The 121896-nt window shown below is 40.9% G+C and overlaps 1 long non-coding RNA gene across 1 annotated transcript; it reads left to right on the forward strand.

Moving 5' to 3' along the window:
• Positions 1-50575: 50575 nt before the first annotated feature.
• On the forward strand, positions 50576-120610 carry LOC137154143 (uncharacterized). Its single transcript, XR_010920105.1, has 5 exons — positions 50576-50683; positions 53870-54044; positions 79662-79721; positions 81153-81238; positions 120460-120610. It is a non-coding gene; the product is annotated as an uncharacterized lncRNA (long non-coding RNA).
• Positions 120611-121896: the final 1286 nt, after the last annotated feature.

Consider the following 121896-nt stretch of genomic DNA (forward strand, 5'->3'; position numbering starts at 1 on the left):
TCTCCCAGGATTTAGCCCAGCACAGGGTAGCCTCTTTTGGCTGCATACCATAGTGCATTGGGCCCACAAGAGGACAGCCAGTATGGCAGCTGGATCTCAGATGGGCAGCAAGGCCGAAGCAGTTTGCATCCAGAGGTTTGGCAGAAGAGGCATGCACTGGGATCAACTCATGACACTTCTGCACTCCCTGACAAGCAATAGGCACCCCACCTCACATCCTGGTTATTCACCAGAATGGTCTCCAGGACTTGCTTGAATTAAGGGACGGGATTCCCAGGGATGTTAGTTTAATTAGGCAATCATGAGGTGAGGCTAGTGTGGTCGGAATGCTCACAAGGCAGGTCTGGCAGGAAGCTTCAGACCCAGCTTGCGTTGACAAGGCTAGAAGGAAAGTGAATAGAGAGGTCACCAAAATTTTCCTGGACAGAGGGGGTTCAGTGACCAAGCTAGTCACTGACACCCCCTGGGACCAGTTTCCAGTGTAGTTAAGAGAACAAAATGAATGATTCACAAAGGTAAAAGAACTGGGATTTTAGTGATAGGCTCATGGGATAGATTTAGACCTTGTGGCCTTTTAGGGGCCCTGGTCAGACCTGACTGTCCTCATTTTGCTGCTGTGTTCACATCAACCTGTGTCCACAACTGATGCTGCTGAACTGCTGCAGGACGTGCTTTGCATTTGTCTCTCCTTACAGTTAAATCATGTTCTGAACCAGTTCATCCTGGCATCCCTTGTCTGTAACAAATTATTTCTGTAGCACAGACAAAGCTTAAAGATGGATCCCGCTTTAGGATACTCACAGCAACATATCACCTACATATCACCTGAAGCAGCCTATTTATTAATCAGTTCTGATGAGCAAGAAGGCTACCCAGTGTAGCAGTGGCTACTGTTTATGCTGGATTGCACAGAATTCATTCCCCCTCTCTTTATTTTCTCCTACCTGTGCAGAAGGAAATGGAGACATATTGGTGTCAGGTCGGAGTATCCCCATGCAGGAGATGCAGAACAGATATGTAGCAGACATCACGACTAGAGTTAAATCACCACTGAGCCTCACATAATTACACATACACAATTACCTCTGATGGCTGTCCCATGTCCAGGGTGTAACAAAAGAGCCTATACACAGACTTTTGTTTAACTACTTTGGGCTTTTTTTTTTTTTTTTGTCTTAGCAGCCTAAGCTGCGCTGTGGAGCATATGGGGGGAAGGAGTTGCACCATTCAAGCAATGGTGCCAGGAGGCATTTTAACTGCAGCAACCAGAAACAATGCTCTAGAAAAGACCAGCAGTCAGAGTTTTTCCTGAGATTTAATCTAAATCTGCTATGCGGTAGTTTGAACCAATTGCCTCTTGTCCTGCCCCCTGTGGCAAGAAAGAACAATTTTTCTCTATCTTTTTAATGGCAGCCTTTCAAGTATTTGAAGACTGCTATCATGTCCCTCCTTAATCTCCTGTTTTCCAAACTAAACATATCCAGTTCCTTCAGCTTTTGCTCATATGGCTTGCATTCCATCCCTTTCGTCATCTTTGTCACTCGCCTCTGGATCCTTTCCAGTTTCTCTACATCCTTTCTATACATTGTTGACCAAAATTGGACAGTACTCCAGCTGAGGCCTAACCATCGCCAACTGGAGTGGTACTATCATTTCCCATGACTTGAATGCTATGCCTCTGTTAATACAACCTAAAAATGCATTTGCTTGTTTTACTATAGCATCGCATTGTTGACTCACGTGAAGTTATGGACCACTACAACTCCCAGATCCTTCTCAGCAATGCAGTTGCCAAGCTAGTTATCCCCCATTCAGTATTTGTGCATTTGTTTTTTCTTCCCTAAATGATGTAGCACCTTATATTTGTCTTTGTTTAATTTCATTGTGTTTTCTATAGCCCATTTCTTCAATTTATTAAGATCCTTATCCTCCAAAGTCCTTGTGACCCCTCCAACTTTGTGTCATCTACAAATTTGATCAGTATACCCTCTATACCTACATCCAGATCATTAATAAAGATGTTAAATAACACCAGAGCCAAAAGAGATCCCTGTGGAACCCCACTCAAGACATCATTCCTATCTGACATCATTCCATTGATAATTACATGTTGTTTATTGTTGTTTAGTCAATTATGTATCCACTTAATAGTAGTTCCACTGAGCCCACATTTCTCCAACTTACTTATCGGAATGTCTTGCGGGACTGTGTCAAAAGCTTCGCTAAAGCTCAGGTATATTATGTCCACCGCATTCCCTCTATCCCCCCAAACCAGTTACCCTGTCAAAGAAGGAAGTCAAGCTGGTTTGGCATGATTTGTTCTTGGTAAATCCACGCTGGCTGCTAGTGATTATCCCTTCATCTTACAGGTATTCACAAATTGAATGTTTTATACATTGCTCTAGTATCTTCCCAGGTATCGAGGTTAGGCTGACTAGTCTATACTTCCCTGGCTCCTCTTTTCCTCCCTTTTTAAAGACAGACACTATGCTAGCCCTTCTCCATTCTTCTGGGGCCTCTCCTGTCATCCATGAATTCACAAATGTTTTTGCCGGTGGCTCTGAGATTCCTTCAGCTAATTCCTTCAGCACCCTGGGGTGATTAGCATCAGCGCCCACCCTAATTCATTCATATTAGTCAGAAGATCTTTAACATGTTCTTTACTTATCCTGATCTGCATCCCTTCCCCTTTATTGTCTATGATAACTTCCCTAGTCATCTGGTCACATGTTATTTTTTGTGAGAAGACTGAAACAAAGTAGGCATTGAGCAGCTCTGCCTTCCTATCACCCTCCGTTACCAGCTCACCTTCTCCGTTGAGCAGTGGACCTGATCTTCTAGCTGTTATGGTCTCTCTGTACCAGCTGAGCCATAGGGCAACAGTTTTTGGTTGTGTGTATTCTACAGCAGTAAGTTACCATGAAAACCAAACTGAAGGAAGGGTGAATCCATTCCCTCCACTGTTTCTTCTGTTTAGGATTGTTATTTCGTGATGCACAGGACACATGTATTCCTCAAGTCAGCTCTTAGGAGGAAGGGAAAGTGGAACAAATATTTTGTGTTAATTTATATTTACTTGCACGTTTTAAGTATGCACACATTTTTGTGATTGGCTTTGGAGTTTAGACCCTGACTCAGCAAAGAATTTAAACCATGCTTAACTTGAATCCCCCATATTAAGACCAGTAAATCTCATTGAAGTCAATGGGATTTAAGCATATGTTCAAAGTTAAGCACGTGCTTCAGTATATAGCTGAATCGGAGCCTTAAACAGTATTTTATATTAACTGATTTTTTTTAAAGAAAGCATTTTTCAATCCTGCATTTATTATTAATAATAATAATAATAGTTTCAAGTTAACTACCAAAAAGACACATCTTTTCAAGAAACAAACTGCATTATGAAAAGGAGGACTCAGATGGGATTACTTAGCCGCATCGTTTTCACTTTATCAGTAAAACACATGGTATTACTTTGAGAGAAGAGGTTTAAAGGAATATCCACACTTCAAGTGGCACTTGCCCTTTGTCCTTATGTTTCACAGTGCACCTGAGATACATAGTTATAATTTCATCGTGCATTATTGCTTCCTCTTTCATAATACTCTGAAATGAACTAGTGAGGCAGAAACAGAATTAGGGCTTCCATTTAGATGCATTAGTCATGCAGGAAGGTAGTCAGCTAGTTAGTAATGGTCTCATAAACCTGCTTCAGTGGAACATATTTACCTTTTTTCCAGCAGCCATCCTGTTAGAATGAAAGCTGCAGTGGTGGGGGGAATGATGATTAGCAGGCTTCTAAGTGTTTGTTTTTTAAATATTATGCAATTACTGTCTAGTTCAAATTACCTACATGATGATATTATTACAGTATTTACAGAAAAAAAGTCTAGTCTGAAGTGAAACAAACAAGCAACGATCAGATGAGACAAAAGCAGGAGAACATGAAGAAGGATGAAGTACTTTGTGGAATTGTATCATTAAAATAGAACCCAAGCACCTGTTAAACAAGAGAAAATATTTAATCCCCTATTTTAACTTGCCTGCCTTAATTCCTTCTGCCTTTGCAGGTAGATATAGTATTTTGTCCTAAACTGTTCAATATTGCTGTGTTAAACAGCTGCTGTTTTCTACCCTACAAGCAGCTGAATTTCAGTACTGGATGAAGTAATTCCTGTCACAATTTCAGGGCAGTTGCACCTATTTCCCCCCCTTGTGATCAACCACCGGCCCCCACTCTAGATTTCTGACTTCTCAGCCATCACCTCTCTTGGGTGGGCACCCCCTCTCCCTCCTGACTGGGGTTTTCTCAGGCTGAACAGTTCGCTGCCTACACTATGATATCCCCTGCAAGCCAAATCGCTGAAAAGGCAGCGTCTGTGCTTTGCTTTCTCTCCAGAGGTTAGCGCCAGTGTTTTACCCACAGTTCTAAGTTACCCCATGGCTCTGTCTAATCAAGTTCATTTTTAAGGTGAAAGCATTACAGGAAAAAAACATATTAAAAAACAATAAAAGAACCCAGACCCATGCCAAAAAGCTTACCAGAAGTCACCAGAAGTCACCCCAGTTGAAACTTCGGATTCTGGTAGGTCTCAGTCCTTCAAAACCCATAAGTGGGTTTTCTCTGTGGTTACAAGTTCACAACTATCTCAGATTCAGACCCAGACCTGCCATAAATGGTTCAGTCTTTCCTTTATACAGCTGGTGCCTTAGATCTTGGTCTTATGTAACAGGTGATCAGCAGCCGATGGCGCACTTCTGAAGGAGTAACTTCAAAAGGCTGGGTTTTGCATAATCAGAGGTGGGGAATTTGCATTTACCTTTCCCAAGATATTCCACAGGAAATCCACTTCACACTTATCTGGCACATAGTTCAATATAGTCCTTTGCTCCCCCAGGTCTCACATCTGTCATATCTCCCTTCTCGAGAGGTGACATATAATCCCGACCCACAGTGATACCTGAACCATTCATTTAATACAACAGACCCCAAAGATACTTAAACTTAATTCTCAACAAGGACATTGCAGAAAATTGCCATATCTGTCACAATTCCTTCCCCTTTCCTTTGTGGAGCAGAGGTGCAGAGGGTCAGAATTGGCTTCCCACCTGGCAGGCAGGCCATCTGGGCTGGGAATATTGCCCAGGAGAGTGGCTTTATTGATGATTTGTGCTCAACGGAGGCAACACAGAGTGGCTGCATGGCAACCATCCATCTGTGTCTCTGTTGCAGGAGAGCTAACATGATAGTGCTCACTGGCTTCATGGAGGAAAGGGTCGCAACTGTTACTGTCTGATGAACCTAGGGGTCGGCACACATGCTCATGTGAGATGCCCATGTTCTCCCCTACCTGCTGTCAGTTTCACATGGTCGGGGGGCCAGTGACTCGCTCTGATGGTCAGTGTGCTGGTGTGTACAAACATCAGGACAGAACACTGTTTTTTGTAAAGTGACAGGGGCATTCCTCCGTTTGTAGGGACATTTAATTACCCTGTTTGTTTAGAACAGATGAGACCCAGTTTTTCATTGAGAGTCAGGTAGGAGTTAGCAGAGAATTTTAAGGGGGATTGGTTACAAACCTTTTCTGGGTCTGGAAAAATTACAAAGGCCACTCCTGGAGAGCTGCCAAGATTCAAGCAGAAGATAGTCTGGATTCACACAGATAACTGTACATTAAGATCAATTAGCAGCTAAAAAGGGTGAGGCAATTAGTCGTTAATTCCAACTGGGAGAATAAAGCATAGATGACAATGGAGACGGCAGTTTGAAAGTATCCCGCCTCTGGGCAGAGAAAACATGAGACACGTTTATATAAAGACTGGAATTTAAACTACTTGTTGAAAATGTAAGGACATTCCATCCCCTGCCTTCTGCAGCAATAGAAAGGGCTGGTCATTCAATTAGAATTAACTTAGAGCAGTGGTTCCCAGCCTTTATGGCTTGAGGGCCATAGCTAACATGTTTATAACCCTGAAAGGCTACCAGTCTTGACCAGCAGCCCCCCGCCCTCCCTACTGCAGCCAGATGGAAAAATTTCAGCAAGGAGACTGCCTGAGGCCTCCCCGCTAAACTCCCATCCCCCTGACTGCAGCAGGGAAACCGCACATGTCCTGTAGCTTCATGCACTCCACCTGGGTCCCTAGGCAGTGGCTTCCTTCGGCAGCCAGAGAGATGAGAGATCAGTGCTCCCTTCCCTCAGGCTGCAGCAGGGACCCCAGCACCTATGGACCCAGGCAGAGCGCTTTGCCATGCTCCCTGCTACAGCCAGGGGGAGGGGAGCACTGATCTCCTGTCCCCTTGGGTGCAGCAAGGAGCCTGCACCAGTTTTGTAGCCCCACGGCAATGCATTCCATGTGGGTCCTTAGGCAGCAGCTCCCTTCTGCAGCCAGCGGGTGGGGAGCGGCAGGCCACTCTGAAAGACCCCATGGCCACTTTTGGCCCGTGGGCCACAGGTTGGGAACCACTGACTTAGTGTATCTCAATGCCTCATGGAATTTGTGAGCATCACAAATGGTTTTTGAGTTTGTAAAGTTAGCTCAAGTTTGCAAAATTCCTTTTAAGAAAATTCCTTTTAGAATAAAAATTCTAGTTAAAGGGAAGCCTGTGCTTTTTTCATGAATAGATGTTCCCACTACAAGCCTGCAGCCCTAGGCTAGTGTAAGTAGGTAAATGTGTGTGTGTATATATATATATATATATATATATATATATATATACTGTAGCCACCTTTTCTGCATTTGAATTCCTTTTTCCCTATAGTTGTTTTTCATGAAAAAGCAGTCCTAGCAATATCTTGCAAGGGGCTGGGAACAAAAGTGCTATTATTCCTGCAGGAAATTCTGGTCTTGATATTTGCAGCTCAGTAGTTAAGAATCAAAGGATAGTTTACCTAAACTTTGGATAAGCATCCGATTTTTTTGGATACTTATGTGAACCAATGTCAAACTATAAACTTTTTGACATGCAGAATAAACATGGCTGGCTTATGACTTAAACTTGTTTTACACATTTTTGTATGTTTGAAAATGTTTATCATACAGCAGCGGGATGAGGAACCCATGAGTATGGCATGGTGCAATGATTAAGTATTTTGTATCTTTCTGTGACTCCTTTTGTTGATGAAGTAGCTCTGAGGTACAGTAGCTATTTTGTAGTTAAGAGTACATGGCAGTACAGAATTCATTATAATACCTTGTTAAATTTATAATAAATACCTGTTCATATGAATATATTATATGACACGTTAACTAGACTTTGAATAATTTGGGCTGCTGAATTTTGGATTGCAAACATGTTTTGTTTTATTCTTTTGAAAGTTTCCTGGGAACACAGCTTTTATAACTTCCTTCTTACATGGCCCTCTAGACATTTGCACCATATAAAAAGGATTAAATCCCTATATTGATAAGTCTCTCTTCATTAGTAACTGCCAGAGCAACAAGTAGAAGGCTGGAGAATGTTTGAATAGTGAGGAAAAAAATCAAGTAAAGGGATTCGGAATGGTAAATGACTTCAAAAATAAATGCCAGTTCATCTAACACAACTGGGGATACTTCAGAATATCCTAGGGGGTATGTAAGAGGATCGGGGTGACTGACCCGGGCCCCACTCCAGACCTGGTGGGAGGCGGGCGGCTGCAGGCTGCGCCCCAGACTGGGTGGGAGGCGGGCAGTCACGTACCAAGGGGGCCAGGCCCCCAGGCGCTGGCCTGCAGGGGGCACAGGGCTGGCCCTTTATGATGTGCAGCTGGGAGCCTCCTGTACTCCCCTCCCCCCCTGTCCCTGCAGCGTGTCGTGAAGGACCGGCCTGGCTAACACCCCCCCCACCCCACCCCCGGCGTTGGGCAGCGGGAGAGCCAGGTGGGTAAGTGCAGGGGAAGGGGGGCAGCGGAGCCCAGCGCTATGCGTGGGGAGGGGGGACACCAGGTAAGTGTGGAGGGGTGTGTCCCATGCAGGAGGAGAAAAGCGGCACCCCCCCTCCCCCCCTCAGGCATACCCCTCCTGCCCAGACAGCTGGGGGACAGCGCTGTCTTGTGGGAGCCAGGGACCCCTCCTGCCCTGTGCCAGGGTGGGTACATGAGGCCTGGGGGGGCCAAAATGCAGGCTTGGCCCCTGGGTGCCAGAGACTCAGGGTATGGCACTGGAGCCGGGCGGGGGCCCATACAGTGTACCTTGCCCCAGGCCCCACACCCCCCTAGGAATGGCCCTGTGCAAGAGGACTCAGAAGACATCAGGTAGAATGAAAACTATGAAGGGGTACTTCAGGTGAAACCTTGAGTTCATAGAATCATAGAGTTGGAAGGGACCTCAGGAGGTCATCTAGTCCAACCCCCTGCTCAAAGCAGGACTAACCTCAGTTAAATAATCCCAGCGAGGGTTTTGTCAAGCCACAGCTTAAAACCTCTAAAGATGGAGATTCCACCACCTCCCTAGGTAACCCATTCCAGTGTTTCACCACCCTCCTAGTGAAAAACTTTTTCCTAATGTCCAACCTAGACCTTCCCCCCTGCAACTTGAGACCGTTGCTCCTTGTTCTGTCATCTGCCACCACTGAGAACAGCCTAGCTCCATCCTCCCTGGAACCCCCTTTCAGGTAGTTAAAGGCCACTATCAAATCCCCCTCATTCTTCTCTTTTGCAGACTAAACAAGCCCAGTTCCCTCAGCCTCTCCTCGTAAGTCCTGTGCTCCAGCCCCCTAATCATTTTGTTGCCCTCCGCTGGACTCTCTCCAACTTCTCCACATCCTTTTTGTAGTGGGGGGCCCAAAACTGGACACAATACTCCAAATGCCGCCTCACCAATGCCGAATTGGTGCACAGGGGCACAGTTTCTAAAAAAGGTTGAAAACCCCATATATAACAGGTTCACACAGGTTTATTTAGATTGCGGTTTCTTAAAGGTTTAGACCTTGCCATTTTATGTACCTGTAAAGCAGATACCATGGTGTTGGTGCTATACACTAAGGACCAGATTCTGGTGCTCATGTCACAGTTCAGGGCTAGCTGCACCTTTGATCCCTCCAACGTCTCCCTAAGTCACCCCCTCAGGTGATAGGTTCTGTGCCTTCACCTCTGTCAGGGTGGAATCCTGCTTTTCTCCCACCTCTCTCAGAATCTCTCATTACCTGTGTACCATCTTTGATTCCTCAGCCAGCCTGATTGGATCTGAGCCCTACCAGTCTTCCTTTCAGGAGCTGTGGCCAATGTATGAATACCATAAGCCAAAACAGCCTTTTCAAAGCCAAATATTGTTCAATCTCAGCAGTAAGAGCAAAGCATCACAAGAGCACAGGGTTTTTAACACCATAAATAGTCGACATGTCTATCAATCTTACCTAATGCTCTGGTAGGCTTTTCCAGATTACCCCCACTTCTGGGATGGGGTTCAGTCTGCTTGTCCACAGTCTCTGTCTCTTTTCTGTGCTTTAGGGGCTGCCAATTTATCAGTCCCAAAGCTCCTTGTCTCTCTGTATCCTTTGAATCTGGTGAATCTGGTTTGTGTGCCCATCAGGGGAGATTGGGGATAGACTTCTAAGCAGTTGGTTCTCTGCATTCAAATGGGTGTCTAACAGAAGTTTGCCTGCTTTCCTGTCTATGTGGAAACTCACCCATGCCTGAATTAACCCTTGAAATCATACAGCAAACAACACAAAAACAGCAAGTAAACAAAAGTATATATAACATACATAAAAATATTATGGGCAACTTCCAAGTTCTTACTCGTGTTGAGTAGTACTTTACTCTGGAAGCAGTTCCATTGAAAACAGTGCTTCTGCTAGCAGAATATGGTAGAGGAAAGCATATTCCCCCACTGTTAACTCTTTTGTTGCTTCTATGACTTTGTTATAATTTTCTCTTCTCCCCACCCCCTACAGTAACCGTTTTATAGCTGCCTGTGGGCTTTTGTCACCTGCCCACTTTGAACCTAATTTAAAGCCCGCCTCACTTATGCCATTTGCTCTATCATCATCTTCTCTCCTCCACATTAAAAATTAGTTACATTATGAAGGCAAATTTTACCTTTGCAATGACAAAATTATAACTGCAATCCCAAAGCATTACATTTACCTGAAGCCAGACTTCCCTAAACTACCATTTGCTTTGCAAGCAAAAATCTATTATACGCAAAGTCAAGGTGGGGAGCAAAGAGACTGGAACAAGAGAGGAAGAAGTTATTGATGTGACTTGGTGACACACAGACTACCGCTGTCCATTTGTCTTTATAACAGGAAATCATTTATCTGACCTAGGAAGTTTATTTTGCACACTGAGCAAGGGTGTCATCAGGTCTTGAAAGTCAGCAGCACACCTGCCTCTGAGCCACTTTGCATGCAGTGAAGAGAGAGAAAACCAAAATGCTTAGCTGAAATCCAATATTATATGCCCTGGCCTAAATGTATTATGCCATTCTTTTCCAATCAGTGAACAGTCTAGCCAAGTTACATAATTGTGGTAAATATTGATTAACTTGTATTACAGAATTCTCCATCAAGTTTATCTAAGTCCAGCAGATACTGTGTGAGTGATAAGAACCCTGAGCTTTGAAGCTGGATACTTCTGCCCCAAAGAAGAAAGATTCATCTCTCTCCAGAAAAGTATGCTACTGGGGGGAGGTGTGTGAAATTATTCTGACTGTCCTATCCCTTATATGAGCATGACTGCAGACTAGGGGTAATGTTTGCAAAAAACATCTAAGTACCTTAGGAACATAAGTCACATTCTCAGAAGCTGTTTAAGCGCTTAGGATCCTAAGGCTCAGTGAAAGTCAATGGGACTGAGAGCTTCTCTGGACAAACTGTAAGGCTCAGTTCCTCAAAGATATTTAGGTGCCTAACTCCTTTTGAAATTAATGGAATTAGACCCCCTAAATACCTTTGAGAATCTGGGCCTTAAGTATCTAAGTCATTTTTGAAAGTGGTGCTTAGGTTCCTAAATTACTTTAGAAAAGTTACCCCAAGATTTAATTCCGACCCTTTATTGCGTCCTGATTTGACAGCAAGACCAAGGCCTACTAAAGTTATAAGGCGTTCTCATGTTGAAGGGACACTCTGTGGTACTTTAGGCATCAATTTAAAAAAATTGGCTTAATTGATTTTTTTAAATTAAATGAATAGAAGATAATTATTTGTGTAGATGTTGCTGTTTTCCGAGATGTCACCAACATAAAATTTAGTAAGTTTTAAAAAATGAGCTAAAAGTAGTTTCCAGAATTGCATCAACCCCTGAGTTCCTACTATTGTTTATTGCTTTACAATCACACTTTCTGTGGGATTTTAAAGCACTCAGCACTGGCCTATTAAAACTAATGTTAAAACTCCCATTCCCTTAAATGCAAGCAGCATTGGACCCTGTGTCAGAATACTGTCATGCTTCCATTCCCCTATTTAGTAGATACAGCCGGGAAGTTTGTCAAGGCACTTTGAAAGAGAGCACTCATGGGCCTGAAAGAATGTCCAAGCTGGGGTTAAACTCTGAATGTGGGAACTTGACTGAAATAAATAGACAATGGAGAATAATGTTAGTTTAATTGTACAGAACATAGGCTCTGTTTGTTACCTGATGACACACCACAATGAAAGGGACATAAGAGAAAATGTCTCTTCTCCACCTGGCAGTTGGAAATGAGCCCCGGTGTAGAACACTCGGAAAGTTTGATGCTATTTGGAATCTGAACCTGGCTCCAGATCTAGATCTTACATCTGGTCCCTGTGTCATGGATTGAACCAAATGGATTGAACCAAAAAGTAGTCTCCAAACAACTCTGCACTTCGGGGTGTTTCAAATCTGGATCTGAAGTTTAGATCTCCAGTCTGTATCTAGGGGCAATATTTCCAGCCAGATCACCTATCTATATGTCTTTCCAAGAAAGCAATCCAAGTCATAGTAAACAGCCTCTCTCATGCTATTTGGAACCAAGAGAAATACCTGGGCTGCTGAGATATCATAGGTAAAATTAAACAATGTTGAATTAGTCAGGTTACTGAAGTAGTTGAAAACTTCTCCACATGTTACAAGGGGGAGTGACCTTCACCAAGCGGTGGTGGTGAGTGTGACGATGTCGAGAGCTTTCTGATACAGCTATGCTGGAGTGGTTAGAACTGCTCAGTAAATATTGCTTAATTGCATGACTTTCTGGCGGATTATATGATTATTCAAATACAAGAAAATTACTCCTCTTTGTTATATTTCTTGTATTTGTCTGGCATAATGAATGAGTATTTTCAAGGTGCTAAAAACGTGTTTTTCTGGTTTTGGTCAAAGAGGGCTATAAACTGAGCCATAACAGCTAGCATGCTAACAAACAGGCTGAGCATTGGCCTGTCCTGATGATGTATTTTAGTTGCATGAAAGGGCTAGAAGGCATAGTCCCAATGTCACTTTTACGTACCCTTTGGCCACTGGGTTTGGGTTTTTATTAGTGTTTTCTCTTATTTATCTAGGATTCTCACCTGTTTTATTCTCAGAGAAACAGTCCTGCTTTGTGTGTTTCCTTTCTCAATACCCCACTTATATAGAAAATGTACTGTAAAGCCACAGCAACATCACCTCTTGGAGATGATTTCTTTGAAGATGAACAAGAGGGTATGTGGCTGGGAAGGAGGATTTTTCCTGTTTTCTATCTTCATGCTGGTTATACTTTCTAGTGCCAGGCCTTATTTGCCCATCCCTTTCCCAGTCTATGCTACCATGGCACCACCCTCTCCCATTCCATCGCTGTGGCTTCCACATATTGTGGTGACACAATCTTTATCTTTTACATACCCTGGTACTAGTCCCCAGTGCTAGGTCTGTGTGTGGGGCCCTCCCTCACTGCGGCAGTTCTTGAAATATATATAATAAGCTGTGTCTATATATGTATAGAAATACACACACAGAGCTATTTTTTCCTCCCATCAGCAACCGCTTCCGTGGTAATAAAACAAATGATTAAACAAAAGTGAAGGAACCAAGGTGATGTGGTTCTGCAGTAACCACCTTCATACAGGAAGCTCAGCCATTATAGCTTCATCCTTCTTCTGACAAGCTCTTTCCTGAGTAGGTTTGGGAAATAAAGTGAGTCCTGCCCTGAACCAGAAAATGTTCCTTTATTAATGCTGAGAAAAAGACACTCACAATGGCCCTGATTCAGAATGCAGCAGTGTTCAGGACAAGGCTTAAGCCACTTGATTGGCTAAATAGTTTGTCTAACATGGTCACTAGAGATATAACATGGTGATTTTTAAAAAATAAATGTTGATTCATTTTAAATACTATTTTCTGGAAGGAGTGTCTGTAAATCGCTTCAGAATCCTCCTGGATCAAAGGACTAATGTGATGATGTACCCTGAAACCATCATTTTGACTGTGAAAGTCCTTCCCCTCCGAGTTTTACCATCCCCAAGGCAGCTGCCACATTGACACCCCGCCCCCGTCTCTCCATCCCTGCATAATATCTTTTAAAATACACAGGCATTCCCAAAAGACAGAAGCTTGAGCTCTTCCTGAGCTTTGAATTCAAAGCAAACACAGAGGCAATAATCCCTAAGACTTGAGGTGGTGCTAAGTATGGTACATAATGCAAAGAATTTCATCTCTTTGCTGCTCCTTCCATTTAGAAGCACCAAAACATTTTGCTCAAAGCAATAAATGCCATTTAAAGAATTATTAGGATTTTAGATGTTCTGTTTGGCAAAGAGGATTAATTCTTCTTCCTGCTCAGTTTCCCTCAGCCAATAAAGCAAGCGACATTAAGCAAGTTTTGCTCTTCACAGTTCAATTTAAAGGGAAGAAAACCTGTCTATTTTTTAAAATATGATTCCTAGATAATTCATGTAAAAATAACTTAAAACAATTATAAATTAAATAAGTGTCCTCATCATATAAATCAATATCACCCCTACTGGCTGTGAGGTCCAGGACCAAATGAGCATGGAGACGGAACTATTGTCTTACCACTGTACATGATCCTACTGGAGGCTTATTGGAAGGGCATGACTTCAGTCTTCAGGATTATGAGGGTCTGGATCTTTGAAACTACATCTTCCATTCCCAGGCAGGATATGGAGAAGCACGTGAAACGGAAAAATTAAAGGGCCAAAGGAATTGCAGAGGGAAGGAAGGTATCTCATCTTTCACAAATCTCAAAAATTATTCAGTTTGAGGTCAGTTCAAATTTTGAGACAGTGGTATATTAACTGTGTACTTGCTTATCCCTTCATTTTTCATGTATTGTGTCTTTAAATCTCTAAGACTTCTGCTGTCTGCAGACGCAGGCAGCCATTTTATGAAACTTAGAGTTGCTGTAACCTGTAGTGAGCGAACCCACACACTGTGTTCTCCCAGGGGGACTTTTCTCTTTTCTTTTTGTTTTCCTTAACAAATTTAATTCAGATTGAAAGTATATGGTTGACCTCTGGGTATGGAAAACAGAGGTTATATTAGCTCATGCAGTTCATCCATGCCTAGTTAAATTCAGTCCCTCTAAGAGGTTTTGCTAGTTTAATTTGTTTCTTATCCCAGCAGGACTTCCAAATAGAAAAATTCGAACAATATATCTTACCTGAGCCTTTCAAGTGAAATACTTTCCTTGTGAAATACTTTCATTTGCAATGTAATGGGAACTGGCAGGTATTGTTGTTAAGGCCTGCTTGAGTCTTAGGTGGACACCAAATCAAAGCTCTGAGTTTGAAGAATAGTATATTATACTCCATAGCATTTGTTCCTATATGAAGAACAGCCATTGAAATATTTTTTCTTCTTCTCCTTTTTTATTTAGCTAGGAAGATTGGTACTGGAGAGGCTCCTTTCATGAAACAAGTAATTCCTAAAGTGAAGGGTTAACAGAGCATATGTTTTAACATGACTATCAACAAAATTCTTTAGTTATCCATACTGCAATGAAGGTCTATTCAAGCAGTGCTAGAACTGCTGAAGTTCCCATCTGATCTTATTGAAGGTAGGCTATGCTGACTTCAGTGTACTAGCCAAATAAATTTAGACATTTTGCAGAGAAAATATATATGTCACTTAACCTCCCTGGGTCACATTTTCTCTTTCTGAAAATCAGGAAAATTAATATATTCATAGTTATATGTAGGTAGGGGACTCAGTAGTAGAATCCCTATTCAGCAGATTCAGAAACTAAGTCTCCAAAAGGTTAAATGACTTGGTAAGATAGTACTGGGAATCACGTATGGTGTACCAGACAGCTGACCGTGGCCCTAATCTTAGTTCTGATACTGCTTGGTGCAAAGCAGCGAGCAAGTCACTTAACCTCGCAGAGTCTTAATTTCCTTAACTGTAAAAAGGAGGTAACGATAATGATCTTGGTGGTGTGGCAGGGAGTGTTAATAATGGTTTCATTTAGTCACAGACTACACTGGGTCTGCAGTGTCCCTAACAATGGAAATACCACCCAAAGGAGAATTGTGGCAATAGAAGTCACCCATAACTCCTCAATACACCACGTAGCCCTTACCTAGCTAGCACTGCCACAAAAGTGGGTGGTAATGACCAAGAGGAGGGTATAGTCAGGGCACATGTAAGACACAAGTTGAAGTTACCCTCTCCTGGCAAAACGCCCCATTGGAATGTATCAATGAAAAATGTATCAATGTTTTTTCCCACAAATAATATCCCTTCAGATGCAGTCATCCTAGCTGTTACAAGAGGGTGCAAGTAAGGGGGTGAATTGAACCCAACATGTGAAAAGTCCTGTTTGAGGGCAAACGACTGTTAAAACCTCTCACTGGAAGAACTGAGTCTAGAACTCAGGACCCCTATTTATTATTAGACCCTTTGGCCTATGCTTATGTGACCTTATCACCAATCCTTCTTGGTCCTTTAGCAGATTTTTCAAAATTCTGAGATGCTTCCACCCTTCCCACCCCAGGAAGGTGGCACAATGATTTTTATCAGCTGTATTACTAGCAACAAAAATTTTTAAAATTAGGCCTGGGATTTCATAGAGTAATTTCAAAATGTAAAATTGCTCCAAATTCCACTTTTCACACTTGAAAGCAAACTGATTTTGCTGAAGAAAACTTTCATTATGGAAGTTTCACCCAGCTCTAACAATGCTGTGTACAAGTGCCCATTTGTTCATGATAACAATCTGTGAGTGCCCGTTATTATGTGCAAATGTTGGAGTTTTGTAGTGTGGTAGGTTCCTGTGCATCTTTAGCAGGCATATATGTTGATCCTAGCTTTAGAAACTATGCAGACCTCCATTTTTAGTACAAATATTGATTGGGTTTGAGGCCAATGGTAGTAAAAGGTAGTGTTAAATTAGTCCTTGAGATTGTGCTTCATTGTCCCAAACTAAAAATATTTAATTAACCCAGGCCACTGTTCTCTTAATGAAGCTTTAGCCTTATTCTAACGAGTGTCTGTCATTTGAGAAGAAGGGTTGCTTTGCTTTGATTCTTTGTACAAACAAATCTTCCATTATGAAACATTTTTGCAGTCCTGGAACTTTCAAAATTAAAATAGAACACAGAAGTTTCAGAGAGCCCTTTCGCCTCTTTGGATGTCCTTTGTCTCTGCTCCTGGCCCTATATAGTTGTACAGTGAGTGCTCCTTTAGCAAACTATTGCTGGGGGCCTTGTAAAATAACGAATATCCACTGCCAGGTATTGCACTGGAGTTGGTGTTTACAATTCTGCCAGTGATCAAATCATCTAATTCCCTTTAACGGAAAGGTCAAAAAATGGTAGCCTTTCTTGTCTATGGAGTCCATCATACAACCTGGCTTATTGTTTATATACAGCTTCTGATAGGTTTAAAATCAGCCTGTTACAGGGTACATAAACCCTGTCCCAATCTGAAAGAAGTTAATTTGCAGCCAGAGGCTAAGTTAGCACCTTCCTGGGAGCACCCATGCTGGGTGTGCAGAATTTTAAAAAGGAAGAAGATGAGCAGTTGAGAGGAGGAAGGGGAGAAGAACAGACAGGTTTTTCCAGGGGTGAGCTGAAGCCCGACTGGAGACATGGACCCTGTTGATCTACAGCCTGCCTGAACCCCTGAGTAAGAGGAAGTGTGTGCCAGCCCCTGGACAGTGGGATTGATTGAGGCACAGAAGCCTGTATTAGATAGGACAGTCTACAGTGGTGGAGGCATTGCTATGATGAGGTGGTGGCCAGATGAACCCAGCTGGACTGAGGGTTTGTCCTGTTTATACACTGCTGTTGGACTTGCGTAGAGAATTCTGTGGCCGTGGAAAGGGCTTGACTCTGTAAAGTGATCTGGATGGAGGGCCAGGTCATTCCTAAAGCTGGAATAGCCCAAAGACTGGGAGAAACTGAGGCAAAGTTGCGGCACAACTACATGTGACTCCAAACGGGTGTGATGGAGTGGCAACTCGACCACACAGGCTTTCCTCTGAGGCATTACTAATAAACTTTTGGGGGCTGCTTTTTAAAGCCTATGCCCCTTCATTTATATTCTAAAGGTATGGAGCATTTACCTGTTATCCTTGGAGGAGTGATACTCAGACCTCAGTGATTTAGGAGCCAAATTAGCAATCAACATTACCCAAAAGAGCTACAGAAGTGTGAATTCATTGTTTCATTTAATATAATATTATATATTCATATTTAAACAGTATGACGGGGAAATGTTTAATTAATAACTTAGTGCAAGTTAATAACATAATTGGTTAATAACATAGTAAAAGCATCTTGATGGTTAATAACTTAGATTGGTTAATGATTAAATCACACAGTGTTTTAATATCGGGTGTTGCAAAGAGCCTCAGGAGACATGTTAAAGAGCCTCAGTCTGAATATCACTTGTCTGGAGGTCTCCATTTTGTTCTGTCTAACCCATGTTTAAGGTGTACCTTGGCATCTTAACTAAATCTGTTGGAAAACTATTGTTAATTGATTGTAATGGGCTCATTAGCAGGGATCCTAGAAATCTGTTTGTCATGGAAAAATGAGGAATTTGTGTTTTTACAGAGATTCTGATGGGGATCTGACTGTCAGCTCCGGTAGTCAGATTTCATTTTAATAGGGAGAAAATGCTGATTTTATGGGTTTTTGTATCAGAGATTTTTGGGTTATTTTCTCACGGAAAACTAGGATACCTGTTCATTAGCAAAATCTTAACAACGAATGATGAGCAAACTGCTTTTTGAAATCTTGCTAAGCAGTTTATGAATCAGATTTCAAGGTATTTGAATCAAGTATCTGAAACTTATATCTAAATACTTACCCTGCCCATCAAGCTTGTGCTCATCGGGCTCATCTTTAAAAGGCTCATCCTCAATATTTATACTGAGGATAAACAATTAAATATTCATTGGACCAGAGAGAAGGTGAGGATTACTCAAAAGCCCAGAGGTTAGGGCACTTTTCTGGGAGGTGGGATCCACATTCCAGTCCCCCCTGTTCTAATTAATACTTGGATTATTTATACACCGGGGAACAGCTTTAACATAAAAGATTGAAACCCAGCCCAGAATACCCCACAGCTTGGTAATTAGGGCATTCTCCTGGGAGGTGAGAGACTTGGGTTCAAGTCCCTCTCCATATCAGGGAGAGTGGGGACTTTAACCTTCATCTCCCACATCCTGGATGAGTGCAATAGCCAATGGGCTGTTGGGCATAAGGAAGGCACCACCACCACCTGGGGACCACAGGCAAGGTAGGTGGACAGATGTCTAGTTTGTCGTGCATCCTGCTAGGCATGAATTAAGCACTGAGGTGCTGGGTGGTGTCAGGACACAGGCAGCTGTGCACCTTGGGGACTTTAATGGTGGAAACATAGGCACCTAGGTACATAAAGTCCCTACAGAGTGAGGTTGCAGCTGAGTGATGATTTTTGAATGCCAGAGGCACCTAATTGTTGGACTTATGTGTCTAAATCCACCTTGTAATATAGGCCAAGATCTCTGTCCTGGAGACATATTAAATGTTCTTTGTGTGTTTAATTACTTAGGCACTCTTTCATAGCCATCACTGTAGCAATTGGGTGTTTTCTTGAGAAAATCTTGCCATTAGTTTTAATATTCATTCAGACTCGCTTCTTCTCTCTTTTTCATTCTAGTGGTGTGTGTGTGTGTGTGTGTGTGTGTATGTATGTATCTTGGTAATTGGGTTGGTGAATGGGGATTCTCAGCTCCTCTGATTTCCAAAATTCACAATAAGTGATCCTTCTTGTGTAATGAATAAGTGCTTATCTCTCCTACCTTGTATTCTTCTCAGCCTGAGAATCAGCTCTGCTCTTTTGCCCATTCTTATAGCTCAGGCTATCATGAAAGCTTCTGTTTCTTCAAGCCTCATATCACTTGAAGTACCTTGGCTTAATCCCATTTCCCTACAGATTTAAGGGATTTTTCTTCTTGGATATGAAAAAATATTCTTTATTTAATAATAATTTGGCATTAATACCTTGCTAAAATTTTGCTGTTCTCCTCTAAAGCTGGGAGATAAGTGCTCACTCACTGAAAGAAAATAAGTACGCAAATAGCCTAGCGTTGCCATTTTGTTAAATGTGATTTAAATTGTTTTGTTTAACATTAAAATCTCAGGAAAACCAGAAGAATTATCTACAACTGAGCAAATAAGTCATTACAATGCATCTAATTAGTAACACTGAGGGTGAAAGGGAGTAAAGGTTAAAGACAGACAAATAAAAAAGCTGTCAAACAAATTAACCCAGAGGTCAAACAGGTTAATTACTAATAGATAATAATGTCAATTAGCCAATACTCATACAATGAATCCACATACATCTGTGTTTATAATACCTTATCCAGCTCTTTTGCCTGAAAATCAGTCTTGCTTTTTCAACACCTCCAGTTCAATTTTCCCCTTGAAGTCTGCAACTGTTTCTTCTATGGCTATTCTTTGCTGCACATGGAAATGGCTTTTAAAATGTAACAAGGATGGTATTGAACAGGGTTCTATAAAGATAATTCTAGAAAGCTGTGTAATTTAACAAGAATACTATCTTTCCATAAGTATTTTTAAACAGGCTATAACATTCTATAGCAGGTACATAATTGTCTATTAAATTCCACAAAATGGCTTAAAAAGTTTATACACAATTTTTCTGTTAAATTCTGTAGGACTTCTGTAAAGGTTCCTTTATATTTTACATCTATCTTCTCTTTAATTCCTATTTTATATAGAGAATTAGGTTTATATGCTGCTTCCACTTTGGGGTTTAACAATAAAATATTTCATCTATTTTGCACCGTATCATTTTAATGAGAAGGATAGGAAAATGCCTCATTTTTAGAGGTGCTGTTGAGCACCATTTACCGTCCATGAGAACTGAAAGAACTTAATCAGGCCCCAAAGGCTTTGATATTCCTTGCTAAAAAATAAATGGCACTTAGGCAGCAGCAACCATATAGCATAAACCAATAGACACAACCCAGGGTTTGTGAGCAGCTCTACATGGGCAGGCCAGAGGGCAGATGTATCAATGGATGAAAGTTTGCATGACCACGATCCTTCAAACACTTACACAAGTCTCATATGAGTACTCCCACTGACGTCCTAATGGTATTATATATGTTCTTAAAGTTACTCTGGTATGTAAACTTAAAGTTAAAAACATACATTTTTGCAGAGATCTGGGAGGAACCAGACTTCACTGTCAAGTTTCCAAGGAATTATAAAGAGTGAAGATTAAAAAAACATCATTTAACTGTTTACTATTGCTTAGAGGATGGTGCTAAGGGAAAATACTGGATAGATACAAATATGATATTTAAATAAAATCCCCCTAGTAAAAAGGCAATAAAGTAAATACTAAAATCTATAACAAAACCAGCAAAGTCAGTTAGCTACAAAAACTAAAATTTGTATGAGATTAAAAAAAACATTTATTTTTCACAGGCTGAATTTTGCAGAATTGCCCTTAAACACTGAAAACTAAAGAGGAAAATTCTAATAGATTGACTTTGGAAATATAGTGGTAGCTGATTTTATCTGCTCACACATAACTAGAATTATTATGGGTTTGATTTAAAAAAAAAAAAAAAAAGCTTGTTGCTGACCTGGTAAGCACCAAAGCCCTTATGAGAAAATATGCCCTTGCATATATTGAAATATCTGCAACTTTCCACTTTCTTCATTCTTGATTGCTTCATTTCTTCATTGCCTGTTCACTTGCTAAATATGGCACTGCTATTAATTCATCAATTTTTATGTCTTTTTGATATCATGGGTGATCCTTAAGGCCCTGGGACCAAATTCTGATTCATTGCATACATGGCTCTAATATTTTGTACCCATATTTTGACTGTCAGTGAAGCCTTCACCACAGTTCCCTGATATAAATTATTCCTAGCAACACAATCTTCAGGGCAGTGGCGTATTCTTTCCTGGATTCCATTACCCTGCTGAAGAAAGCTACTGTACAATTTCTGTTGTGAATGGGCTGGGTAGCAGCCTCTCTATGGGTATTAGGGGAGCCATAATTAGGGCAGAAAACTTCCGTTCCTCATTCTCGCTCTGCCTGTGAATTTTGAGGCAAACATCTATGTGTGTTGTCATCCAGAAATAGTGGTTAAAGTTTATCTGAATGCGGTGCTCATGGCAGAAAGTGAAGAGCTGATAGCACGCCAGTGCCAGAGCCAAGCAGTGCACTGTCAAGCATTGTACAAGTTTCTCTCACAGCTCTGCCAATGCATTTCAGTCATGATCTGCAATTCCCTTGCTAATGTGGGATGTAATCCTGCAAACTTCTAGTCACACAAAACCCATTGATTCCAACAGTCTATCACAATGTAATCTTATTTCTTCAGTAGATCAAACATGTGTAAACTTTCTTTTTTGGCTTTTGTCCCAAGAGAAAAGGCATCCAATATCCTATTTCTGACCAGTTAGACTTACAGCTGATGACTCAGCACCTGGTATGGTACAACTTCTTCCATAAGCTCTGTTAGATTCCATTCTTTATGGCTCATTTTGTCCCCTGGCAGCATTCCCTAGCATAGGCTGGCTTCACACATAGAAGAAGTGCTTTCCTGTTATATACACGTCCATCCCCAAAATATTCACGGGTTTCCCAGGCACCTGCTGTAATATAATCTGTTTTGTCAGCAGCCAGAAGCGTTCATGAACTCAGTGTTATTTAGCACACAACTGCAAACAGGTGTCAAAGTATAAAGAAGCATGTGTTCCATCAATCAGATCACACTTATATAGTTCCCTTCATGTGAATAACTCAGCACTCTACAAAACATAAAATTAAAATCAAAACACGTTGTGGAAAGGAAAAGCTGAACAAAGATGTGTAAGACTTGATTTAGCTCAGTTATTGAGACAGGGATGTATGTTTGGTATATAAGGGGGAGAAATAAATAATCTGTACTGAAGTTATGATATGACAGAAATCAGCACTCCCTCATCTAGTGTGAAGGAGAAGCCACAGGGAATATGAACACAGCAAATTTCATATATGTGATGGGGTAAGACCGCACTAAACTTTAAAATTGATCCACTACTATTTTACAAGCCAATTAACTTCTGTCTGCACAGCATATACACAGAGAGTCATATCTTGGAGATATTCCTAAAATTGTTGTGTGGCAGTTTTATAGTCTGTGTCCTCTGATCTTCAGAAGATAGTTCAGGGGCAGCTTTGATTCCAAGATAGTGAATTTTCAAAAGATTAGGAGAAAAAGAAAAAGCTACCTTCATAGGAAACAACCCAGTGAAGACAGAAAGGACATCAGAAGAGAAGTCTGTCCTCATTAATATTTCTCTCTTGTCAACATCTTCAATATCCTACCCTTACTATTAGGAAAGCTGGCATACATTTCAGCAATAGCCAGCACACAGACTCCAGGGATAGGCATGTCTCTGTGCTATTTGTGTACGGAGGAAAATAAAAATCATAGGAAAGCATTATACTGGTCAAAGGAAACATGTATTTGCAAGATAGAACACTGTGGTGACACACAGTAAATAAATCACTGGGAGAGCTACTGCAGGACTACACAGACTTACAATATCTAATAAATTGTTCTGTTTTGTACAGCGCCTAGCACAGTGGGGTCCTGGTCCATGACTACTAGAGTTCCTACACACTACAGTAATTAATACAAGTAATAAAATGCAGTGTGAAAAAGTATTAGCATAAGTCATCAAGGAAGTTCAAAGTAAATCTCACAGTTTTTGCAGGGAGCCACCCAATTAGCTAGTGATAATACTGTGGATTCCAGAGGATGTCAGGGTAGATTAGGGCGACTGAAGGAACTTGAGGTCCCAAAGCAATAAACTGCCTGTGTTAAGAAAGCTGGATTTTAAACCAAGACTGGCTTCTGCTATAAAATTCAACAGAGGAGTTTAATCACTGACAGAAAATTTAATAGTCACCTGTTTTAAACACCAAAAGAGCTGCACGGGAGAAAAGCAAACCTTAGTTTGCAGAATGCATTTCATTACCAAGCCCCACAATGACAGCCTCAGTGCTCTAAGTTAACCAAAAATCAGACTGCTGCAAGTATCTGTCACATAACTCATTAGAGTATAGGTGCTCTTCAGGAAGAGCTGGAACAACCTGGTTAACAACTTCTGATAGGTAAAGCGATGTTGGAGACAAATCAATGATTAGCAAGACAGAGTTGTATAAAATCAGGGCCAATTATGCCATCTTAAAGCAGGCTGCCAACAAATTTAGAGGGAATGAAATACTGATAATGTTACTAATACCAAAGCTTCAAGTGTCCAAATATACTCTAAAGCTCCCCAACCAATATGCCCTGATTCTGCAGACGCTTTGCATGTGAGTAGTTCCATTGAGTTCAATGGGATTACTCACAGACATAGAATTACTCACATGTGTAAGTGTTAGCTGTTCCTTCCATGAAAATAATAGGACATGCATATACAACAATGGCTGATAATTCAGGCACATGAGGGCATGTGGGGACAGCTGATCATCTTCTCCACAAGTATTCACTCGATTCTATGGACAAACCACATTAGTTCTCCACTATTTGTAGGATTTAAATGATAACCAAGGCAGGATGCTTCCTGGCCTTAGCAGAGTAAATAGACATTGCATTCTGTAAAACAAAGCTGGATCCTTGTCTAAATTTTTTGCAATTAGTCATTGATAAGGAAATTAAGAATACCTCCGCCCCCATCACTTTTATCTCTCTGAACTGTTTGATGTATTATAGACCTCGTGCACATGCTTCAGCGCTGGCACACAGGAGGAACCTACTGCAGAGGAAATGTTATTTGCTGTGTTTTGCTGGCTGGCCATATAAACACATCATTGCCAGCACTTGCGCTGTATGGCAAGAGTCCAAACAACTTGAGAGCAGTCACCATTCCATCCTGACAGATGGGGATGAATGTACACAGCTAAGAGCCCATGTACCGTACACGTATCATGAATGAGTATTTAAGACATGATTCCCAACAGGAATCATCTTAGCTGAGGTCCATACTGAGTTTCTGCTCCTATGATTAAGGGAATGTGTCCTCCCTAATCAAGCTGTAAATTGGATTAATATTAAAAGGGGGAAAAAAGCTTACAAACAAACATGAGTATGTGGCATGTTTGTAGCCTGAGGTAATAGTATGGAATGGTGTTCAGAGAAATAAATATAGCTGATTCTGTATCCAGGAAGAAAAATTCACCAGCTGGTGGAATAAGAACTCAAAGAGCTACAGTTCCTCTCTGACATTAAAGTCCAAAGTAACTGGGGTTCACTTCCTGTTTGCCAAATGCAGCTCTGAAGAGGCAAGTTAAGAACAACACTACATTTGCACTAATAAATAAATAGGCAGGACATGCTCAATTGGCAAAAATGTAATTTTCATTTTAACATTAACACACACACAAGATTCCACCCATTCCATAAATGTCTTTGTTTACAGTCTAAGCCACCTCCTCCATCCTAGTAAGTGTGGCCTAGTGGGAGTGGGATGCAAAAAGCACAAGGGAGGAGGGCAGGGGAGGAAGACATACAGGTAAACAAAGATAGGGACACAAACTCCTCATATTTGGCTTTCTACTCAAGCCTTCTTTCAAAACAAGTTCTTGTCATATGACCCATTTATGAGGAATGAACAAGGGCCTGTTCTCAAGGCCTGCAGATCCAGAACAATCAGTAGAAGCCTGAAAATATCCATGAGAAAGCCCTCTGCTCTCAGGGTCCTCCTTCACCTCCAGCTCCCACTTTCAGTGGAACTGTGTTATCAGGGACAACCCTTAGCCACTGCAACCTCAGGCCCCTTTAAAGAGGATTCCCAACCACAGAAAAAAACTGCAGGAAAGTCAAAACACCCCCAGGCAATATTATACTTCCTGGGGATTCTCTGTGTGGCTGGCAGGGGACAAGATATATTTCCTTGACTTGACCTCCACACAGTACAGGGTCACACATTCTCTACCCAGTCCTCACTCTTGTGGGACCTAGCCCAATGAAAGCCTCTCATGGTTCTGTGAAGGTAACTACCCTGCCTTACAACTGTGGCAGGTCCCGTTCGCCCATGGACTTTAGGAGCATGAGCTGGTTCATTGTAAGGCAAAACTAGAAGTGTAAGAGCAGATATTCTAGGTAGTGCACATAATACACAAGTTGTCATATTCAAAGCTATGCTTGGGCATTACATGCACGAATCCCATTGAAGGTTAATAAGACTGGTACCTTCCAAGACACTGTGACAATTGGGCAGCATGGCACAGCAAATCATTTACTTAAAGTCTCATGTGAAGTGTAAATAACATTGCTAAAACATTGTACAACTTAGATTTTAACTGTTGCTCACTTACTATGATAGCTTGAGGAGTTTTATACATAAATCAAACTTGCAGAGATAACATTTTTAGACACCATTAATGATTGCTTCTTGGAGCAACTAGTCCTGGAACCCACACAGAGAGAGGCAATTCTGGATTTAGTCCTAAATGGAGCAAAGGATTTGGTCCAAGAGATGAATATAGCTAAATTGCTTGGTAATAGTGACCATAATTTAATTAAATTTAACACCCTTATAGGGGAGAAAATGCCAAAGAAATCCACCAAATTAGTATTTAACCTCAAAGGGGAATTACATAAAAATGAAGAAGCTAGTTAAACAAATTAAAAGGGACAGTTGCAAAGGTGAAATGCTTACAGACTGCTTGGAAATTTTAAAAAACAGCATGACACAGGCTCAAACTAAAAGTATACCAAAATAAAAAAAAAAATAGTAAGAGAACCAAAAAAATGCCGCCATGGCTAAACAGCAGAGTAAAAGAAGCCGTTAGAGGCAGAAATGCATTCTTTAATTGGAAGTCAAATTCTACTGAGGAAAATAGAATGGAGCATAAATTCTGGCAAGTCAAGTGTAAAAGTATAATAAGGCAGGCCAAGAAGAAAATATGAAGAACAACTAGCTAAAGACACAAAAACACCAGCCAACTCTGGCAGAAGTTAGAACATCTGAAAAAGAAAATTCCTCAGGCTTTCATAGTTTTAGGGTTGTCTGTCTCAAGTTGTCAACTAGAACGTTTTCTGAAATTTTTGATTAAACTGATTAAATAGTAGTGATTACCCTTTTTAATTTTTTTACACAGTTTTATTGTGTTCTTCAATCTGCCCAGTACAATATTTGATACATAGGTAGACTTGGGTATTGTGTAAACTTTTCAAAAAGCACCCTGTGGGACTGTTTCATTGCTGTGTAGACTTCTGTGTAGACTCCAGCCGAGCTCAGAAGTCTACATAGCAATGAAACAGCCCTGCAGCTCGAGCCCCACAATCCTGAGTCATGTAGCATAGGCCATCCACAGGTTTTTCTTTGCTGTGTAAACATACCCTAAGTCTTTGATTGGCTTATGCAATAGGCAGTTTTCAAAGGAAAAAAATATTGTTTAATCACCATTATTTGAAAACAAGATGTGATTTTCCATTGAGAAAAGAAAAAATGACTTGAGAAAAGAGAAGGCACAAAAATGTAGGTCATGATCTTTGGTGCTTTGATTTTTGAATGCCCAAACGGAGTTACCTTCAAAGGGCCGGATTTTAGGAGAGTGGAGGCTCAGCACTTTCTGCATATTAGAATCTGGAAGGTGTCCCAGGCAGCTAAAAACTCAGGTCACATCTTAAAAACTTGGCCATATCCTTGAATGACCTCTGTCACAGGCAAATCACTTCAGTGAGCAAAGCCAAGATAGTGGTGTTGCGTATGGCTTTTTTTCAGGGCACTTGTATTGACAAGCGCTTTCCACAACCCTTACATGCACACTGGGTAGAGTTGGTTGGAAATTTCTGAGGGAACATTTAACTCAAAAGGCTGATTAGTCAAAGTGAAACGTTCCACAGGAACATGTTGATTTCAACGAAAATCTGACAGGTGTTGAATGGAAACCTGCCAGGTTGTCCACCTTCCCAATTCCCAGGCTCCTTGCCATTCCCCTGGATGGGCCAACAGGGAGCCTGGGCTCCCAAGCTTCCTGGCAGCCCACTAAGTAGGCTGTCACAGAGCTGGGGCTCTCAGGGTTTCCAGATTCCTGGCTCCTCTGCTGCTTGCCAGGTGGACTCCCAAGGAAACTGGAGCCTTCAAGCCCTAGGAGCCCCAGCTTTCTAGCTCCCTGACTTCCCCACAGCCCATCTCGCAGACTGCCACTGAGCTGGGAGTCCAGGGTCTCTGGTTCCTTGGGGAGCGCAGGGAGCATAGTTTGTTTCAAACAGTCCTACAGCACAGGACTGCAGAACTAGAATAATTTTTTTCCCAAAGCCTGGACATTTTTGGGGAAAGTTAAATACGATTTCCCAGCCAGCTCTAATACTGGGTGATGTATTGCTAGTAGACAAAGAATTTTTCCTCACAGACTAATTCCACAATAATGAAAAAGTTACTAGGGAAATATGGAGATTTTTAGCTTTGCCTGCACTGTGCACTTCTGTACTCCATTCCACGTATTTAAGTTTAAAATTTTCAAATTTGGAGAAAATCCAAAGTGAAAATTTGTTTAAAAAAAACCAGTTAAGTTTGCTAAGTGACTCCAAAATATTTACCTAATTCATCATTTACAAAACCCAGTCACTTAAAGGAGGAAAAAAATAGCTAAGGACATCGTAAATCTTGCACTCCCTTACTGTTATTTTTATCAAGCATAAATAAATAAATAAATAAATGCATAACAACACAATCGCCTTATTATTCTTTCACCAGTAATCTCAAAATTAAAACACAAAACAAAACCTTTTGGAAAAAGGAATCATAAAATCATAGAAATGTAGGGTTGGAAGGGACCTTGAGAGGTCAACTAGTCCAGTCCCCTGCACTGAGGCAGGACCAAGTCAACCACTCTGACAAGTATTTGTCTAACCTGTTTTAAAAACCTCCTATGATGGGAATGCCACAACCTCCCTTTGAAAGCCTATTCCAGTACTTAACTATCCTCATAATTAGAAAGCTTTTCTTAATATCTAAGATAAATCTCTGTGGCTGCAGATTAAGCCCATTGCTACGTGTTCTACCATCAGTGGACATAAATAATAATTGATCACCGTCCTCTTTATAACATATTTGAAGACGTTTATCAGGGCCCCCACTTCTGTCTTCTTTTCTAAACACTAAACATTACCTTTTTTTTTTTAACCCTTTCCTCATAGGTCAAGTTTTCTAAACCTTTTTAATTTTTTTGTTGCTGTCCTCTGGACTCTCTCCAATTTGTTCACATCTTTCTTAAAAAGTGTGGCACCCAGAATGGGACACAATGCTCCAACTGAGACCGCCCCAGTACCGAGTAGAATGGGAAAATTACCTATCCTGTCTTACATATGACACTCCTGTTAATACAACCTAGAATGATGTTAGTCTTTATGCAACTGCATCACATCGTTGACTCATAATCATTTTACGATCAACAATAATCCCCAGATTTTTTTCAGATGTTCTACTGCCTAGCCAGTTATTTCCATTTTGTAGTTATGCATTTGTTTTTTCCATCCTCATTGTAGTACTTTGCACTTTTCTTTATTGAATTCAGACCAACTCTCCAATTTGTCATTTTTAATTCTAATCCTGTCCTCCAAAGAGCTTGCAAACCTTCACAGGTTGATGTCATCCACAAATTTTATAAGCATACTCTCCACTCCATTAGACAAGTCATTAATACATCCTCCAGTTTGATAGCAAACCATTGATAACTATTCTTTGAGTATGGTCTTTCAACCAGTTTTTCACCCACTTTATAGTAATTTAATATAGACCACATTTCCTTAATTTGCCTATAAGAATGTCAAATAGAACTACCTCAAAAACTTTGCTAAAATCAAGATACATCAGTTCTTCTGCTTCTCCCCTATCCACTAGGCCAGTAATCCTGTCGAAAAAAGAAATGAGGTTGTTTTGGCATGATTCGTTCTTGACAAATCATTGTTGGCTATTACATATAACATTTACTTATAACTTATTATCTTCTACGTGCTTACAAATGGATTGTTTAAAGATTTGTAAGCACCTAGAGTTACCGTATACACACATTGATCACCCTGAACTGCAGGTCTGTGTATGTACCTAAGTTTGACATAAATTGATATTATGTATTTTCTTAAGCAACTAGTTATACAACATCATTCCTAAGAAATGAAATAATAATATGGGCCCTGACTATGAATTAGCAGAGTCATTTTGATGTATAATATAAAGTGGTTGCAATTAGGAAATCAGGTCCATTTTTATGTTCTTCTAAATACAGGAAAATACTGTTGTGTGTCAGATACTTACAGGTTAGGAATTCTTGCTAAATATTTCCCTTTCATTGGTAACCACTGTCTATCAAAAGAAACAGAAGGAGTCTGTGTATGATGGTAAAATAATAGCTAAAACAGGAGACAACTAAATAGAGTACTTCTCTGGATAATTAAGTTACCTGCACTGTAGTGTGTCTTTCCCATTGGCAGAACTTGGCCGCGGTCAGAATATGATGTCCTCGCCCTACAATGTCAAGAGCCTAGTTCAAGTACTCCTTCCAGTTTAAAAACTAATCCATTATGTGTGCAATGCTTTTGAATTGTAGTAAAGGTGAACTATTATTGCATTTTATAAAGTGAACTTAGTGCTTGTTTGAAGACATCCTTACAGACTCAAGCTTTCTCCTCACAGAGGAGATAGATACTGCTTGAGTAGTGACTGTGCTCTACCAATGGTTCTTAAACCTGACCTCAAGATACTGTGTATTTCTATCCTCATGCTCTTTTCAGTCTTACTAAGAAGGCTGCCAGTTAGCACTACGTGTGATGTATTTTTTAAATATAGACACATGTCCACTGGGACTACATAATTTGACTGAGTTCACCATTTCTTTTCAGATCACCATTTCTTTTCAGGTTATCGATCAGCAGGCAATGACTTTTGGGCACTGCCAACTTGGCCTGAATCTTATCCAGTGAGCTTCAGGTGAAACACTGTATGTCTCAGCCCCTGAAGCTATCCAGTCCTCTGAATCATTGTATTAAAATAGTTAGTCACTGTCATCCAGTGGTTTGTAACAGCCCTTTTTCAGCAGGTATTCTAATTATGGTGGTTAGCAGCTGTGCATTATTTATAACCTCTGTGGTGCACAGCTCCATTAGAGAGACATGCTAACAAACAGCAGTATACAGTATATTTGGAATTCATTGGGGTTGTTTAGAAATGGAAATTTTTTTATCATTTTATTTTATTAAAGATTATTCATTAGGACAAATACAAATGTTGCCATTCTCAAGTTTAAATTCAAATAAAAATATTTCTGTTATCAATACAAAGAAGGGTTATTTAACAGACTCTACATACCTAGCAGTGGACTTAGACTGGAAAGTCTAGAGAATCAATCCAAATTAGAATCCAAAACATTCAGATGCATACCCAAAGGATTTTTGCATGTAGAAAGCAAGCTAGAAATCCTTTAAGATCATGTATTTATGAGAGATGTCTTGTTTCAGTTGGATCAGAAATACAGCAGGGACAGCTTTTCTGACAATACTTCAGTACAGCTATTCCCAGCCAAAATCAGAAAGTGAAAAGACACTTAGAAATGGAAACAAAATGTACAAACTCAAAACTGTTAATTGAACTCTTTTGAGTTCCAGGCAGTCACCTTTCACAGCAAAATACTCAGTAACTACTTATGTGGTGAACTAACGGTGATAGAGGCAGATATTTACTGGGCTGTCTAGAGCAGCAGATCCAGTATTGCTATCCCTGGGACTGGGACTGGGCTTTGTGGAAGCTTCAGATTTGCTCTGATTTTATCAAAACCAGTTCACCCCTTTCTAACAGAATTAAGGCATTTGTTTTACATAGAGTATTTGGGGAGTTAGCTTTGTTTTAAGAGGACAATTTTGAAAAACACATACAAGAAGCTTGGCAGCGTAGGGTTGCTGTGAGGTATTCTGTATTATACGTTCTATGTCCTGTAAGTGATTCCTCAGAGGACAGACTCCTGCACCCAATGGAGCCCTCACCTCAGCAGAGCTCTGTGCAGGTGCACACAGAACTGGGTCCTTAGTTTGCAATGCAGTCATGCATGTTCTGTGAGGTCTGAAACTTATTTTGTAGAGAACACAGTGGAATGTCATGGCATTCAGCAAGCATGGTGGTGGATGCAGCATAACTACCTAAATAGACAGATGACAAACCAACACCTGGTAGCGCTGGTATCTGTCTCCAGGCTGGAAAAGATGTGATCTTGTAGGTTCATTCAGTGAAATCTTGAGGAATCTATGAGAACCTCTTAAACCATATATGTATATTACACACCATTCTTCTCAATGATGGGTGAATTTCAATGCCAAATTGGGAAATGTTAAATGCTAACATTATTGATCTCAGATTAATTTGTTTTTTCTCTCCCTCTTAAGAAAAAAGAAAGGAAATGAAGTGCCATAAACTGTTAATGAAACATTGAAGTGCAGAACTGAAATTAAAAACTGAAGGAGGGCACACAGTGAAGTTCCAAAGCAAGTATACCTTATCCACATATTAGACATCCTGCATATTCTGTTTACATTTAACATAAATAAAATATTGTGACCAAATGCATGCCTGTAGTCATACCCTATACACCTCTGTAATAATCTTTGTACAAAATATGCTATGACGCTAGCTGGATGGGGGTGGGGGGGCATTTATTATATTTTTTAACATCAGTACTTCAGAATCATAATAATTCATGTGAGATATGCCATGTCAGTTACTGTTAGAAAGGCTATAATGTTCTAAGATGATAATGTTTATGTTCATGTGTTAGGTGTGTAATGGAAGTTATGGATATGTTTGTATCTGAATTCATATTGTACTGTGTTTCTGGATGACATCCCAGACAGGATGGCTGCAGCACAAGTGCCTGTTTAATGGCCCATTAAGGAAACTCACAGGTACAATGGGCCAGGGGGAGAAGCCAGGGATATACCTGATGAGTCACCAGTCACTCATGGTCTCCATCTTATTCCTGCAAATTTCCACAAGCAGCATGGCAAAGGCCAAAGGACATAAAAGGCAGCTGTACCACATCCATTTGGTCTTCAGTCAGTCTTCACCTACCTCTGGATCAATTCATTTACAACTGAACTGAACTTAAGCTGCAAAACAAAGGACTGAGACCCATCCAGGTACTGGATGTACACCAGAGGGACTATACAAGCCTGCAAACTCCACAATTCTACTATAAATCTGATATATATGGACTTCCAAATCAATTGTATGTGTCTAATTGCTTTAATTATTTAACATTTCTCTTATACCTTGTTTCTTTCTTTTTATAATACACCTTTAGTTTCAGTTACTGAAGGATTGGCTGGCAGCGTGGTATTTTGGGTAAGATCTACACTTATATTGATCTGGTACTGTGGCTGACCCTTTGGGGTCAGGAGAAACCTTTTTGGTAAACAGCATAGAGTTTTAAATAACTGATCTCTTTATTGGACCTAGTAGCTGATTGGGAGCCAGAGACTGAAATGCAGTAAAGGGGGCTGTGTATATTTTTATTTTGGCTTCTTGATAACCAGTGTGGGGAATCAGAAGCACTGTTTGAGGCTGGTTGGGAAGTCTGACTTCAGTGTCACCCACCAGAGTTGGGAGAATCTGCTCTCCTTTTGCAGCCTGCCCTGACCTTGGCATTTTCAGGTGGCTACCCTAGGCACGGATGGGTCACCTAAGCCTTGTGAGGTATTATTTGAAAATTAATAACTTGCTGGTCAATAATATCATGGTTAAATGTGTGTAGCAACATTGTATGTAAAGTTATTAATTCCTCCTGAATGATGTTGGTGACACATGTTCAAACCCAAGTAGCTCTGATTATGCAGGACTGGTCAAACAGGACCTAAATAAAAGAATGTGTGTTTACCTCAATTTACATATGAGTTGTAAACAGGGTCCACAGACAGTGAGGGGATGAGGGAGAGATAGAAGACAAGGAAAATCTGCATTTCATAGAATATTAGGGTTGGGAGGGACCTCAGGAGGTCATCTAGTCCCATCCCCTGGTCAAAGCAGGACAAACCTCAGCTAAATCATCCCAGTCAGGGCTTTTGTCAAGCCGGGCCTTAAATACCTCTAAGGAAATACATAAATACCTCTTCTGCAAACAGTGGTGAGAAGAAACTGAGCGCATCTTCTATCACCACTAGACAACATGTTACCTTGTTTACTGTGTGAATGAACTTTAATTAGGGGTAACCTCAGGAAAATGCATTTCAAAAGGTAACAGAACAATAAAAGTGAGGGACAAAATTCTCCCTATCCCTTTCTCTCTTGTCACCTAAGAAGACAAAAAGAAACCACCATTGAGAGCAGATCCTGGTCTGACAATTTGGTCAGCAATATAACTGGATACCTGTGATAAGAACTTTCAAGTCTAGTTTGTTAAGTTTAGAAAGCATTTTCTCTTTATTTTTCTTGTAATAATTTTTTTCTGACTTTAATGCCTCATTACGTGTACTCATTTAAAACCTCTCTCTTTGTAGTTAAATAAACTTTTTATTCTTTAATTAAAAATACTCCAATGTTGTGAATTGTTTGAGTAACTTCATTTAAGGTTGTGTGTTGATCCCCTTTGCAAGGCAATGAACCAAATATATCCAGGAGAGGGCTGGACAGTGCAAAACCCATTTTTGTGGGAAAATCCAGGACTGGATGCGTGCTGGGGTCACCCTGCAAGTAGTAATCAAGACTACTGGAAACCCAAATGTGGTTGGTGTTTGCTAACAGGCTCCTGGGGTCAGAGTTGCTGAACCAGGGCTGTGGCTACACACAGACACTCAGGATGTGATCTGCATACTGTTTGGCTGTTTGTGAGGAGCTCAGGTTGGAAGCTACAGCTGCAAAGCACTGTGAGGTACCCCAGATTGCAGGACAAAGGTGGCACCCTGGAATATAATAAATACTAATATGGCTATTTAATAAAACAAAAATAGAAAATCCTAATTTATGTGCCACCTGGCCAAGTTAAAGTTGCTAAAGGAACCTTAACATTATAATGTCTTGAGTTTTAATAAAATATCACTTAACATTGAGTTAATATAACCTTGCATTTCTTTAAAGGACTAAAAATTCCTAGGAAAGAAAATCTATGTATGTATGAAAGCATCTCTGTCCTATTTAGAATATAAAGTGTCCTTGAAATGTTCCTGACACAAATTTTGCTGATTCAGTAAGTTCTGTGGTGTATCTCCCTAATTGGAATGAGGTCTCATTATCAGTACTTTCCACTCAATTACACGGATTCCTTCCCAGGACATACTGTTGTGTTGCTGCTGCTAAATGAAAGCACTAATAGGAGGCAGCAGCCAGTAAGAGAAATAACAAACTGCTCGAGATACTACCTAAAGTCTCCTCCTTTGAAATATGCATGTTGGAGTTGTTTTGTCTAAGGAAAGTCTATAAACTGGTAGATTTTCAACCTCATTTCAATAGCCCCTGAAAGAACAGTTTTGCTAAAAGAAAAAGTTTGTTCACGTGAAAAATATTTGTCTTCTATTTCTGAGCAAAACACACACAGGGGGACCCCACTTTCTATCCTTTGGAAATAAAAACACCTCAAAAACAAGTGGTTTCAACTCCCAAATTTCCTAGTCAAGTCAATGGTTTCTGTACCTTTGCAAATGGTGATAAATAGCTGCAGGAACCAAACTAACTGAACCTACTGAGATGTATATTGAAGGAATCCTGCCAACAACAGGAAAAAGTCAGGTCACAGGAAAAACTTTTACATTCGCAAATACATATCAGTGACTTGTGTTTTCTTGATACATCAAACGTTATTGTCATCATAGAAAATTCAGATTTTAACAGAAAATGAAACATTAAGGTTACCATTTCCAGATGCCCAAACATTAGGTGGCATCTCAGTCTGTTTTCATGCAGATAGAAATTACATTTTCAGTTGATATAAATAAGCACAGCCCCATTATCACCAGCTGAGGATCTGGTCCCATATCTCTCTTGCAGTCAACACCGCTTTTATATTTTAAATCTAACTCAGAACATCACAGCATGACTAACATTTCAGAGGGCTTGAACCAAATCCTTTTTAAGTCAATGGGAGTCTTTCCAATGACTTCAGTGGACTTTGAATGTGAGCCATAGACTAGATCTTTTTGACTAATTGGATTCTGTTGGGGCCTAATTCTACCCTGATTTTCACCTCACAGAATGTAACTCAGGACAAAATTTGGTCCATTCTTTAGGGAAGCATTAGGATATAATTAAAAAACAGTTTGTATTTCACACATGCTGTAAGCACATGGGTCAAAATGCATATAAGCATCATATTACTTAGAAGGCAGCCTAATTTATATGTTACTCAGTATTTGTATAAACTGGTATATGATCTGTTTCACTGTGAACTTTATATATTGCCTGAAGTGTGCAGTTAACACTGGATCATTTCTGGCATTTATGAACATCTGACATGAAACAAGATAAGTGCCAAAGGAATTCTAAAATTCTACCTGCAAAATATTAACAGCCAGATTCCGACACTCTTGCCGAGTAGTACCTTACTCTTCAAACCACTCCAGTGAAATGCAAGATGACTTTCAAAGTGAGATGTTACATAGTGTAAGTATGTCAGAAGTGGGCTAAACTGGTAATAAACTGGTAATAAACTGGTAATAAATTTTCAAAAATTGCTGCAGTACTTATTTCCTCCATTACATCATATTGAATTTCATTGATAGTATCAGAGTTAGATACATTTTTAAAATACATTCAGTTAAGAATCAAGGTGATTTTAGCTCGTACTTGGACAATGAACCGAGACTGATCTATTTCACTTTCTGATTGTAGCCATTTTTCCAATTTGCTCCTTTTACACTAGCAGAATGCTATCGAATTGGGATTTCCAAAATTGCAAATGACTGTTTAAAACCCATCCGAAACAGGTGTTTAATTTTTTGATGAAAGCATTTCCATTCACATTAGGCTTACTAAACACCTCTTTGTTTTTCTTTATAAAACATACATTTTTGGCAAATCGATTGACAAACATCTCTTTAAAATTGTCAGGCATGAGCATTGTATCTGACGAATCAAATGTTTTCCTTCAGACTTTCTGTATCTTGCTTCAACAATATATTGTAAATTGCCTCCACACCCCTTAGCTAACCTTAACTGTCATCTGACAAGGTTCACACAAAGAAATGTCAGACAGCTTGACTCCAGGGCAGGGGGAGTAACAAAAAAGAAGCTACTGCCACTCTTACGAGTCCCAGTCTTTGAGGTTCTGCAGCTACTTCACCAGCTAAAAGGACATGATATTACTTTCCCTATTGGGGCCGTCCAGAAATTAGGTAACACATTTTTTTGGTGAGTTTTTTGGTGAGTTTTAAGACCCAGCCACTCCCGCATAACACTTTGTAACAAACACACAAAATTAAGGACACCCCCCCACACCCACCAAATGTATTAGGTAATTTATGGACGCCCCCTGGCTCTGCTTCTACTTTTCTACACAGAGTCACTGGGGAAATGTCCATCAACATTACTCTTTAGAAATAAAGGCAGTCAATACTGGCTCTGGCTACCAAAGTGAAAAACAATCCTCTCATTCAGCAGAACCAGCTCAGTGAGCAGATGTCTTCATCTTCATCCTTTGCTATTGAACAAGATGTTTGCAAAGGAAGTCAAGATATGCCAGAAGTTATTTTAGTGAGAAAACTAGCTTCAACATAGAGTGTGTTATACTATTGCATGAGCAGCAGGAGCTTAGCTGAAAATTCAGGATTTCCAAAATATAATCTCCAATGTAAATCTCCAAAATATATTCCTAGTCCTGCCTCAACAAAGTAACTACAATGGTGTAGCTTGAATATGTTGCTGGTACTACAAAAGGATGGGGAAGATTTTTTTTAAAAAGTAAGCATAGCTGGTGGTAAACCAGAGGCAAAATATGCTTCTAGTTAATTTAAAAAACTACTTGAACCTTGTTTATGTTTTACCTGACCAGTGAATCCAAGTCTCTCGGTTTTTGCAATAAAACAAGAACAAATGTGAATATCATCTTGGCACATACATCTTTGCTCAACCCTAACACAGATACTTTGTCTACTCCAATATGCTCCTGCACTTTGTTTTTGAAAGTGTACATAGATTATTGGCAGCCATAGTAGCTACTAGGAGATGTAGGTCATTGGAATTGCATTTTGGGCACCTTGTCAGCCAGCAGGATGCCCTGGACAGCCTGCTTCCGGAAATAAAGGGGTAAGGTACAGTAAGATCAGCTGAATACTGAAGAATCATTATTTTTTGTCTCAGGTTGTCTTAGCGATCTGATCAGCTTGAGGTCTCTAACGCCAGCAGAGCCTATAGTGTTTTGACATCACAAAGAGGAGGGAAGTATTGTGACTTCTTAATTTAATCTCCAGCAAGAGAAGGCAAAATATTACAATAATAAGTTTTTTTGAACAAGGAAATTGTCAGAAATTCAGAGAAGGAATATGAGACATTTCTTCTGACGTCACTCTTTTTTTCTCCACAGCTTAGTCAAGTTTGTTTTCTCACTGACCTTTGAGCTCCTTCTGCTTCTTGTTCTCCTTTGTGCCATTGGTAGTGATTTTGAATGTTCCAGGCAGCCACTCTTCAGAAATCCTCTCATTCAGCAGAACCAGCTCAGTGAGCAGATGTCTTCATCTTCATCATTCGTTCCGAACACTTGACCTACAAAAGTAGGTAACTGGCTGTTTGATTTTTCACCCTCTAGCCTTCAAGTGTTTGTTTGCTCCGAAGGAGATGGTATAATTCAATACTTGACCAAATGTAGGAATAGTTCAGAGCTGACTATCATACAGACATGTGGGATATGCAGCGTGTATTCCAGGAACAGGACAGAAAAATTCTTGGTAGCCAATTCAAAACTGATTGACTGCATTTATCAGATGAGGGGGGCCTTCAAACCAACCCTACTGATTTTCAAATGAGCTTGTTGACTTACACAGTGCCTTAATAACATCACATGAGAGAGTTCACACAAACAGGAAGTGTCTTTTGCTTGAAGGCAGAGCTGAAAAAAATGCTTTAAAGGATATAAAAAATCTTAATTAGATAATCTGGGATAAATAAAATGTTTAGACTTCCTCTCCTACATTTTCTTTAATAAAAATAATCAAAAAGCATGAAAATGCTTTTAGAGCAGCTATTTTCTACTGCTATAGACCACAAGCATTCAGTATTTCCATGTAAAATGTCTAGATCCCTGTTTTCAAGAGTTTATAAATAGGCTCTAAAAATGCCTTTCATTACAAACCTGAAATACTGTCATGATAGGCCCGCAGAAGAGAGATTTAGTTTTAATTGTTATTTTAATGATCAAAAATTACAATTTGGATTAGATTCTAAAATATATTAATTGTTTTGATGATGTTACTAAAATTTCATAAATTGAGAGAATACATTTATTTTTACAGAAAGCTTTTCTGCAACCCATCTCAAGTGCACTAACTGCTGTTTTTCATTTCAAGAGAATGTATGATACTGTATATTCAGAGTTTTCTCATCTGAAATTTCCCATAAACTTTTAGCACACAATCATATTGCTCAGTTTGGCATTAGCATTGACCTAACAGATTGTCATGGCATTGATGAAGCCTCTTCCAGTGTGCTGGGTCAATGATACATTAACTTGAAAGATTGCAAGTATGTCATAAAATGACAATCCATTGCCATCAATCAAACACAGAATCTGCATTAAAACCCCTCCATAATTGTGCATGTGTTTATTTGGGTCAGCCAGTATCAGTGATTTGTAATTGTGTATTTACCTAGTCTTTCAAAATTCCAGCAGCCTTTTTAAAACCAGAATCCTAAGCCACAATGGGTAATAAAAGTACAAAATGAAAAATTCATAACATACATGTGAAAATACTCGTATGGAAAAAACCCCCAGAGAATAAAGGTACTACATTTAAGTAACATGCTGATGTAAACCCACAGCAGTACAAATCACTTGGCTTAATTTGCCCTGTTTTGCCAAGACACTAGCAAATAAGATTAGATAACAGTATATACAAATGACCTGGGATTTTCAAAGTTGCCTACAGGAGTTAGATACCCAAATCCCTTAGGCTTCTTTGACAATCCCAGCCATGATCTTAGAGAATGACAATACCAGTAAATGTCAACAGATGATACAATTTATCATGAGATAAAGTGAAGCAGTAATATATTACTGCAAATCATTTACAGTTTCCTTTTTTTCTCTTTACCTTCTCTTTAAAATCTCCTGGGCCAAAATGCCACTGACTTCAATGGGGGCAGAATTAAGTACAATATTTGGTTGTCTTGACTTGTTGGAAAAAGTGTTGCACCCTTGTATGCATACAGGTTTAATAAAAAAGCACTAATAGCACCATGAACAATCGTGGCCTGAGTCCCTTTTAAAAAAGTGTCAGTCACACGTTCAGGTTTGACTTTGAATTTCTTTGTTTTTGTGAGCATGTTTGTGCATGGCTGAATATGTTTAAAAAAAAGGATTTTGGCTATGTTCTTAGAATTGTAAACCACATATAAAATATCAATTATACTAATTGTTGCTTAAGGGATTTATTACCCAAATTAGCTATTCTGCTTGGGCATTCTGAATCTGAAAGTTGAGGCTGGTTAAGAACTGACAAATCTTGCTTGCATGTAAACCTCAAGGGTTCTGAAATCTTATTAAACAAGGAAGTGTTAGACACAGTTAAAGCCATGAACTTAACTAAGATGTTTCTAGTAAGACTTTTGGGAGACAGGTCTGTGCATATCAACAAGCCTTGGAATTTTCAATACTGAGTTATATGCTGAGTGATTACCATTTTATTTGTATTGCTTAGCCTCTTCAATGAACAAACACAAGTGCAATGAGATCCTGGAACAAATGCTTTTATCAAGATCCTGAGCAGACATATCATTTTCCAAATCACACTCAGTTTAAGACAGAAAAGCTATACCATATGTCAAGTCTCAAGACATCAACCAGGCTTTTCAGCAACCTGACAGTTTGGCTTTAGAAGCTTTTATAAATGTAAGTGAACACCTGTCAATTTGCAGGTCTGATATTCTGCTATTTTGTAACATGAACGGGGATAGCAGTGCTGGCAGCACTATCATCATGTGCATTTCTCTGTTTCACGACCAATGAAATCTATGTGATCACACTGAAAATCTGCACATCTTGGCAGGTCTGCTACTGGCATTCATCACACTGGGATTATTTTAGATTGGCTGCAATGAGTATGTTATTTTCCATTTGTTAACACAAGGGGACCCATAACTATCACAACTGAGAAAAATACATTCATTTATATATGTTGATTATTCTTGTTTTCTCAGTCATAATTTCAAAGCACTATTTCCCCCTCTTAGTCTCACCTTTCCACATTCTTAAAATTAGAAACAATTGCAGTACTAAATTTACTATTTTTAGCAGCAAGAAGGACAACTCAATATACTTTTCAACTATAGTTAATTCCAGATGTGATAGTCTATTTCCTTACAACAAAACTGAAAGCAGCCCAAGGCCAGCAAAGCACACTTTTTTTTTTTTTATTTCTCCTTTGGTCAGACACTCAATTATTTCAGTACTATTTTTGCTCAAATAGTTTTGTCAAATGATTTAATTAACTAATTCACATTTGGGTCACCAGGGGTTTTGTGCTACATCAAGCTATTCTGGTTACCTGGTACCATGCCAGGTGTACTACACACTTGAAAAACTAGTGCTTTAGGAGCCTCAGACGGTAGACTGTGTATGTCCCAAATCTCAGGCCTGGTGGGTTCCCATGAAATTGACACAGGTCTAACAATAAATAAGTTGCTAGAGCTAGCAGAATGACACTAAAATTAGAAGACAACCCTGTACATGTAGAGCACATCCTCAGGTAATGTAAATCAACATAGCTCCATTGATTGCATTTCCCAATAATTCCTAACTTGATATCTCCAAAGATAATCCAATAGTAGGGTCCGGAATAATCTTTCTCTAAAGAGCTTCTCAGGTCTAATATTTGAGATGTTGCTTCAGTTTATTCATTCAGAAGTGGACCTTACAACCATTAACCATACTTTTGTCACTTTTTGATGAGACTATTGCACTGTGCTCTTTATGGAGCTACACTTTACATTTAACTCTGAAATTTCAGCTGTTGCAGAACGTGACTGCCCAATCATCTTGCTTGCACAAAGCACAATGCACTCGTGCCAATTAGCATATGGGTGGAGTTTAAGGGGCTGTTTTGAGCTACTAAGCCCTAAAAGGTTTGGGTCCTGGTTCCATAAAAATTGGCTCTTTTTCCATGTGGTAACATGGCACTTATAATCTACAGAGGCACTTGAACTAGAACTCCTTCAATATCAGAAAATGGGCTGACGCTGAGCTATTTGTCAATTGGGACCCCAAACCCTGGAATTTTCTTTCCTCTTTGATCCAAAAGAGTTTGAATTTATTGACCTTCATGCCATGTTTCAAGGTTTATTTTCTTTCATTTGCTCCAAGGGCAGGCAGGAATGGATGACAGTTCTGTGGCAGATGACGGGAGGCATCATTTCTTAGATGTTTTTGTGGCTAAAACTTAATTTTTTCTTTTAGTACCTAAGATACTTGGAAGGCAAGACAATTTTGTTGTGCTTCATATGGGTCTTATTTTGACTCTGCTTCCGGAGTGCACAGTAAAATTCTGTTGTCTCACTGGAGTCCTCATTGTTGTTTCCTAGCTGGCTTAGTCTTACAGTTCTCTATTTAAGGGCCTCTCCTACAGTGGCAATAGCCAAGAAACCATGCTTTTTAACTGCCAATATGCCTGTTCTACTCCCTAGCATCCCCAAGTCTTATTCCCACTTCAGGCAGCTCTTTGGCAGCTACTCTCTTCTTCTACTCACACAATAGCCTGGCTATTCTTCTCTGGGCCTCGGAGTCTCTACTGCCTTGCACCTTCTGTCGTCATTTACACCTGTGCACTGGAGATGTGAAACACCATAAAATCAGGATGAAGATACAGGGTGCAATGCACTGAAGAATCAGGCCCCAGATTGGGATCTCTCTCACTGTCTATCAGCATATTTTTATGGTTTACAGCTCACTGCCCTGTGCTTGCTTGGATGTCCTGCACATCCACACATCCACTAGGTTGCCTCCCCTTGACCCAGTGTCAGCAAGTCGTCTGTGTTCCTTCTGGCTTCTAAGTAGCTGGGTTGCTTCTCCTATTCCCCAAGTTCTCATGTGCTGAAGTTGCCAACTGTAACTTTCACACACCATGTGCAAGCACATGTGCCACATTATGCGATTTCTTTCCTGCCTATTTAAGAGTTTGCTCTCCTGCCTACAGGGCTCAAGGGGAAAAAAATACTCAGAGCTGACTCTGTAAAAGTCCTGAGGGTTTTAAGGCTGGTCTGAGTCCTTTACCCCAGATGATACACCTGCCTGAGAGAAAGAAAAATATTAGGACACCTTTGGCTCACCACAAGTCATTCAGACATTTTTGTTGCTGGGCTTTATTAAGCCTACCTCTTATTGCATAGCCTTTAATCCCTCCTTACTGTCTTTCTTTCTCAGGACTTCATCCTGCTCAAATAAATAATGATCTTTACAATACTGCACATTTTCAAAGCACTGTGTGAACATTAACTATTCGATCTATTGGGAAGTATGACTATTACCCTCATTAAATGAGTTGCCAAGAAGTAGCACACAGTAAGTCGGTGACCAAGCTGGGCTATTACATAAGAATCCATTGTTCAGTCCATCAGACTCTGTTGCCTCTCTGGGGTGTGTGAGAGCATTGTATATAACTCCTTATTTCCTACAATTGGCAGCTGCTGTTGAGCACTCGGTGAGCAGAGTCAAGGCTTCACTGTGAGCCTTTTGAAATAAAATTTTAAATATTGCAAAAGCTGTTTGTGTCTTGTGCGATGGCCCCCCTCTTCCTACTGAGAAGTATTTTCAGTGCCACATGCCTCTCCTTCTCTGCTTTCTCTATTAGTCACACCAATCGCACAGAAGTCCACCCTTGGGCTTACACTACATACACACCAGAAATATTCCATTTAGCAGGATGTGTATAGTGGGCTTATTCAGAACTTTTAACGGTCATTTCAGCAGCTCTGGGCTTGTTCTGGGAGCAGTGTGAATTTCCTTTTGGCTTAGGGGTGTGATTTTTGGCCAGCATTGTGATAGCTTTATTTGCCATCACAAGCTAATGTGCACTTCTGAGCTCATAAGTGAGTGAGATGGGAGCTCACAAGCTGTGGTAGGCTTATTCTTGCACTGACTTACAGCTGGGAGCTCTCTCAAGCACTTGAGTGCAACTCTAATTTTTAGTTCCTCCTTTCATTACACCACTATGTGAAATGAATACCCTCTTCTTCCCCAGCCTAGTGATCTATGAGTACAAACATAAAAACAAAAGATAAGCGACTTTCTGTTCAAAGGTTGTACTTGTTAACTGCTGAAGGGAAAACCATTGCATGAGGATATATGTGGCCCATGTGGTCAAACACTTGCCCAATACAAATGTGTGTACAGTTGGCAACTTGTGTAACCTTGAAGTAGAAAGATATTTTATTTTAACCAACATAGCAAGATCTGTGCCAGGCAAAGATTGAAAGCAGGCACTGATCCTATAAATAGGACCTTGTTCAGCAGTGTTCAACGGCTGGGAAACTTAAGCAGAAGATAAATAGCTCAGCCAATGGAATTCAGCTGCTTCACATATCTGGATTTCTGTTTCTGTGAGACTATTCTGACTGCTCCTGGTCACGTTTTTGTTGCTGCTTGCTTGCCTCCCCTTGAAGTCCTGAATTTTGTTGTGTGTATGTTGAATTTCACATTATATCCTGATATTTTTACAGCTTGCAAATTAAAATGGTCACATCTTCACTTAATTCTGCTGTGTATATAGTTAGCACAAACAAATTTAGCCATCTGCTGGTTGCAGATCAAATCAGATCAGATCCTTCACTTAAGATGTTATCATCAACATTAATGTAACTAATCTTTAATGTAATTAATGTAACTGGTTCGTGCATAATTCTAAATAAATAAGTAGTTGTAGCTTGTATTTGATCTATAGAAATTCATTGGTGGTTTATTTAAACATAAGAACTGATAAGTTCTTGTAGGACTGAAATGTAAAAAGGGAAGCACTAGAAACCCTTCATTACACTAATGCATTATATGAATCTACATTGTAACCTGCTACAAAATTAACTCATAGAGGCAGTTGATAATGGCTTTCATTTCCATGTGAGAACAAGAGATAAAGCTTTAATAGACTGATTGTTAAATGGTTGTCTAAATCTGTGGTTATGTTAATACATAGTGATCGTGGGAAGCCACATGATTCAGCTATGTTAGAAAAAATATATCAGATCTGTTAAAATAGAACACAAAATTGCTTGTATTTAATTATGTCTATCATTCAGCTGCTACTTTAAATTTTGATATACACAAAAGAACATTTATTTGGGCATAAGCTTTCGTGGGCAGAAAACCACTTTGTCAGATGCACCTATGTGAAATGCATCTGACGAAGTGGGTTTCTGCCCACGAAAGCTTATGCCCAGATAACTTTGTTAGTCTTTAAGGTGCCACAGAACTCTGGTTGTTTTGCTGAAAAGAGGCTAACACGGCTACCCCCTTGGAACAAACGAAAATATGAGCGATGTAACTCTGGCTACAAATACAAGACAGAGCATAGATCTTAATGAATTCTACCAATTTTTACATTTTGAGTAAAGACCTAACAAGATCTAGATTAAAAAGTTGTGTGTTATTTGACTCATAATCTTTGTTAAAATAACGTTGTGATGGGGTGGATAAATCCCACACAGGTTAACCAAGGTTTAGCAGGAGCCTGAGCCTAATTGCACTTGCACCCAGAGAGTGTGTAAAGCATAACTAAGGCTCCTCCCGATGGGGAGGAGCTGGGTCTTCATAAATGAAGAAGCACAGGGCAGCAGGAAGGAAGGCTGAGGAGAGAGGTAGAAGGTATTTCCTCTCTTGGGGTAAAGACAGAGAGAAGCCTGGGAGGCCTGAAGCTAGAAGCAGAAGGCCCTCAGCCAGAAGGAAGCCTGAGGTATGGTGTGGGGGGAGTGAAGCCTGGGCCCAGAGGCAGGTTGTCCTGAGCCAGAAGGAAGATGGAGGCAGTAGCAGAGCTAATAGGGAGGCAGAGGGAGGTGATTTTAGGCTTTAGGTATATGTATGCCACCTCAACAATTTTCACACAGGGCTAGAGAGTGAGTCTCCTCCACACTCACCTGGCTGAGCCCGGCTACCCTCTTTGGGCACATGGAGTCACGTGGTTCTGCAACCTTGTGCTCCACCTACTCCAATTTGGCCCAACTGATGGAGGGGCTGCTGGGTCAAACCTGAATGGTGCTGTGATCCCATGCGCCAGGTTGCAACTCATGGAATGCAGATCTGGGCCCAGCCCCGGCGGATGAGAGCTGCCGCTGCTGGGTGAGTGTGAGGGGAAGAGGGGGATTCAGTCTCCAGCTCACCAACAGATTGACATTGGAAGCCTGATCTGTAATGTATGAGCTGGTGATGCTCTAGCTGCTGCTGCTCCTTCTGGGGGTGCTGCCACTGCTGAAGAGAAGAAAGAGGAAGAAAAGAAAGAAGAATCTGAGGAATCTGATGATAACATGGGTTTTGGTCTCTTTGACTAAACTGACTTTTTGTACCAGCTGTAATTAAAAAAAAAAAAAAGAGTGATCCATCACACCCATCCCAGTTACAAAACCTGGTTTTGCCAATGGCTGGGGGCAGTGATGCCCAAGAGGTAGTAAATTTAAGGCCTAAGGGACATTTGGACTGGGGTTTGAGAAGCTCCAGGGAGAGAAGGAAGACTCTGCAGTCGCACTCTGGGCACTAGAAAGTGCAAATGATCACAATGGTCCCTTCTCATTTTGAAATCTATGAGAAGAGGACCAAAGCAATTGTCAGCAGACTGAGCTAGACAAGAAAGAGCTACTATGCCACACCCAGGCACAAGGGGGCATGCCAACAGTGTGTCCACCCATCTACAAAGCTACAATCATAGTTTTACTTGTTTATACTGAAATGTTTGTGTAGCATGAATTGAAGTCAATTATAGCAGAGTACCACAAGAATATTACTCATCACGACACTTACTAATCCCAGTACAAAAATGGGACTAGTACCTGTCTACCTTGGCAAGTGCTGCAAAGATTATGTTTGCAATATCCTTCAAAGATTTATATTAACCCACTAGGTACGTGATAAGTATTATTAGTATTCATAGGACTTACATTAACCTTTATTTCAAAGTATGCACTCTCTGTCCTTCAGACTTTAATCACCAAGAATTTCATAAATTCCCCTTCTCCAAATGCCTTTACATTTTCAGATTGTGTCAGTAATCTGGTTTATCACATCAAATTTCAGACTGTTCCCAGGAACATAAAGATTTAAGAGATGAGATTACTGTGTGTCACGGGCTTGAATGTAATATCACCTAGGAAGAGGTCTGACAAGATATAACAAATTTGTCCAATTTTAATCTGACCTGGTGTGCTGGTTTTTATGATTCATGTGTTATCAAATAGACTCTTACCCAGAAACTTTGCTATACAAAAGAAGCTGAATGTGTGAGCTTTTCATTTATATTATAATGGACTTTTATAAAAAGTGGATTTTTAACAATACAAAAAACCCAGTTAACTAAAATGTATGCAAGATATTTTGTTTACAATGATTGTCGGGGTGTGCTGATCAAAAGGCATCAGATATTGATATAAATTAGAGTGAATTATTAGCGAGGATGTATCATAATCATATGTTATTATGGCTCTATAAGGAAAGAGGAAGTTTTACTCTTGTGTATTGTCCCTGACTTCAAAGGACAGGAAGACTTAATCAACCACTGTTATGGATTATACATTTTTGACTATTTTACATCCAAAGCAAGGAGCTCTGTGCACTCAGTTTGCTAAGCACACTTCACGTTCTTGCTGTATGTCACACTCACAAGTCCAACAGAGAGACAGCTTTAGGCTGTGAGAGAGCTAAGGCTTTTCTGTCATGTCATGGATCAGATAAAAAGCTACATATATTCTGTAATTTAATGGTGGGGATATTTTAGGAGCCTGTTCCCTTGTTTCTGTTTTAGGCATTTACTATAAAACATATTGTTCCCTGTCTTTCTACCCTTCTGTAAACTACCAGTAAAAACATTTGTTTACTCTGAACTGAACTGGGTTGAATCTGAGGTATTACTAACTAGAAAACATAAGAACAACCATATTGGGTCAGACCAGTGGTCCATCTAGCCCAGTATCCTGTCTTCTGACAGTGGCCAATGCCAGGTGTTTCTTCAGAGGGAATGATAGAACAGATAATCATCAAGTGATCCATCCCGTCAGCCATTCTCAGCCTCTGGCAAACAGTAATCCCTGCCTATCCTGGCTAATGGCCATTGATGGACCTATCCTTTATTAACTTATCTAGTTCTTTTTTTAACCCCGTTATAGTCTTGGCCTTCACAACATCCTCTAGCAAGGAGTTCCACAGGTTGACTGTGTATTGTGTGAAGAAATTCTTCCTTTCGTTTGTTTTAAACCTGCTGCCCATTAATTTCCTTTGGTGGCCCCTAGTTTTTGTGTTATAAGAAGGAGTAATTAACACTTCCTTATTTACTTTCTTCACACCAGTCATGATTTCATAGACCTCTATCATGTCTCCTCTTAATAGGCTCTTTTCCAAGCAGAAAAGTCCCAATCTTATTTATCTGCACTCAGAAAATACCATGTTGCCTCTTTAGAAATCCATGGTATGCCCACATCTTGAGTACTGTCTTATTATCTATCCTTTTCCTAATGATTCCCAACATTCTGTTAGCTTTTTTGGCAGCCGCTCCACATTGAGTGGGTGTTTTCAGAGAACTAGCCACAATGACTCCAAGATCTCTTTCTGGAGTGGTAACAGCTAATTTAGACCCCATCATTTTATATGTATAGTTGGGATTATGTTTCCCAATGTGCATTACTTTGCATTTATCAAGAATCTGATCTCTAATCTGTCTAGGAAGACAAAGCAAACGTGAGAGCCTGTGTGAATCAAAGGCAAGGAGAACATTGTGGCCTTCTCTCCAGAGCAGTGCAACACTAATGTGTATCCAAAAATGTCAAATGGCCTAGGAGTGCCAGGCTCCATCCCAGTCAGCTACCTAAAAATCAAACCATTATTTACCTGATAACCAGTGGAATAATTTCAGGTCTGGGGCAATTCATGCAAACTTTGTTTTTCCTCCAGTATACCTGCAGCAGCACTTTACACTTACTTACTATATGGAAAACTTCATTCGACAAACAGGTTATGTTATTATGTTACATTAGACAAAATTAGCAGCAATAAAGCTATTCATACCATTTATCAGATCGGAATGCAATAAAAGGAACAAAACCCAGCCATGTCCCTTAAAATATACTGAAGGACATTTTCCAGAGGGATTATATGTTTTTCTAAGGACAATGCATGACTTCCAGACTTCCTACCCAAGAGACACGGCAATTTGATTTCCATCAAAGAGAATTGCAGACCTATCTAATGGCTTTAAACAATATTTGGATGCAAGAAGCAATATCTTGGTCTTTTCTGAATTAAGTTTGTGCGTATTGACTGACATTCAAGATTTGAGACAAGTTGAAACTGCACTCTGCATGTCAGCTGAAATGGAAACATAGATTTGAGTATCTTACTAATAACAGAGGGACCTTAAAAAAGAGATCCTTAATAATGTTACCCACTGCCAACATTCTGATGTTTAGTAGAACAGAATCAAAGACCAAGCCCTGGATCGTAGCCCTTTGTACAGATGTTGAGTTAGAGTGATAATGCCTGCAGTTATAAACTGAGCTCTTTGAGAAATGTAAGATGTAAGCCATGGATCATGAATTGGATTGGCTGCCTTTTGGCTTCAGGATGGTGTTGAAAGTGTCATTTTTTACTTAGAAAGCCCTTAATGGATTTGGACCTGCGTATTTGAGAGACAGCCTCTCTCCTTGTTTGATGGGGCCATATGTGTGATCAACAAAGGCACTTGAGCTGGAGCTCCCTCAGTGTATGAGAAGGAGTTGTAGCACAGGATTGTCCATGAGGATCCCTTGACTTTGGAATTCACTCAATACCTCCTTTCAGCAGCTCTGGTGCAAAATCACCAGAATCTGGTGCCATTCCAGTTATATTGCAAAGCTCATCTTTGTAGGAGTGCAAGGAGGAGTGTAGGGACTGCAGAGATGTGTAGGATGGAGTAGGTTCTTGAGGAACTGAAGGGAGCTAGGCTCTCTGATGCTGTTTAGCTATTGTTTCCAGAGTTAAAGTCTGCATTTGTAGTGATTTTGTGAGGGTGCCTATACCTATACAATCTATCATTGCAATGAACCTTGCCTTTAACATCTTGGACCAAAACTGATCAAGTCTAGAATTAGGCTCCTAAACAAAAGGGGCCTGATTTACAGAGTTGCTGAAAAGCTAAGGTCCATTGGCTTCAGTCTGTGTTGCAGCACTTCTAAATAAAAGAAGGCTGATTTTCAGGATCTTAACTCCAGACTACCAGGTTTGAAAAGTTGATCTAAATGTTATGAGCACATCTAAATAACAAAGGAGGTTTTTCCAAAGAAGGCTTATCAGTTCTTTCTTTTTGGAGGAGCAACACATTTGACAAATTTTGAATATGTAGTAAACCATTTTATATACTTACAGCTACTGAATATGTTGTGTATCTCTCTTTGTCTCTGTATATAGTAGAATCAATATTTACCAACCATTCCTACATAGTTACCCCAGATATTTCTTATTCTAACAGTGTGGTGACTGTTGGCAAATGTTGACTTTCTAATAGTGACTACTGTAGTAACTTATAAAGGGCAAGTCACAGTAGAAATTAGGCACTAGAGGTATGGCTATGTGCACTATACTTCTCAGTCTCCCAGTTCAGCAGTAGGGAGCACAGTCCTCCAATATGTGGGCTTCTAATGGGTTGTGCACCACACACAGGCTCTGAAAGAGTTAATGTTGGTCTGACAGGCCACTAAGGGTACCAGCCTGCACCTGGAGAATGGGCCAGACCTAACGAGAGATGAAGCCCAGCTGGGGAGGAGCTGGGTGTGACTATAAAGGCAGGAAGTCTGAAGCAGAATGGGGCTGCAGGGAGGAGAGAAAGGAACTCTACAATCACTCTCTGGGATTAGATAGAAGAGGGATTAAGAGGAAGCCTAGGGGGAAAGTAAACCCTGTGATCCCTGCCTGACTAGAGAAGACTGGTAAGTGGTGAGGGAAGAAACAAAGCAACCACTGGGGTGGAGCAGGGTCTGCTGGTGCACTCTGAAAGAAAGGCAAAAACTGGACTTTCAGAAAGAGTGTCTTGGGAGATATTCAGCTGAGGAACAGAGCAGGGGAAACAAAGCAGAAAAGAAGAAGGAAAAGTCATGCCCAAGGAGGGCAGAAGTTGGTACTTTTAGCTTGTTGGGGGATTTTAGGGGAGAGCTCTGTGAGTTGAAAGTGAGGAAACCTAGAGAGATTGTGAAGAGAAGACCTGAGAAAGAGGCTATGGTTGGAGGAAGGCCAGGGCGGCTGCAGGGATGGGTTTGAATAGACAGACCTTGCCTGCTCACTACAGGATCACTGGGCTGGAATCCAGTGTAGGGGGCAGGCCTGGGTTCTCCTACCAGCCACCAGAGAAGGTGGTGTGAAGCCCTTGATATAAGGTGATAAGGACAATGGAGAGCCCTGAGAGAAGTATATGAGGACCACGGGGCCTGGAGTTGGGCTGAAGACATTTTTGTAAGGACACTTGGAGATTTATTTGGTAGACTTTGTTACCCAGGAAGAGGCACAACTAAACTGTGGTCTGGCCAGAGGACCAAGTCACACGAAGAGGTGGACTATTACAGGTCCAGAGAAACCATCACTAGACAACAGAGAGCAACTACACAATGCCCAGCCACGAGGAGGTGCTTCATCACTGAGTCCACTCTGCACAGGGAACCCTTAAACATGGAAACATTTCTATTTACATTTTTGCCTTATTCCCTTTCTTTCCTTGGTAGCAAACAGAAATTGGTAATTGGCAGCTGATCTAAACTTGTTTGCACCTACAAGGGAATATAAATAGCTATTTTAAAAGCTTTCATATATTGAAACTCCTCCAACCATATTCACTTAGGGCATTCAAAATTAATATTAAATCTGTTCTTTTAATAAAAGAAACTCTGTAGATTATCTTTAAAACATATGGTGAGCCCTAAACCTTTGTGACATTGCATCAAAGGTATCAGTGAAATCATGATGAATGTAAGTGCTCATAAAGAAAAATCGTAAATGTAAAAGAAAGATAGCTATTGAAAAGAAATTGTCTCCAAAAGAAATGCAGATCACAGAGAGAGATCGGAGTAAAGCAAGATCATGAAAAATCTTCCAGATTATGTCACAGAACTGAAAACAAGATAGTGGAGGCAGCAGGTGCAGCTAGTATAGCAGATACCAGAATCAAACCAATAGAAAAAACACAGAATATCTCTCACAGAATGGGAAAGAGTGAAGCCTAGTGTTCTACGTTCTGTAGGATAAGTTAATCAGATTGTCTTGCTAAATGGATCAGAATTTTTTTAACCAATTCAACCAGCTTGGAAGAGGTGATGTTGCACGTGAGTGAGGATTATTGCTACCTGAAAATGCTAGGCAAAAATGTCATGTAAAATGTGCTCAGTCTGTTCACAATCTAAATTAAAGAAAGAGCGTACCTGACTCAAAATGGGATAGACAAGCTCTATTCTCAGCTATCTGAAGAAGCCTCTCCTGTTACATAACTTTGACATTGCCATGCTGGTTAGACTCATGGAGTCTGTTTTCCATCAAACCATTGAGCATCTGCTGAATCTGTTTATTTTTATATTTTTGCTTTGATTTTATGTTTTTAAAGAAAAAGAAATAAAACTTTAAATAGATCCTTGCTGGCCCAAACAACATCTATCCAACATAGTCACAGTGACTTTAATGTGCAACAGATTGAGTCTTATTTCTCATCATTATCACCTGTTCTGCTCAGTCCACTGCAGGACAAAGGCTTCTGTCTCCATCCTGATCTTACCCTTTCAGGTCTTACAAGGGAGTAACTATCCAGCCTCCTGGTGTATTAACACATGCACTAAGTTCCCTCCCCACAAAAAAATTCTCACCAGTTAATGTTTTGTAAACTTTGTATCAGTTCAGCATATATTCTTTACTATAGCATGAGGATGCCACAGAAGGTGCAAAGAAGAGACAATTTATCCATAATATGTTTGTTGCTTGGGAAATCCTCAAAGCACCTAAAATCCTCCGGTTTCTGCCCCTTTTATTCATACACAAAGACCCTGAGTTACATTGATCTTTCCTCTGGGCTAAATGTGTTTTCCTCCAGAGTAATGGAAGGTCACTCCATCATTTTAGCCATCAAGGCACAAAATTTGAGACTCAGACCCCTCACTTCCATGCATCACCTAGCACTTAGTAAAGCACAGAGCCACAGTTATTAATTATATTTCAAGAATTTGTATATCCCCTTTCCTTCTGACTTTATGTTCACTCAGATATTTCCAAGGTGGACTTATTTTCTGCTTCACTCTTACTATCCTCTTCTGCAATAAAGGTCTCTTTGTTGCATGCATAAAGAAGAGTTTGATTTGCAAATCTCCACTGCACAAAGGAAATATACTGTCTGCTGCTTTATGTAATAATTCAGGATATCTCCCAATGGCATGAGTGATTAATTACATGTATGGAAGTTTCATAATAGCCAATAATATCCAAGGTTGGTAATAAACCATTTAATCTCCTAAAGTAAATATTGCTAGTGAAATGAGAAATATTTGGGAAATAACAATGTACCCTACCAGACATCTGGTTGATGAAAGATGTCCAGCAAATCTGAGGTAATGCTGAAAGCAAGATGCACAATAGTCTATAATGTAAAGGTATTGGACTCAATGATCTGAGGTAAGAAGCGGGCACACACTCAAACTCTATTTGCCAAGTATTTTATATAGAAATCCTAGTTTATTTTAAAAGTATTTCACTAGGATAGGTGGGGAGAAATGCCTTTTAAAATGTTGTTATTTCTTGTGATACCTTTCTATAAAGCATATCTTCTCAACCTGATGGGGTGGGGATCATGACTGACACCTACATTATCCATTATTTCATTTAGGGTCATCTTTAGGGGAGAGGGAAGGGTTTGAGAACTAAGGACTGAAGGTTGAAAAACTGCTGTCACAGATCTGAAACATGTAGTGAACAGCTAGTATTTCAATATTTTAGGTACCGGTGTCTGCATCATAACATTTACCCTGCTATATGCATAGGCAACCATCATTACACTCCACTGAGCATGACAGATTCATTGCTCGGATTCTCCATTCACCATTGAAGGAACAGGAGTCATAATACTTTTTTTTTTTTTTTTTAAACAGTAGGAGAAATGGCATCTCAGCCTGGAAGAGAATGAGAACCTCTATTCTTGGACATTCTGAATATTCCATCTGGCAGAACCAAAATTTCTGGCAAGTCATGCAGAAGGCTCAAAAGCAGAAGACTTCATGAGACCCCAAGCAAGAAACCTTGCAGTCAAAACTGGGTGTTTAGCAGGTATAGTCCAAGCTTAGTTATACTTTTATATATAATAATTCTTTCAGATGTCTTAAATGCTCATAAATTAAGCAGAGAATCTCAACTGAGAAGACCTTTTTATTTACAAAGAGCTCTACAAAGAAACCATTTGTAGTGCATCCTTCAGCAAAGTACAAGGGAGCCACATATTTCCACAAAAATAAAACAGGAAATCCACTCCTTTCTGATGAGGAGAGGAGGTTAAAACTGTGTATTGTGAGAATGGAGGTAATGTTGCTGAAGAATGGAATCCTCTGGATATCCACAGAGAAGATACTGCATCTTTTGTGGCTGTGCACGCTTTCCTCAATTCACCACTGTCTTATTCTGGAGGGACCATCCCTACCCCGAGGGTCATCTAATGCCATCAGTTTAAACAGCAAAGCTTCACTTGTGAACTCAAAATGTGCTTGTATCTTATGTTTGGACATGTAGTTAGTGTTGTCACACACATCTGGTATTTGCATACACAGATGGGCTTTTCTATCACAAAACATGTTAGCTGCAAATATAGGCCAGCAGTGGCATGCACTTTTTTGTGTTAATCTTTTAAAATAAAGTCTGCCCATTCAGACCTTGGACTCTCTTTTGAAGCAGTTCGTTGTCTTTTGTAGTAGTGTTTGCAGTTTTGGTTACCTGGACACTTCTCAGCTGATACCATTAAGAACCATTAGCTGGTAACAACTTTTGAACACTACTAACCTGGCTTGGATCTTCAGAACTGGCCAGCTGTAGATGAAAACTTCCATGTTCCATTAACAGTCTCTTCAAATATCCAGTCCTTCAAATGATACTCTTATATGTCTGTTAATTTTGTAATTTTTTCCGTTAAACAATGTGCAGAGAAAAAGCACTTTACTTTAGAATCCCAATTTTTCTTTTATTCCCACACAACTGTTGGCCTTGATACATTGCATTGAAGAAGGAAGCATAGTAAGGCATCTCAGGACTTTGTGACTGTATGGCTACAGCTCCTTACAGTGACAATGAATCCTGCTGTCATTTGGTATGATAGAGACCTTGCTGATCAACCCATTGACATCATATTTTATCCAGTGACAATGTGAAACTGTAAGGCCAGACTTGAACACGTCAGTGATTTTTCACAATACCATTTTTATTTATTTAAAAAAAAAAAGACTATTATGGTATCAGTATACAGGAGGTGAATATGTGTACAAAAATGAAAGCCTGACATGAATGACTACCTAAATATTGCAAACCACTGCTTAGGGACTGAATTGTAGAATTGCAACACACCCACACACACAAATAAAAATGTCTGTTGGGAATCCTTTACAGTGCTTACTAGAGAGCTGTAATACACATTTTAAATAGTGATTTTTATCATCACTGCCTTATCTTATATTTGGATTCCTCAACGTGGAGGAAAAGGGGACACAGCTCTACTGGACATCCTCAGTGAGACCCTCGTGTCCATTCAGATACCCATCTGCAACCCTTTGGACAATATTAACTTGTAAATATTGAGCCCACTCAATAGAACATTAAGATCATATGGAGTTTGGGTCCCTTGAATGCCCAGAGCCATAGTTGTTACATAAAAATACTACTTTTAATAAGGAATTGTGAGTCATTGGCTAGCCCAGTAGTTGTCAGTCTTTTTTCATATTATGGCTCACTTATGACAGAGATCATCTCATAGATTCCTTATGACCCTGCCTTGCTAACAAACATTTTCTGAATCATCTACAGTGCTTGGATATATGGAGAAGTAATCTTAGGATGATACTAAGGGCCCAAGATGCAAATAAACCTGTTTCAAAATTCTGGGTGCAGTTGCTCAGTAATGTCCTTTGATTTTCTTTATTCTCCCTGGGTGCTAGGCTACTACAGCATCCACTGCTCTAGTCTCTTCAGGTCATTTTACAGTGTGATTTTTGTCCACTTATGTTTATCACCTTTCCAACTGTGGTGTACACTGTACTTTCCAGAATGGCAATGAAAAACAAGGTTACTTACCAGTAGCTGATGTTCTTCAAGATGTGTTGCTTATGTGCATTCCACTATAGGTGTGTGCACACCTCCGTGCACGATTACCCAGAACTTTTTTCCCCTTAGCAGATCCCATAGGGCCTGCTCCGGTGCCCCCTGGAGTCCTGCACACATGCTGCGGTATATGAGGTGCTGCTGGCCCTACACCCCCTCAGTCCCTTCTTTCTGCCAACTCCGGCAGCAGGGACAGGGGGTGGGTTGTGGAATGGAAATGAGCAACACGTCTCGAAGAACATCAGTTACTGGTAAGTAACCTTGTTTTCTTCTTCAAGTGCTTGCTCATGTTCATACCACTATAGGTGACTAACAAACAATAACTTTGGAGGTGGAGGAACCTGACCGACATGGGATGGGAGAACAGCGATCTCCCCTCTAGCGGCTGATGGAAGGCCGAAATGGCCTCCAGGAGAACCTTCAACAAGGCCAGCGCCAGACCCTGGAGCTTTAGCTGGAGCAGGTACTCCAGGATTGCCTATATAAGCAAGAGGCTGGGCGGAATTCCCCAGGACTCCGCCCAACAGGTAAACCACCTCCACTTAGCCCAATACACGACCTGTGTGGAAGGTTTCCTGCTGCAAGCAGGACTTGCTGGACCTGCACCAAGCAGGCTCTCTCCCTCCGTCAGCCACAGAGCCTCCAGGCCGTGAGGTGCAGGGAGTGCAGGTCCAGGTGCAACAGGCGACCGTGGTCCTGGGATAGAAGTTCGTGCCACCTCGGGAGCTCCAGGGGTGGGGCATCGAAAGGTCCAGCAGCATGCTGAACCAGTGCTGTCTCGGCCAGGCAGGAGTGATGAGCATAATGTTTGCCTTCTCCCTCTTTATTTTCAGCAGGACCTTGAATAGGAGCAGAATGGGTGGAAACGCATACATGAAGGTCCCTGTCCAGTCCATGAGGAACGCCTTGGAAATCGACCCAGTCTCGACTCCACAGCGAGCAGAACCTTGGATACTTCGTGTTCCGGGCTGATGCAAATAGGTCCATTTGGGGAACACCCCACTTTTGGAAGATCACAACCACCACCTCTGGGTGCAATGACCAGTCGTGGAAGGGCAGAAACAACCTGCTGAGGTGATGCATCTTGTTGTTCCTCACTCCCAGGAGGTGAGAGGCAGTCAAGTGGAAATTGTGCCTCTTGGCAAAGTCCCACAGACGGATAGATTCCATGCAGAGGGCTGAGGAGCGCGCTCCCCCTGCCTGTTTATGTAAAGCATGGCTGCGGTGTTGTCGGTCAGCACTTGCACCACTTTGCCTGTCAGAATCGGAGGAACACCTTGCACTCAGCTCCTTCACGTTGATGTGCAGGAGTCTCTCCTCCCCAGACCAGAACCCCTGAGTGTCTAGGTTGGCGCTGATGTGGGTTCCCCATCCTACATCCAACACATCGGAAATTAGGGTGACTGATGGGACCGGTTCCCTGAATGGAACGTCTTTCATCACTGCCCTGGGCGTCTGCCACCAGTTTAGGGAGGCTAGGACAGGATGGGAAACTGTGACCACCCTGTCCAAGTGGTGTCTGCTCGTCACATATACCAAGGCCAACCATGCCTGAAGCGGTCTGAGTCTAAGGCGAGCTAGTCTCACTACGTACATGCAAGCCGCCATGTGGCCTAACATCTGTAGGCAGTGCCTGGCTGTTGTCATGGGGCATCAGTGCAACTGGGAGATGATAGAGACCATCGCCTCGAAACGTGGCTGAGGCAGGAAGGCTTTGGCCTGGGAAGCGTCCAGGGTGGTCCCAATGAATTCTATGTGTTGCACTAGGGTTAGTGTGGACTTCTGCTCGTTTATGAGCAGTCCCAGCCTGCTGCACATGGAGCAAGTGAAGGTCACGCTCTCCTGCACTTGGGACCTGGACCTGCCCCTGATTACCCAATTGTCCAGGAATGGAAAAATTTGCACATCCTTTCGTCTCAGGTGGACAGCCACTATCGCCATGCACTTGGTGAACACCCTTGGAGCCGAAGACAGGCCTAAGGGCAGGGCTGTGAACTGGTAGTGGGAGCCAGCCACCGTGAAACAGAGAAAATTCCTGTGGCTGGGGAGGATAGACACATGAAAGTATGCATCCTTGAGATTGAGGGCGACATACCAGTCTCCTGGATCCAGGGAAGGGATTATGGAGACTAGGGAGATCATGCGAAACCTGAGTTGTTTAACATATTTGTTTAGACGACGCAGGTCTAATATGGGTCTCAGACCCTCCTTCACCTTGGAGATGAGGAAGTACTCAAATAGAACTCCTTCCCCCTTCTGCCTTGAGGGACCATTTCCACCGCTCCTACGTTGAGGAGGGTGTCCACTTCCTGCAAGAGGAGTTGCTCATGAGAGGGCTCCATGAAGAGGAACGTAAGGGGAGGGTTGTTGGGGGGAGAGGGGGTTGTAAACTGTAGGGCATAGCCCCCTGAGACTATCCGAAGGACCCAACGGTCCGATGTGATCTTTGCCCATTCAGGATAGAAGGGCCTTAACCTGTTTAGGAAGGGGTGGGGCGGATCCAGGAGAGCAGTCAGAGTGCCACCCTCGGGCGCACCATCAAAATTGTCTCTTCTGGTTGCCCAACCTCCTGGGGGGCCCCTGCTGGGGAGCTGAGGATGAGCTGGGGGATTGGTTTCTCCTTCTAAACCCCCTATTCCTATCTCTATTTCTATAGGGTTGGAAAGGTCTGGGCAGAGGCCTTAGCTGCTGCTGCGCCTGGGGCCGTTACTGACGCCTGGAAAACTGGGGTGTGACGCTTTGTGGGGGCATCGGCTCTCCCAACAACTGTCCCCCCTGGGAGACCCCAAGTCACTGGATCGGCAGTGCCTGTATGTCCTCGGTCCCGGATGCCCTTCCGGAGTCTTCCGGAGAAGACTCAATGGGCCGGGTCCAGTGCATCTCCGTACTCGATCCTGCCCGTACCGACGGCACAGGGGAGTGTCCGCACTACACATGCTGCTGCTGCTTCTTCGGTGCCAGCGATGTTGCAGGTGCCGAGTCAAGGCCAGTGCCGGCAGTGCACTCTGTACCAAGGTCACGCTTGGTGCCGAGATGGAGCGGGCTGGCTTGGACACCGGGTGGAATGCTGCCTCCAACAGGGCTTTCAACCAGATCTCTCGGTCCTTTTGAGTCCTGCAGATCTTGCACTTCTCTTTTCTGTGGGCTTCCCCCAAGCACTTAAGGAAGCGGTCGCGGAGGTCGCTGAGTGGAAAGGCCTTCCCGCAGGAGGCACACAGCTTGAATCCCGGCAACTGGGGCATAGCCCGGCCGCTCGAAGTGCCCACAAGGACTTGCCTTATTTCTAACTACTCCTAACAACAGTTAATAACTACTTATCTAACTAACTCTAACTTAGAATATCAAACAAGTCCAAACAAGGGGAATAATACTTGCTGAGTGCAAAGCTAGTTCCAGCAACCATCACGGGTGGAAAGAAGGGACTGAGGGGGCATAGGGCTGGCAGTGCCTCATATACCGTGGCATGTGCGTGGGGCGCCGGAGCCGGCCCTACGGGATCAGCTAAGGGGAAAAAAGTTCTGGGTAACCGTGCACAGAGGCATGCACACACCTATAGTGGAATGGACATGAGCAAGCACTCGAAGAAGAACTCCATAATCCCGTAACAGCAAGCAGAATAAAACAAATACTTAAACTACGGATTTTCCCTCAACACCACCTTTCAAAACATGGCAAAAATAAAAAATAGAGATGTTTCCAGTTCTGATGGTTGCCCCATGTCCTCTAAGTCTAAACTTCTTTAATATGTGCATGCTTATCCCTAGATCGTTCATTTACAAAGTTTGCCTTCAATATGAAGTTTTGTAGATGCCACCAGTAAACGTAATTTTATTAAGGGAATAGAAAGATAGTTTAGGGGAGAAATAAAAGGAGGACATTTTATTTACATGCACTGTAAAATATACTATGCTGAATACCATGTTGTTTGGTATGTTTTATTTAACAACACTTTGGAACAACTCAATACTTGTGATTGCCAGATAATTTATCTCTCTGTCAAGAAAACACCTGTACTGTGTGCTGTACAGATTTTACAAAGTAGAAATATTAGGAAATTAAACTGAATGAATGAAGTGTCAGAACTGCTCAGGAGAGTGATCATCTCACTCTGTAAACCCCCAGAGGATTCATATCCTAATAAAGAGATTCTTATCTCTCTGCATGGTAAAGTCATGTGGTTTTGGAGCAGAAGATTCCAAGTTCTAACCCTGTTTACAGCTGTGAAGTCCAAACGGTCACACCAAACTGAGTATTGGAGCTGATAACCAAATCACTGAATAGTTAAATAGTGATAAGAAATAAGATGGCTTCAGAGACTTCCATGAGTATCTGTTATAAGGAATTAATTTACCATAAAATAAATTTACGCAAGCTTTGTTCCTGTGGCCAAGGACAGATTCATTCCTAATCCTTCTTTGAATGTTATTAACTTCTTGAATATCATTGAATGTATAGTATGGATGAGGAGATTAGATGTACCACTGCAATATAGTGCCTTATCTAAATACCGTGTACCAGGGTGTGCTAGTTCTTCAAAGCAGACCACAGGCCCGAATAGTTTTGTTACCTAATTCAGAGTCCTTCTGGAGCTAGTAGATTCCGGAGAGCATGGGAACAGGACTATCAGTAGCCTTCCTTTTTCCAGTGTGAGAGAGACCAGGGAGGAAGAAAGATCTGTTGTGGGTCTCACTGCTGAGATATTCTGGAAAGGTACAGGCTGCTTTAGAGATTGAGAGAAATCCTGGGGAGAAGTAGGCTGTCAGGCCCCTCTCTGGAGAGGAAACACTTGGAAAGGTAAGGAGCTCTGAATCTCTCCATAGGTGCCTGGGAGAAAACCTAAGAGGTGCAAGAGGAACATAGGAGACAGCCTGTAAAAAAAGAAGGCTTGAGCAGAGGTCTCAGTGATGTTAAAAGGTCATAGCAAGAGGTATAGGAAGCTGGCAACAGGCAGTCTTCATGGGGTGTCTGAAGAGAGGTTGAGCTTAGTAAGTGAAGTGGAAAAATTTAAGGATGGATCAAGGGGCTGCTTCACCATTAGAGTCTCAGAGCTGGACCTCCACCAAAGAGGAGACCTGAAAGGGGCTGTCAAGTGAAGTGTTGCTGTCATGCCCTGGAAAAAGGAAGAATACTGAGAGCCTCAAAGGAAGGCAAAGCCCCTAAGAGACGCTGGGTAAAGATGAAAAGAACCTTTCATTTCCCTCCTCCTAGGAAGAAAGACTTCATTCACAAACAGATGATCTGTGACCCAATATGAGGGAGTTGGGATGGATTGATACAGAGAGGCCAGACATGAAGAGGAGCTGGGTGAAGAATAGTTATTGCAACAACTCGTTTTTTAGATTTTTCATTACGCCAAAAGATGTTGAATTTTTGTTTTGGCCAGAGGCAGAAACTACTGTACCAGAGGGGTTTCACCACAGATAGCAGCTGCATCTGAAGGCAACAAGTAAGCAAACTTCCTCACACCCTGTAATATCTCCAGGCCCTGAAATATACACTATGAAAGTACAGTGGAATCATTTCCCAGTGAAATCTTTTTCTTTTATTTTTTCCAAAGAATTTCAGTATCAGCAGAGATTCCCTATAGGCTGACTTTGAATTCAGACTTCAATTCATTGAAACAATTTGGGACTTTTAGGCTACTTAAACAGCTGTCTACTTATAACATATCCTCAATCGCTGTAATATCTGAAAGCCTTCTGAGAGCTTTCCAAGCACATAAAATTTGACATAACAATTTATGTCCTCTTTCCCAAACAAGACAAATAGATTATATCATTTGTAGGTTTTTTTAACCTGTTCTTGTTTGCTTTGGTCTTGTGTGTTTGTTTTGTGATGAATGTGTTTGAAGAAATTATCAAGGGAAAGCTGAACTGAAAGAATAGGTTTTGTATTTGGTTCTGAAGAAAATGAAGAGCCCTGTGGTTGTTTACATCTCTTGTAGGTTCTGTAGTCTAAGCCCACCTGCTGACTCCAGCAGAGCTGGGCAGAGAACAGTAATTCAGTTTCCTGGAGGATTTCAAGATTTGTTTTTGTTCTGATTTAGAATAAAGAGTCGGGGATCTCGGGAGATCCCTGACTTTGGGGCAGCCCGCCAGGCAGACTGCCTCAGAGTCAAGGGTCTCTGAAGCCTTGAGTCCCCAGAAGTCCACCAGGCAAGCTGCTTAGCAACCAGGTAGGTGAACTGGCAGGAAAACTGGCAGGTTTCCCATCAAAGCACGGATTCCACTGGAGATGTGTTGAAATCTCACCAACTCCGTGAAACACTTTGATTTTGATGAATTGGCAAATTTTGATGGAAAACATTTTTTGTCCAAATTTTTCCGACCAGCTGTAGTGTCTGGAACTCACGAACCTCTCTGTGCTGGCCAACAGTTTTGTTTTGTCCTCTATCGTGAGTGATCCTGGTCGTGAAGGGAGACAGGATCCCAGTCCTGTGGACAGCTTTGAGTGTTGGGACAGTGTTAGAACTTGAACTGGATTCTGCATTCAATGTAGAGCCAGGCGAAAGAGCAGAACACCGGAGTGAAGAGATCACTGTAACCTGTGTTGCTTAGCAAGATGATCTTCTGCATGGAATATGATCTGGAGCTTTTTTAAGTGTCTGTGGCTTCATACTTAAATATCAGGTGCCATGGCAGTGTCCACAGATAGAAGTTAGTGGGTTGGTTGATTTCTTTGTTTGTGTGTTTGTTTTTTTGCTGCAGTGGCTACCAATAGAGTATCCCTGTATCTGAACTCAATGATAATGTTTCACTATATGTCCTAATTCACAAAAAACCAGAGGTCGCCGGGACGCTTCATAGGAAGTTTCTCCTTTTTGTATTTGAAAAGGTTCAGAGCTCTAGTTTTTGATATGACACCTTCCCTCTCCTGTCCAGAACTTAAAGGTGTGTGGGGGAGGGGGTGGGGAGGAAAAAGAGCCACCTTCCATAGTGTTTGGAAAAGACATTACATAGATCATGAAATCTGTTACATAGAAGAAAAATTATTTAATGTAATTTCTTTGTGTGCAAGAAAAAAAAACACATGCAAGTTATTATCGGCAAGTAATATGCTATATGACACAGTGTGCTGCTGTGACAGTGCACTGACTGGCAAATTGAAATGCTTAACATGATTAGGGGCCATTTGTTGCAATTCCAGGGGCTCCCAATTGAGCTATTCTGATTGACAGCAACTGAGGATCTGGCCCCAGGTAACCTATTATTGAAATATAGTATTCAAGAAGTTAAAAGATGATTGAGATTTAGCTGAGTTAGGTTACCTGGCTCCTTTAAATCCTGAATTGCCAACCTACAGCCTTAAGCTCAGTCAGCTAGCTTCTTAGAAAGAAGATTGAGAATGAGTATGAGCAAAGGGTAAAATTCTCTCTCTGACCTTTTGGAATACCCAAGAGAGATGGAAAGAATTGACTGCAAAGGGAAGGATTTAAGTTGACATGACAATTTTAAGGTTAACCAGCTGCTTGCTGACATTTTTGGTAAGTGTTATACTGCATCATCTGCAATTCATTTTTCTGAATTGAGTCCCTCTGCTCTGTTGCTTGATAACACAACATTCAGATACCCTACATGCAATACTTTATATATATTAAAAAAGAGAGAATTTTTTTTTACATTCCTATTTGCTGCTGTTTTAGTGCTGCTGCTGGATTAGTGAAATTCCTGTCTTGTATAAATAGGACTATAAAAGCAAGAGGGATAAAGAAGTGCTGAGGTTATTTTTTAATTTGTTGTGGTGTGTAATACACCAATATTAACTACAGAAAGAAATGAAAATTACAGTATTGAAGCAATGCTACATAGGATGTTACTTTTTTAAAAGTGTGCGATAAAGCTGACCTGACCCAGTCACTTGCACCTCCCATTGCATTTTGTGTGCGTGTGTGTGTGTGTTTGATATTTAATAACCTGCTATGACATGAGTTTTCCTCAGGCTGTTCTTATAATGGTTTTTCTTATAAACAATGAATGCTTAGATTGTTCTTTTGGACCTCCTAAGAGGCTTGGAAGGGGGACATGTAGGCATCACACTTACCCATGGAGTTGGAGAAAATCAGGGGAGGCAAATACTTGGGAGACAATGTGTGTCACCCCAATCAGTCGTGCAGGGATTTCACAACAAAATGAAAAGTGACACAGACTCTTCAAGATCAGTGGGAGTACTTGTGCTTAAAGTTAGGCATTTGCTCAAGTACCTTGCTGGATCACAGCCCTGGTCCATATTCACTTGCCTCCCCTCCTTCTAACTGTGGATTCCATGTTCCCAATAAGTGTTTAGCAATGCAACTCAGTGCAAATTAATTGTGCGTGTTCAGAGTATTACTCTGGTCAGGTCTTATTTTGGACAATCAAACAATTTGCATCCCAGCATTCAAAGGCATTTCTCCTCACTGAGGATGGATTTCCAATCCAGACTTCAGCTTTCCATTCCCAGCTGTTGCAGTACTAGAGCTGTTTAGTGTGGGGCGGGGAGAGGGGGTTGATTTGTTTTTTCTTTTGTTTGTTGTTTTGGGAGAGGAAGCAGGGGAGTCAGAAGAATTTGTTTATAATAGGGAAAGAGTTCATTTCCACTATTTTGTACTTTAAAATGGCTAAAATGTGGTCAAATAATATTTTTTTAATTTCACTTTCATGAAATACCAATTCTGAAAAAAATTACCCCAAAAGCTGATTCTCTTGGTCATCATTTTAAAAAGGGTTAGAATGGAAATGTTTATATAACCTTAACTGTCATAGTTACATCCATTCCTTCAGTAATTATGTGTGAAGACTCATTATGTGGCTAATAATTGGAAAACAATAATCTTTATTGATCTCTCCATGAAAGTTATTTATAGGGAAAATTCATCCAAGGTACTTATTAGCTTCAGGTCCTTAAGTTCTATGCAAGCAAGCTGACAGGTTTGATTCAGGTGAGTAATACCAAAATGCATTCAATAATTTTGAAACTCACTAGATCTCCAAAAACCTTTTGCATGTTTCAAAAAGCTTGGGGAGACAGTGTTCTAGTAGTAATATCAATACTCAGTGAATCAGAAAGTGAATTATATTTCCAACTCTGCCTCAGTTTCCCCATCCGTAGAATATGCTTTACTTTTGTAAAAACAGTTTGAAATCTTCAAGGTATTAAAATAGGCAATTAGCAGAGTTAACGAGAAACGTATGTTGTTAGTCAATACAAGTGACTGCCAGAAAGACAGGTTATTTGGCAACTGTTTCATAGGAAACCTATCTACAGCATACCAGGTTTCAAACATGCTATATAGTATGTGACATAAGGGAGAGACCACAGTTTACAGGCTGAGTCAAAGCGAGAACAGGGTAGTCATGACAGCAATGGACAACGTGATCAACAACGTGACAGAACCTAAAACACAAGTTGTGCATCTCTGGCACATGCGCTGGGATGTGGGCAGACAGTTATATCCTTTCTATTACAACCGTCCATTCTGTCTTTTTTTTTCTTTTACAGATCTAATGTAATATATAATTAGACATAGTAAGTGGGTGTCAGGGCTTGGATTAAAACTTGGGAGTTCCTGGCTTTCATTTTGATGCCCATGTTACTAGTGTCACTGGGAAAGTTTTCAAAAGCATCTAAGTGACTTAGGTACTTAAGATCTAATTTTAAAGTCAATTAGGAGCTGACGAGCATAAATCTCATTGAAAGTCAATGGTTCAATGCCTATGTCACTTTAGAAAATGGGATTCAGGCTCTTCACTTCTGAAACCTTCACCCATTGCATCCAAAAGATACTAACTGGCCACTATTACACTGTGACTGAGGGGTTTTATCTTCATACCTGTGAAACCAAATAAATTATTTTTAGTAGAGAGGTTATTTTACTTTGCATTTGGAACTGGTGCAACTGTTGCAGAATACTGTGTCCAGTATCCACAATTCAAGAAATAAATTGGAAAGGGATCATAGAAGAGGCACAAGAATGATGAAAGGAGTAAAAAAAAACATGCCTTATAGTGATAAACTCAAGGAGCTCAATCTGTTTATCTTAACAAAGAGAAGGTTAAGGGGGGTGACTTGATTAGTCTGTAAGGACCCACAAAAGGAACAAATATTTGCTAATAGGCTCTTTAGTCTAGCAAAGAAAGGTATAGGATGATCCAATGGCTGGAAGTTGCATCTAGACAAATTTAGTCTGGAAATAAGATGTACATTTTTAAGTCAGAATATTTAACCATTAGAACAATTTACCAAAGATCGTGGTGGATTCTCCGTCACTGACAATTTTAAGATCAGGATTGGATGTTTTTCTAAAAAAAAATATATGCTTTAGGAATTATTTTGGGGAAATCCCATGGCCTGAGTTATACAGAAGTTCAGATTACATGATCACAATGGTCCCGTCTAGTCCTGGAATCTATGAATGTAATACATCTTGTGCTTATTAGCTCAAAGAATCCAAGAAAATAATCACCTAGGAAATAACTTATTTAATGCTAGAACTCAAGAGGTCTCGAGGGGTGAGCCCTACTTCAAACTTCTCCAGAGTCTCAGAGGGTTTGCTCACTGGAGACTGAAGGCCAGTTTATCTGCTGGTGTAAATGGGTGCAGTTTGACTTTCATGTGTGTCTCTGAAATGTGCACACAGTTGAGCTGCACACATCTGAGAGAAAACAGGGAGGAGGAGCTAATAGATGAAAGTCCTCAGCCAGGAAAAAAAACTAGAGCTGGTTGAGAATCTTTAGGCTAATAGGTTTTTTTCTTCAAAAAATGCAAATTCCTCACAACTGAAACTGTCTGTGAAACAGGGTTGGGTTCAGCTAATTTCATAACTCAGAAATATGTTGATAAAAATGTTTCCAATTGATCAAAAATAAAAACCACGTTGACATTTTCTAAATGGACAAATTCCAGGTTTGTGATTCTAGATGACTTTTCATTTAAAAAAAAAAATAATAATAATTAGACTGAAAAAATAAAGAAAAAGGTCAAAATTGAAACAAAATGCTTTAATTGACCTAAAACAACACTTTTTTTGGTTTGTAGATATTTTCATCCCAATTTGGTGAAGAGGGAGAGAATTTTGAACTCTCAAATGTTTGTGGAATGGGAAAAGTGTTTCCCTCCCAGCTCTAAGTAGGACAGCTCTGGCCTGTGTGAGTGAACATGGTGGTGCCATTGCTTATAACAGCGGCTCCCTAGTTTTCCTCAGCTATTCAGGATGGCCCATCTTGTAAAAACAGTACAAATTAGTGTAAAATTCTATTATAAGCTAAGAACTGACCCCCACTAATTTCAAGACCTTTCTCAACCTACAGTGCTTGTCTCATCAACTTTCACTTTGTAACCCCATCTTTCCATGTCGCCTCTTCACATCCCTTGGACTTCTCCCCCCTTGCTATGTAATGTCTGATTTAGATTGTAAGCATGTCAAGGCAGGGACCTATCACTCTTTAATTGTCTGTAAATAGAGGTGGTTGGGAATATTCCATTGAAAATGTTTTTCTGACTGGAAATGCAGTGTCTGCAAAATTGGAATTTTCCTTGCAGAGAATCTTAATATTTGTGAAATATTTGACTCTTTCAAATTGAGATGTTTAATGTCAGCTCATGTCAGAATAGCTCATCTTGTTGAACTGACCTGAAACATTTCATTTTGAATCAGTTCAAAAAAACATTACACTATATTTCCCAGTCATGCATTGTCTTATGGGAGTTGTAGTGTAGATTTCCATTCTATCCTGTGAGCCAAACTTTCTTCATGACTACATCTTGCATAATGCTATGCAGATTTCCTCTGAGCAAGCTCTGTGTGGTGCATTATGAAAGTCATGTGATTCTGCATGCATCATGGGAGATTTAATCCAGCCAGGATGCCTGGCTCAGAGTGGAGAATGAAGGGCATCAGACTCCCAAACGACAACTTCTATGAGGCAATAGAAAAATACAATTTAACGTTGAACTTACCGGAAACGAAGCATTTCAGGTCACTTCAATAAACCAAAATGAAAGGTATTGATTTCAGAAATGTCAAAACTTTTCAGTCAAAAATGGTGAAGAAAAATGTTTAGACATTTCTGAAATTGAAACTTCAGAAATTCTGTGTTGTGAAAACAATTGAAATCTCAATTTTTTGTTCCAATTTGGGACAAACAAATGTTGAGTTGTTGGAATTTCTCAAGGGATGGAAATTCTGAATTGCACTCAATTTTATCTGTAATGGATCATGCACACCTATCGTACTATGTTAATAATAAATATAAATAATTTGCCACTTCACCCTATTACAAATGACTTTCTTCTATAGTTGTTTCATAGTCTACAGGAGTAGTTTAGGGTTTTTTTTCTCATTATTCTATATTTAATTCGTCTATCAAATTGCTATAGTACAGCGACAATTGTAAATATAACTGACCATATTCAGATACTTTACACTTTGATTGCTTTTAACTAATAGCTTTTTATTTGTAAACAATCCTTTAATACTTTTCTATACATACTAAAGGTACTTCATCCAACCTTACATCATTTGAGCAACCAAACTTTTAAAAAGGGGCCATTAGAGTCAGTGCAATTACCCCTGATATTTTATAGAAACCGAGAAACACAGAGTGTAGAAAACTACTTTTTTATATACATGCTGGTAGCTGTCATAGTTTGGGAGCCACAGCTGTTTAAAATTGCAGGTTTTCAATGGCAAGCCTCAGCTATCACTATAATTATTATTATTTTATCAAACAGAATCCTAGGGAGTATTTTAGGCTGACAAAAGACTTCTAACTCTTTGTTTATTCATTGCTCCCTGTACAGTGCCCTCCATACCTGCTGATTTAAAGTACCATTCCTCCCCTCTTTAATACCTACTACACCAGGAAGCAAAGGTCTTTGATAGAGACACACTAGTGTCTGGATGAAGAAAACAGCAGATCTTTTGATCTAAATATAAATGAAGCAACATGAGGAACTTTAAGCAACAGTCTTCTGGCAAAAATACCCAGACCTCAAAATATGGAGCATTTCAATATCAGCTATGCAGAAATAACACCCTGATGATCCAGGAAAATATAATCCTATCTCTATCTATAGAATAGCTATAGTAGGGCAGCAGCAGTGCAAGCAATGGGTTTTATCCTTGTGCTGGCAGGACCTGCTCAAAGTAAAGGCAGCTATTTGAGTCTCCGTGAGTATTCATTCACTGGCCTCTTTGCTTGTAATCTCAGATGCCAATGCTGTCAATTGCAGTGATTTTTTTTTATATGGACACTTCACCGGGCATTTGAAATAGGACACCAAATTTTCATCAGATGGTCAATTTTTGGCCACTAACAACCTAGGCAATAGTCAAGACAGTGATCGCACCTTTATCCACTGCACATCCTAAACATAATTTTAAAGGAATTGCAAATAAGCAGCTTCAAAACTGCAAATCTCTAGGGAAAGATCCATACCTGAAGTAATGTAATAGGTCTGATATGTAACTCCTGTATTACTGATAGAATGAACACATGTAACTTCTCTGCCTAATCAGTAGGTGCAATCAGGTGCTATGTTTTGTTATAAATATCACCATATGCCAACTCAGTTTCAGGTGCAGTTGTATGTGGATGCAAAATTATGTCCAACATTGGAGGCTGAGTTGATGAGGCCTTTACAAAAATCATTCCCTTTTGTGTAGAACTTTGTTTAAACTTAGTGGTTTCATTATTAAATAATGACAAAAAAGAGCTAGACTGAATTCTGATTATTTTCTGTGGCTTTTCTATTGTTTTAGATATCTAAAACTAAGCAATAATTTTATTTAGCTGAAAAGTCATTGTTTAGCTGGTACTATCATTAATTATTAGGGACAGACAATTAAAAATGAAGATGAAATACCGTACACAGTAAAATATAGTAATTATTTCTTTAGATGTTATGCTGAAGTTGGAATTATGTAACATACATTTGTCTCACAAAATAGCAAATTGATCTGTTTACAATATAGTTGGGATGAAAAAAATCAGTGATTACTTAACAATCTATAATAATGGAATTGTTCAAATGGTGTAATATGGCATTAGCAGCCTCTTTTAAAACAAATGTGGCTCATTAATTTATGAGCTTATTGATCCCAATAGATTTAGAACCTTCCAAATATACTCTGCAGAGATATGCTAGCTTTGGCTAGGTAAATATGTCCTATTCAATTGCTACATCACGAAATACCAGGCCAGCTTTGAAAAGACATATTGTGGTCCTGAACATGCCGAAAAAAGAGTCAGAAAAGAGCTTTTTTTTTTTTTTTTTTAAACTACATTGCTTTAAATTATAGCAGCAGAGGAGTCATGGGGCTGGACCTTGAGAGTCATGGGACCTTGAGAGGTCATCTAGTCCAGTCCCCTGCACTCATGGCAGGACAAAGTAATATCTAGACCATCCCTGACAGATGTTTGTCTAACCTGCTCTTAAAAAATCTCCAATGATGGAGATTCAACAACCTCCTTAGGCAATTTATTCCAGTGATTAACCACCCTGACAGTTAGGAGTTTTTCCTAATGTCCAACCTAAACCTTCCTTGTTGCACTTTAAGCCCCTTGCTTCTTGTTCTCTCCTAAAGTTTAAGAAGAACAATTTTTCTCTCTCCTCCTTGTAACAACCTTTTATGTACTTGAAAGCTGTTATAGAATCATAGAATCATAGAATATTAGAGTTGGAAGGGACCTCAGGCGGTCATCTAGTCCAACCCCCTGCTCAAAGCAGGACTAACCTCAGCTATATCATCCCAACCAGGGTTTTGTCAAGCCTCACCTTAAAAACCTCTAAGGATGGAGATTCCACCACCTCCCTAGGTAACCCATTCCAGTGCTTCACCACCCTCCTAGTAAAAAACTTTTTCCTAATGTCCAACTTAGACCTCCCGCCCTGCAACTTGAGACCGTTGCTCCTTGTTCGGTCATCTGCCACCACCGAGAACAGCCTAGCCCCATCCTCCCTGGAACCCCCTTTCAGGTAGTTAAAGGCCGCTATCAAATCCCCCTCACTCTTCTCTTTTGCAGACTAAACAAGCCCAGTTCCCTCAGCCTCTCCTCATAAGTCCTGTGCTCCAGCCCCTAATCATTTTGGTTGCCCTCCGCTGCACTCTCTCCAACTTGTCCACATCCTTTTTGTAGTGGGGGGCCCAAAACTGGACACAATATTCTAAATGCGGCCTCACCAATGCCGAATAGAGGGGAATAATCACTTCCCGTGACCTGCTGGCAATGCCCCTCCTAATGCAGCCCAATATGCCATTAGCCTTCTTGACAACCAGGGCACACTTATGTCCCCTCTCAGTCTTCTCTTCTCCAGGCTAAACAAACCCAGTTCTTTCAGTCTTGCCTCATAGATCATGTTTTCTAGACCTTTAATCATTCTTGTTGCTCTTCTCTGGACTCTCTCCAATTTGTCCACATCTTTCCTGAAATGTGCCCAGAACTGGACACAATACTCCAGCTGAGGCCTAATCAGCACAGAGTAGAGCAGTGAATAAGAAATGGGAAAGCCCTGTTAGATCATATTGTCATTTCTCCTGCCAGTACAGGACTGTGGATTTCTCTGAGTGTTACTAGTACCTATTTCTTCCTTAGCAATATTGTAGTTGAAGGAATTTTGTTATCTGTGAGTGTAGATATTGATTATTTTTTATACAAATCTTGACATAATTGCAAAAGATAATATCAGCACTTGTAATATGTGATAAAATGAAATACAGTACTCTAGGCTGATTGCGTAGATCATGGTCTGACACACAATGAACTGGTTTGTGTATACTAGTGCCACCTACTGTATAGAATCTAAAGAAAAACTGCTCTACTGTATGCCATTGGTTTGATGCAGATTTGACTTAAAATCTCCTTTAGGTCAAGAGATAAGAGCCTAGATTATTTTAGAGAAGGAGATTCTGACTAGTTCCCCAATACCACCGAGAAATTCTGAATGGCCATTGTGCAGAATGATGACAATCATGAAATCCTAGGTGGTTATTGATGTGTAGCAAAACATTCAGGTGCTCAAAATATATGGGAGGTTGTGGTCATGGAAAAATTAACACGCCAATTACGTACTCAGCAAAATAGACAGAGGACAAACAGATATTTAGGTATTTGGTTATCTATTTCAGTAGTCAGAGAAAGTACATTCACCTGCAAAAAACAAACAAAAAAAAATCCCAGCATACCTGTCCAATTTTTAAAAAATATTAACATTTGATAGACATACCTGGTCTGTAAAATGTGTATGTAGAGATTTCATTCAACTGAATCAAATCATTAGAAATGACATAAGTGGTAGAATGTAATACGGTATCACCCTGATAAATAGAAAGTTTGATGACTATATTACTGTCTAATGTCTCTTTAAACAAAAGTTATCTGTTGGAATGATTGTTTTGTTTCTGATATTTACATGGCAAGGATTTGTTAACTTATTAAAACTTCCTAAATAAATAGTTTAAAAAAATGAAAGGCAATGTTTGTTCTTAATTCCTGCAAGGATCTTCTCTTGCAGCCTCTCCTTTAGTACCTTAAAAACTATTTTTAAGTTATAATTTGTACTTCTATTTTTGTCAGGTAATTTTCTAAATGTGAGTATCAGTCTGACTCACTTGGTATCCTCATAAAAGCATTTTTCCACTAAATGAAATGCTAAATGCTTCTCCTAGTTCCAGAGTTCTAATAGAATTAATTAATCTGTACATGGATCTATTAAAACTGTAATTAGCTTCTTACAGGTATTGTGGGTCACTTACATTTCTGATTATGGCACTTTCTTGTGTGTCTTTTGAACTTTTGTGATTCCTTAATTGCTTGGCTAAATAGCTAGGGCAAAGAGCCCAATCATGTTTTCATTATGCATCCAAAACTCTCATTGACTTCATTAAGAGATCTGAGTGCACAAGGAATGGAGGATCAGGCTTCAAATAGAGCAGCTTTCTTCCAAATACTTGAAGAGTGAATACTCCAGGAAGAAGAGGAATTATCTATGGTGTTCCAGTTATAATACTTGTCCAATATTTTGTATAATGTAATATAATACTTGTCCAATATTTTGTAAAAGAAAATAGGCTGAATATCAGAAAAAAATGTCATAGCAGTGAAGTCTTCCTTCCAAGGAAAGTCAAACAGGGCTAGAGTTTGAAATAGAACCTGGGACTCCTGGCTATCAATCACCTGGTCTAACTATTGGAACACACTCCTAAGCTTGAGACAGCAAACATTAAAGGATTATCAAAAACAAATGTATCAGGTTGATGAAGTGTTTAATTGGAGTTGTTAATATGCAGCACATAGCTGGTGAATGCCAAATTCTTCATGTAAACACTACAGGAGATATTATGTTGTACTACAGCGAGTGATATTAAAGATCCTCTTTATGTGAAAATTATATTTATGCTAGGTTTTTATAAACTTTCAAGTGACGTCCTTATCATACATAAATGCTTCTGTGGCTTCAAACAGAAAAGCACAATATGCAAACAGAAAAGAAACAAATATTCATTTTCTATGGATCCATTCACCCCTCAGAAGATGTTCTCTCAGTGGTTGCAATGAGGGTCTTGATTATACAACTTAGATCTGCATGACATCTATTTGGTCTAAGCTGCTCTGTTATGTGAAAATTCAACCATGTCTTTCTTTTATGTCTATTTTTTTTTATTCCTTTTCCATTAAACTGGATTCCTTTAGTATTTCTGCAGATATTTGTTTCAGATGAATGTCTAAATAAATTCAGTAGGTGTTCCTGTTGGTGGACAGCCAGCATGCTTTCTGACTGTTTTAATTTACAATATCTGATATAGGATTCATGACCTTGTATGTTTCCACAGTGCCTTTCCATTATAGAGCAAATTCCCTCCCCACATTTTGTAAGAAGTTTTGGATTTTTTTTAAAGTGCAATCATAGATCTTTCAGTTCTGGCTAGTGAGAGACAACAGCCATCTTAGTAATTATTTGGCTGGTGTAATTAGTAAAAAATCACAAATAACTCTTGCCTTCGAACTGTTAGGATTGCAGAAAATATTAAGAAAATATTTCATGTGTCTGTGCACTCAATGTAATTTGCTATGAATACACTACTTCATAATATATTATACATGACATTTCACTTCAGGGATGGCTATTACAGAACAATAACTGGGCTGCAACAACTAGAGCACTTGCACCTCTGCATGTTCCGAACATCTGTCTAGCCTTTGTTCCAGTTGGTCCCAAGGCATGGATCTAACTCAGAACTCTGACTTGCTTCAGCTGCTGGGACTGTTAATACAACACCCATTTGTACAACTGGAAGTAGAGGGCATTTTAGCAGTGGTTTGTCACTCTGAGAAGGCTGCAGTGTGCCTGGATGAGGAGATCATGCAGGTATGGTGGAGTAGAGACAGCTGATGCAGGTTCTGATAGCTGTGAAGTCTCCCTTTGCTGACCAGTGCTGCTGGAGCAGGACCTCAGGATGACCAGCAATGGGTCCAAACTTCCAACTGAGGAAGCAAACCTTCATAGAGCTGTGTGAGGAGCTTGCCTTGTTTCTCCAGTACCAGCAGATGAGGAAGGCCAGACCGGTCCAGAAGCGGCTTGCAACTGCCATCTGGAAGCTGGCTACCTCAGACTGCTACAGGTCCATAGCTAACTAGTTTAGTGATGGCAAGTCAAGTGCTGATGCTGTTATGGTTGAGGTCTGTGAGATGAGTATTGCTGTGACTTATCCACAGGTAGTGATCATTGCTAATGTCCCCAAAATAATAGCTGCCTTTGAGAGAATGAGATTGCCCAGCTGTGCTGTTGATGACACACATGTGCCCATGGTCTGCCCCTCTCCCATGGTGCATGTGAATGTCAACCAGAAAGGATACTATTCATTATGATTAATGATAGAGGCAGGTTCATTAATCATGAAGTGTACCAGCTGTGTATGATACCTGGGTATTCTGGAGATCTGGTTTGCTTATTTGGACAAGAAGGGACTTCATTCCTTCCCACTAATCCAGTATTAATGGGGTATCTGTGCCTGCTGTTCATTAGAGGGCCCAGCCTATCTTCTATTGCCCTGAGTCATGAAGCTGTCCCCTGATGTAAGAGCCCCTGGTAGAAGAAGGTTTAATGAAACACGGAGCAGTTGTAGCATGGTGGCAGAATGTGCATTACTCAGGCTGAAGGCATGATGGCACTTCCTAAAGATGCTTTTGGATGCCAGTGTGCCCAGTGCCATTCATGCTGTTAGGGGGTGTGACACACTGGGTGAGGATAAGGATAAGGTGAAGAGCTTTTGGCAGATGAGGGCTAAAGACAGTGCTGATTTACAGGCTCAGTACAGGCCATCAGAAAGTGTGCCTCTGGTAACTAAAGCAGTGTCCAGGAGCACAAGGGTTGTAAGGAACGCCCTGTGTGTCTCCACATCTTGGCTCTGCACAGGGAAATGCGATTATGCGGAGTAATGTGATTTGCCTGTACTATACATATCAATTTATTTATTGTTACTTCGATTGTGCACTCTTTTGAGTTTGGGACTGTCGTTTTGTTCTGATTGTACAGCACCTAACACATTGGGGTCCTGGTCCATGACTAGGGCTTCTAGGTGCTATGGCAATACTATTACTAATATTGTTATGACAGTCTAACAAAGGCTTTGGTTTAAACTTCCTGCCTCGCTCTTGTTGCACTGGGGTAGAGTGAACAAGGTACATCTGCCCATGCACACTTCCATTCCAAGAGTACATCAATCGGCTCAGTCCCCACCCTACCCCAAAACTGTCCAGTGGCTGCACAGCATGCTAGCATGGAGGAGAGCTGACTGTTGATAACTGCACCAGGGAGACCCATGTTGGGGGCTGAGTCTGCTGCCTGCTGGCCATCAGGCGAAGCAGCTACAGTTCCCTCTGTTGCTGTTGGGTGTCCCTCATCACCCTGTTGTGCTCAGAGTACTCAAAAATCATTCTGTCCTTGTCCTGCTACAGCGTTTCCATTTGCACTTCTAGCTGCCGGTCTGACCTGTGGCCAAAGTCCTTCTGCATGTCCCTGCCCTTCTCAATTTCCCCCTGCAGGTTCAAGGTCATCTCCTCAAGAGGCCTGGCTATATCTTTTTGCCAAGAGAAAGAGAAAACGTTTCTCACCTCTAACATTCTTAATCACACCAAGGACACTAGTTGCACCTTCTGCCTCCTTGATTTGCCTTTATTCCATCTCTCTGAAGTTGCCTGCTCAAAAGCAGCAGCATCCCATGTCACCAGCCCACTGGTGAATGGTAAATACTCCATATTTTATTTTTAAAAATTCAAAAAGTTTGGGAAGGAGGGGTAGTGGGATCTCTTACCAGTGATGGCATTAACATTATTTCAAGCAGTGGCAGCATTAAAAGAGGTTAATATGTTGGCAATTTGTGACTGGAAGAGAGAGCAATTTTCCCAGACCATCCATTTATGGCAGGGAAACAGTTCATCTGGTGACTGATTAGCAAACTGATGACTGGAAACAGCTAATAAGTTGGTGGGCAGGGGTGAAATTTTGTGGATCATCATCAGTTTCTCCTGTATGAACAGTTCCTGAGCGTAATCGCTCAAATTTTCACCCATTCTTAGTAGAATACACAAACCGGATGCTGAATTAGGATGCAGAAGCTTCCTGACAACAGACATGATTTTCAACCCACTGGACAGAATATCAAGTACTGACAGTACCGGGAGACATTTTAAAGTACTCTGCACTTAATACATCCACAAATCATACAGTGAGATTTATAATCTAGGCTGCCTCTGGCAATACTTTAATACTAGTGCCAGTATAAGAAAGTGCCGAGTGTGTAGCCACAGATATGCTTATGCTGTATTTATCCCAGCGTCCGTAGGCACTGCAGTCATTGTCAGTCAAAATCTCAGTTTTGAAAGCCTGCAACAGTGCATGCTAGAATAAATCAGTAGCTGAATGTTTAATGTTTTTCCTGTTTGGAATCCATCCTGGATTGCACATGTCCAGGAGGCAGAGCAGTAGAAGGGGAAAGAGCCAAGGAAATGGCATGGCTTCTGCCCTCCACTGAAGTAAAGGCCACCCCACAGCATGTAATATCCCCCATAACGATAGTTCCATCGGTCATAACCCGGCAAACCCCTCCCACTTATGCTGTAATTTCCTCGTATCAATAACAAGGATGGTGGCAGGCTCTTACCCAGTTGTGGCTCTGATGTCACTTCCTCTCCATTTCATTCTCCAGCCCCTTCCCAAAACAGTCCAGTCGACTCCAAGCAGAGGATATCCTCCAGTCCCCCTGCCTGTGTGGTCTGCTCCCCCACTGGAGTCTGTTCCATCTACTCTGTTCCATCTGTTGTCAGAGTCTGTTCCAGCTCTTCAGGTTCCTCTGGCCCCATTCCAAGAATAACTCCATTTGGTCTTCAAGAGCCTGTCCAGAACAATACCAAGCTCTGAGCAGGGTCAAGCACCCAGTCAATATCTCTGTAGGAGGTGCAGGTAGGTTGATGATTTTTTCTAGACTTGCCATTGACGTCTCTTGTCTTGAGGTCACAACCTTCAGCTTTTTTCCCTCTCTCTGCACTCAATTGCAGTCTTGATGTTCTCCTTTGCCTCCATTCTTGGAGGCGTTATTGTACAGGTGAAGATTTTGGCTACATCTCTCCAGAACCTTGTTGTGAGCCAGTTAGTAGAATGCTGGGATGAGGCTGTCCTAGATGGTATCTCTGTTCCAGCGCTTTGTAGAAGTGAAGAAGGTTACAGGGAATGTGGGGTTTAAATGGCAACAAAGTTTATATAAACTGATAGGTGAGTTCTGGTGCAGAGGAAGTGAAAAGGACAGGAAAACACAGTCCATAGAGAATTCTGAAATGGTATTGGAGGCCTATCAGAACCAGAGTTCTGTAACCCATGTTTCAGTCTGTTTCCACACTGCAAAGTATAGGTTAGGGCCCACATTAAAGTGGGATCTGGACTGTAACCTATACCTCCATCAGGGTGAGCAAGCTGAGGTTCAGAGTACATATAAACTTGGGTCTAGGGGTTTTGTGTGTGGAGAGCAAGGGAGGGTTGGGATAAAACCCAGGTATGAGCCTGAGTTAACTCTGCAATGAAAACATGTCCCTGAATGTGCAAATTCATTCATTCATTTCATACAAATACTTTACACTTGTTTTTGGAGGAGGATATAATTATAGGTCCTTGGTGGTCATTGAACAGCTTGTATTTGTATTTTAGAGGTAGGTACAGGACCATTAATTAGATCAGATAAGCTATTTCCTTTCTGCATTATTGGCTACAGTAGTTCAGGTCAATCATTTATTATCCAACCTTTTAATGCTTAGTTTTTGGAGTGATATTCTTAATGTTTAAACAGAGAGATGGCATACCTTTGAGTTGATTATATTTCCTAGTTATATTTGTGCTTCAGTCATTGAATTTTTCTTTGCAGAGTATTATTGATCTGGTCTAGGTTAGTCTCTATATTATCTCCAATTATTATTTAAGCAATGGTTAAGTATCTGATTTTTATTCCAGTTTTCTGTTTCAATATTGATAAACATTGTGTTCTAAATAATCTTTTTAAATGGATGGATATCGAGCTGTTTCCACACAACTTCCTCTGTCAAATTTAACACAAAACACCTGGACATCATACCACATAATTTTCTTTAAAAAAAAAAAAAAAAAAAAAAAAAAAAAGTTTGGTAATTATCTTTGTGCTCTGTTAAGTGTCAAAGATTTGATTAAACAAGGCCTGATAAATCAAACAAGACAAGCACAGAACAGCATGCCAGTAACTTGGAAAAACCATTAGGTCATCTGGAGACATCAATACCTGAATTTATATAAGCAGAGGTGTTAGAAAAAACCTGTATGCCTTTGAATACTAATAAAGCTGGCCAGTAATAAGTATATTAAAATAAAATTGAAGTGCACATTGACAAAGTAAACAACCGTAACCAGGATTACAGGGAACTATTTCCTTAAAATCTTTCATGAGGAGTAAAATCATTCAGATATCAGAAAGCTTAAGACTTCTGGGGGATTACTCGTGTGCTTAATTTTAAGTCCATGCTTAAATATTTTGCTGGGTCAGCATCTACAAGCCACACACAGGACATAAAAAAAAAAAAAACAGACATTAAATGCTGGCTCATTAGCCCCACCTCTGGCCTGTAAACCAAGCATAACACTTAATCATCCTGTATTCATTAAGTTTAACTGATGAATGAAAACAAAGCTGAAGTCAAACTGACAGAAAAGCATAATTTATCTAAAAGAAAATATAAAATTCAGAATTGATCATTTATAAAATTCACCACAGACCTTATTTCTCATTTTAAAATCAGTATCAGTATGCACATTGTTTTATTATGATTTTGTTTTATTTATGGTAACACCTAGTAATCCCAGCTGAGATTGGGCCCACATTGTGCCACACATTGAGAGTCCCTGCCCTGAGGAGTTGAAATTCCAAATAATTCTGTTGATTAAATTATTCCTGATATCCATTTATTACTAAGGCAAGAAAATTAAATCACATTGGATTTCTTCAACTCTAGTTTATTTTAAGACTCTGTATAGTCATGCTCTGAATACAGGAGTCCATGAACTAAAAATGAAGTAACCATTTTTTTTCTGCAGACAGATATGGCATTACATTGTTATCACCTTTTCTGCCTTTCCATGTATTTGTGAGAAATGGTAAGTGTCTTTCCTTATCAGATATGTATTGTTCCCAACCACATGCTGATATCTGATTAGAACTCAAACTCTGCAGTTGATGTGAGCTTTAGTATATACCCATTATTAACCCACAGAATCCAGTAATGTTGTGGGGTCACTGACCTAAAGGCATTTTACCTGTCCAAACCTTAGCTCAGGGTTCTGTGTTTATCCTGCAACAGGTGATGGTATATCACTGACACCTAAAACATAGCAAGAAGCGATTTGCATTACATTTTAACTGTATATCTAACAATTTTATACTTGTACACACGCTTCATCAACCCTTGTCTGCAGTGCATGTAACCATGCTCTCCCAAAACGGCCAGTTATTGTACACACTATGCTGTTGATTAAGTTGTGTATCGGTTCATTGGACATATCTAGCAGTGCACTGATACAGGCCTGATGAACAAACTAATGCTACCCCAAGCAAACTAAGGGCCCAATCCTGCAAGCTTTAGTGATGAAAGAGTGGCAGCTGATTGCAGAGTCTAGCATTAAAACTGTATACATCCAACGTGTCTGCCAGCACTCACCTTTGCATTGCTTCACTTATTTTGGTTTAAGTCCTCCAGAGCCTATACCAGGCTACAGGTACTTCAAATTATTGAAAAGAGTTCAATAAAAAGCCTAAAAAATTATCAGTTCTTCATGGACTGTCCAGTGATAGCAGAAACTGGTCCACAATTTCCCAAGCCAGAAATCCACACCAAAATTCCACCACAACCTCAACCACCTTCACCTCAATGTTTATGAAAAATTGTATAGGCTTTACTCAAAAGCTAACAAATAAATTCTGGCAGACCAAGGAGGTGAGCAGATTCAATGTCATGAAAAAGGGCCTGCCAGGAGCCCTAATGCCGTGCTCTTCACTGTAGCTGCTACCTTCTGGACATTCAAAAGCATCCCATGATCCAACAAACTCCACAATGACAAACTTGTGCTGCAGATGGTCAGCTCCCGCTTCTGTCTACTGTAACCTGTACCAGTTCTTCCATTTCCTTCCCTGCCTCTCACCATCCTCTCGCTCTTTCTTGTATTGAGACACAGCCAGTTAGCCCTCATCCACTCCCAAATTTCATATAGACTTTGAATAACCCATGCCACTGCACCAGCCAAGTCAGACTTGATAGAGATGTAGAGCTGAAGCTGATGGTTGAGATTAGACATAGCAGTGGAAGCACAAAACTCTGATCAAGCTTTGTTAAGCAGAGAGGCATCAGTTTTCAACAATTTTGCTTTGAAATTTATGTATTTGTGCTATCTAAATCTACTTACTCTTGGGGATGAACAAACTGGCCAGATGACAAGCTGAACTAAAATCAAACCCTAGTTGTAATTCACACAACTCAATTAATTTTTCCCCCTTCATAATTATCTATTTATTTTATTTTGCCACACTGCTAGCTTCAGCGAGGACCTAAAGACAAACTGATGAAGTCTCTGGGGAACCTTTCAGCTCATCTTCCGCTGCAATGTCTCCATCAGAACAGGTGAGATTTTTTTCCTCGACCCACTGTTTTGAGTAAAAGCAGTGGTTGATGCAAAACAAGACTGTGAGACTCTCCTCGACCCCTGCACAAGCACAGGAATTATACCTGAGTCTCCAACATGACAACACAAACAATTACCACTAAGCTAGGAGGCTGACCCCATTTGTCTCTTTTCTGTAAGATTTCTGTATGACAGCAGCTTGTTTTTTACTTGGCATCTGTTTTCTGCTATTGATAGAAATGTGCTATGTTATCAGCAAAATCACCAAGTAAGTGGCATTTTCTTTACTTCTACATTTGTTGTTCACCTGCACTTGTCAGATTACACTTGTCCCGCTAGGCTAATCCTTTGCCAAAAACAAGGAGTGAGAAAATACTTCTTTCTGCCTGCCTCACTCTTCTCTCCTTTCAACTGCCTAACCCTTTGTCTTCTGGAACAAAACCTGTTGCCTGCTATAGATCCACTGTAAGCCAGGTAAGCTTTTCTGTGATGCCTAACACACTCCTGATGTCAGAGAAATCCTAGTGAATGTTATCAAATGAAGTTTTGATCATTTATTAAGTTCAGAGTAACTTGTATATGTCCCTGCATTGCTTGTTGCGAGTTAAAATTGAGGAAGGAGATGTGTATTTTAAAATACTGTTTTTCTCCTGGTAAACATAAAATATTGTTTGAGCAACCCATGTGAATATTACTGAAAAACAAATATGTTTGCCATTTGCAACCTTGTGTCTACTAAAGCATCATGTGATGGGGGTGTTGCCATAACTAGGAAATCTTGTACTAAAACGATTTTTATTGTTCTTTGCATAGCAATCTATGCACATTGCTATGTAACATCTTGAACCTAGTAGTGAAGGGGTCTTCTGCACCAGTCACTGTCTTGGTAAACCCCAGACAGTTGGGTTCAAAATAACCTTAGGGTTATTTGCCGCCGTCAGATCGATTTATCTGGATCGATTGAGTGGCAGTAAAGACCTGCTCATTTGATCGGGAAGTCGATTCAATTAAACCACCTCCTCAAAAGGCACAGCGTAGTGGAAACGGCGCGCAGAAGAGGATTTAGGAAGTCGACATAAATTACGCAAACTACTCTGTGTAGCTTGTGTAACTCCAGTCAACTGCCACTGAATTTCCCCATGAGTATAGACCAAGCCTTACAGTCTGACTTAAACCTTCAGTTCTGAGTTAACCTGTTAATGATTCCCAGGTATTCCAGGATGAATGCACCTGTTATGCTGCTGGATATAACAATTTCACTGCTTCCAATGGAGTAGTAATATCGAACACCAGCACAGTAGGTATAGTGAAGGACTGGCAGTGAGGAAGTCCTTAACCCTTGAAATACTGACAATTTCTAGACTTTCAGACTACTTAATAAAACTTAGGAGAACTAAACCTTTGGAGACTCTTCTGCTGTGCCCAGATAGTGAACACAAGTTTCACAAAATCAGCTATTGTGTAAAGACTGACATCCGGATACTGCCAGATAAAATAAGAATGGATTTCCTGCTTGGAATCTGAATTCACTTGCTTTTGTAGGTTTCTCAGACTCATAAGAATATACTTTTAAATGCAGTATGTGAGGATTTCACTGGCTGATGCCCACTGAAGTCTATGCAAATGGCACAGCTATCACCTGGGCTGTAAAATCACCTTTTAATGGAAGAGATTAAGGCAAATTATATAACTGCCTTCATTTTTTAAAGATAGGCCTAGAACAGTAAAAAACTTGTTCTTTTGCTAATTTCATCCCTAAACTACAAAGATCTGGTCCCCTCAGATTGGGGACCAGATCTACTCTTTCTTTCAACCATCCATTTAAACAGTTAATGTCCCTTTCTGCCAAAGCAGGAGTTTATGTTTCAGTTTGAAATTCTGCTAATTCTGAGTTTCATACTTACCATGGTCACTTTCAGGCAGTGTCAGTCGGTTTACTCCTCTACAAGGAATGTCATACAGATATATAGAGGTTTCTCAAATTAATATTTTACATGGAGACCATATCTTTGGAGCTTCAGCATCATGATTTCGATTCTAGGTAGTGCAATAGAGTGTATAAACCCCACACAGATCAACAAAGGGTTAAAGAGAGCCTGAGAGCCTCATTATCCCACTTTATTGTATCTGGAGGGCATGTCAGACTCAACATAGTATCAGATTCAGCTGGGGAGGAGCTTGGGTGATTGTCATTAACAAAGGAGTTCAGAGTAGTAGGAGGAGATGCAGGGGGGAGGAGGTCCTGTGTTCTTACCTAAGGAGAGGGCCCAGGGGAATGGTGGATGGATCTCTTCTCCTGGGTGGCATGGCTGAAGAAGGACCCAGCTGTGAGCTGATATTATCATTTTACTTTGTCAATCAGTGAAATGAGTAGAACTGAACTAAGACCTACGGAAGGGCAAAATCCTTTTTTTGGTTTGCTAGATGTGTTTTAATATGGCTGAAGGAGTGTAAAAGCATGGGCTGTCTCCAAGTGCCTCAGTATGGTGCTGTGAATATACCTCCCCTTTAATTTTCCCTAATTGGGGTAGGAATAATTTCATTTTAGCAGCCCAGGGCAAGGAGAAGCCAACAAACACAAGTGAAATAGTGTGTCCTTGTAGCACGGGGTCCAGTCCAGCCCTGCGGTTGTGGCCTTCCTTGGGCCCAGGCCCTTGGTATGAGTCTGGGGCCCCGGTCCTGAGGCAGGGCAGGCGAGCAAGCAGTCTGGGGCCCCGGCCCTGAGGCAGGGTGGGCGAGCAAGCAGTCCGGGGCCCCGGCCCTGAGGCAGGAGAGCAGGGGACAGTAATCACTCCCTGGGTGGCAAGGACAAGGGTGGAGGGGAGGAGGACACAGGCCCACCCGACTCCACCTCATCCCAGCCCAGGGCCCTAGCCACTGAGTCGGCGGGGCCACTGAGTCGGCGGGGCTCCCGCCGCAACACGCCGACGGGGTTGCCCCTGTCTCAGCCACAGCTATGGCTGTCCCTGGGCCACTTCCTCCCCATATCCCCAAGTACCTGTGTCCACCAGGTCCTCTGGGTCACTGGGGTACATGATCCGGGGTAAGCCCGCCAATCGTCCTCGTCCACAGGTGGCAAGGCGGGGAGCTCCTCCGCAAGGGGAAGCTCCTCCAGGTCACAGGGCTCAGCGGATGGCTCGGCCTCCAGCAGCTCCTCCAGGTCCTGTCCCGTCTCTGGGGGCTCGGCATCAGGCAGTTCTTCCAGGTCAGGTCCAACCTCGGTGGACGGGGTCTCCCAGCCCTCAGGCTCAGGGGACTCAGTCCAGTCACTGGGGCCCAGAGGCCTGGCCCAGTCCTTGGGGCCTGTAGACCTAGGCCACTCTAGGGGGCCCAGAGGCCCTATCCAACTGTTAGGGGTTGGCCACTTGGGCCGTTCCCGGGGCTTCTGCTCCAGGAGGTGTTCACTTGGGGCAGTGGCCCCGGCCCGGTTCAGGCCGTTGCTTCAGCCAGCAGGACAGCACATCTGCCTCCTCCAGCAGCAGCTCTCTCCCTACTGAGCTGTGGGGGTCTGCTTTTTATATGCACAGCCCTGCCTGAGGCTCCGCCCCTCTGCTGCTGGATTAGCCAGTCGGCAGGACCTATCGCTGGCCGGTTGCCAGGCAGACTGGATGGCCGGTCATTTTACTGCCCAGCCCCGCGGTTGTGGCCCTTCCTCAGGCCCAGGCTCAGAGGAAGGCCACTGCACCTTCCTACAGTCCTCTTTTAATAAGGTTTCAGAGAAGAAGCAATCACAATAAACAGTTCATAAGGTCCTCATCTCAGGACCCTGGTTCAGAGCTCCCAACCAGAAGTCCACAAAGCAAAGCCCTGGTTAGGCTGATCTCCTAGAGCATGAGCAGAAAAACACCTACTGCAGGCCTTTATGGCTTCTACTTCCCTCTCTCTCTCTTTCTCAGCTTCCTGTTCAAATAACCCAGTCATAGAATCATAGAAAATTAGGGTTGGAAGGGACCTCTGGAGGTCATCTAATCCAACCCCCTACTCAAAGCAGGACCAACCCCAACTAAATCATGCCAACCAGGGCTTTGTCAAGCCACACTTTAAAAACTTCTAAGGATGGAGATTCCATCACCTCCCTATGTAATCCATTCCTGTGCTTCACCACCCTCCTAGTGAAAAAGGTTTTCCTAATATCCAACCTAGACCTTCCCCACTGCATCTTGAGACCATTGTTCCTAGTTCTGCCATCCACTACCACTGAAAACAGCCTAGTTCCATCCTTCCTGGACCCCCCCTTTCAGATAGTTAAAGGCTGCTATCAAATCCCACCTCATTCTTCTCTTCTGCAGACTAAACAAGCCTAATTCCCTCAGCCTCTCCTTGTAAGTTATATGCTCCAGCCCCCTAATCATTTTTGTTGCCCTCCGCTGGACTCTCCAATTTGTCCACATCCTTTCTGTAGTGGGGGTGGCAAAAACTGGACAGATACTCCAAATGAGGCTCCCCCAGTGCCGAATAGAGGGGGATAATCACTTCCCTCGATCTGCTGGCAATGCTCCTACTAATGCAGCCCAATATACTGTTAGCCTTATTGGCAATAAGGGCACACTGTTGACTCATGTCCAGCTTCTTGTCCACTGTAACCCCCAGGTTCTTTTCTGCAGAACTGCTGCTTAGCCAGTCGGTCCCCAGTCTATAGAGTGCATGGGAGTCTTCTGTCCTAAGTGCAGGACTCTGCACTTGTCCTTGTTGAACCTCATCAGATTTCTTTTGGCCCAATCTTCTAATTTGTCTAGGTCACTCTGTATCCTATCCCTACCCTTCAGTGCATCTATCACTCCCCCCAGCTTAGTGTCATCTGCAAACTTGCTGAGGGTGCAATCCACCCCATCCTCCAGATCATGAATGGAGTGCAATGGAGCTGCGGTTTCTTGATTATACTCTCAGACTGTGCTGGCTGTAGGCTCCAGCCTGTCCCTTATAGAGGATGTTATTTAGGACATTGGTGCCCTGGAAGAGGTGGGACTGTAGGGGGATCTGGCTGGAAGGACAAGTACTCCACTACATGAGATGGATGTCAACACCACAAGAGTACTGTAGAATAATGAGTGACAACAACAACATGTAGGCTGCTCTTGGACTATAAAACCATTCCAGTGGTGCTAAAGAAAAAATGCCATATTCTGTGGTACTTCATCTAGCGAGACCGCTATTAAAATCTGAAGGACTTTTGCCAGATGAAGAACTGCAGAACTTGGCCCAAAATCTTTAATAGCTTTTTAGTGTTGTGTGATCAGTTTCTGTCTCTTTTCTCTCCTTTATGTATATTAGTGAACCTAGAACAACCAAGAGCAATTACTGGTTGAACGGTCATGAATTTTTGTCAGAAAATGCTGATGTGCCAAACCTGAAACTTTTCCCACAAAAGGGGCAGTTTTGGTTAAACTTTTTTGGGAAGGTTTCTTATGTCCATGGAGTTTCCGCAGAGAAAGAGAGAGTGCATGCTTCTGTTGGAGCTATTCCACTTTATATAAATGATTAAATATTCATTGTGCCAGAAGGAGCAGGACTGACTCTATAGCCCAATGGTTATGGCACTCACCTGGAATGCTGGAGACTCAGATTTGATTACCTGCTCTGAATCAGGCAGATCAGGGACTTGAACCTGGTTCTTCTATGTCTCCTACATCCCAAGTGAGTGCCTGGGCTACTGATTATTTGGTGGTGGGTGGTTCTCCTGTTTTTCATGAAAAATTGTGACAGGGTTCAGATTCATTCCAGGGCAAAACAGGATTTTTTTTTTTTTTAAATCTCAGTTTTTGTGGGACTGGAAAACTGTTTCTCACCCATCTCTAAGCACTAGCTTTTCCTTTTAAATATGGGGAGAATTTTATCTCTGCCTTTTTTTAGGAAATTTAGTATAAATACAGTAAGCAGATTTTCCTGCATAACAGTAAGGAAGCACACATTCCTTTGGAAAATACGTCTGTCTACAATGCAACTGGCTGATTGAATCCTAACACTTGAAAACTGGTTAGTTGGTGACCCACGTGTTTTACCTGCTTGTTAATGTTTCTCTTTCCCATGTCAGGGAATGTTCTTTTCTATCAATTACCTTAAGGGCTTATTAGCTGTAGATAGATTTGCCAAAAAGTTTATCATCTCCACAAATGCAGTAGATTTGCTTTACATTGTGGAGAAGCATGTCCTCTATTTCCTGTCTTATTTGAATCTGCACTCATCCTATGTTTGTTCTACTTATATCTAATATAGACATTGTGTTAGACCTACTCTAGACATCTTAAAATTCAGCATTCTGTTTTGCTGTCTGCAAAACCAGGAAGGTCTTTCCCTGTTTTCAGGGTCCCTAACCCAAATGTAAACATCAAGCATTGTAACTTCATTAGTTTTGAATCCTTCAAAGAGCAGTGCAATATTTAAACTTTAAAAAAAAAACAAAAATGTTAGGATAGCACCTACAGTTTTCAACCAGGTCATGGCCGTGTCATACGAGGAACTATATAGACACCTAGCAAGATAGCCCTCACCCCAAAAAGCTGAACATCTTAGTTTAATACAAGATGTAATGGGGGAAGGGCGTGAAGCAAACGAACAGGGACGGGGGGAGAGAAGATGGCATGCTTAGCTTTATATAGTGCATTACTCACACAGATCTCAAAGTAAAGCAAAGATCATTTTCCCTATTTTTTAGATGGAGAAGCTAGGAGCACAGGAAGGTGCCAAGACTTGCTTCAGGTCACACACAGCAAAGTGGTAGGTCAGAGTGGTCAGACAGGTGGCAAAGGGATGGATAGAACCTAGTTTTCCTGTTGTCCCATTGTGAGCATTATCCTTTGCACCAGGCTGGCTACCTCACCACATATAAGGGCTCTGAAATATCTCAGGAGCAGAAGAGCAAATGGCATTTAAATTGTATATCCAGCTGCTTGCACTTAAATTTATAATATCCAAATGGTATATTAAAAGTCACTAGCTTGGAGCTTGACTCATCTAATTTTACATGCTAAAATGCATGTCCTACCTCTAGTGCTGGGAATATTTTTGCTTCTGAGAGCTTAGCTGCTGCTTCTTCAACAATTTTTATTGTATAATGTTCACATTTTATGGCTTTAGTTAAATCGTGTGGATAAATACATATACCTACTTCATCTGTTTTTTCAATTATCACCATAGAATTTAAACAGTGTGTAGATTGTTCTACCCATTCAGTAAATCCCATTTTTCCTTTGATTATAAAATTTTCGGGGCAGGAACTGTGGCTACATTTGTGTTTTGTATAATGACTAGCAAAATGGAGACCCAGTCTTGCTGGCAACCTCTGGGAACTACTGAAATATAAATATTAAATGATAATGACAATTTTCTATATGGGAAAGTCCAGATTTGAAAGTATTTTTAGGGCAAAAGGAATTTTTCTTGATTGTTAAACAAGTGGAATTACTGATGTGTCTAGCCAATGTGCTACTTTCTTTCCAGACAACCTAGCTTGGAGAGGTTATCTGAGAGTTCTAGTGTAAGCTCTGTGGCCTGAAGCCTTAAAGAGTAAAAAGCTCTCCATTGTCATCTGTTGGTGAAATGGGACAAGAGCAGCCAAGGGCTGATTAAGAATTGCAGATGGATGGAGGCTCCATTGGGGAGGAAATGCTCTGCTGGCATCTGTTGGAGACCAAAGGAATTTGACTGAATGCACCTCACCTGCATTTTATTGCTGTGATAGTTTGGGTATTTTGGTTACAGCACAGTTAAATTTTTAATTTGGGTGCCACAAAATGTTATTAACCTTACTGGGAAAAACAAGGACAAGACATCGACTTCAAATATGGCTAGGGGCTCTGTGTCACCCATCTCCTCGAAACTGCTGGTATTCTTTGTGCCACCCATCACCTCAAAGCCACCCTCAGCTCTGAGCCCTCTTCTATTCTGCAGCAGTCTCAACTCAGCTCTTTAAAAAGGGATCAGTGGTATTTAGGACCCTTTAGAGAATCCTCACCACCAGAGAGGCACATCCATCAGAAGACAAGGTTCTTTCCCACCCCCTTTTCCCCCCACTCTGTCTAAACTCCCTTACCCAACTGTGCCCGACAGCACTCTGTCAAGGTGGCTGCTGTCAATGCTTGGCAAAAGGGTTTCAGTAGTATGCTGTTAGTATTCTCTGTAATTCTAGTACACTTACAAAATGGATCAATTCTTGCCCTGCCGTGTGTGTATATATAACTCCCATTGGAAATTGCTTATTGTAGCCGGGAAGTGTGGACTCCCTCAGAGATTGACAATGAGGGAGAGCCAAACCCCCCCACTCGGGGGTGGGAGCATGGGAGTACACCACCTGACCAGAAGAAGGTAGGTGGGGCTAGGCCTCAGTCAGGCCTCAGTGGCCAAGGGAGAAGGACGCCTCTCCCTTGGTTCCTGAGTATAGGGCCACACTCAATCGCTCCATGGAGGAGAAGCTACCAGATCTTCCCACGGCCTGGGGTCCTGAGGACCTAGAGGAGCAACCCGAGCTGCCAACCCCAGTGAGCCAGAAGGGACACACAGACCATGGGACCTAGAGGAACTGTCCTCTGCAGATGACCCAGTTCCTGGACCTGCCGTCAAGTGACGAGGAACCGGGGTACGGCTCAGGAGACCAGGTACTCTGGGGAGAGGGTGGGAGGAAGTAGCCCAGGGAAGCTGACTGTAGTCCAGTTGAGCTTGCGCTCACTCTGAGTCAGCATGTTTCGGCTGGAGCCCCACTGACCCAGTGACAGGACACCCCATCACTGACAGGGCCCTGGGCTGGGACGCAGTGGAGATGGGTGGGCCTGCATCCCCCTCCTCCCTTCCAACCCCAAACTAGGGGTAAATGCCCGTTGAGGGGCAGAGCCTGTCCCTTGCTGGCTGCCATACCCTGCTGAAGGGCTGAGTATGGACTAGCTACTCGCCCTGCTGAGGGCTAGAGACTGCTTCCCTTCTGCCTGCCCCGCCCTGCCTAAGGACCGGGCTTTGTATCATTTCCTTGCCCCTCTGGGGTTAGGGACTGTTCTTCCCCATTGCCAGCCTGCCCTGCCAGAGGGCTAGGCCTGAGACTATTGCCTCGCCCTGCTGAGGGCTGAAGGCTGTTTCCCGCTGCCTGCCCATCCCTGCTGAGGGCCGGGCCATAGATTGTTTGCTCGCCCAGTGAGGGCTAGAGACTATTACCCCTAAGGAGCAACCTGGAACCAAGGTTCGCCCTACTAAGGGCCGAAGGCAGCCCCTTTATCTTGGACTCCCCACAAGGTGTAGGCGCTGGGAAGTGTGGCCTCCCTCAGAGATTGACAACGAGGGAGAGCCACCAGCGCTGCCCCCAACAGGAGATCTTCTACACTCATTCATGGGAAGAATCAAGCCAACCTTTCTTTAACTGTATGGCTAAGCAGGCTTCAGTCCTAGTTCAGGTCTTCTTATGTATAGCTTTTGATGGCATCAACAATGCTAAAGCTGTTGGGTAAGTAATGTAGCCACTCCATCAGTAGCAGCATCCAGAGACATCAAGTGCATCCATCCACCATCTGGATGATAAAGAGGGCTGTCCATAACTAGATGGCATGCCGTTTATTTTTGAGCTCCACAGGAGAAGGATTGGGAGCTCAAGAAGTCTACTGGTTAAAAATGTGAGTTAAACTGCCCGTTAGCACAGCATATCCTGTTGTAACAGAAGGATCTTTCAGTTCTATGGTTGTTCTGAGGGGCATGCGAGAGCTGGTCCAGAGAAACTAGGGGTCACCAATGTGAGTTGTCTATCTGCCAAGATATGTGCCATCAATCCATAATATAATGACACACCATCTGTTGCCACTGTTCCTTAGAAAAGTCGTGTCTGATGTAGTTTGAGAAGCTCAACTATTTTAGGAAAGGGACATCTTGACTTTAACCAGCATTTTTTTATGTGATTTGAGATGAAATTGTTAAGTAAGCTGTCTTGATAGTTGCCTGCACACAGTAATATGGCCAGGGCCCTACCTTCACATCTAATCATCAAGGGAGCAATGCCAGCCAGGACTGGAAGGTTGGAGACTGGAGTTGTCTGGATAGCATCAGTGATGATATGAAGGGCAGAGTTGATTGTTGAGTCCACAATGACAACTGGTGCCCCATGCTGCCATACTGTATTTGGCAAATGCAATAATTAGGACATTGGTAGATGTCCATAAGGTTGCAGAGCTAGTGCCCCAGGAGTTGCTGACAAGCCTGCAGAGGAGGGCAACTCTTGACTGGATTTTAGCATGTCTTCTCAATGTGGTGTTGACAGGGGGATCAGATGGCAAATGTGAAAAATCAGGATGGGGTGGGAGGTAATAGGCTTCTATATAAGACAAAGCCCCAAATATCAGGACTGTTCCAATAAAATTGGGACATCTGGTCACCCTAGGTGTTGAAAGGACGAAGAGTGGTCAAGCTTTATCCCCAAATAAGTAGGGTATGGTTCAAGAACAATTAGTTGATTGTTCAGAAGGATCCACAACTGTCGATTAACTAACCAGCTGGCAAAATGGAAACAAGATGACACTGTCTTTAGTGTGTTTAGTTTAAGTCACCACTTTGCAAAGTATTTGGCCAAAGTGTCAGGGTCAGATGACAGGCAAGACTCCAGCTTCTCAAAGCTCCTTCTGGCTATTTAGCATATGTCATGAGCGTACATGAACTTAATTGCATGTGTGTGTGTGTGAGTGAGAGAGAGACAGACAGACAGAAGGAGCATGCAGGTGATGCATTCTCTATCTGGAAAGTTATTAAATGATACTAGTTGTTAAGACAAGTTTCTTACTCTTGGATTATATGCTATGTCCTTATTACAAAACTGTTTTTGCTATAGATTTCTGTGCAGCTTCCTTAATTACAACATAGTATGTGTTCTGGTATCCAGGTTAAGCAGTACATGTATCTTCTTCTTTCATATGGCTGGTGTAAGCAGCAAGTACAATTTCACCTGAAGTTGATCGAGCCAGATGGCTACATCAGAAATGGCAGAATTTATTGCAGTGATACCTCCTTCATATTTATAAATTAGGCAATATATGGTGATATGTATGATGGTCTGTTGTGGGGAATCCCACTGGCACTCCAAGGTGTCCTTGATTTTCCATTTGGGCATTAAATGTCCGCATCTACCATGGTTGATTCAGATTCAGTTCAGAGTTGACAAAGACGTCTGTGGGAGGACGAACCCAAAAACCATCTGTGTGGGATCTGGCACAAGGTGTTTATTTTTTAAGACTTGTTAGCCCAACCTGTTTTCCAAGCCTCCTCCTGAGCATAGCCTGATTGCATGAGGCTAAGTGAATATTCCCAGAAAGGCTTATGGGACTTAAGACATTGGGGGTGGGTTGTCGAGGTCTTGGTGGGTAGGAAGATATCTGTTTTCCTGGATTTGCTACACTTTGCCGTTAATGTTCAGTCATATTTATCAATTTGAAGCAGTTTGAACTGCAGCTACTGTACCTTCAAAATGCTCTGATTCATTGCTTTCTGTTCTCCAAGAATGTGGACACGTTTGGCTTTTAACTATGAAACATATCTAGGAAGATGATTTTTTTCCATTGCATTAATTGACAAGTGGTTAAGGATACATAGCAGTTACTTGCATGCTTGTAACATATGCTAATGCAACCCTCTGGTCAATAGGTGGGACCGAGTAATTTTCAGTGCCTATGAGAGGCACCTTAAAGAGACTTGACTTTTGGAAAGTGCAGAGTATCCACCTTCTGCAAATCAGATCTCTGGAAGGCATCTCAAGTTGGGCATGGAAAAATGGAAGCATCCAAAAACACTAGTGCCTAGAAGATTCCAGAAGCCTATACAGTCTTCTCTCCAAACAACCTGCCTCTTATCTGCTTCCCAGGCATCACAGCTCTTGCCCTAAAATCTGGTGCAAGGTGAAAACTTGAAGCCATCTGGGTGATCTGGTTATTTTAGATACAAACTCCTGAGAATAAGTGTTTAAGATGAAATGCTAAAGCAGTCCCTTAATTATAGAGACACACATTCTGAGTGCTTCAGTGAATTCTCCTGACTAGCAGGAATAGAATCATGAATCTTAAGAACATTGTGCTTCATCTCAGCCATTTCTCTATAACGGTGTGTGTAAGAGTCATATGTGGATTTGGAGTGTGGCTTGACACCTACTTCACAACTCCAGCTAGCTCTTGACACACACACACATGACATGAATGATAACCTGATACAATCTTTTTGATTTTACCATCAATTTTATCATTTTGCACCTTTTAATAATATTGTAGCCGGGAGGGATGGTTCCCCTCTGAGAGGGACCCAGAGGGAGAACCAAACCCACCCTGGCTGCTAGAGGCCAGAAGAAGATCACCTGACCGGAAGCAGGGAGGCGGGGCCAAGCCTTTAAAACCCCGGCCTGCGAGCTCAGTCAGGTGGGGACGGCCAAGGGAGAAGGATGCCTCTCCCTGGAGGCTCCACACTAGAGCCAGGCCCGAGGCCCACACTGAAGGGGAAAGGCCCATCTTAACCCCAGACTGGGGACTGATGGAGAACCTACCTGAGTCCCCCGTTGCTGGGAGTCGGAAGGGAGCCCACCTGAGTCGCCCGCTATCTGGGAGCCAGAGGAGGGCCCGCCCAGGCTACCCGCTGCCAGGGAACCAGAGGAGGATAGACCCGAGCAGTACCGAGCCTGGGACCCGGAGAACCTACCGGCCCTACCAGCGGCCTGGGGGCTGGAGGACCTGGAGGAGCTCCCTTCCGAGGAAGAGCCCATGGAGTTGCCGGAGCTGCCACCGGTGGACGAGGAGGGCCTGATGGGACTACCACATCCCGGCGACCCGGAGGAATCAGGTACCTGTTGGTACGGGGAGGAAGGAGCCCAGGGGCAGCCCTGAACGGAGGCTGAGTACGGGGCAACCTGGTTGGCGTGTTGCGGCCGGAGCCCCGCCAATGCAGTGGCAAGCAACCCTGCCGCTGCTAGGGCCCTGGGCTGGGACGCAGTGGAGACGGGTGGACCTGCGTCCCCCTCCCCCCTTCCCGAGCCACCCCTGGAGAAACTTACCCTCCTTACCACCCCAGACGCTAGACTGTTTGTTGCCTGACCAGCCCTGCCTACGGGCCGGGCGCTAGACTGTTTGGCTCGCCCGCCCTGCCGAGGGCCAGGGCGAAAGACTATTGGCTCGCCCGCCCTGCCGAGGGCCGGGGCGAAAGACTGTTGGCTCACCCGCCCTGCCTAGGGCCAGGGCGAAGGACTGGGCGACCTCCCGGTAGGGGAGAGCCAGGAAGACCGGTCCTCCTCTAGGAAGGACTCAGAGGGGAACTCCGACGCTGCCCCCAGAAGGGCACGTTTACAAATATGAAGAAATGAAACTGGTCTGGTCTTTTCACTATCACTTGTATCTTGGCTATAAACATTGTTGCTACTTTTTTCAAAACTATTCAGATAAAAAGGCAACAGTTTCCACTTCAAGATTTGCTGTAGCTGTGATACTAATTGATGAACACATAATAAAGATTGATGTAGACTGGCAGTGCAGGGTTGAAGATGTGTGAACAAGTTTAAGGCTAGCATCAATCTACCATGATCTTTAAAATCTTACTACTAAAAAATAACTGCTGTGTAAACTAGCCATACAGGTATAACATTTCCTCACTACCATGTTACCCACTTCTCTCACATGAATTATATGAAATACATATTAGCACTTTTATTGCTGAAATGTTTGATAGATACTAACTAAAAACAATGATATATGTGTTATCCCCATTTTACAGCTGAGGAAACTGACACACAGTGATTAAGTGACATGTACAAATCACACCAAGTAAGTAGCAATGCTGGAACTAGAACTCTAGCCCCTATTCCCATTCCTTCTCTAATAGATAAGTGCAATGAAAAGGAAGGATGATCGAAGGGATAGAGTGTTAGTTTGGACACAGAAGATCTGAATTTGATTCCTTGCTCTCCCATAGACTTCTTGTGCGGCCTTGGGTAGGTCACTGGGTCTGTCTGTGCCTCAGTTCCCCATCTGCAAAATGAGGATAGTAGTACGTCCCTGCATCACAGAATGTTGTGACGATAAATACACAAGATACTAGAGTAATGGGGCCTTGTCATGGTTCATGGGATACCAAGGACCGTGAGTCACTTGTTACCCCCTGCCTCCAGCGTGCTTGTGGTAAGTGGCTGTTAACTCCTTAACAGTACCAGCTTTTCAAGCACTCTCCTCCAGACTATGCCAGCCCTGTCTTTTCTTGCAGTTTAACAGAGATGCCCCCAAGTCCCCTTGAAGCATCCCTCTGTGATATCCAGCCCCTAACACTGGCTACTCACAGAAATCTGCCCTCAAAGAAATAGTATGCCCCAAATTATCAATTTGACCTTAAACCACCACTCCAGTATAACACATATAACACAGAGCAGAGGTAAGTTAAATCATCAACAAACCTAGCAACTTTTCAATCAAGATTGGATGTTTTTCTAGTTAAAACAGAAATTATGTGGGGGAAGTTCTAGTCTGTATTATGCTGGAGGTTAGACTAAGATGATCACAATGATCCCTTTTGGCCTTAGAATCTATGAAATCTGCATAACAGTTCTTCCATTACTTTCAGTTTGCAAGATCAAGCCCTGATACATTTTAAGCTGCTTGGGGTAGGGCTAGTATCACTGTTTTGTTCTGTACAGGTCTGAGTGCACTATCGGTCTGTGCTCAGCAACTGAAATTATCATAATGGCAACACTTCATTTCCCCCATTTGATTCTAATGAGGAAATTGGCAAATTCTACTTTTGCCTCAAGGCAGATAGAAAACTTTAAAACGTCCAGTACAAAGGTTAAGTAAAACTATAATAATTAAGTGGTCATTCACATAGTAACTAGTTTAGGGGGTATATTCTCCACTTATTCCATGTATGATTATTCCTGTTGACATTAATGGGAATTCTGTGCATGCAATGAAGAGAGAATATGACCATTAGTAGTAATGCAAATTGAACCAGATGTCCAAAATACAGCTTTTAAGGAAAAGGCCATTCATTCAACTCTTTGCTCTAATGTATAACATATGTGATTGATGGCAAACTGATCCTTTTGCATTATAGTTATATGGTATGGAAATATAATATACTGTATCTAAATAAAGATAAATGAAGAAGCTGGATAAATAATTAAAAATTGCCATTAGTAAAGCAGCAAAGATTTGAAAGCAGATATAAAATACAATGAGCTTTGTTACAGATTAGCAGCCCATGAGAGTGAGCTGAGAAGAAAAAACTTCAGTGTAATTTGGAAAACACACTCACAAATATGAAAAATGATTGAAAAATTGATAAAAATATTGTGGTTAGTCACTGGCAGATACATGATAGCATGTTGAGTTGGAGACAAATTATGAGCACACTGAGGCCTGAATGATCTCTTAACAGCAGAAATAAACCCCTCACTGCTATGTCATCACAGTGGAGCTGGACTTGCTGTAGCAAATGCAATTTGCAAAAGATTGTGTATGGATTCTCAAATATGGCTGAGCTCATCTTCACTCTGCTGACCTCTCAACACAATTCATTTTACACACACACACACAAACACACACCCTTACTTAAGCATCCTCTTTCATTTCTTCCTCCCACATACACCCTGCTCCTGGAGCCCTCTCCCTCTCTTTGTTGATACTCTCCTCCTTCAAATCACAGCTTTAATACTTATTTCTTCTATAAGGCCAATCTTCCCCCTTCATGAAGAGATGAGACAATGGAGGAGAAGACACAACCCACTGCCAACCCCCATAAAACAACAAGACAGACAGTGAGCATCACTTTTATTGCTACCCTTGAAACCCCTGTTATCTCTTTAGACAATACGATTTATTTCATACACAACCTCACAAGTTGCGCTCTGTATACACCTATACAATGGAAAACTAATTATACTATATTAGGCCTTGTCTAGATTAGAGTTTCTGGTCTTGTTGTACCTGGAATTAACTGACAGAGGGAAATAAAGTCAATGACCTCAACACAAGATCATGCTCACGCATGAGCCATGACCAGCCAACCAGGATTATGAACATGTATCTGAACTCCCCCAAAGCCGTAATCACTTCATACTGGCATTTAAAAGGCAAGGTGACATTGAGTCAGTAGAGGATAGGTAGCCAGCAAAGCTGTGTGGGATACAGAGGGAGGACTTGGCAGATGCACAATATTTGCCATAGAACAGGGGTGCATCCACACCTGTCCTTTAATGAAACCTGCAATGATTGAATACAATTAAGGCTGGTTGTTTGTCATGGTAAAATATCAAAATACTTGTTGTTTCTCACAACAAAAAATGCAAAGAGTCTTTTTTTAAAATTAAGATACAGACACCCACAGGGTGCAATCCTGGCCCCGTAGAAGTAAGTAAGTATGAGTACACTTAGTAGTATGACAAGCCACATTACAGGGCTTTCACTGCACTGTAGCACAGCGGTTCCCAGACTGTGGTTTGCGTACCACCATGGTATGCAGGCCACCTCCCAATGGTATGCAGCCACCTGCTGCTGGGGGGCTGGCCAGGAGCCACTCCAGCTCCAGCTCTGCCCCCAAGCAGCACAGCGGCCCGGCCAGTCTGCCCCCTTCCTCCCAGATACACAGCAGCTGACCAGGAGCCATTCCAGCACTGGCCCCGCTCCCAAGCCGCGCAGCAGCCCATCCATTCTGCCCCTCTCCCACATCCTAGAGACAAAGCTCCTGGCCAGGAATCACTCCAGCATCAGCCACACCCCCCAAGCAGCATGGCAGCCCAGCCATTCTGTCCTCCTCCCCCCCAGACACAAAGCAGCTGGCCAGGAGCTTCTTCAGCACCAGCACTAGCCCCACCCCCAAGTAGTGCGGCAGTCACTCCCCCTCCCAGCCCCATCCCTTCCTCCTGCTTCTACAGGTGGTGATACTACAGGTGGTGGCATTTTATGTTGATGGTACGCAACGTGGTAGAGTTTGGGAACCGTTGCTGTAGCAGTATCCGCATGGGATGTTTCTACACAGTAAGCTGAGGCTCTGTAGATTTACACCCTGGCTTGCCACGTAGTAATTTGCTGTGTAGACAAGAGCTGGGTCTCACTGAAGTAATTGGAATAAAAGTTTGCAAGATAAAGGCCTGGTGTTTAAATACATATTTACTAAGGGTGACATTCTGCAATTCTGACTCATGTTGACTATTTGTGAAGTACTGCTCAAAATAAGTGAGGGTGGAAGAATTGGGACCTAATAAAAATATACTTTTCTATATATGTAAATTTTTTAAATAATTTTAGGACCTTCCTGTTTCAGTATCATTCAGTGAATGAAATTAATGTCCCTTTCAACAAGGCCTCCCATCTTGGGTCTTGATTCTGCAAACCTTTACTACCTCACCAAGGCCTGAATGATAAACATGCACATATTGTCAGTTGAAACACTGATGCAGTATTAACAGGTGCTATTATTAACTTGGCCAACTCACCACTCATTCCTTCAGTTTAATACTCTGGAGTCAATTCTGTTATTAATAACATTTAAAACTGCATATCAATTTACCTACAAAAAAACTGAAAAATGTAAGGAGCGGGAAATAAAAACCCGGTAAATTCCCACACCAGAAAATTTAGTTTAAAAATCATAACTCATCATTTTCTTCTTTTAGTGCTCGGATTTTGAGAATGATGTGATATGTGGTTACACTTTGCAACCTTAACTGTTTTTTTTAGCAAAGTTTTTGTTTGTTTGTTTGTTTTTACATATTATAAATGCTGCCAGACAACACTTGACATCATGATTGCTCACAGTAACACATTCAATATATCTTTTTCTTGGCAATAAAAGCGTGCCTAGAGAAGGTAGTTTAATAAGGCTAAGTGTAGTGCTCTCTGTAGTTGTAATCATACTAAAACAAAATCTTAAGCCAATCAAGAATATATAGAACTTTGACCATCAAATGTCAACCTAGCCTCCAGAAATGACAAAGTTTTTCAAACTGAGTAGAGGCAAATACTTTGCTTTTTTAAAGGGTTCTCCCTGGAACTCAGAATCCTGGTTTGTTTCCTCCAACAAGGGTCTTTTTTGATCACCACAAATCGCTGTTTACTTTAGCGGCTTCACCCGAGTTTTAAGTGTAACGACAGTGATGAAGTATTATATATTGTTATCCTTTTGCCTAGCAATAAAGGTACAGGAAAAGTCATATAAGTAAGGCTTTAAAAATGTGACTAACAAATTTCTCCTTAAATTATTTTTGGGTCTTAGTATTGGTATTAAGATTTTGCAGGCTTTCAGGTGAAATTCAGCTGTGTCTGAATTCCAAACTCCCTAACCTTAAATCAAATTCTTGCAGTGTGCTTCAGCAAGAAGACTCTGGTGTATGTGTGTTCTGAGTGTGAATATTTGTCTTCCTTCATTGCTATTTGTATAGCTTCTTCTGAACTTTTTTTAACAATGACAGTGTTTACATTTGGTCTATTTGGGCTATTAGATTCTTATTACGCCCCATGATTGACTCTTTCCTATGGTGCCATGTAAGAGGCTATAAGTCTGTTAGTTGTGTTGTTTAAATATTTGATTTCCTCCAGTAGTTCACCTTCATTCCCTGTTTCTCTTCTTTGGGAGCTTACAGCAGTAACTTGAAATATCTTAAAGCTCTACAACCTTCTGGATAGCTGATGGAACCGACATGGCTACAACTACACAGCATGGAACAAACAACTGGTATCTAGGGAGAAGCGAACAGAGTCATGTTACAGGTCTCAGTCAGTCAGCCATAATGGTGCTAAGGTAAAAGCAAAAACCTGGAAAGAGTCAAGAGATCCCTGCCAATCACATGGTTGGATGAAGTATTCAAAGGAGAGGAAACTGGGTGGATGGTCCTTTTCCCATAACTGGTTGAGGCAAGGAGTCTTTTGGGGATTCTGAACCATGTTTTTGGTTGAGTTTTATTTTGTTTTATTTGTGACCATTGCCGTGAACTATAAACAGCACCCTGAGAAAAGGACTTGAGCATGAAGTTGTTTCCCTTTCCCAACTAGTACAACAGCTGACCAGCACACACTGACCTTCTCTCTTACCACATCAGTCCCATCTTCTCAATGCCACCAGTAATGCCAGCCATGATGCTTCATTTGTCCATTTTCCTCATAAGTGTTTCCATGCTTTTTCCATGTTAATTCCTGCATATGGAAGGTCTTCTTTAATTTGGTCTGCCAATCCACTATCCTTTTCTCATTTAAATCCCTTCTGAAAGTCCATTCCTCAAAACCTACAGGAAGTGACTCACTAAGGTCAGAACAGAATGCAAATCCCAGCTGTCCGATGAACTCACTTCCAGAATGCTCATTCCTTCAGGTGCCTCATGGCAACTAACCTGCCCCAAGTTACTCCCTCAATAGTTCCCACCATTGACTCGTAGTGCAATCACACACCCAATTTACACGCATACATCTTAATGGTTCAGTAAAAATATTCTGCTTTGTTTGAATTAATGAAGGTAAAATAGTGACTAGTATTGAAAATGGAAAGCTTCAACAGACTTTCTTGCGGCATTTAATATTTGGGAAAGTTCTGTGGCCTGTATTCTACAGGAGGTCAGACAAGATGATCACAATGCTCCCTTCTGGCCTTGGAATCTACAACTCTATAAATATAATAGTTGCAATACAGTTTGAGCGATGTTAATTACAATAGGGCGCCAGTTATTCAAGAAAGTCTGTTGTGTCCAACTGCTCGCACGTAGGGAGAGAAGCCTGACTGGAGCCAGGAACAGAGTTGGACTGTGGCTGGTCAGATCCTTCCTGGAAGGAATGCAGGCCTGACACCAGACTGTCTGGGTTTCTCAGGCATCTGCCAATGGTGGTTGAGTTAGACATGGCAGGGAATGCAGCAGGGAAGGGGTCTGAGAGCTGATCCCAGAAAGCCTGAGACTTTGGATCCTGCTACCTCAGAAGAGGGGACTAAACATTTATTATGACCTGGCCAAATGGCTGGTCCATAAGCCACCAGAGCTGACTGAACCCCCTATTGGGGAAAGCAAGGTAGTGCAGCTGCAGCACAGTGCTCTGTCATGAGGAAGCGCAGAGGAGGTAAGGCCCTGATGACACCAAGTTACAAAATTTCTCAAAGTTCAGTGTTTGGATGCTCTAGTTACACGTTTCTGAATCGCAAACAGGCCACATCATACACTTGGGGTTTTTGTTTGTTTTTAATTCAAATAGCTGTGTAATGCTGAATGATAGACACTGATGAATCAAAACGTGTTGTCTAGCAAAACTTAAAGAAAATATATGGCTGGATGGCGAAATTATACTTTCATGTGACTAGGCAATTGAACATGAGAAGTGTAGCTAGAAGTCAAAATAGGATATTTTCCCCAAGTGATTAAGCATAAATTTTTCACGCTGCCATAACGTTTCTCTGAGTTCATTCAGGCATCTGATAATCTGATTGGATCACAGCCAGAAGCTAGCTCAAAAAGCTTGGTGTGTGTTAGCAATGAACAAATTATTGCTGAAATGTGAAATTTCAAGAAAAAAGTCTGTTTTTTTTTTTAAAAAAAACCCACAAATGATTGAAATCTCATTAAAAAGCAAACTCACAAGGCAGCATTCAACAATAAAAGGGAGGTGCAACCATGAATACCCAGCATTTCTGCATGTACTAGAATCTGCACTATAAAGATAAAGTAGTATAAGTGCTCACGTATGCTTTTATGGACAAGAAAATAACCAGAAATACTCCATCCAATACAGACCAGGGAAAACCCACCTTTCCTCTCATCTAAGGTGGATTTCAAAGTCTAGCAAACCTAGACTGAAACCTGCTGTACTATCCAGGGCTGTACACATTGTATGATATGTAGATCTAACATGTAGAAGTTAAATTTTCATTTAAAAAAACATGATGACTGAAGAAAACCTTTGAAAACATGAGCAGAATGGAAACTGATACAATGTTGTCTTATTGAGCCTACAGATAGCCTTGAATAGGTCTGATGCATGTGAATTGTCCCATTCATTTCAAAGTCTGAAACATAAAGATGACAATTTAAAAGTCAACAACTTTATTATTCACTACTAATTATTTTAGCAGAAACATCCAGCTAACAAGCCTGTCCCCCAACCCAGTCTGCCTCCTACAATCATCATAATTTTCATCCATAGATCTCCAGGTGCCTAAACCCTATCTGCCCAAAGTCCAGCAGGCAAAACCTTCCGTTTTCTTCCAATCAACATTTCTGACAAAGTTATGTGATGTTAATATGAAAATTTTGATCTAATATTGACATATTGATATTGCTGATTCTTCTCCTTATTTCTTCTCTGCTAAATTGAATTAGTCAATTACAAGTACACTAATGTCTTCCTAATATTACTTTTCCAAGTAAGCAATAGCTGTAGTTACCATACAGATATTATACAATAACGATGGGGGGCAGGTTTTCCACTTGGTCTCATGGATCAAATGCCCTCCCATTAAAGATCATCTCTAATAACATTTAGACAATGCCATTTAAAAAAAATTTGATCCCCTTGGGCTTGAGAGTTTCACCTCTACTGATGAGCTGAGTTTTCTGAGTTGCTAGGTAATCCCATGAATGATTCACCTGCTGAGTTGTTAGGCTGTGGAATTTATTTAAGGTTCAGTATCTTGCTTTTATTCTTACCCTGTCTCTTCTGCGTATGGCATCTTCCTCTACATTTTCAGAGGAAACAGGAACTGTCCTGGTTAACATAGGTTTTTTTCATCCAGGTTTCAGCAGTTACCTTTTAATACATGCCAGGTTTCACAAGTATCAGACTCCAGTTGTTGAGGATTTTTCCCCACTCTTCAAGAACTGGATTTTCATGCCACAAGCAGCAGTTTTTATTTTTTAACAAATACATTCTGCTGAGAATAAGGACGCTAATTTCAAAGTGTTATCACACTTGCAGCATTTGTACAGGGAGCATCTCTGCTTTTTAGCCATTTATTCAATGAAGGTGAGCACTGGGAATTTAGAAGTAGAATAGAACTTGTATATCAAAGGCTTTTCATCTAGGAAGCAGCTGCACTTTGGTCAATGATATTCAGCGGTTACCATGAATGTCTCAAAATTATCCACGTATCCGTATTGATTGCGGTCTCAACCCTGTGCTGCATATTTTGCATACCTTTTATTTCGGTACTTTGAGGGAAATGGATTTATGAAAGCTTCAGATTTGGAGGGTTCTTAGATTTCTGAATTTGAAGACAGGAAATTAATTTTGTCCTATGAGCTCAAAGCTTATATATTTAAGATGTTTGCTGAGCAGAGGATCACACTGTGAGCCAGAATCTCAGCCCTTCTAAAGGTCATTTAGTGCTGTCAGAATGGCGTAAAATGAGCTGAAAGTTGCCCTAATGAAGCCATTGAACGACCCCTGTCTGCACTAGCCAGCTTTATGCCAGCCCCTGCAGTTGCCCCTGCCTGGGGTGTGGCTGTGTTGAGGACAGGTCATTCTGGAGGCCAAAAGTGGAGGAGTTGGAGCCAGCAGAACGGTCCAGCACGCTTGCCGATTCTCAGCCAGAAGAATGGGCTCTAGGGAAGCACTGTAGCAAGTTCAAGTTAGAGAGGCTTCTCTGTGGCCATCCCCAGAAATGGAGAAGGATAAAGATGTCCTAGAGTTCCGCTGAGGATTGTGCTGTCCATCCTGTCTATGTGCATTAATTTTCTTCCCCAAAAGTCTATCATTCAAGTTCAACCTGTAGCAGGTTGGTCTAATAGCCAGCTGCCTAGTGGTCAGCAATGGCTTTTCAATTCACTTCAGTCTGAAGGCCTGTCTCTCCTGTGTGTCCCCTCTTCCCTCACTTCATGGTTGTGTCACAAAGGAAAGAGGGAGCTGGGAACGGAGACCCAGGCCTTCCCACTCCACCAGGCCCCAATCTAGATCCCCTAAAGGGGTGTTGCAGTGTCTGGACCACTCATTGCTCCACCCCAAGTTATACTCCTCTCCCTGTGGTCACTTCCTACTGGACTGGGACACCTCCTTTAGGGTATGGTATTAGTCTTAGTAGTATCTGCTGGTGGGGACAATGTCCTATTCTTTGGGGCCTCTCATGGGTTCTTGACTCCAAAATAGGGAGAAAACAGGGATCACTGCTCCTGGAATGGCTTTGCCAAAACTGCAGCCACTTTGCACACACCTCCAAAAAATCAGACTTCCTAGTGCAGCCCGTAACTCCTTCCCCCCACCACTCGGCTCCCAGTGACCTTTTAAAATTGTCCCTTCACCCAGATCATGCCCCACCTTTTTAAAGGGTGGTGGAGCCTTCTTGCCCCACTACTGCTACATGTCTTACTCTGGTTTAGTATGGGGTCTGCAAACCCCATTACACTCCTACATGCCCCTTTCCTCAGATATGTCCTTCACCATGGATTTAATCCTTCATTTCACAAATGCATATCTTGTATCAGAGCATGGACAAAATAACTTCACTCTTTTCTTTCTCATAAGTTGTCTCTTTCCCATCTTTGAGCTAGTTATAGCTTTAATTTAAATTCATCTGAAACTTCTTTGTCTCCTAAAGTGCCTACTTCCAAGTGGCTGATCTTCATCTACATGCAGGATTCCTTAAATACAAACTATTAGAAAACATTAATGCTATTGTTTTTTCTTACTGTTTATTCATTATGTTAATTCTATGCTCTAAATAGTATTTAAAATATCTGAAATCTTCATTTAGGTATCTTTAAAAGGTCAAGTTATGGTCAGTTACACTGATGTTAAACTTTTAGTAATTTCATTAGCATCAATGGTGAGTTCAATCCAGTTACTGGTGTAGCTGAGCGCAGAATTTGGCCCAATATATTTAAGTTCTTTAAGAAAGAGTCTTTTGCCACTGTGAGACCTCGCTGAGTCAGAGAAGGAAGTCTCCCTTAACTAGATGTGACATGATGCAAGCATTAATAAAAATACTTCCATCATGAAAGATGAAAGATGCTGTGGGTAATAAACTAATTGTGGTACCAAACCTCACTTGAAAATCCTTTTGATAGACGAAAAAGTACCTGAAAACTTCTTTGCTTGAAAACTAAGGATGATACTCAATTAATTGAATTTGGAGGATTTCATCCCTCAGTGAAGTATCCTCAAGGCTAGACCAGTAATAATTGTTTAAACTAATAGACTCTATCTTTAGGCTAACTGCTTGATTTTTATGGAGATACAAAATCACCAAGGAATTGCTCCTGGAATTATAAGGAGCCTTTAGGATAAAAACAGGAATTATTTACCAGTTAGGAGCATTGTAGCTGAAACTTAGCTCAGTTGAGTCTAAACTGAGAAAAGGGTAAGAGAGGCCAATGAATTTAAGTAAATATGTACAGATTAGTAAAAAAATACAACACAAACTACAAACTCTTCCCATGCTAGCCCTTTAATGGCCATTTTCATGGTACACAGATGCTAAAGCACAAGTGTAAAATATCTTCGCTGTCACTGTTAGAGTGAGTTTTAATCTTCTCTGTAAAACCCTCTAGGACTGGGTTAGCCCTTTCTGAGGATTTAACACTTCTATGAAAATAATACATGAGGGATTAGATTGTGAATGTGCCCAGGCAAGGAAGTAAGAATTCTTTTGCATCTCTGCTCTGTAAATAGAGATATAAATACAAACAATGATTTGCTTGCTTATGTACATGGTTTTTAGAAACCTGATGTTAACATTAGTTTATTCTGCTAGAACTAGATTCTAATCTCGGTTATACCAGTGTAAAAAATGAAGCAACTCCACTTAAATCAATGCAGTTACTTGAGATTTACAATGGCTGTAACTGAGATCAGAATAATCTAGCTCCTAGTTTACTAAAGGAAATATTGATGAACCCGTTTTATGCCAGTTTGATATGTTCTGGTGTTGACAACCAGGAAAAAAAACCCCAAAAAGCAATATTTTAACTCTTAATATATCCTTGAAGAGAGAGGATATAGCTCCTCTAGCGTCTGGAGCTGTCATCTCAGGCATTTCTAATACAGGAGTGTCACATTTGAATGATAACACCAACCTACTATTTAGTCCTCCAAATGGGATATGAATTCCCCAGATAGTTCTCAATATTAAAAGAGACCCTCACCTTTATGTCAGTTTGGTCATGGCTGCCATTGACTTCAAATGGAAAAGGCCTTTCATGTTTTGATTTTGCTAGTGCACAGGAATCTACATCTGTTCTTAGGAATGGGGACAAAGTCTGTGTAGTTCATTCCTCCACTTATTTTTCCATTTTCTTGTTTACAACAAAGGGCCAGAAATAATAATTTTAAAAATAGCTATCATACAGCCTTCTCTTACCACACAGAGGGAGGCATTACTTGGAATAAAGAATACTAACCAAATGATATTCGTTGCCTTACTGTTTTTCCACAAAAAAATTATTTCACAGTTACAGTAGAAATCTGCATGCCATGATGTCGTCATGAGGTTATATACACCTGTCATATTTAACTGCCTGGAAATGATAAGATGTTCTGTGTAGAAGAAGAAGCCAATAAGGATAAATGTTTTTAAAATGCTTTTGCAAACAAGAAAAATATTGTTTTTTTTCCTTTTGGGTTTTTTTGGTGGGTTTTGTTCTTTAAGTAGCTCAGCGGCAAACTTGGCAGTTTTCCCTTGCTGTATATTATTATTACTTTCACAAATGATAAAAGGAAAACCTCCCCCAAACAAAATGACTTTTGCCACAAAAATATAGCAGTGAAAAGTAATTATTTAGAAACCAAAACCATTTTTAAGCATCACTAGTATTTCAGATGTGAAATATCAGAGAATGTTTATGCTACTTAATTAGGTCTCTGGAGCCAAAACCTCCTCAACTTTTGTGTAAATTATTGTAGCTTGTAAGGGTGCTCCGCCGCCACCCTCAGCCATCCTTTCTGTCATGAACAACTCCAAGACCCTCTTGTTCAGTAATCCAGTGAATTTATTTACAGTGTGCAGTCCCACCAACTGCTGAGCTGAGCTGGGCTGAGCTGAGCTGAGCTGAGCTGAGCTGAGCTGCCGTAGGCAGGCAACACCTCTACTCCCCTTCTACTCCCTGGTTTCTCCTTCCTCCCATTTTCTTCCCCTGGGCCTGTTTATAGCCCCTGGTTAATCAGATGCACAGCTGTTTCCCTTTCCCCAATCAGGTGCAGGTGTTCCCAGCCAGCTGCAATCTCTCTCTCTCAACTGGGGCTGGCATGACAGAGGGCTGGCTAAGGGATTACTGCCCAGCACTCTGTTACATAGCTCAATCCAAGTTCATGGAGCTATGACAATTTACATCAATTGAGGCTCTGACTCTTGGTGAATTGGCTTCACTTGTTAGTCTGAATAACTGACTAGCTACAGAATTGTCCCTAAAATCACTTCAGTAATAAATGAAATTGCTTACATAAACCGGCTTGAACTAAAAAGCTGTATTCTTCAGCTTTGTTGAGACAATAGAAACTGGATTTAGATGTCATTCTTTATGGATAAGTGTACAAAATGTTGTAAAGTTGATGTTTGCTGAAGAAAAAAATAACAAAAAACTGTGGCATCCATATTTCATTTACAGCAATTCCTGTGGCTGAAAATATTGGACCAAGAGAGCAAACAATGATACAGTCATGGCATTAGTTTTGTGCAGTGTAAAAGAGCCAGGATAGCTTTACAGTTTGCGATATACTTTTAGAGCCATTACAGAATGGACTTCAGTTGCACACTTCCTCTTCTAATGATCCTCTTGGGTTTTATCCTTTTCATAAAACAAAACAAAACTGCAATATTCTACAGTGGTAGCCACAGATTATACCACTTGCTATAATGAAGTGCTATGTTTGGATCTATTGCTGCATAATAATCATATCGTTAGACGGTCTAGGACCATTCAGGTGGATGCTATCTGGAAGGTGAATTACATAAAAAGTATGGCTTTGATTGAATAAATTTAAATGCCTACATAGAACTGGTTGGAAATAGGGTTTTTCCGCCCTCAGAAAAATTTTTTGTCCATATAAACCCACGCACCACCATAGCCTCAAACTGAAAACTTGTAAGTGTTCTGGTGAAAAACTGAACATTTTTTAGGAAAACAGACATTTCTAAGAAAAGTTAGTTTAATCAAAAACTCATTTTTTGTTTAAAAAACAAGTTTTGATGGAAAGTTTTGACCATCTCTAGGCCTATTTACTTAATCTGTATAGCAAAAGCATTTTATTGATATACATACTTTCTGAACTCAACAGCATTTTATTGTGCTTTTATAGTAACAATTGTTTCATTGTGTTTGGAAAAGTAGCTCTAACCTAATAAAAGAAATGTCCTTTATGGGTGAAGAATTGAACATCTACAGCTCAGGGGTTGGCCGTAGATAATGACATCTATTTATTTATTACAGAATCAGTGGACTGTAAGCTTTCCCAAAAGAGCCTAAGCAGATGCATTGTCATCAGATCTGACCCTACTGATGGGATGTAAGATCTTTTGTCCTTAGTGCACTAGCATTGGATATGAGGCCTTCTTAAGCAAATGTTAGAAATATATCATTTGTACGCTGAGGTTTAAGCACCAAAGGTGAAATCTTCATCTCAGCTCAATCAGTGGGAGTTTTGCCATTAAATTGCAGTGAGACCAAGATTTGACTCCAATTTTTTTCACCTATAAAGAAAGATCATAGGCTGGACACAACCAAGTTCTCTGAAATGAAGGCTGTACAGGTATGTTTTCTTGAATGTGTTCTGAAGGTCAGTCTGTGATTTGCTACTCACTACTGAGTAATACAAAGAGCTGTGAAACTAATATGAAAAGATTTCATTTTACCTTTTAACAACAAGAAGGCCAGTGTATCATCGAAAACACAATAAATATCATCCCCAAGGTGTAATGTGCTTGTACTTTCCTGAATTTGAGATTATATTTTAGATCTTCTATGATTTAGTCCAGAGCTCCTGGACTGTATTACAAATGTCTTATAAAACTCCAAAGCTCTGGGCAGCCTTGATATATATATTTAAAAAAACACATGGATATATAGATGTACTGTATGTTCCCATGTAAATATTTTAAAATACAGGGTTCCAATTCTTACTTCATGTTCAGTGCCTCCCTGATATAATCTTCCAGTTCCCAGGCAGGGTGTGGAGTTGAGTGGCAGTGTACCTGCTTTGGGACTGATCCAATATATTTAGAAGGACTCTTCCATTGGCTTAATGGGCATTAGATCAGATCCTGTGGCTCCAATCCAGCAAAGCACTTCAACATATGGTTTAAGCGTGTGAGTAGGGTAAGCATAAGGGCATTACTGGAGCAAGGTCTATGTAACCACTCCTGAGTAGGTAGGGCATTGCCTCCTCAAAATATGCCCAGGCCTCATAGATTCACAGCCCAGGCAGGTCATGTAGCTCTGTAAGACCCCATGTCTTAGAGGCCCAAGAGCCCAATACTTGATAGAGAGAGAGAACCAATTTCAATGAAAGAATAGGCATTTTGTGGTGGCCATGACTGTGCAGCCACATGCAGCTACTACTAAAATCCATGGAATTGTCATGAGCAATTACAGTCAATACATTATGAAGATAGGTGTGATATTTTATTTGAGTTTAGATCCCTAGATTTTTCTTTTCTTTTCTGTGAGTTACATTGTTTGGCTAGGGTGCAACAAGGGAAGAGTCAATCAAAACAAAATTTACTAAAAATTGTAATGACTGAAAAGAAGCTAAGGGTCATAGTGGAAGTCTGTTTTAGGAGATAAATAAGTTTAAAGGCCATTTGACTTGCTGGCTGGCTGTCCAGAGAGGGGAGAAAGATGAGGTGCAGTCTGGCTGGCCCTCGGGGACAGACTGTAAAGCCAAGACCAGTTTGTCCAGGACGGGCAGAAAGTGAATAATAAAAGTATGTATGGGAGTTGGTGTTAGCCTGGGGAGAGAGGAAGGGAAAACCTGCTGTGTGACAGCTGGGAGGATGTCTGAGACACTGAAACATGAGATGAGGGAACTTTGATGGATCCATATCCTGATTGTCACTCAGGAATAGATGGATCTGATTCCTTCTTGGAGCATCCTGAAAACTTCTAGAGCCACTTTGATTTTCCTCCGCTTCAAAAGATGTCTCTAATTTCACCATTCAACAGACTATGAACTAGCTCCTCAGCCAAGCTCTAGCAGCCTTGTAGTACTGCAGCTGAGCTTGGGAAACCTCCCAGAATTATCCACTGTTAGCAGCTCACTATTTTGAACCACTAAGAGCATTTTTATTTTATTGACTGTGTCTCTGTGTACCTGCATTTTTTTTCTGAATAAAGCACAATGTATCTATTGGCACATGATATGCACATTTTTATCAATATATGTTTTATGTCTATATGTTTTATGTAAGACTTTTGTGATCTCATGTTATATGCTTATCTATATCTTCATAAAAAGGGATGGGCTAGTTTCCTTGCTTATATGGTGGAAGAAATGCCACTATTTTATTTTAAAAAAGAGAAAAAAAAACCTAATACAGTAGGAGCTCACCCTGAAAATATCAATTTGTTGAAGTGTGGTGGCAAACATAGTCATATATGTAATACAATTTTTGCCCTGTACTCATTCAGTCTGGGACTACATTAACAGGTGACAGTTTTACATACTTTTGCCAGTGATTTATAAAGTTTGCTGGCTGATTTAGCAGAGTGCTAGAAAGCATTGTTGTTAGACCAAGTAAAAGAATCATAAAATGATAATGAATGTTATGAAACATCATGAATATTTCCTTTGGGGTCTTTCTCTGGTGCCTCTTTAGTTTTTTGTGAGGTCTGGAAGCATACTGCGTATAAATCTGCCTGAAGGCAGAACTACTTGAACTTCAAAGAGATGGGGGGTAGATGATTGTTGGTCAAATGCACCCTACTTTTACCAATCTCTAGATAAATGCTATGTCCCAGTTAAGCATTGTCTGGGGAGCAAGGAAATATCAAGTAGTCATGGGTAATGGTAGAGTCCATGCACAGCAGCAAACATGTATCTCAAATTTTTTCACTGTTATAGCAGTACCTGATGTAAAAAAATTCTTAGTGTTTATTTTTTAAAACCCTGCTTTCTTTACCTATAATTTCTTAAAGCTCTGGGTTTTTTGTAAGCCTGGGGATAAGCTGCCTTCGAAAGAGACATGCTGAGCTATACACACTGCATCATGTTCCAACAAGTATTTTATGTGCTGGCCGGAACGATGCAAATTCAAATTACACATTTATTACACGGGATGCTTATCTGGTAAATTTAAAATAAAGGCTATAAGAATGGTTTTCATCTTCACTCTTACAATGGATAGTGTGTATATATTTTATTTCCACACTATACGACAATAAATTATATATTAATCTTCAATTAATTACGCATTATTGCTAAATTTCTGATTATCAAATATTTCAAGTTTGGGAGTGCAACGGTATATTCAGAAAACTAAACAAAGCAACATGAGGAGATAAATCTTTTATTTAAGCAATTTTCACTATTCTTGATCCAACTCTGCCTCCTGATCTGTGATTGTAATATATGTTTGCTATTCTGGAGCACTTTTGATCTCATCTTGTGTTCGACTTTTATTCCTTTTGGTTTTAAAAAAAATGCTAAGTCGCTAGAATTAAGTTTCAGGGGTTTGGTACTTTATGAAAAATAAAAGAGCAAGGAAGGTATATTATTTATTTATCTTATTTGTATTTTCGTAGCACCTGGGGTCCAAGTCCATAACTGGGGTCCCAGTGTGCTAGGTGTTATATAAACACAGAACAAACAGACACTCCCTTCCCCAGAGAGTTTCCAATCTAAGTATAAGACGAGATCCAACAGATGGATACAGACAGACCAATGAGGGAGTAAAAGGAAACAAGGAGACATTACTGGTAAGCATTATAGGCTCTGGTCTGAACACTCTAGCAATCTAGACATTGTCAAGTTTGTTGTAGGTTTGGTAGCGCTAAAGCAGCGAAACATCAAATGTATGGGTTAGCAACTATCAGTGTCACTAGTATCACCATGTCAAAAAATGAAACTTTGCACCGTTGCCATACATAAAAGAAGTTGCTTACAATTTGGAATAGCTGCAAACAAACACTTAAGACTGAAGGTGAGGGGACTAAGTAAATGTCCAAGAAATCCTCCATGAACATTTCTCCCACTTAGTTAATGTGCATGGGAGGAAGTTGAGTACCATTTCCACTGTTTGATGCCTGTGTGAGACTCCCTGAAGAGTTCTTTTATTTGGCTTATGTTGCTTTTTTAGTGTAAGCCTATGGGATCACAAACTCAATTTTGTTTCTTATGCTAGCCAGGATGAATCTGTATAAGTAGGATCAAAAGTCACTATTTCCACTATGTTGGAATGAATCTCTGCTGATATAAATTGGTACAAATGTGAAAATGGCTTTTTATAAAACTGTAAAGCTTTGCATACTTGTTGTCACTTTGAGTTGGAAGCTATCATTTGTGAAGGGAGGCAATTCAGTATTAAAATCACTATAGCATGCATAATTTAGGACAAAATTCTACTTTCTGCTCTACATGGAGACTCATTGATGTCCCATGGGGGTTTCAAGCAGATAGTGGAAAAAAGAATGTCCACATTAGAGCTGGGAAAGTAATGCCAAATAAGCAAATTAACAAAACAGTATAATTGAGTATAATTATCCTGATTAAATCCATTTTTGTATCTGAAGTTATGAATATTGGCTATGTATCTGTGTCTCCAACATGTGTTTTCTTCCTGGATAATATTCTTTAGATAGCTGTCTAGCCTTGATGCAGATCTATGTGTTGATGGGCCATTAAGAACACTCAGTAGTTCACAACGGGCAACTGACGAAATTCATTTCCAGTAAACCTTTACTGTGGATGTCTTTGAAATAATATGATCAACAGCTGCCCTGTGAGTCAGCAAAGCATGTAAGGACATGTGACCCTGAACTGCATCTTGGCCCAGTAACTTTCTATGCACCTGGGCTGTGGGCTTTGTTTGGGTCAGTAAATTGCCATGCACATGGCAGAGGACATAAAAGACACTGCAGACACCTGAATTTTGCCTTTTCTTGCTCTAATTCTCTGGACTGTGGATTTACTACTAAAAAGGAGCATCTTGAACTATGGAAAGAGGGCCTTTCAATCTTTTGGAGGTTTTTTTGTTTTGTTTTGTTTTGTTTTGTTTTTTTGGGGGGGGGTGTTGTTTGTTTGTTTTTTGGGGGTTTTTGGGGGGGGTTTTTTGTCACAGAATAAAATTCCAGGAATTTATTGCCATATGTATGTTTTCCTCTATGTAACTTATCTTACAATAGTCAAAGTGACACCATCTGGTTTAATTTCTTCCAAAGACCATTTTACAGTGGGCGTGTAAAGCATTCAGCAGCAGTTACAAAATTACCAGAGAGACTTTTGCAAGCCAGCGGTGTATTCCATCACTGCTACAAACCTGATAAAGACTTTGCAATCATTTTTAGGTATATGATCTATCAACTGTTTATAAACTCTCTTCTTTCCTTTTATTAATAAGTCTTCAGTTAGTTTATTAAGGATTGGCTGACAGCATGATATTTCAGTAAGATCTGAGATTCATACTGACCTGGGGATAAATGTCTGATCTTTTGGTATTAGTAAGAACCTCACATATGATTAATTAGGTTTTCAGTATCCCCTCACCATATTAGCTCTGGTTGTCTGAACAGGAGCCAAGGGCTGGAATTCCTAAAGGGGACTGTGCTTGACTTCTTGTTAACCAGTAAGGTGATACCGAAGTTCTTTGTTACTGGTTTGGTGAATCTAATTATGGAATAAACCACCAGAGTAGGGGGACTGTCTGCCCTATTTCTTGCAGTCTGCCCTGAGTGTGACATTCTCATTGTGGTCCATCCCAGGCACCCAGTCACACTGGGTATGTAGGCAAGTGGCTTTCGGTGCTGCTGTGGCTTCGCTGCAATTGTTATTTGAATTAGCTATATCAAAGTATGTGCATATATGCTGCAGTCACACTTCTGAATGTAGTGTAGACCTATCCAAAGACCTGGTCTACACGACACAGTTTTGTATTGATTTTAACTATTTTGGTTATGGCACATAACCTATGGGAATAAACTATACCTGTATAAGCATTTTTATTCCAGTATAACTGTGTCCACACTAGAAGGGTTGTGCCATTTTAATGATAATCAGCATTGTTGAAGTGGTCCAATGTTTGTGTAGTCAAACCCTAAGTGACACTGTTCATTTTTGAATATCGAAAATTAAATAGCAATGCACAGAATAAATTAAATTTGTGCAAATTTTCAATGAATAGTTTTGAAGAAATATATTTGAGGCAATTGTGATCTCACTCCAAAAATGGAGATAGATGCAAATAGAGTATTTGTATGGATTGTTTGCTTAGTTCTAGTTTGGCGTCCAGATCTGTTGTGCAAATCAGAGAGAGAGACAGAGACAGAGAGAGATGCTATCTTAGTGAATTTGACTTATGTTTAAAATTTATTTGGCTCTTGATTATTAAAAAATTAATATTTATCATTACATTAATTCAGATTGTGGTATGTACAACATATAGCACATTGACCACATGACATCAATTTATGTGCTGAATAATTTTAAGTATTTCCCTCAAATAACATAAGCAGAAATATCATTACTTTTAGGTTGTCATAATATTCTAGTTATTTCATTCATTGTTAGCTTCTTGACATGAAACTGTTTTTCAAATATGAAAATCTTGTTCAAATAAGGTTAGATGATAGAATCCTGTATTATTTTATAATGTATCATAATAATAAAAGTATATAATAATGCCAGTAATTTGTTTTCTAACCTGTGCTAGCCTGCATGGCAAAGGACTCTTGCAGGAAAAAGAATTAGTTGATATTTTTATATATATATATATTTTTTCTATCATTTTGCTTGACTACAAAGAATAATCTTGCTGATAATACAGATGCAGCAAACACAGAACCATTAAATTGACAGTGTGATTTATCCCACTTCACACTGCTTTATAAGCAAAATGTATCACTCTTGTGAGCTTTCTTCTGCTTAAAGAATTGTAAGAAATATCTCTTACCATTACTTTTATGGATAAAACGGAGCATACCATCTTAATTCATTCTTCACCCAGAGTATTTTGTCACAGCATGCTTGTGATTGGGATTCTGATCACCCAGTATAAAACTCTGAGAGTGAGAGGCTTTAGCTACTCATCTGTTATTCCTCAAGAAGCAATGCTCTGCAAACCATCTATTTTCTTACTGAATCTTGAATGTAACAGCAAAGAGCTGGTCACCAGAGAGTCAAACTCTGGCAAACAAGCACCCCATGCCTCACTTGGAGATACCCAAGCATTTATTGCCATTTGCCTGTTAGGTTTGAAATGAAATGCAGCTTGCAAGCAACTATTCTCTACTATATATTAATATATGTGTCTGATTCAGTATTTGTTGTTGTTCTACTGATTTTTGTTAAACAATATAAACCAAAGCAAAATCTACTGGAGCCATATATAAGCAGCAAATCTAAGAGCTTTTTTTTTTTTTTTTTTTTCCCCTGAATTGATTTTAAATGTTACTCAAACTAACTAAGGCCCTGTCTACTATGCTTTTTACCATCTACCTTCTGTAAGCCATTAGAGATGCAGTTGGTTCTCACCATAGTTTGTTGTCATGCACAATGTGGTTAATGCATGGTTAATGGCAGCTAATTGAGTATGATCTTTGCCAACAGCTTAGATTGGTACATGTCTGTCTTCTTTTAACTGAGTCCTAACACCTGAGTTTTTCGTACTGTGCAGATGGGACCCCTTAACTATGTCAGCCAGTCCCACTTTCACCCTGCTGTGTGTGATAGGACAACCCAGAGCTGTTGGTGCCTGTAGTGAAGTGGTGTGACTTCCCTCCAACCCAGAGGGGATGGAGTCACCCCACCCTGCCCAAGTGGGTGGAGATAGACCAACCTCATCCTTCCCACCGGAAGTGGTTGGGCAGGACAGGAAGTATAAAAGGCAGAGCCCCCAGCTTATTAGGGGCTGAGACAGCAAGGGAGGTGGACGCATTTGGCTTGCTTCAGGCTACTGCCTTTGCCAACGTGTACAGATGCATCTTGCCCCCTGATGAGGCCATGCCTACAGGGGAACTGCCAGGACTGCCAATGGCCACCTACTCCAGGGTCACCAAGGATGGTCCATGGACCCCAACTACTGCCATCACTGATGCCCCCCGAACTGCAATGCCTGCCAAAAACTTTGTGTCTGCTGGGACTGCCACTGGCTATCTACCCCAGGGTCACTGAAGACACCCCATGGGCCCAAGTATACACTATGTAAGGGGAGGAAATAGCCCGGGGATGGCCGACCACCATTTGGCTGTGTTGGGGCCTGCGCCTCGGTCACCACGTTACAGTGGGACTCCCTGCTGACCCAGTCCCACTCCCTCACTGTTAAGGCTCTCTGCTTTTCCTGTCCACACTGTCCAGGTTCTGCTGGAGTGATGGCTTATCAGAATACATTAGTAGGATCAGTAGTAGTAAATCTTTACTTGCAAATGGGTTGTCAGACAAGAGCTTAACAAACATATTTCAAATTTTTAAAATATGTTTTCAACCATATGAGAGTAGGAGTGGGACATGAGAAGAAATTCATGTTGCTACATTTTAGATTTCTCTGATACAGTAAATAAAAAATGTGAGTCTTGACTCTGCCACATTAATAAATATCTGTTACACAAGGGTTGGCTTAGCTTGGTGGTAGTGTTTTATTTGCTTGCTGTAGGGTGTAATGATCCATGGGTCTAGAACCCAAGGCTGTGGGACCCTAGGTGATTAATGCTGCCATGTTATCACTGGGGAGCCAGATAAAGCAGCACCCAATAATTACTGGAGGATTAAGAACCACAGCAAATTCCGTCAATAGCTAGGATCAGGGTCAATAGCATTGTGCAGACATCCTGCCATACAATGCTGGTTAATAGGCTATGATAGGAGTAGCAAGGAAGGGTCCTTTTCTCTTCATTTCTGTAAGTGACAGCTTTATAATATGTGTACAGTAGGGCAATTAATCTTTTTTGTATATACAGTGGTAGGATACAATTCTCTTAACACTTGTAGGTCTTTCAAATTTCAATTGCAGGCTGCATTTGTTTTGCAGTCTAAAATGTTTTGTGTGATGTGGCATCACAGATGCCACATTATTAATTCATAGTGCCATAACTGTACACAGTACTTGGCAAAACAAGCCGACTACAAGGTGCTTAGCCCAATGTGTTTGCAGTCTAACTGACACATACCACCCCATCATTCAAATCCAGAAGCCATGGAAATGTTATGGGAGATATCTATGCAAGAGGGCTTTGCAGACTTCATACCCAGATCTGATCTTCCCTCGTGTCCAGGTATTGTAGCTTTATTCTGGCCCATCTCTAGTCTTATGAGAAGTAGAGAGGGTCCAGAGGCATAAGAAGAGTGAAGATGGACATGCTAAATATAAGGTGATGGTGGGTAAAATTTTTAAAAACGCTTAAGTGACGTAATGAGCCCAAAGTTGCTGGCATCTCTGCTAGCAAAACTCTTGAGACAAAAGTTTAAAGAGACCCCTGATTTTTTTTTTTTACATTCCACAATACTTGGATGCTCAGTTTGGGTGCTTGATTTGCAGAGGTGCTGAGCATCTACAGTTCAGCTGAGAGCAGTTGGAATTTGGGGTGCTCAGCAACTCTAAAAATTGGGCCTTATCTGTCTCCCATTGGACACCCAAAATCAGTAGCCTCTTTTGGAAATATAAGTTTTAGGGAACAGGTGTCCAGAATCCAGTTACAAGCATACTCTATAAATATCTAGACAGAATAGAGTCCAAATACTTTATAAATAAATTTAAAAAAAAAAATTCTGAACGTTAAGTTCCAGTTCAGATTCAGTGCTTCAGGTTGAAAACACTGCTACTGTGAACACAAATGGAGTTACATGTGCTTATGCCAGAAGTTACTTTGGCCCCTGATCTCCATGAAATCACAATTCCTTTCCTGGCATGCTCAATTGAACTTCATCTTCCTAAGGCAGATAAATCTGGTACCTTGTAGATAGTAAATACCAGGGCACTTCTCAGAAAATCAAGGGTTTGTTCTGGTGTCCTTCCCTTATGGAAAAGTCCTATAGAATTTAATAGGGATGGAACCAATAATTTAATAAGATTCTGTACCTAAAATCCTATATCACTGAACACAGTTGTCTCTGCTGAAAAATTATATAAGAATTTAAGAAAAAATAATGGAAAGGAAATCATCTGATTGTCCGTTCAAATTCTATGCACTTTTTGAACCAGATTATAGAATTCTATAGCAGGGATAAAATTCCCTGTTCGTTATGTAGAATGGCTTTTTAAAAACCTCTCGTAAGGATACCGTTTTCTATTAAATTTTATAGGACTGCTTCACAAGGTTTGGACAATACTTTCCCATCCCCACTGTTATGCAGCATGCTGCATGCTGCTTGATTGCTACCCTTTACCCCCAATGTGAACAGATTCAGTGGAGTTCTGTGTGTATAGCGGTGGAGTATTCTGAGAGCCTTCAAGCTGAAACAGGCTATATAAATGTAAGATTATCATGTGGTTCTTTGCCACATTTATTCATTGACTTTGTTGTTTTCCAATTATCAATGCTGTTGTTGGTTTGTGATAGGCAGCAACATATAGTACCTAATCCGATATAACATGCCTCAAATAGTAAGGTAAAATCAATTAAAGTGGATACTTGCTGCTTTCAGTTTTGATAATTTTAACCTAAAAGTGCTGGTTAGAATCAGCAGCCTGAGCTGCCAATGGGCATGTTATCCGTGAAATGTAGCTATTGCCTTTCTACAAAGGTCTTAGGGTAAAGGTACAGAGCTCCACAATAAGGGCTGATATTTCATAGTGTGTTCCAGTAAGACTAATCCAATAATTGATTATTCAGAAGTATGGTCACTGAAAAGGAGAGATAGAATAGAGCCTCAAAAGTAAAAAGAGAAGGATGGTCCAGTGGCAAAGGTACTAGCCTGGGACTTGAGAGACACACAGTCCATTCCCTACTCCACCACAGACTCCTTTGTGTGACACTGGGTAGGTCACTTGGTCTCTCATTTCCCCATCTGTAAAATGGAGATAATACTAGTTCCCTACTTTACAGGGATGTAGCGAGGTACTCAAGCTATGATAAAAGGATCCATTATAATACTGAAGAAGATGGCTGGAACTGAAAGAAAATTCTTGGTTCTGAACATCCCCAACTTTGAGGAGATATTTGAAATCCAAAGTTTGGGGTGTTCAGTATCTGGGTCCCAATTTTGCATCTTGGACCATATCTATTAAAAAGTAAACCAAGAACAGAGCAAAACAATAGACATATATGCAGATAATAGAAAATGTAATAACATAAGGACCCAAAAGACCAAATTCAGATTATATAAAATATTTACTGAAATCTATTGCATGTTAAGAAACGTGGAATATGTTGGAACTATTCAAAAATATACTAGCAGTATAAATATACTTGCTTTTACATGTACAGCTCTCTTGGCTATCTTGTATAATCAGGGCATAGTGCATTTAAGCTGTCTTGCCTAATATTAGAGTACATTGTAGAGAGACAGTAAGGTGCAAAGGCAAAATCTTTTCTGGTTGCAATTTAATTTTCTGTGGTGATGACAAATCAGTGCCTCTTAACATCTGGATTCCCTCATGAAATGTGTGTGGGAGGGATGGGGGAGTTTAAAGAGAATAAGGCAATAGGTATATTCTCCACTTTACTGCTTTTTATTTAATATCTTGAATTATTAAAAAGACAGGTGCTGTTTGGTATATAGCTTCCATTGTTCTATGAACCATCAACTAGCATAAAGAGCAATGTGTTGACAGATACCTTGGCCATGAATTACAATTACCAGGGTAGGACTGTGAAGATAGAATATGAGTGAACTGCATGATATTTATAGCCAGAGTGAGGAAAAAACTACACATACATGACAGCAATATAAACCAGCATTAATTATTTTGGAATCAATTCCTTTTTAAAGAATAGGTGCCCCATATCACAATTTAAGGGGAAAAACTTTGTTATAACAGAGCACCTATTAAGAGACTGAGTGCCTCAAGAGAGGGTTATTGGGTTATGGAGCTTTTAACCTCTAGGTCACTGGTTTGAATCCATCCCAGAACATGGTAATGACTGGACCTGAGCCAAAAATCTCTGATCCCGACGTTTATGTTTCAAAAGCTAGCAAGACTAGGTAATCCTTTAAAACGCTAACCTTAAAACCATCTGCTTTTCTGTATTTTTCTATAGGACCAAAAAGAGTTGTCCCACCAAGGTAGTACTACACAGCGTCAGCTGGCCAGACAGTGTTTCTGCTACAAAATGGAAGTTCTAATCCACACTGAAGGTTACAATCATAACTGCTAACCATAAAACAAAAAGGAAGCCATAAATTGTCATATTCCCCAAACCATCAGTTATTGTTGTCAATAAATGTTCTGGCAGTAATTGGCTAACCTGCATGTGGCGCTTTTACCTCACGGTAATTTTTATATTTGGAATAACATTTTATTACATTTTGAGTACAGGCAGATAATAGAATTAACTGCACATTGTAACACTGTACCATTGTACTGTTAGAGATCTGACTCTTTTAAAAGTTAAATACTGAAATGATGAGAAGGGGAGAAATGGAAAAGGGTTTAATTTAAATGAAAAGAGAGAATGTGGAAGAATGACAGCAAGGCAACAATTATCAGCCTAGGGTCCCAATCTCTTTGCATTTCTAATGTACCTATCACCATGGTATGTAGGTGCTATGTACACTAAACACACAAAAATCTCATCTGATTCTGTCTGCAAACATACACTAACTTTCTGCTTATTCCATGTTATAAACACCACTTAGATTATAATCCTCATCCAGGAGGACATGTCTGGCCATTTTGCTTTACAGCTGATCAGCATTAGCTGACACTGAGTCTAGATGCAAATAGATCTAGAAGGGCTTTCCTCATCTTCATATAATGATTTAACCTAACTGGAATCCAAGCTAGCCTAAGCACAAAGTCCCTGGGAAGGATGTTTGCAAATCCAAGTTGTTAGTTAGAAAAGGTACATGCTCTATGACCAGGGCTGCACAAAGCACAAAATCAAGTGTGATAAAGATAAGCTACATCCTGTGATTTACATAGAAATAAGGTAAGCAAGGTGTGTGTGCATATATACCATCTTAAAAGAGTTACTGGTGCCTTAATTCAAATGTATCCTGTTCCCTACCTGCCACTGTTTTATGAACTGTAATAAGTACATTCTCCTATGACAGAGCCTATAAAACTATAAAACTCTGTTATCAAAGGTGGTGTGATGGGGACAGGAGTGGATTGGCAAGCCATATGGTAGATTGTCATTGTTTGCTCTGCACAGTGCTCCACACAATCTGTATGTTTTATTTGACTGAAGGGTAACTGCAGGGTTGCAGTTTATTTTGCCCCATATACTTCTAGTGTAGAGTATTCAGTATTACTTTGTGTCCCTTTCAGGAAAATTAAAGCCTAACTAAGGCATGACATCTTTTTGTCTAATTTTTCATATGTCATTATTCTAATAGTTATATTGGATCAAATCCTGTCCCTTGTATGGAAGGAATGGGATTAAAATGACATATTCAGCATACATATTGCTGATGTATGATCCCAGCCAGGTAATGTGCACATTTAAAGTGAAGAGAAAGACCCATGCAAATAC

Source organism: Emydura macquarii, unplaced genomic scaffold (assembly GCF_026122565.2).
Source record: "Emydura macquarii macquarii isolate MOO-44397 ecotype Brisbane River unplaced genomic scaffold, CSIRO-AGI_Emac_v2 contig_1253, whole genome shotgun sequence".
NCBI classification, from domain to species: Eukaryota; Metazoa; Chordata; order Testudines; family Chelidae; genus Emydura; species Emydura macquarii.